Source organism: Microtus pennsylvanicus, chromosome 3 (assembly GCF_037038515.1).
Source record: "Microtus pennsylvanicus isolate mMicPen1 chromosome 3, mMicPen1.hap1, whole genome shotgun sequence".
Taxonomy (NCBI): Eukaryota; Metazoa; Chordata; class Mammalia; order Rodentia; family Cricetidae; genus Microtus; species Microtus pennsylvanicus.
In genome coordinates, this window is record NC_134581.1 from 20,800,051 (window position 1) to 20,944,229 (window position 144,179).

The window sequence follows — 144,179 nt, forward strand, 5'->3', positions numbered from 1 at the left end:
CCGGATGCAATCCACAGCATCATATAATATAGACATGGTGTTGCATGCCTCTCGTCTGGAAACTTGCGGGAAGGCTGGAGGGTCGAAGGTTTCATCCGCAACTGTAAAGGAGTATGAGGTCAGCCTGTGCTATGAGACTCTGTGTTTGAGTGCACATGGAAGCCAGGGCCAGTGCTGGATGTGCCCCCTTCCTCAGTCACGCCCTACTTTTCTGAGCAGGGTCTTTCAGTGACCCTTTCTCCAGGAGTCTGCTTGTCTCTGCACCTCCAGTGGGTGCTGAGACCACAGATGTGTGCCCATCTTTTTATGTGGGTGCTGGCATCTGAACTCAAGTGTCATACTGACTCACCATCTGCGCTGTCAAGAAAGAAAGGAAAGAAGGAAGGAGGGAGGGAGGAAAGGTTGGAAAGGTAGTTCAGTGGTTAAGAGCACTGTCTGCTGTTCCAGAGGACCCAGGTTCAATTTCTAGCACCCACATGGGAGCTCACAGCCATCTTTAACTCCAGTTCCAGATGGTCTTACACCTTCTTCTTGCCTCCATGGAAACCAGGCATTCAAGTCAGTCCCAGACATACATGCAGACAAAACATCCATATAGATAAATTTAGAGAAGAATTAATTAATTCCCAGTACAAAAATTAATAGAGAAAAAACTGATAAATTTGATCATACCAAAGTGTAATTGTTAGCCTAGTGTTGTGGCACATGCCTTTAATCCCTGCACATTGGAGGCAGAGGCAGGCGGATCTCTGTGAGTTCAAAGCCAGCCTGGTCTACATAGTGAGTTTTAGGATTTTAGGACAGCCAGTGTCTTTCCCATGGATAGACCCTGTCTCAAAACAAAACAAACAAATGAAAAAAACCACACACAACTAAAAACACAATCAAACAAACAAAATATAATAAAAAAAATGACAGACTAGGAGAAAAACATTTTCATCATATAGATCAAATAATAAGTAATAGCCAAAGTATCATAAAAGTGAAAAGAATAAGCTAAAGAGATGTCACTCAAAGGGAAACTAATAAGCAAGTGTCACAAACAGGCAATTCTCAGGAAAAGGTATTAAAGAGAGAATTTTATTCCTTCTTAATTAGACTTATTTTATTTTTTGTTTATGTCTGCTTTGCCTGCACACATGTTTGTGCACCAAGTGTGTCCCTGGTACTGTGGAGGTCAGAAGAAGGAGTCAAATCCGCTGGAAATGGATCTACAGTTGTGAGCTCCTGTGTGGGTGCTGGGAATCAAATCTTGTCCCCTGCAATTGCTCTGTTAAGAGCAATCAGTGCTCTTAACCACTGAACTATCTCTGCAGCCCCAGAAATCTTGTTGTTTTATTATTCAAAACTGTCCCAAGAAGATGAGAAAACTCCCTACCTTCTGTCTTTCTGTTTTTGGGCCTAAAACGGGAATACAGTAGTGGGAAGCAGGGAACTAAAAACTGGACTTTAGTCGCAGCCAGAAAACCAAAGCGAGAGGTCCTGGGAAACAGGAAGTAAAAGGGGGTGCAAAGAATAAGAATGTGGGTGCAGAACTCCATTACACTGCGTATGGAGTCCCATGTTCACGCCTAACTGTGAATGCATGGATATGACCCTAAAAAACACACCAAAACATCTGAGCAACACATAGAGACAGAGTAGGGCACTTGACTAGCAAACTCAAAGGTTTTGAAAATGGAGTTTCACAAACACAAACTCCAGAAGCTAGGTTAGAACTTGAAAGCAGAACCCAATTGAGTTAATTGGCTCTAAAAGCCAAGAACAATATTCTCTGGAGAAATTAAACCAGACTTGGATCTGATACATCATATTCAAGATGACCAGAACACAACCCAAAATGATTTGACACACAAGAGGCAGGAAAATTTCAAATCTCGTGGGAGAGACAACAGTGAGTGCCAGCACCAATAAGACATGAATATTGCGACTACCTGACAAAGACTGGACCAACTGTTGTGAAATGCCACGAAGTAGGGGGATGCCTTCTTAAAATGGACAGAAGTGAAGATTTAAAGGAAAACCACATGGAAATTTCAGATCTAAATAACACAACAAGCAAAATGGAACTTCCCAGGATGGATGAGAAGGCAAGGAAGATGGCAGGGGAAATGCAGAGACCTTGAAAACAGATCAGAAGAAATGATCCAATTGGGAGAATGGAGGGAAAAAATTAAATTAATATTTATATAAAACAATAGAGCTAGTGATTAATTTGTGTCTTCAAAGTTGCAGAAGGATAAGAAGCTGCAGAATAGGAACACACACACGCACACACACACACACACACACACACACACACACACTCACACAGAAGTTGAACTCTCTCCAAATGGTGTAAGAGACTTAGCTGTGCAGACTGAAGCTCAGTAAACTGAGAAAGTAAACACCGAGAAATCATCTCATCAAATTGCCGCAAGCTAAAGACAAGGGGAAAGATCCTGTAAACACAAAGTAAAAACAAAACATCTTTTAAAAACAGACGATCAAACGACTGGTTTCTTTTCAAAAACAAAAGCAACACGGAGGGAGTGGAATGACATTTTGAACACGATGTGTCCCGATGGCACAGATGTTGCCAAACCTCTGGCTGTGTTGAAGTTCATAGGATGACACACAGGAAAAAGTAAGATTCTATGTTAAATAAGTTATTAAAATAAACTCAAGAGTAGACTTCTCCTTGGGAGGCAGAGGCAGGCAGATATCTGTGAGTCCGAGGCCAGCCTGATCTACAGAGTGAATTTCAGGACAGCCAGGGCTACACAGAGAAACCCTGTCTCAAAAAAAAAAAAAAAGCAAACAACAACAACAGTAGGTGTCTCATCAACCGAACACTATTCTAACACAGAGAAACATCTTTGCAGCTTCATTCACACTGTCATCTCCCTGGGTAGATTACCAGACCTTCTAGAGGCTCTTTTTTTAAAAAATGTATTTATTATGTATATAGTGTTCTGGGCACCAGATCTTATTATAGATGTGTGTGAGCCATCGTGTGGTTGCTGGGAATTGAACTCAGGACCTCCGGAACAGCAGTCAGTTCTCTTAACCTCTGAACCATCTCCCCAGCCCCTTCTAGGGGCTCTTGCAGCCACCAACTGACCCTTCCTGCATTGACGTTGGATGCTTCCATAATCAGCCTTTTCTCTAAGGGCCTTCACACATTACTAAGACTCCATCATTAAGAATAAAAAAGCTTGCCTCTTAAAGCTTCAAAACAACACACTGGGGGACATCATTCCCAGACTAGTGGAATTTATGAATTATTCTGACATCATCACTTATCAATCACATATGAATTAATTGCTATGAAGGAAATGTCTCACAGTGGAGCAGACTGCACCTGACAACCATGGGAAAGGAGCAAATGGAACCGAAGGACTGCAAAGCCACTGCCCGGGAGGGAGTGGGTGAAGATACAGATTAACATTCTTCTTCAGAAAACCACAGATGATTAGGATTGCTGAGGAACAACTAACAACACAGATGTGTATAGTCAAAATACTCCTAACAGGCAAAGGAGACGAAACGATCAAAACATGCCCAGTCAAAATCAGGGAACTAGAAACGGCACAGACGCAGGGGCAAGGACTGAGTTCTCAGATGTGAGCTGTGTAGAAACAGGTTAACAGCTGTTTGTCACACTGTAACAAACAAGATCCTCCCCTGAAGTGATACTTCTTACGAGTGACAGATTCCAAGGAAGCACAAGTATAGAAAGTGACCAAATCAGGAAAGAATCAATGACAAGAAAGCTGGTTGGGGCTGGAGAGATGGCTCAGTGATTAGGAACACTTGCTGCTCTTGCAGAGGACCAGAATTTGATTCCCAGCACGCATATAAGGTGACTCGGTGACTCACAACTATCTAGAATTCCAGCTCTAGGGATCTGACACCCTCTTCTGGCTTCCACGGGCACCTATACATATGTACCATTCTCATTCTCTCTCTCTCTCTCTCTCTCTCTCTCTCTCTCTCTCTCTCTCTCTCTCTCTCTCTGTCTCTCTCTCTGTCTCTCTCTCTGTCTCTGTCTCTCTCTGTCTCTCTCTCTTTGTCTCTCTGTCTCTGTCTCTCTCTCTGTCTCTCTGTCTCTCCCCCCCCCCATGCTTCTGCAGTCTTTAACTTATCTCTCCCTCCCACAGCACCAGGATGTTATCATCAACAAGATCCTGTGCTGACTTGAGCAACACAGTCAGCAAATGTGTAGCAGCGGGCACATTTTGTTATGTGAACCTAACAACCATAGATACACATTCTTTTCAAGCACACTTAGAATAGTTACAGAAATTTGCCATAGAAGCATAAAAAAAAATAACACATTTTGTGTGAACAGAAATAGAGAGAAAGCACTCTGTAGCTATTATGTAGTTATTTCTGGAAATTGATTAACTGCAGTTACAATTTCTTGTTTATTTGGTTATTAATGAATTTGCTTATAAATAATCACTAGGTTAAATAATCGTGCTAGAAATCAGGCATTATTGTAAACAGCAATGACAATGGTGAGTAGCAAAGTCACGGAGCTCAACTGAAACAACATGTGTTAGAAAAGACAGGCAATAAATATGAAAGAAAAACACTAGCAGTAAGCATTGCAGGTAAGAAAAAGATATACAATTGAATCAGTGAAATACAAACAAGCAAATAAGAAAAAGATGGAATAGGGAGGACAAAAAACTAGTTTATTATTTGATAGAATTTTAAAAACTGATTGACTTGCCAAGACCCATTAGTGAAAAATAGGTTAAAAATACAGTAAAATTAATAATAAAGATGAAATGACGATGGCCATTAAAATGTAAGAAATATCAGAACAACATGACTTTGAAATTCTTAGAGAAAAAAAAACTAGCAAGAAGAAATAGAATTTTATAATAGTCCTATATCCTCTGAGAAGTTAACCAGTGGTCATAGGGCTTGCTGCAGAGAAAACCCTAGATATAAGGTTACTAATTAATCTAGAAATAAACAATCCCAATATTATATGACTTCTCCTAGAGAAAGAAAAACAAGGAATACTTCCAATATTCAAAAGAAGGAATGTTATTCCTTCTGGGGATTGATAGCATAGCCTGATGCCATAACCTTTCAAAGAAAGTAGAACAGAAAACTAGGGGGGACTATCCACGATCATAAACCAATAAAGGTCTTTCAAAAGTGCTACTGTATCTGATTCAGCAATATATAAAAATAATACATCCTGACAGAATTATATTTACTCACAGAATATAAGATTGGGATGTTAGTTACTGTGTTACCAGAAAACTAATCAGCAAATTAATTTTCCACCTGAAGGGCTAAATGAAAACCTATATGATATTTAGCCCTATATGATATGTGCATGTAGAATAGTTTAAGATATATTTCTCCTGTTAGTCAGTTTTTCCATCACTACGACACAGGACACCTGAGCAAAGCAACTCAGAAAGAGGAAAGATTTTTCAGAGGCCACAGCCGTGGCAGATTGGTGCCGTGGCTGTGGGGCTGAAGCACAGGGAAGGAAGGAGGGCATCAGAGAAGTAGAGCCTGCTCCTCATGCCGGCCAGGAAGCAGAGAAAATGTGACAAAGGAAGAGGCGGGGGGAGGGGGCAGCTACTATACGGGGAATTTCTTCCTGTCAGTTTTTAGTTTGTTTAGGTGGTAGTGCAGGCCTTTGATCCCAGCACTCAGGAGGCAGAGTCAAGTGGATCTCTGTGAGTTCGAGACCAGTCTGGTGTGCACAGTGAGCTCAAGGACAGCCAGGGCTATGCAGAGGAACCCTGTCTCAAAAACCAAAACAGATTGTTTATTTGTTATATAAAATTTAATTGCTTTCTGTATATTAACCTTGTATACAGGTCCCTGGCTAAAAATGGGATTGCTTTCTTTTATATTGAACTTGTAACCAGCAAATTTGATAAATTCTTAATGACTCTGCTATGTTTTTTTTGTGTTATTTGGGATTTTCCATGTAAATAATATGATTTACAAATATTGGATTTTGTTTGATTTATTCCATAAATGCATAAATAAAATATATTGAGTTGCTCCCACAGCGAAGGAAGGTGTACAAATACCTCATCTAGACCGTGCTTTCTCTCATTCTTTTGTTTCCATGCCCACGAGTACAAATGGCGCATGGGATGGAGACTCTACTCTTCTTCGCTTGATGGACTCATCACGCTGGTTTCTGTAGCGGCCACCATTTCTCATTCCCACCACAAATGGATAGGAGTTCCTGTTTCTCCATATTCTTGTCAACACTGATTTTTGTGTGTGTGTGTGTTTTCTGAAGTAGTAACATTCTAAGAGCTGTGATTCTATAAACACATTTTTTTAAAATATTTATTTATTTATTTTGTATACAATATTCTTTCTACATGTATGCCTGCAGGCCGGAAGAGGGCACCAGACCTCATTTCAGATGGTTGTGAGCCACCATGTGGTTGCCGGGAATTGAACTCAGGACCTTTGGAAGAGCAGGCAATGCTCTTAACCGCTGAGCCATCTCTCCAGCCCCCCTATAAACACATTTTTAAAAGATTGTGTGTGTGTGTGTGCCTCTGTTAATTGTAACATTCTAAGAGCTGTGATTCTATAAACATTTTTAAAAGATTTGTGTGTGTGCACGCGTGTGCATCGGTTAATTGTATGCCACTGTGTGTGGTTGTCCATGGAGTCCAGGAGAGGGTGTGGGAATCTGCCAGCATCTGAAAGTCACCTGACACAGGTGCTGACCCAAACTTGGGTCCTCTGGAAGAGCACCAAATGCTCTTAACCACTGAGCCATCTCTCCAGCCCTCCAGAATACAGTTTTGATCCCCTTTTGTTTTTGAGTTTTCCTCCATGCCCCTTCCTAAATAGTCTGGAGCTTGTGGCTCTTCTGGGCTGTCATCCCATGCCTGCAGGGGTTCTGTTACCGTGGTGTGAGTGAGGGGGGAGGAAGCAGTCAACACTCCTTTGTCTACATCTCAGTTATTAACGGACCTGTGCTCTGGGCTTCTAATCTCCCTCCCCACCCTCTTGACATACACTCTTAAGTGATCTTGAAAAGCTACAGGAGGCTAAACCTGAGAATTTCAGTTTCTGAATGTCATTTTAGGCTTTTGTAAGGTAGATGGCTATAAGGCGAGGTCTCTATTGCTGAGCATAAAGGCTCTCAGTGTACTTCAAGGTGGTTATTTGCCCCCTCTCCTTGCTGGAAGCCTGTGAGGCTATTTCTTTGATCCTCATCCGAGGAGCCTGGCTGGAGGAACTTTCTTGAGATAAAACTCATGAAGTGAGGAGTCTCCTTAAGACTAGGCCACAGGTTTTTTTTCTTTCTCTAGCCCATGCATACACACGTCCACTAATTATCAATTACAGGAATCAATTACTATCAGGAACTCACACTGTAGACCAGCTGTTTTCAAACTCTGAGATCTGCCTGCCTCTGGCTCCTGAGTGCTGGGATTAAAAGTGTGGGTTACCATTGCCCAGTGGAATTTTAAAATTTTTAAATAAAAATATTTAAAAATAAACCGAACAGGGCTAGAGGGATGGCTCAGAGGTTAAGTGCATTGCCTGTTCTTCGAAAGGTCCTGAGTTCAATTCCCAGCAACCACATAGTGGCTCACAACCATCTGTAGTGAGGTCTGGTGCCCTCTTCTGGCCTTCAGGCATATATGTAGACAGAATATTGTATACATAATAAATAAATATTTTTTAAAAATATGTAAAAAAAATAAACCGAACAAAGGAAGTTCAAGGTTTTTCTCTGAGAAGTGTAGAAGAAGTTTTAAGGTTTCTAAACAGAATTTTTATGAGAATTCTGTTACTGGTTTGCTAGCCTATCAGAAGGAGAACGTGGGTCCTAGTGGCAGAGTTTTTGTTGGGAGTTTATGTGATGAAAAGGTAAGGTGGAGCTGGGGGGGGGGGGGTGTGCACAGGCCCTTTGGGAAGGAACAAGTCACAGCTTTGGACATGGGACCTGATATGGATTCTCCACTCCGTTTTGTGGATTTCGATTGTTAATAAAATGGTAGAGTAATCAATTGACTTCATTCATTAACTAAGTGTAAACATAGGCTGAGCTCTTCTTTTGTCCTGGACACTTGGTTGTTGACAGAGATTTCTATCCCACCTGGTCCTGCAGCCGTTCAGCCCCAAAGAAACACACAGAGATCTACATTAATTATAAACTGGTTGGCCCATTAGCTCAGGCTTCTTATTAACTCTTATAACTTACATTATTAGCCCACAATTCTTGTCTGTGTTAGCCACGTGGTTTGGTACCTTTTATCAGTGAGACATTCTCATCTTACTTTCTCTGTGTCTGGAGGATGACTGCAAACTCTGTCTTTCCTCTTCCCAGAATTCTCCTGTTCTCGTCACCCCACTTTACTTCCCACCTGGCTGCTGGCCAATCAATGTTTATTACAATACGAGTAACAAATCTTTACAGGGTACAAGACCATTGTCCCACAGAACTTGGTACCAAATATTCACACAAAAGCTTATGTTAATTACAGAAAGCTCGATCTATAGCTCAGGCTTATTTCTAACTAGGTCTTACAACTTAACCTGTTTCTATTAATCTACATTTTGCCATGTAGCTTTGTGGCTTTATCTGTTATCTTGTAAAATGGGGTTGGTAATTAAAAATCTGTGCATAAGTAACCTTAAAAGAACCATGTGACACAGTTTTGTTCTGTGAGATAAGCGACATGTGGCTTCCTGCCATTTTGGGCAGCTGCATGGCTGGTCGCCATCCTGGCTAAGGTTGGAGAAGACAGATGTTTTGTGGTTTCACCACCATTTTGACTAAGGGCAACCAGATGCTATGGGCTGACCAAGGAGACAATAGGTCTCCAAAGATATTTCTAAATTGGGGTAAGATTTTTGCATAATTCCTGTCCTGTCTTAAATAACGAGGTTTATAAAAGATAGGATTTAAGCTGGGCGGTGGTGGCGTACGCCTTTAATCCCAGCACTCGGGAGGCAGAGGCAGGCGGATCTCTGTGAGTTCGAGGCCAGCCTGGTCTACAAGAGCAAGTTCCAGGACAGGAACCAAAAGCTACGGAGAAACCCTGTCCCGAAAATCAAAAAAAAAAAAAAAAAAAAAAAAAGATAGGATTTAAAACAATGCTTGTTTAGAACTGCACCTCCACTGGGCAGTGGTGGCGCACGCCTTTAATCCCAGAACTCAGGAGAGAGAGACAGGAGGATCTCTGTGAGTTCAAGATCAGCCTGGTCTACAGAGTGAGTTTCAGGACAGGCTCCAAAGCTACAGAGAAACCCTGTTTTGAAAAGACAAAAAGCAAAACAAAATCAAAATAAAAAACCTGCACCTCCATGTGTTCATATACAAGAATGTATTCTGCTGACAGCCAAACTTTGTAACATGTGAGTAATCCACTTGGTATTGATTTAGAAACACTGGGTTGTTTTCATTGGTGGAGGTTGGCTTCACCTTCTACAGATCATGGCTGCCCTGTATCTTCACTCTTGAAATAAAAAAAAAAAAAAGTATTTTATTTTGATGTTCCAAGAACACAGTTCTTGAAATTTTAAACTTCTTTCACAAAACTTTGAGTTTAACAAAAAGGTTTTTAAAAACTGGATATTCTTAAGGAACAGCTTTTAAAAATATTCAAATTTATAAGGCTATGAGACATTTTAACATTTATATTTTACTATAATGTCTTTATTAATATGTGATCTTGACAAATAGAAAAATAAGTGGCCAAAAATTAGAGCCCCAGCTAAACACCAGAGACCGAGGCATTCCTATTTTATGATGCAAAGAAGTTGGATCAGTTTCTCAGTCTGTGAGTCACAACCCTCTGGGGTCAAAGGATCTTTTTACAGGGGTAGCCTAGGGTTGCCTGCATGTCAGATTTTTGTATTGCAATTCATACCAGTGGCAAAATAAAATAACAATTAGAACGATGATTGGGGGTCACCACAACATTAAAAACTGTTAGAGGGTCACAACACTAAATAAGGAGAGAATCACTGGCTTAGAGAATGTCTCTCCTTACCTAAGGTCTATTCAGGCTAACAGAGACTGATTTAAGGATGTATGTCTAACCTCCTTGTTTGTGCCAGCACTGTTTAGCTATAGCTAATTTGGTAAACTGAGTCATACAGGGACTGTTGTGCTCTATACTGGTACACTATGTAAGGACCAAAAAGTAAGGTTGCCAGTCTCCCTATGGCCTATATTCATGAAAAGAGCCTCAATTCAAAAATTGTTATCTTATTATAAACTGTTATAAATGATTAAGCCTTGAGATGTTCAGAACTACACTTATAGTCATGATAAGTATTAATTTAATTAAGTACAGGAAAAGCTTAATTTAGCCTCTTGAATTTGCAACTAAAAACAAACAAGGATTATTTAGCTCAGACATATTTAATAGATAACAGTACTTAAACTATTAGAGATCTGTTGATTATTGCATTAAAAAATGTTTAAACTTACTATGACAGATAGACTTCCAGATCCTAACAGTGGTCTTCAAGGTCTCTCTCCAGGAAGACAACAAACACAACAACAGACAACAATTGCACCTGGATTGTGGTAATGCTAACCACTGGCAATACTGCCCCAATGCCCACCCGTGGTCAAGGCCCAGCCCTAACTGTGGACAATCAGAGCACTGGAGGGTTGTTTGTGCCACTTTGCATTGACAAAGAAAGGTCAGTCCCTCCCCTATTTCTCAAAAATGTCTCTCATCTTCTAGGTCTGGAAGTTAAAGACTGATGCTATCCTGATACCTCTGCCCAACTCAATGGAGACCTCAGGAACCTGGGATGACTATCTGGTAACGGACTATGGATTAGTCTCTATCATTTTAATTGATACATAGGCCACTCGATTATATTCCTGCTACAGTTTATCCTTCTCAGATCTCTGACATTGATGGCTAGGCAACAACAGACAATCAGCTCCTTTCCCCAAGGCTGGCAGCCACTTTGTTAGTTCATTATTAATTAATTAAAGACACTAAGTCTCTTGTTAAGAAAAGGCATGCATGTTTGCCTTGCTCACGGACTTCATATTAAAAAATAACAGGCTTCATGCATAACCTTCCACTAAAGAAACATGTTTTTACAATGATTGTTCTCAACAATAACTACTCATCTCTCTGGCAAATGATTAGATTTCAAGAAGAGGTTCAAAGTCCATGTGAGGTCTGAGGAGGTAAAATCTTAAATAAGTTCTAAGTGTCTTAAAAATGGCATGTAAATATATCATTTTAAGATATATAATACAAGCTCTAAAGATATTTTGTTACACTGAGATTTCAAGGGTTCAAAGTTTTAACACTGACAAACGGAGTTCTGATAACTGGTAGAGCACTGACTGCTTGTTGTGGGACAATGGTCTGGTCCCCTGTAAAGATTGGTCACTTGTATCGGTTTAATAAAACACTGACTGGCCAGTAGCCAGGCAGGAAGTATAGGCAGAGCCACCATAACAGGAGAATTCTGGGAAGAGGAAAGACTCAGTCTGCAGTCATCACCCAGACACAGAGGAAGCAAGAGGAGAATGCCTCACTGATAAAAAGGTACTAAGCCACATGACTAACACAGACAAGAATTATGGGTTACTTTAAGATGTAAGAGTTAATAAGAAGCTAAGCTAATAGGCCAACCAGTTTATAATTAATGTAAACCTCTGTGTATTCTTTGGGACTGAATGGCTGTGGGACAGGGTGGGACAGAAACCTCTGTTAACAACTGCTCACTATTCAGTCACAAGGTCAAGATTTTAAATTTTCTTTTATTGTCTTCTAAGTATAGACTTAAAGATTTTTTTTAATCAAGCTTAAAACATCTCTGTTCAATCTATATACCTGGCTCTCAGACAGAGGAAAAAATAATTATGCTTTTTAATACAATAATAAAATAATAGATATGCTTTTGTTATGACTCCAAGGTATAAAGCTGGTCCAGCTGTTTTACACACACCCATTAATTGCTTTTTCTACCATGTGGATTTCAGTACAATGGTAATGCTAATATACCTAAAACCTTTGTAAACTAAAAATGTCTTTTGTAAATTAAAAATTCATGTAAGCTTCAGGGAGTCCAAAAGGTCATAAGGCTTGGAGTCATCTGTCACAGGTCAACTGGACTCTAGATAAGTACATCCTAAATTTTTTTACCTTTCTATTCCTGAAAATGGAATCTCTCTCCTGCTCTTGGGATTCGTCCTGTCCCTCAATTACTAGGACTGTGTTTGGAACTGGAAGTTCCAAATGGAAGGTTTTCTTTTAAGTTCCTAAATTTTAAGTTCTGTCCCTAGACTGTATTTGTCTCAGCAGATTTCTGCTTGGCTGACAGACACCATCCAGGTGCAAACTGCCAGCTCTGGACTTACCGAAAGGTGGTGTGATTGTTCCCTGTCTCTTCAACCGGATCAGCTAACCAGAGGCTTCTAATAAATGCCCATTGCCTAGTCTTTGACTAACCTTTCAGTCTTCCTGGGCCACAGCAACCGACACCCCAGTTTCAGCCGGAAGTAGTTACAGAAGAGAGTACACCATCCCTTTAACAGGCTGGAATGTTAAGTCAGAAGGGAACTCCCAGACACAGACAACAAAATGGCTACCTATAATACCAATTAGCATACCAGGAAAAGAGGGCTCAGATTTATCAATAGGTAGATTCATTAACTAAAACAGTTCTACAATATTATAGAACACTTGGCCTGTTTTATATAGAACAAAGAAATACCATTCATCACCGAGCCTTTGACCTTCTTGCTTCTGCCAATTACTATTGGCTCTTACATCATTGGTAAAATAACGAAGGAATAATTCCTATCTGGGCACATAAGTTGATGATTATTAGATCAAAATATTAAAAAACACGTATCAAAGATTTGACCCAGAATACAACTTGGTGGGGGGAATGCAATGCCCTAAGTTAACCTGTGAGCCTCACTTGCCCAAAGACCAGGTAACTTCCAGGGATGCAAGGAATTGTAATTCTTAGAGAATAACAACAAAACCACATAGGAAACTACAGTGGCCTTGTGTGTTTTCCTTAAATAGCTTTGTAACTTGTGTTTCAGGGCCACTCAGTTGGGAAATTCCAGAGAGTGACCCTGACCAAAGCCCAATTTGGTCACTATTTAATATTTAAATAAAGCTTTCTGGGGCTGGAGAGATGGCTCAGCGGTTAAGAGCATTGCCTGCTCTTCCAAAGGTCCTGAGTTCAATTCCCAGCAACCGCATGGTGGCTCACAACCATTTGTAATAAGGTCTGGTGCCCTCTTCGGGCCTGCAGGCACACACACAGATAGACTATTGTATACATAACAAATAAATAAATATAAATAAATAAATAAATAAAGCTTTCTTCAAGTCCAGCTCAAAATGGTGGAACTGGTTTTTCTGTGGTGAATCACAGGATTAACACGAATTGCACTGCAAACCAGGGAGACAGGCAAGTGGATTGAGAACACCATACCTCACTCGAAGAGGCTCAGCAGGGGACGCCACAGCTGGAGTTGGGAAAGGGGAAAAGGAATATTTAAATAGAAGTGTTGGCGGATGCTGGTGCTGGTGAAGTCGGGAGTCTTGAGGGAGAAGAGTGATCCCAGATACAGTAAAACACACTTGGACACAGATTCACATCAGAAAGGAGATTTTATTATTGTTAGAGGGACAATTGGGGACTGCTTCTAGATTGGGCAGAGACAGTGATGGCCCCTGGCACACAGCTGTTTTTAAGAGAAAGGAGAAAACGGTTGTCCTCTCCCCCAGAGTTGGGGTAGCTGTCTCTGACTAGCTAGGAGGACAACAATGGAGGTGGGGTGGAGGCTTTTCATCATAGCCAGATGCCACTGTATGAACCAAGCTCAGTCCTCCTGGGCCCCATGGAACCAGGCTATCCTAAGCACAGGATGCAACTGGAAGGAAGAGTATGGCTTTTGTTCCAGGGCTAAGGGCTAGGATATGTGACCACCTTCTCCTCACTGCTCTCACAGATGTTGCCTCATGAAGCTACTCTGCAAAGGGCTAAGGTTCCTGAGAGGAACACTGTCCCACCCTTCAAGGCCAGGCCAGACTGCCTCGCGAAGCCTCGCTGACCCGCCCATTTGAGTGCCTTCCACCTCTTAGGCTGGAACAGTAAGCCAGCCATCAGTGCGTGCACAATGCTGGATTCAAGGCCCTCCCATCACTCAGCCTCCAGCACTGGGCTGCTTGTATACCAGGGGTCTACCCCAGTTATGCACAGGGGACTTTTTATTTTGGTATTAGCATTTGTCTAAAGATTTGGGATGGAGGGCTACTTTGGAAAATCTAACATTCTGTATGTTCCACACAGATTCAATCCACGGTAAGAACAAGTGGGTTCTACATGCCCATCCTCAGGGTCCATTCCCACTAGGTTCTCCAGCTACTCTCGGGAAAAAGTGTGAGAGTCCTGTCTGCCATCCCATCACACTGTAACCCAGATGGTTAGCATGGCCATTCTTCCAGGAAGGCCACTTTGCATAGTCACAGGCTTTGACGGAGATCTCAGAGCCCCAGGGAGAGGAAGAGAAGTCATGACCCCATGGCCTCTCCTCTCAAGCCTTAGGCTAGCCTTCAGCAAAGCAGTTGTCCTCACCTGCAGTCATGGCCGAGTCCTGTGGCCAGCACAGGAGCTGGCTAACTCACAAGCCAAGACATCTGCTATCATCAGGCTACGGTTGGGCCATAGCTAAGAGGCACTGAGCCCCCACTTCTATAAAGTGGCCCAAATTATCCCAAATAAAAATCATTAATGACAATAGATCTTTTTACACTGTTACAGAAAGTGGGAATCAAGCCCCTTTAGAATGCTTGGTTATTCTGTAAGCCTGTGGACTCAAAAGAACAGAGTGCTCTCTGCAAACCAGAACAACGGATCTCTGGGTCCCCTCCACCCACAATGCCACCCAGACGTTCTGACGCTGACATGGGTTGGTTCACTCATTCTTCAATCTCAGAGCACTGTGTACTTCTCAGTGATGTTTATAACTTGTAATCAATTTACCCCTTAACCACGAACAAATGACATTAAAGAGTGTAGGCAGCAAATTTCCTTATTCCCGCTCCCTGATGCGACCTCCAGCAGGCTCCCAGCTTTCCAATTATTCTTGAATAGTAACCATTATCACTTCTCCAATGATTTCTAGTTTTAAGAATCTTATAATAATGACAACCACCCCCGTGAAATCACCAGAACTCAGAACTCTGTGACCAGTGAAATTTTCTCCCTCGGTGCCCCAGCCCACTCCACAATCAGCTTCTCCCTACTGGGTTGTCATGTTCTGAAAGTCCCTCTGTGCCTCAGTTTCTTAGTCAGCAAAACAGAAAAGCTGCCACGTGCACCGTTTATCTTACCAGTTTCTCTTCCAGATAAATGTTAGGACTTGTCTGCCAAGTCCGTGTTGTAACTGCACAGCCTGCGTTAGCAGCTTGGGAAGGGGTGATGTATTTATGGTCTTGGATCTCTGCATCAGAAACACAGTCAACATCGCTGTGTAATCAGAGCTGTTTTCAGCTTGCTGCTTCCATGCATGCGTCACGCATTTGTTGACTTGTTTATTCCTTACTCATATCAGTTGTTTTAAAAGCTATTTTACCCAATTATTCTAAAAAAAAAATGGATACTGAGTTTATTACTAGCTATCTGAAAGTAAGACACGTTAAGTTCTCTTTACCGGGTCTCTCAGTTATTAATTAGTATTTTAAATTTATTCTCATAGGTGATTGGCTGTCTTCCACTTTCTGGGTTCATTACAAAATCATCTACAAATCATCCCCCCATTACTTCTTGTCCATGTCTCGCTGTCAGGATGGATGTGCTGGCTGGTTTCATGTCATCTTGACACAAACTGGAAAGAGGAAGCTGAAAAAGTGCCGCCGCCAGATTGGTCTACGAGCAAGCCTGTGGGGCAGCTTTTTGACAGATGATTGATGTGGGAGGGACCAGCTCAGTCCAGGTGGTGCCACTCCTGGGAACGTTGTCCTGCGTTCTATAATAAGCCAGGCTGAACAAGCCTTAGGAAGCAAGCCAGTAAGCGATACTCCCTCTTAGCTTCTGCTTCAGTTTCTGCCTCCAGGTTCCTGCTTGAGTTCCTGCTCTGACTTCCCTCAGGGATGGAGTGCAATGGGAGAGTTGGAAGAAGAAATAAACCTTTTCCTGAACCAGTTGCTTTTGGTCATGTTTTATTGTAGCAATAGAAAGTCTAAAAGACAGTGAGCAATAATGTCACAAGAGCAGCAGAAACGGAGCCTTGCATCGATGCCCTGCATATCCTGCTGCTATAATCATGCATGTGAAATGTCCGTGCCCCCATATCTGTATGTGGTAGGTCCACATGTGTGAGCATGCATGCAGAGGCCAGAGGAGCTCGGATGTTCTCTCTCACCCTCCACCTCTTCTCTTAAGAGGCTCTCCCACTGAACTGGATGACAAATAGTGATCGGAGAGGCCCCAGAGATCTTCCCATCCCTGCTCTTCTTAGCACTGGGGTGTAGGTGTGGGCTTGGCCATGCCCACCTATTCCACGGGTGCTGGGATCTGAACTCAGGGCTCCACGCTTCTAGAACAAATGCTCTCACCCACTGAGCCACCTCTCCAACTACTGCATGTGCTGCTGCAGAAGTTGAGTGTGTTCTGGTGAGTTCTCGAAGAATTGTGTTGTGAATGGGTGCAGGATTATCCAAGGCTCTCTTTAGGGTTTATTGAGGCAATGTTATTTTTTCCATTAATCTCGTGTTGAACCAACATTAACTTTTCTCCATTGATATGCTCATGCTCCCGAGAGTCAGATTTTGGTTGTCATGATCTTACTATCCTATTTCTATTTTTGCTGGTTTCTACCCAATTTTCATTATTCTTTTCTTCTACTTTTATCAGGCGAAGCTATTTTTTCTATAGTTTCCAAATGGATGGCCTTAAGGTATTAGTTTTATATTTTCTTACACAGGCATTCAACCTTAGCTATATCTCAAAAATCAGTAATTTGTTATTTTGTACGTATTTGATATGTATAGGTATGTATTAAGCTTCTGAGCTGATCAAATTCTGCATCTTCATTAGACTTGTTACTGGTGGGCTGGAGAGACGACTTAGTAGGAGTGCTGGCCACATAACTTGATGGCCTGAGTTTGACCCTTGACACCTCAAGGAAGGAGAGAACCAACTATTGGAAGTTGTTCTCTGGCCTCCATACATGCACCGTGGAACAAGCATGCCTGCACACGGCTGTAAACTCTGTGTGTGTGTGTGTGTGTGTGTGTGTGTGTGTGTGTGTGTGTGATGCTCTCATAAGCAAAACTTAAAGAAAAAGAATTATTATATTGATTATCAAGTTTGGCTATACTTGGAATTATGTAGGAAACATAAAAAAATACTGATGCCTAAAATTCTGATATAATTGTTCCAGGTTGTAGCCAGGGTATCTTGGGTGGTTTTTTTTTTTTTCTTTTTTAATTCTCTCAAACTTTAAAATGCAGTAAAATCTGATAACCACTGCACTGTGGCCATTGTTGGGCACCTGCGATCTTCAGACTAAGAGCAGTAGCAGCAGGAGCCTGGAGCTCTTGAAAGGCTGGCTGGCAGGCTCCACCCCAGACGCTAAGGTGAGGCCCAGGGTTCTGTGTTTAGAGAAGCCCTCCAGGTGGTTATGAGGCTCACTCCAGTTTGAGACCACAGATCTAAGAGAGAAAACACAATCCTTGAGAAGGCGAGAGAGCAAGGGCCAGACCCTAGATGGAACTGACCTCTCTTAGGCTGGGATGCTTTCCACCGTAGAGAGAAAGGCATTTTCAACACATGAACCTTCTGGGGGAGACATTCCACATCCTCACCATAGCAGCAGCAAACTTGTGCAAGGATGCTGAGGGCCATGTGACATTTGAGGTCTTCATTCCAAAGGGGAACTCATGGCCCAGGTCTATAATTCTCAGAAATACTCAGAGTGGTTTACTCTCTTCCTTTGAAACTGCCGTTTTCCCCCTTTTGTGTTTTGTTTTGGTGAGACAAGAAAATTCCATGTAGCTCAGGCTGGCCTCTGTTAGTTCTAAAAGAGTTCTGGGAGTACAGAAACGTGTAAGTGTGTCTGGCTTTCGAGGCAAGGTGCAGACTTCAATGACCTGAAGAACCTGACCTGGCAGGACCAGGAAGGAGTCTGACTGGTGGAATGGATTAAACAAATCAAAACAGCCTTCATGGATCCAAAGGACAGGCGGGGCATGGCTGATGGACAATGGCTAGTGTCTTAGTTTCTTTAGCTGCCATCATAAAACACTAAGTCTGATGGCGTGAGCTTGATCATTCGATCCCTCGTGGTAGAAGAGGTGAACCAGTTCCCACACGTTATCTTGTGACCGCACACATGTGCTGTGCTTGGCAAGGATGCAAGCCACACCACACATAAAATAAAATAAATAAAACTGGAAAAAATGTAACGCAACTTGGGGGAGAAAGGGTGATTCCAGCTCATGGTGAAAGTATGGACCGGAAGCAGAGAAGAAGGATAAATGCATCTTGCTGCTCCGCTCCTTTACTCCATTGCCATACAGTTCAGGATCCCATCAGTAATGGTACCACCCACACTGCGCAAATCTTCCCATCTCAACTAACATAATCAAGATAATCTGCCACAGGCATACCCAGAAGCCATTCTCCCAGGCAGTGTTAATAATTAAAAGAAACTGTCACAGCCTGCATGCCTCTAAGCAGCAGAAGCCACCCGTGATCCTGTACAAGAGGCACAGCCACTACAGCACATACTCCACGTTGATTCCACTCCTTTATGTACACAGACTCTGACTTGAAGCCCCAGTTTCTAGAAGTTTCAGGCCTGAAATGTACACTGACAGAGTATGTAGGAGAGCCAGGGTCATCAGAAGCCTCACCATCAGGCAAAGGAGTGAAAAGGTACCATTTCATCTTCACCCTGGGCTCTGAGTGGGCAAGAAAACGTGCCCCTTGAGGAACAAACAATCCCAGCCTGGTAACTGCATGTGTCTGAACTGTATCAAAAACAAGTTAAGGTTTAATAAGCTATCAGTTGACCGATTAGTATTAGAAGCAACCAGCGAGCTAAATCACAACACAACAAACGAGACACAGGCTTGATGCAGAGCCTATGGATTTTGACAAACAAGGAATAGGGTCAGAAAAATCATACGAGGAAAAAAGCCACCATGGATAGACAGTAAAAGCATACATAACTTTCAAGAGCTTCAAAAATCACTATAACATAGTTGTTTTTTTAAGAAAAGAAAAAGCCCACGGTAGTGGTGTACAGTCTGTTCTCAAAAAACCAAATACACGGTAGTGGTGTACAGTCTGTTCTCAAAAAACCAAATACTCACTCGGGAGGCAGAGGCAAGGCGGATCTCTGTGAGTTCGAGACCAGCCTGGTCTACAGAGCTAGTTCCAGGACAGGCTCCAAAGCCACAGAGAAACCCTGTCTCGAAAAACCAAAAAAAAAAAAAAAAAAAAAAAAAAAAAAAAAAAAAAAAAAAACCAAATACTCAAAAATTAACATAGGTAAAAAGGAAATCTTTAAGAATTTTAAGAAATGTTGAGCGTATTGGTGTACATCTTTAATTCAGCACTTGGGAGGCAGAGGCAGGTGGATCTCTGAGTTCAAGGCCAGTCTGGTCTACAGAGTTCCAGAACAGCCAGGGCTACACAGGGAAACCCTGTTTTGAAAAAAACAAAAATAAAAAACAAAAAGCACCTAAGTGCAATATCCGGAAGTGAATAAAGAAAGAGCTAAAGCAGACAGAGGGTTACAGTTCCTCTGAGCGCAAAATTAACATGAGGAGCAATGTTTTCAAATACTCCTAAAAAAACAGGGTCTCAAGAATAGAGGCCATAGAAGGCTTCAAAACTAGTTTTTTCTTCTTATTGTTAAGAATTTATTGACCAGCCATAAATCCTGAGCCTATATTCAGCATTTGATATTTTGTCTCAAAAAGGTAATCAAACACTTACTGTAGCAAATACAAATATGTAGCAAAAATCTACATTTCAGTAGAACTTTGGAAAACAGTTTCAAAGCATCTTTCTAGCAACCTGGGCCTGGTAGGAAAGTGCATCTGTAACTTTGTAACAAGGTACCGCGTACAGCAGAAGGCTGTCTCGAGGAGCCCAATTTCCCAGGCAGGAGGGAGACAGGCTACTTGTTGCAAAACCATTTGTGGGCACAGTGTCTCCCCCAGGGAAGAGCAGCTGACCGTGGCAGCACCATAGAGCAGCAATTCTAGCTCATGTTCCTGTGAGTGAACCGATGAGGCAGGAAATGGATGACGGCAGGTCACAGGCCATTTCCTCAGTGGGTCAGTCACAGGTTGAGCTCAAACCCAGCAGGCGCCTTGTGGTCTCAGACCTAGATGCAGAGGTCAGGGTCAATGTGTTGAAGTTTCTACTTCTACTAGGAAAGCAATGTTGGGACTAGCTGGATAGTGTAGGCTGAGTAACTATGAGCCAGAGTGTGGCTGTGGGAAAAGGCTCTCTCTGCAGGTCAGCACTGAGGTGCCCAGATTGAGAACAGAGACTTCGAGAAGCCAAGGATCCAGAAGAACCTGCAGAGGTGGGTTGCACAGAACAAAAGCGTTGCCTAGACTACAGTAGGGATGGAGCAACATTAGACAGATGAGATTACATGTTAAGGCACAAGGGGTATGTGTGTGCCCATGCATGCACAAGCACATGCAAATTAAATGTCACAAGTAGAAAAGAAACCAGCTTGTGAAGTAGAGGCTCAGGGACCAGATGATGCTACAGTGTGGGACATATATTAAAGATTGGTCCTCAGGTCAAGGCACTATTGTGAGGAGGTAGAGCCTTTAAGAGGTGGAACCTATTTAGAGGTCTTCCAGCCAAAAGCGGTCATGCCTTTAAAATGAATACGAAGATCCTGACATTTCCTTTCTCTCTGGTTTCTGGCTACCATCAAGGAACCTGTTAGTCCACCATATACAACCTCCCATGTCATCAACCTGCCAACCATACTGCCTCCCCACAAGCTCGAAAGCAAGAGGGCCAGCCCCATGTGCACTGAAACCTCCACAAACTCTAAGTGAACATACGCGCTCCTCTTTCCCTCAGTTTCCCTGAGCTAACAGAGAGTAGAGGGTCCTGTGTCCTAGGATGCCACTGCTGACCACGTCCATGATGTGACTGTCCCACCCCAATCCCTCCACCTCCCAAACTCTGGCTTCAGGAGTCTTATCCTTCAGAACTAAGACATTTTGGGCTCAAATCCAGATTCCACTGTAGCCACAAACTACCACTTCTCATTCATCAACGTTCTTCCTGCCCTACTCCCGTATTTACTCTGGAAACTCTTAGGCTCACGGTATTCAGATCTTCAGTATCTTGGTTCAGACACTTTGCTTAACTTGAGGGCCTGACGACGTAACTCCCTTTAGCCATCAGTCAAAAGTCTGGAGTGCTGCTGGCCTCACAGCTATCCAGGAAAGCCCAGTTCTTGACTAACTCCTCCATCACCCCTTCTCTTCTTTGGTAGGCTGCTATTTCCAAATCCATCCTCTCCCAGCCAGCGGCCTCGTTGAGGCTCTTTCTAGATGATGTCCCTGCTGCTGGTTCTCAGGTCTTCCCCGACAACAGCAGAAGCGATGCGGGTAGCTTTTCTATCACTTATAAGAAAATGACTTTCCACTCTGCTTGTGCCCTCTTCTGGGAGCTGCAGTGATGTCACAACCCAGCAGGCCCATAAAAATGGCCTGTGATGTGAAAGGATAGAATGGAAGGCACCTGAGATGGGTCCTGAGACACCCTCCTCCCTTTAGACTACAATGTAAGAGGCAAACGTTTACTTCACTATTTGTTATAGCAGATTCCACTATAACCAAATTCCTGTAGAAAAACGGGATGGTTAACCAGGGTAGTATCAATATGGCTTGCTTTGGCTCTGGCCCCTTTCTCATTTGTACCTGGCCAGCTCCCTTTCTAATTTCCCTCTGTAGAGTTCTAGCTCCTACAAGGCTTACAAGCCCCTACTCAACCTTGCACTCCCAATCAGAATTACTGCCTCTCACACCATTAGAAGTGTTGAGACCAATAGGCAGGGTCTCCTAAGATATCCTGCCACCCTTGCAAATCCTTTCTTCTCACCTCCAGGACACGGTGTGTTAGCCAGACTCCCTGGATTAAAACACAGCACTACTTACGCAACTGAGCTCAGCTTTCACTTGCTCGACTGCAAACTGGACAGGACAGTGGGTAACCAGTCCCATGCCTGATGTACAGTGGCAACAGCTGCCTGACACTAACACTGAGGGAACAGTGAGCCCTTTATTGAGTTTCTATCACATCCTGACCGAAATCTCCACTTCTGGTTGTTAGACCCTCACGGCACACCTTCCCACTTACCTCCCAACCTTCCCTCCTTGGGAAGAAACCTCATTTTTAACCAATAATAGCATACTGTCCATGGGTCCAGAAAACCAAAATCATGAATCTGTACTCATTTGACAGATGTTTATTAAAATGACTATTAATGGGGTGTAGGTCAGCGTCCTATCAAATTCATTTCCTTCCTGGAAAAGTACACCCATTTCCTATAATACACCAACACAAGAAACAGCCTACTACACACCCTTATGCCTACAAGTAACGGTGAGGGAGTTAGGCTATCAGCGCCTGTCTCCAAAGCACAGCTATGTGGAGGAGTGCGGAGGCGGTGATGGGAATCCAGTATGTATATCCTCTACCAGATCTTATACTATTTTAATGCAGCTAAGAGCCACATCCTGTGGAAAGAGATCAGAATTCCTCAAGAGGACAGGCACAGCACGGGCCAGAGGCCGAGGCCAACAACAAAGGGTACCCAAAGTGTGCAGGGCCTGAAGGTCAGGGAAGGTGGAGCAGGGAACTTCCCACCAAGCCCAACAGGCCAAGCTGTCTCTTCCATTTCCTGCCTTCCCAGAAGGGCTGAGGAAGATCCTATGGGAGCACTTACCACAAAACAAGAATCTCTTTAGGTGACCAAGATGGCTGTCAGGCCAACTCCACCCTCTCACCACCCTCTCCTTCAGCTAAGGCAACTGAGGGCCAAAGGGGCACTGCCTAGAGATTCCAACACAGAACTCAAACACAAACGCCATGCACTGCACTTCCTGGCCTGGTCAGGCCAAGGCCATTCTGGCTACAGACAAGTTGGGGCCGAAGGATTCTTACTCATAATAGTAACTCCGGCGTTTCTGTGAAGCCGGGAATGGTGGCCAACACCCCCTTGAGTCGCCCATCTCTGGAGACAAATCCTAAAGTGCTCTTTAAATACACATACTTCCGTGACTACATGGAGCTAGTTTAAGTTGACAGACCTAGGCGCCAGGGGAAGGAGGGGACGGCTTAGTCAGCAAAGCACCTATCACCGGACCACAAGGATCTGGGTTCAATCCCCAGCACATACACAAAAGCCAAGTGTGACCTATAAACCTGCAATCCAATGCTGGGAAGAGATCAGAGGATCCATGAAGCTTATTAGCCAGCTAGTCTAGACAATCAGTGAGAGCAACTGAGGAAGTCAGCTCTGCCTTACACACACATAGAATTAAAATAAAATGTCTAGCTGGGCATGATATCACACACCTATAATCTCACTGCCACGCCAGGGGATCAAGAGTATTCTATCTACCACCAGATCTTATACTGCAGGACTCCACTTAATGGAAAATTCAGAAGAGAGATAAAGTTCAGATTAGTAACTGCCTAAGGCTAGGAGTGGGAAAGGAGGGCTGGAGAGATGGCTCAGGAATGAAGGGCACTGGCTGCCTGTCCAGAGGACCTGAGTTCAATTCCCAACAACCACATGGTGGCTCACAGTCATCCATAAGATCTGGTGTCCTCTTCTGGCTTGCAGGTATACATGCAGACAGAATCCTGTATACATAATAAATAAATAAACCTTAAAAGAAGTGGGAAAGGAATGTGGGCGTCTGCAAATGGGCACTGGGTTTCTTTCAGGAGTGACATCTGAGCTGGAGAACTAGACACAATGGTGCCCCACTTTATTCCAGTGTTGAAGAGGTTAAAGCAGCCTGGGCCACAGTCAGAACCTCCTGGGCTGCACTGTAAGGTCCTGTCTCAAACAAACAAACAAACAAAAACCCAAAGATAAACTGAATTAGACTGTGGTTGATGACCATTCAACAATGGACATATCAAAACCCACCTACTTTGAATTCGATTATCAATTATATCTCAGTAAAGCTACTTTTTAAAACCCAACAAAATCTAACTCCTGGGCTGCAGACGTAGCTCAGAGGTTAGAGCAGTCACTGCTCTAGCAGAGAAGCCAGGTTCCATCCCAGCACATACATGGTGGCTCATGTGTAACTCCAGTTCCAGGTCATCTGACGCCCTCTTCTGGCCTCCATAGGTACCAGGCACACACACACGGTGCACACAGTACATACAAGCAGGCAAACACTCATACACATAAAATAAAAATAATTCTTAAAATTTCTTTTTTCTAGAATGCCTAATAATCATGTGTACCCATGGTAAAACTACACAGTTAGCCCGCTCCCTGTTCCATGTCTTTGAACTCAATCAACCTTAGACCAAGATTTGGGAAAATGCACTAAACATGTCTGGATTTTCAACTCAGTGTTCCCTACGAGCACAGCAGGGCAACTATTCACGTTCTATTGGTGACCAGAGAGAAGCCACTTTAAGGGCCTTCAGCATTTGTGGATTTGGGACCTGGAACCCACCTCCTTTGAGATGCTGTGGAGCGACTTTTTTTTTTTTTTGGTTGCCATCACTATGATGTAGGTCTCCACCTAATAACCTGTGCTAATTCTTGGATGCAAGAAAGCAGAAGGCCAAAACCTAAAAAAGATAATTAGAAACGCTGACTCCAAATGGAACTTTCAGCACCATGATGTTTATCTCCAAATTTTGTTTAAAGATAACTTTTTAGAAGATTTATTTATCTATTATCTACACAGTGTTCTGCCTGCACTGCAGAAGAGGGCACTCTGTTCTGAGCCAACATGTGGTTGCTGGGACTTGAACTTGGGGCCTCTGGAAGAACAGCCAGTGCTCTTAACCTCTGAGCCATCTTCCAGCTCCCAAGATGATAAGTTTCAAACTGTGCTTATTTCTTAATATATTTTTTTATAGTTTCAGAGATGTCCTTACTACTTTAGAACTAAATCACTACTAAGCTAGACATGGTGGTTTTACTTTTAGCCAGGAAGGATGGCTGCAAATTTTGAGCCTAGCCTGGGCTACATTGCAAGATGCTATGCCAAAAAATTTTAATAAGAGTACTGTCAGCAAAGACAGCCTTCAGCTGTCTCTGGTGCTCCATCAACTTGCTTCTTTTTTATACACCTATGTTTTTCTGGGGGTGGGGGAAGATAACGCTCAGCAGTAGTCACAAGGTATACAAGCCACTGGAGGAGGATCAGCTGTGGAAAGCTTGGAACTGTCCTTTTCCTCCCTTGCCACTATCTCCAAATAGTTCAGCAGAAAAACCTACTGAAACAAGAGCATGCACACATGCCTATGCAAAAGAGCTTAACAAAACCCAAAGCAAACTAAAGCGTCTTCACTTTACCTTAAACACGTGTGTGCACGCAACACATGCCTTTGTAAGTTTATGACATCATGTGCGTGTGTGCCTGACACCTGTGGAAGTCAAAGGGATCCCCTGGGGTTGGAGTTCCAGGTGACTGAGCCACCTGCTGTTGTGTTCTGGGATCCTAACTCAGGCGCTCTAGACTAGCAGTGAGCAGACTTACCTACCAGCCATCTCTCCAGTCCCGGGCAGGGTTTCTCTGTATAACAGCCTTGGCTGTCCTGGAACTCGCTTTGTAGACCAGGCTGGCCTCGAACTCACAGAGATCTACCTGCTTCTCCCTCTTGAGTGCTGGGATTAAAGGCGTGCGCCACCACCCAGCTGCCTTTTTTTTTTCCAAAGCAATTCTTGTACACTGAACTGTGACTTCTAAACATTGCTCTCATTTGACGATAAAAAGAGTGCACTGAATGTGGGAAACGGCGGGAAGAACTGATTGCTCTATGAAGGCGATGTCCACCCTAGGATTTGTTGACTGCCTTCCAAGATGTAGGTTATTAACAAAGCATCTCCAAGCTACAAACACATCAAAAGAAACATTTTAAAATGGAGACATGTGGGGATGAAGCGCATCATGAACAGAACACCAGCACATAAGTCTGTGTGGACAAAAACATGTGCACGTTAGGTTGTGTGAATAGAACACCAGCACATTAAGCTGTGTGGGCAGAATATTAGCATATTAGATTGTGTGAGGGACACTGTGCGTAGGACATCAAGGTCCTGATTGCTTGTGGGAGCTGCTTTTCAGATATTCTGCTTATTCGTAAGACTTATTTTAATATAACAGCCCTGTGTTCTCCCTCACAGCCCAGAGAGGAAGGACAGAGGCAGGCCTCTGTAGGCCCAGGCAATTTACAGGCTCACTTGACTCTCCCTTAGGTCAATGAAAACACATGCCACCTACTGGCTCCGTGTGATACTTCACACGCCACAGAGGCCAGGAAGAGTCAGCTGCCCTCCTATAGGGGTTTTGGAACTGAGGCACATTCTCATGAGATCAAACACAACTATCCAGTGGTTGCATGTTCAAAGACTTCCAAGACACAACCACCAATCACACATTATGAGCAGTATTTGAATACCGTCGTATAAAATGAGTTCTTTAATTTTCCAAATGTTTTAAAAAACAAATTTATACTTAAGCCAGCCTTAAAGAGAAGCATAAAAATTACCAATTTAAACTAAAAACAAAACAACCCAAGCCCACAGCAACCGAAGCGCCAGCTCTGTGTACACAAGCCCAGGTGCACGCAGAAGGAACCGTGGGCATAGAGAGGGTTCACTTTCTGGAACCGTATCATCTCCTTGCCCAGAGAGCAAAAATAAATAAGGTCACCACTGCTTCTACGAATCTGCCCCAGCCTTCTTCTGGCTCACAGGAGGGCTGAGATGTGAGGAACGCAGCCACTGCTTCCCCAGACAAGAGAGCAGAGCCATGTTCACTAAACAAGCAATCTTCTATGCAGGGGCACTATGGCTTTTGCTGTTGTTGTTAAATTTTCCTCTTTACCTTTTCTTCAATTTTCCTTCTGCTAATATACTGTCTTTCCTTGTATAAGGCAAATCAGGCATTTTTTTTATGTTGTTTTTCCTAAGAAAAGTACCGTGTTTTGAAGACAAACCATTCCCAAAAGCAGTGACAATATTAAAATAGCTTTAAAGGTGAGTCACCTATATTACCTCAATGAAGTAAAACATAAAGATAAAAGCAGTTGGCACTAAGACAGCTATTCCAAATATCTGTGTCTAAACAATTTTTTAAACTGTTTATTTTTTTTTAAGAATGCACCCCCTAGTCCAAAGTAACTATATTTTAAAAAAATTTTTGGCCAAAAAATTTACAAAACCCCTTCAGTTCAACCTAAGAAAAGTGGTATCTAGAAAATACTCCACATGAAGTCTGTCTTTAGAAGTTCAGGTTTGAAAGCATTCCTAAGGCATTCTGGGAGACAGAGGTGCTTCTGCAGGCACTGCTCTACAGGCAAAGCATCTGCAACAGGCACTTTCTTCCGAGCTGTGGTCTGGGAGAGTAGTCAGACGTAGGCTCCCAGGGCGGCATGAAACTCTGTGAGGCACTGGACCAGCTGCTGAAACTTAGGCCTCTCCTCCGGGTCCAAGGCCCAGCAACAGGCCATCACAGCAAACCTGCGGAGTGACGTGGAAAGGGGGCTAGTCAGGGTCTTGCAGTCAATTCTGCGCCAGCTACACTTTCTGCTCAAACGTGGTTGTGGAGAAGACGGCCTAGTAACGATCACTTAATCTGACTATGAGTTAGCAGTTTTAGAATTGAAAAGAAGCTAAGATGAGTTATTGGGATTACACACATGGATTTCAGTTCTTCATGAGAATGCAAAATACTTAGCAAGTGCAAAGTTTCTTGTAAAATACACAGAATACAGAATAACAGCCTGTGTCATCCGGGATGCTGAGGGAGAAGAACTCAGAGGAAGAGTTAACTGAAATCAGGATTCCTGGATGAACTGGCAGAGAAACCTTCTTGGGCCTCTTAGACAACATTCATTTCTGCACTCACTTCCCAGACTCTGTGCACCCCACGGCCATGATGGAGAAGGTCAGCTATGTGATGAAGGCAGGAGGTCAGAAGCACCTGTCACCCGCTAGCCCAGAGCCTCTTCCTGAAGCATCACTGATGGTTGGCAAGGCAAGATCACAAAGAGAAATATGTCTGTCTCTCTGTCTCTGATCTCTGGTGGGGTCTATGTACATGTCTGTGTGGTTGTATGCATGTGTGTGTGTAGGCCAGAGGACAACAGTAAGTACTGTCTCTATTGTTTTCTTTTTTCAGACAGGATATCTAACTGAGTTCATAGATGCAGCTATGAACGCTAGCCAATGAGCTTCAGGGATCTGCTTGTCTCCAGTCACCTTGTGGTACGGTCACAGACACACACTACCATACATGTCTTTTTAGTGGGTGCTGGGCATTCAAACCTGGACCCCAAGAAAGGCTTTCCTAAGTACTGGATCTTGCTAAACATGTCTGTTTAAACAAAAGTCAGGAAACTGAAATAATATCCTGTCAGTTTCCTCACTATTATGTTAGATTCTTAGTAATTAAGATTGTGTACCACTGATACAAGATGCTAAGGCATTCAACAGTGACTGCGGTTCTCCACAGGTCTCAGTCACATCTGAAGACTCATCACTCTCAAGGGGGAAGGCTCTGTGTGAACACAGGAACTTGTTTTCCTACTTTTACAATAATACAGTAAATGCATCAAAGCTCATGTCCAAGACCCAAAGCACTCACAGTTCATCAGGGCAGTTGATTGGCTGGGCGATTCGGTAGCCATCTTTCAGGTAAGCGGCCATCTCAAAGGGGTCGATGTCCACGTAGGGCGTCTGGCCCAGCGTCATGAGCTCCCACAATGTCACTCCAAAGGCCCACTAAGAGAGGAACAGCAGCATAATGAAGGGACATTTAAAATCTGGATGCTGGTGACTACAGCAAGCTATAGGCCAAGAGAGCAGCTGAACAAACTCTTAAAGAGGATACTGTTCATAAAAGAAATCTATCACACTGGCTAGTTTCACTGGCTGGGATAAGAAAGAACATTTTAATGAATTTATTATTTAATATGAATATTGGTATTATTTGTTCTGAGTAATTACGTCTGTTGGAAGAAGCCATTTTTACCACTGGTTATAAATCATGCTACCCCCAAATTAATCAATCATGCTGGGAAATGGAAAACAACTTAAATGGACAGAACACCCTCAATAAGTGAAATATGTAGATTATATAAACTGTAAGAAGTTTTGAGTTTCTGATTTGCTTATTTTGCAGAGCTAGAGCTGGAACTCGGGTATAATGCAAAAAAAAGCATTTGTTCTAACACTGGGGTACATCACGAGCTCTGTATTTACAACTTTCGGTTAGCAGATGGAAACACCCTGAAAAAATATCTCCCGGTTGAGTAAAAGATCAGACTTACTCAAATCAGCAGGTGAACTGTCAGTAAGAACAGAACCTCCAAAGAGGCAGCAGGAGCACTGAGGGACGGACTAGGCCTTCCCCTCTCAGCTCAGCCCTGGCTGCACAGTAGCTCCTGGAGAATGTGCTGAAGACAAGCTCCAAGTGCACCCAAAGCTACTGGTATGCCGCTGGGAAGGGTTTGGGTGGGGACAGTCTCCAGCATGCTGTCACTTGTGAACACTGAACACACAACAGCTGAAGCCAAGGAAAGAGAGCAATGCCTGTGTGCCAAGAGCTCAAGAATTCTCGCAGTATTTTGCAAAGAGCCTCCAGTCACATTCAGTTTGCACAACAAACCTCGAGAAGCTCAGACGGGGAGCTTAGGTTCATAAGGTGAGGAAGCAGGTGAAATTAGTGGCTTTCCCAACAGTGAGTGAGAGAAAAACTGGGGGGTGGGGAACAAAAGGCAAATACATTCCGCAGAATCCAAGCACAGAGCACTGAACTTGAGGTTATTGCTTTTCAGTATGAATGAAATCTGGAATCAGTGGGTAAAATACACGTCTGTTTGTTTTTTTTAAAAGTTTTTTGCAGGTTGAACATCTCTAATCCAAAATGCTCCAAAATCCAAGTTACAGAGCTGACATGACAATAAAGAAATTTCCATACCATGAAGCTGTTTCATGAGCAAAATCATTAAAACTATTACACAAAATAAAACTGTGTTTAGACTTGAGTCCTCTAATACATGCACACACACACACATACACACACACTCAAGTCTAGAAAAAATCCTGACATTTTGGATGAAGGATACTCAACCTATTAGTGAGTAACAGCCACATTTCTTAGCAGAATCTAGGAAAATAACAATGGAATGACATTAAAATTTACTCTAAAAAGTGATCTCCTCCTTTCTAGTTCTAGCTTTGGTCAGCAGTCCTTCGTGTTTCTTAACGTCACATTCCTAGTTACGGGGATTAAGATTTCCACTACATCTTTTAGAGAACTGGGGTGGGAAGGTGATATAATTCAATCCACTATACAATGCTATGAACTCTTAAGGAGCAGGCAGCACTGCCTCAACATCAAAGCCAAAGGGTCCAGCCTTTCAGAATCTGCTGTCCCCTCACACAGTGAGCCGCACAGCCATCTGACCTTGGGGTTGCTTTGACAGTAGGTCATGTAAGTAAGAGGTGTAGGTGAATGCTATTCTCTATTTTGGGGGGAGGTATATGTACACTCCTCTCTCTCTCACCCAGGCTGATCCCAGACTCCAGCAATTCTTCCTCAGCTTCCTAAAGTGCTGGGACACCGCTCGTGATCTTGCCATTTAAGATGAAGGACATGAAGCTATTCTTTCCATCAACAATACAGCATGGGCTGTCAGAGAGTATGGAATTGTTTTCATCTTAATGCACGATGCTGGGACCACTGGACGATGGAACTTCTATTTGACCGATTAAAACATCAGACTGTCCTTAGCATAGCAGTCAGTCAGCTGACTGACAGTAAATAAATATGAATATTCAATGGGAAAGTAGTGCAATGAAATATGCTTCCACACTCTGCCCTGTCTGGCAGACAGCCACCACGGAACCTCTGTGAGCAGCTGTGGGTGAACTTACCAGTGGACCTGGATGGCAAGGTTCTGAGCTAAAGAGAATCACAGGAGTCTAAAGTATCATTGTATTTGCTGGGTTTTGGCTTTTTTTTTTTTTAAATCAGACATTGTATTGTTGTTGTTTTCCTTTCCTGTTTCATCCTTTTGGAGACAGATACACCAACCAACCACTGCATTTTCAAAGTCAGCAACTTTCTTGGTTTCCTAAACTTAGAGCTGAAGACCAAATTGCCTCCGTATAAATCTTACCTTGATGAGATTCTCATTTTAGGCAAATGAGTTAAGGCTTTTAGGACTCTTGGGAAGGAATGACAGCAATCTACCACAAGAAGGATGTGAATTAGAAGGCCTGGTAGCAGAACATGATGTACTCACTGTGTGTGCGCCTCCTCCACACACACGTTGAACTCCTGACCCCAGTGTGATGGAATAGCAGGTGGCACTTTGGGGGAGTTGACAGCATGAGGGTGGAGATCTCAGGAGTGAGACTGGCACTTTATAAAGACCTCAGCAGACCCCACTCCTCCTTGTGCCGTGTAAAGATGTAGCAGCAAGGACATTCTGATCCAGACCTCACACTCGACTTCCCAGGCTTCAGCGCTACGAGGAACACAGCCTGTGTCTTAAGAGACCCAGTCTGTTCTATCAGCCATAACCTACTCAGACACCACTTAACCTTGAAAATCAGCAATCCGTAGCTGCAAGTACAACTAAGTCCTCAGACACTATCTAACGACTATCACAGAACAGGCTGTCCATGCCGCGTTCTCCATAAACGGATACACATGGCTTCATCGGAACATTAGGGTCTTCCAAGGGAGTATGAAGCAGAGGGGAAGAACAAGATTTAAAAGCAACCAGGAAGAGAGATGCTCAGAGCCCCATGAGATCTCGAAAGGCAGCAGCCACAGACAACACTGCCAGGGCAATTGCTCACTTCTGGAAATACTAGAACTGGTTTTTCTTTTCTTTCTTTCTCCCCCCCCAAAAACAGGGTTTCTTTGTGTGGCCCTGGCTATCCTGGAACTTGCTCTTTAGACCAGGCTGGCCTTGAACTCACAGAGATCCACTGACTCTGCCTCCCCGGTGCTGGGATTAAAGGCATGTGCTACCGCTGCCCGGCTAGTGCTCATTTTCAGGAACTATCAGGACAACTAAAGTTAGAGTAATACAACTAAACAGCATCTTAGCATCAAGAATACTAAATCTCTATTTTTTAAACGAAGTCTAAACTCATCTTTTCATCTCTATATTGTTCTTTGTGTCTTTAAGTTAATTCTCTTAATGAAAATTGGAAACTTAAATAATAGGTTCAAGATTGCTGGTGTGTAAAACCTGCAACCATGAGGGAAACAATCCTCTAAGCACTACTCTAACCTTAGTAATGGAAAACATAAAACAAAAAGCATTCTATACTTTTAAAAATAATAAGCACCTTCCAGTAACTCCATCTTTCACTGAGATACCACCAAAGGCAGCTCTCAGTGAAAATACTGGAACCTTGAGGGTCTCCTGAGTGAGTCTGCTCAGTACATGGCAATGGCCTCAAGAACTCTGGGCAAACAGGAGTAAGATGCAGATGCAAGCTCTGGATAACACAGATTTTTCCTCCTAGGGAAATGCCCACTAATGTCTACAAAGAAACAGCAAGGCACACGGGGCACATCTGATTTGCCCTGTGGCGTAAAAACTGTTCAAATGCGGTAAAAGACGACTATAAATCACACTGGTAAGATTAGCATGGGAGTCATTTCCTTGATTTGTTTTTCCCAAGAAATGCTTTTTAAACACAATGTAGGACCATAAAGACAAGAAAACCAACACGAAAACTCTCAACTGTGGTTTCCTGATTGCATTCACCCCTCATTTGGAGGTAGAGTCTTGACAGCTGAACTATGTTAGCTACTATAGTTATCTAAATAATTCAAAGGAGGCATCTATCAAAAAATATTTTTTTTTCAAATAAAGGAAAAGTCATAGAAATCTGTGTTTGTGCCTACATTTGACGAAAATATTGAACAAGAACAATACCCAGCCAGCCTTCAAAGGGCCTATGTGAAGTCACATAGAGACATTCATAATTAGCTGAATCTGGTTGTGGGTATTTCCTAGGCTGATAGTTAAAAGACGATGGTGATACCATTAGACTCTTAACGCACCAAAATATTGGAAGTTTTCAATAAGAATTACAAAAACAAAGCTTTTATGACAACAGGAAACAAAAACAAAAACAAAGTGTTTCTAAACAGATCACGAAGAATTCTTAACTACAAAGAAATGCAGAACTGTTAAGGTTCTTTCAAGGAAAGAAAAGGGTCCTGTCTATGGCCATACCACCCTGAACGTGCCTGATCTCATCTGATCTCAGAAGCTAAGCAGGGTTGAGCCTGGCTAGTACTTGGATGCGAGAAAAGGGTCCTTATTCCAACAAATGTTCATTTTACACACCTACAAAGTGTGCATTTTACACATGCATACTCCAGTGGGGGTGAGGTTAATTTTTTAGTTTTCATGATGGTGAAAACTGTTCAGCAACCTCTAAAAATGATAGTGAGTACAATTCTGACACCCACCTCCTAAGCTGGGCATGGTGGGTGGAACACACCTTTAACCCCAGCACCTGGGGGACAGAGGCAGGGGGAGCCCTAAATTTAAGGTCAGCCTGGTCTAAAGGGCAAATTCCCAAGAATAGCCAGGCCTACACAGAGCAACTCTGCCTAGAAAAATAAATAAATAGATAGATAGATAGATAGATAGATAGATAGATAGATAGATAGATAGATAGAGACCTCCCCTCCACCCACAGAGGTAAATGAACTCAGCCTCTATTCATGGAGCTATTGGCATTTTCTACCCAACATTAGAATGCAACATTTAACAATCTCTAAGAATTTAAAGCAATATTCAATGCCCCAAACTGAAAGGCAGAATTTTCACACTAATAGGCGATCATAGTCACAGGAAAAGACGTAACTTTTAGTCCCAATTATTCAAGGCAAAAGACACTTAGAGGAGGTATCTGTGCATGAGAGAATCTGTGCATGAGATGAACGTAAGAATTTAAAAGAGAAAAATCTGAACATCTTTAAGAATTAGCCACTTTAAATGTAACCAAGGGACATTCTTATAATGATGTGCTAAGCCCAACCAAAAAGAATTTTAAATAAGATAAAAATATATTTAAACCCTGGTAGCACATGCCTGCAATCTTAGCACTTAGGAGGCTGAAGCCAGATTTCATGTTCAAAACCAGCCTGAGCTGTAAGAGTGAAAACCTTGTCAAAACAGGGGTTGGTATTTTGAGTTTAGAAAATTCTGTCAAGATGTCCATTACTGAACTCATAGTAATTAAAACAAAATAAAGCTAGGCCATTTGAGGAATCATATGGAAACCTACCACAATAGAAGTTTCTTAAAATATATACATATATGAAAGACAGGCAGATCTCTGAGTTCGAGGCCAGCCTGCTCTACAAAGCGAGTTCCAGGACAGCCTCCAAAGAAAAAGAAGCACCATCTTGAACAACCATTTAAAAAAATAAAAAAATTAAACTAAAATTAATAAAAATTAAACCATTAAAACACACACACACAAAAGAAATCTAAATGGAGTCACCAAATGATGGAAGAGAGAATGCCCCACCTAGATAGACATCTTTCACCATCAAGTGAAACTTCCAGTAACAGTAAAGAGTTACATCTAGTTGAGCTGCTGCCAAAAGGGGCCCATGGAAATCCCCAATCAACTCATGCTATTGCCAGGGTTATTGGTTGCTCTTCACAAGTTGATAAGGTCTTATCACTGAAGACAACATCTATATTAACTCTCTGAACATGGAGAAGTCACAATGGTGCCGAACTAAGAGTCTTCACTCCTACTGACTAGTGTTTACGGCACACTACCGAAAAGAAAGATAAAACCACCAACCCATTCACAAACCCTGAAATCTACGATGGTTACTGCCTGTTTGATGCGCTGGTGCCAGAGAGGCACAAACGCTGTGGAGTAGCCGACCACTCTCTGACTGGACTAAAGACCCACTCCATGACACAGAACCCATGCCTGACCCTGGGTGGGTGATCAACAACCTGAGATTAGACTAACCATAATCCTACAAGAAAACCAGATACTATTGTTATGCTAAAGGAAGATAGCGATAAAATGACTCCTAATGACATTCTACCTGTCCCATAGATCAGTGTCTTGCCTAGCCATCACAAGAGCAGCTTTCTCCTGCAATAGATGGAATTACTACAGAGAACCACAGCTGGACAAAGTGCAGACAGTGAGGCTCTGGAATTCTTAGTCCTAACTGGGCTGTCTCCCCTCAGAGCTCCAGGGACTATGCAGAAAAGGCGGCACAAAGATTATGCGAGTCAGAGAGGACAGACAACAGCAAGGAAACAGAATCTTCCAGACACAAGGGCTGACATACATATGAACTCAGAAGAATGTGGCAGATGCACAGGTCCAAGCCAGATGGAGTTCCAGGACTGAGAGGTGAAAGTGGACACAATCCCTAACCCAGAAGCTATTTCTAATTGATAACTGCTTACAAAGGAAAAAATCCAGTTCTCTCCAATGGATCTCATTGGATATGTGAACAGTTAAGGGCAGGCCCCATGTTCAGCAGCAGAAGGCCAACACAAAACAAACTCACTGATATTTTTGTTTTTGTGTTGCTTTGATTAGGCTTTTTAAATGAAATCTTACCGGTCTTTTGTATAATTTGTATATTATGATTTCTGATTTTGTATTTTTATGGGTTTTGTTTTGTGTGTATGTCTCTGCATGTGTTCTTATGCTTTTTCTTTGTTTTTCTTTGATACAATTAAGTCTGTTTGTTTATATTTGCTGTTTGAGGAAGAAGGCATGGAGTTGGATGAGTGGGGAGGATCGGGGAGACAATGGGAGAAGAGAAACCTCACTCAGATATACTGTATATGAAAAATCTGTTTTCAATTAAAAAGTGAAAAAAATTAAATAATAAAAAATAAGGCTGTCAAAAAAAATAGAAACAAAGTATTTGGTATAACGGCACTCTGACTCCGACAGGTTCTTACACAAATGTGAATGCTCACAAGTTTTATAAAATATCATGACTGCAAAGATAAGTGATTATAAGTATGATTTTGAGAATTTTTTAAAGTATGATGTTCCAGTAGCCCAGAGCAGTTTCATTCAGTAATTCAGCACTCATACAGTATATTCTAGTTAATAAAATACATGTCTGAACAGTGCCTGAAGAGGCACCATCTGTACTGTTTAAACTTGCGTTATATTAACTGGAGTCCCATTCGTTCTGCTTATCTGTACCGTCTAGACATGCATGACATTAACTCGGATCCCACTCACCCAGTTTATTTTTGCTCTAGGAGTCTAGAAAGTATGTGATCATAAGTGTGATTTTAAAATAGCTTTGCTGAGGCTGGAGAGATGGCTCAGCAGTTAAGAGATGCTCTTCTAGAGGACCCAGGTTCAATTCCCAGCACCCACATGGCAGCTCACAACTGTCCCTAAGTCCAGTTCCAGGGGATCCAGACATACATGCAAGCAAGATACCCACAAACATAAAATAATTTGTTAATTAATTATATTTTGGAATAACTACACAGAAACAAATCAACTAAGCAATTCATACTGAAGCACTATTGGAATCAAGCAATTCACATTAGGGTTCTAGACATCTTACATGCTCTTCTGAAATATTTTTTTTAACGTTTATTCTTCTCTTATACAATATATCCTGACTATAGTTTCCCTTCCCTCCACTCCTCCCAGTCCCTGCCTGCATACCCCTCTCTCTCCCAGATCAATTCCTCTTCTATTTCCATTAAAAAAAAAGAGGAGCAGGTCTCCCAGGGATATCCACCAAACATGGCCTAGTAAAATACAGTAAGACTAAGCACAAACCCTCATATCATAGCTGGATGTGGCGTATCATGAGGAAAAGGGTCCCAAGCCCAGACTAAAGAGTCAGAGACACCCCTCCCCCTCTCCCACTGCTAGGAGTCCCACAAGAACACCAGGCTACACAACCATAAGGTATATGCGAGGACCTAGCTCAGACCCATGCAGGGGCTGTGCTTGCCACTTCAGTTTCTGAGAGACCCTATAACCCCTGCTTAGTTGATTCTGTGGCCATGTTGTTCTCTCGGTGTCCTTGACACCTCTGGTTCCTACAACCCTTCCTCCATCGTCTGAAATATCTATCAATATTTTTTTTACCAAGAAAAAATTACTATTTCCCAGTCTCCTGAAGTCTACTTTAAAATAACACAAAATACTTACAAATTATCATCTAGGAAGTGACTCCTTTTTCCTGCCCATCAAATAGCTTTTGAGTTTCCAAAACTACGATTTCAGTCAAGGCATAGATGCTACTGATTTCACTGGAACTCTAACTTGTGAACATTAACGTTACAAAAAGAAGCTGTTTCGTGACAAGAAGCTCTGGAGGGAGCCCAGACCTGGTTCTCTGCTGTCTTGTAAGCTGAATCCCTAAGACTCTGCATTTATCTCCCCCCTACACACACACCTGCCACCTTCTTTCCAGCATGCCCCGGGCTTCTCTAAGCAACATAAAGCAGGTTCCTTTTGGAGTCAGCCCGGCAGTCCCTCCTGGAGTCAGATAACACCCATTCTTATAATCATGTGTGCTTATTCTACACATTTCATATGTCAGGGTTGGAGTATTTATTTATTTATTTATTAAAGATTTCTGTCTCTTCCCTGCCACCTAGTCAGCCCAAAGAGCAATCAGGGTTCCCTGCCCTGTGTGAAGTCCAAGGAACCCACCTCCATCCAGGTCTAGTAAGTTGAGCATCCAAACTGCCTAGGCTCCCACAAAGCCAGTGCGTGCAGTAGGATCAAAAAACCCACTGCGATTGTTCTTGAGTTCTCAGTAGTCCTCATTGTCCGCTATGTTCAGCGAGTCCGGTTTTATCCCAGGCTTAGGGTTGGGTTTTTGTTTTTCGATAATAGTTAATTTAAAAATAAGATGACTTTGACTATATATATTGAAAACCTTAATTAACAGGATAAGTTTTTAAGAACTCAGTAAATCATTCACATCAAGTGAACAAAGTTTACAATACATAGCACATAAAAGGAGAAATACATCAAACAGCATCTAGTTTATGAAAGAGGAGAAAGAAATCAATTAAATCATAATTAATGAGAGGTTTTTCTCTCTTTATCAGATCATTCTGTTTAAAAAGATTGTAAATTGGAGTTGTTTTTCAAAAAGGAAATCAGATCATTTCAATTATGGAGAACAGTGAACTGAATGATAGCCCTAAAGATCCATTTCCTAACCCCTAAATCCCTTTCTGGAAAACAATGTGACTGAGACCTTGAAAGGAGCTTATTCTGGACTGTGCAGGGATGAATGCAGTTACCAAAGTCTTGTCAGAGAGGAGCAGAGTTCTGAAACGCATCTAATCTATGAGTGTACAACACAGAGGGAGCCACAAACCAAGCACTGCCACCAGCCACCAGATGTCTCTGGAAAGATCACGGCCCTGCCAGCATCTTTAATTCAGCCTTTAGAACCTTCCATGAGAGAATAAATCTACTGTTTTAAATTACTGAGGTTGTAGTAATTTGTTATAGCAGCCAGCAAAAATTAATACACTGAGTATATGACAGAGTTTACACTAATCAATGTAAATAATAAACTAGTAAAACTGGTGTCAGTAATACACTACTAAAATAGAAATTTGTAACGCATACAAACTAAAATTAAAAAGGTAACTCTGAATAGTAAATAAAATATACTGGTATACAAAACACAGTAGGCCCAGTTCTTCAATGCTGAAACATTAGATCAAATCCCAATTAATTTTACAAGAATTGTAGTATTATGGAGTGATGATTTAGGGAACCTTAAAGCAAAAATTCTTACCAAATTTCTAAACATACAGCTACAATATGTAACAGACAAGAGATAGAAAAACACATTAGTTTTTCATTCTTTTCTTTTTGTTCTCTGTGTAGCCCTGGCTGCCCTGGAACTTGCTTTGTAGACCAGACTGGCCTGAAACTCACAGATCTGCCTGCCTGCTGAGTGCTGGAATTAAAGGCGTGCATCACCACACATGGCTTAGTTATTCATTCTTTCTTGAGATAAGTCACTATGTACCCTAGGTGGGCCTGGAACTCATGATCCCCCTATCTTTGCCTTTCAAGGGCTGGGATTATAGGCATGTGCCACCATGCCTGGCCCAATTATGATCTAAACTGGAATAAAAAGTTAAGCAATGAGATAGAAAACTATTATACCAGATGAGTCCATGTGGCTCCCGAAACTGCCTCACTAAACAGAAGGGCCTAAATGTGTGATGTGGATGAGGAGACGGAGGAACTGAAGCATTGTCAGGATGACAGACGAGAGACTGTTCAACTGAGAAGAGACCATTTTCAGAAAGCAATGCCTTCTGTGTTCTAGTAGCTTCTTGGTCATCTGAGACTTGTACAGGGAGATAATGAGCTGGTCAACTCTCTGAACCTCAGTGTCCTACTCTAACATTGGACACCAGGGCTCGCCATAGTGGTCAGCTTGTGTCCACAGGGAGAGCACAGCACCAGCCCAGGATCTAGGACAGTTTCTGTGTTGTAAGAGGGTCAAAAGGGAGCTAACTACACATGCTCTCTAGTGAAAACACCAAGGACTAGCAGCAAGTTTTTAAAATGACAAAACGACTACATGCTGTTGACACCTGGGCTCCGTACTTACCACATCACTAGCGCTAGAGAATTCGTTGTTAACCAGACTTTCCAGAGCCATCCATCTCACTGGTCTGTTCTCATTGTCCCCTAGACAGTGGTAGTCCATGGGAAATAAGTCTCTGGAAAGGGCATTGTCTGTGATTTTCACTTGAAGAGTGTCGTCGATGCTGAGAAGTAAAAACACGAACATGGCAGGCATAAGGGTGTCAAGAAGACCAACATTACCCATAAACAGTCTGAGTCCCACAATGACTCCCAAGAGAACCTCAAATCCAGGAAGCACTACCCAGCTAGTGAAAGTAGCAAGCCCTTGGCACCTACACACAGTTCCTAGCAGCCAGGTCTTTATGGATCACTTCCCTTCTTGCCAGGTAGCTCATTCCACAGGCAATCTGAATAGCCATATGTACCAAGTCTTGCTGGGAAATTGCCTGTCATAACAGAAAAAAAAATGACATTTGCTGACAGTACAAAGGTGGTTTGGGATCTGACTACATGAGTCCATAGTCCAGCCCTAAAACACTTCTTTGAACTGAGTTTTTTTAAACCTATTTCTCAAGCAAGATGTGCTCTAGGAGTACCGTGTACTGCTCATCTATTACAACAGCCCGTTCTGTAATAGGATTTGCCATCTGTATGACTTCATCTACGTGATACATCTCATCTGCTGCATCTCTCTAAAATCAGCATTACAGAACAGCTTCTCAGTGACTCCTGCTCAATGACCATGGAATCTCTGAAGCAGCATGTCAAAAGGGTGTGTGGCAATGATCTGCTCTTTTCCTTTGTAGTAGTAGGTTTTATCGGATTACCCCTAGGCTCCTTCCACTAAACAAGTCCATAGCTCTCTCTGCTGAGACATTCCTAGATGCACAGCAGCACTGCGGGCTGGGGAAGGAAGTTCTCCCCCTGGTGATACTCATGGGCCAGAGCCTCCAACTACAAGGTTCAAACCACAGCTTTATCCTTTTAGCTTAAATAACATATCGTATACATTAAGCCAAATACTCAGGGCAGATCTGAGTCCATTTTCCTTATTAACTACAATAGGTATGCTATTATAAATCTTAAAACCAACTTAATAAAACCACAAAATATAGTTGAGAGCAAAACACCAAGCAGACTCTCTTACCACTACCATAACATGTCTGGACTCTGCTCAGATGTCCCAGCAGAGGACATGGGTAGTGACAAGACAGAAACTCTGAACTGATGGCACCTTACAGCACAAGGACCTCCCACAATCCAGGCCTCTCATCATCGCCACTGTTAGCACACTCTGGTCACGCAGACCTGTTATGGTTTCCTTTCCTGGAAGGGAAACCTGGACACACGTCTTCAGAAGCTATCTTGCAAAGGACTGAGATGCTGTCACCGGGCACTGGAGGTGACTATGAATACAGTGAACAAAGCAAAACAGCATCGGCCAAGTGTGCTCGAGGGGAACCATGAGTCACCCTTATTTTCCTCTAAATAAACAGATTATAAATAATGCCTGATTCACTCTGAGGTTCTTTGCAAGTCTTTAAAACACAGGTGTGGTTATTAATATCTACTTCAAAAGACATCAGAAACCATTGGTATTTGGGGAAATTTTCTCACCTGTGGATTATTGGCTTCTACTAATTTGCACTGCCGTAGAAACAACTTAAGATTCCCCCAGTTCATGTATGGCAGTATCACCATGGGCTTTTCCCCTTCTTCTATGCACACATGAGTAATAGGAAGAAGGTTTCTATAAAATAATAAGAAATTGGGAAAAATACAAATGAAATCTAAAACTTTATGAGTTTATCTTAAATTAAAATAAAGATAATCTAAAGCAAAACAAAATCCCAAAAACATCTAAAAAGATAATCATTACAACTTTTATTTACAAATGTTCTCCTTTTGGAACCATGTGTTAACAGTCTCTGTATATATGAGCTTTCTTTGCAGGATAAAAATTACTAACATGGAATGGATCCCTTTATACTAGATTTTCGGAAGATTCTCTAGGCACGCTAAGTCTCCGCTCCACAGGATAATCACAGCAGCTGAAAGCGGTTTGGCCCGAGTACATCATGACGCAATCCCACTACTTTCATCATCACACTAGACTGTAGATAAAAATACGGTCATCCAAAAAGTCTTTTAACTAATTCTTACTGTCACAAAAGTAAAATGCTTATGGTCACATAGAATTTGGAGTCCAGTATTTAAAAGTAAAATTCACTATCCGGATGAAAGATGGGGGAGGAGGAAGTGTCTGTGCACTTTGGCCTTAGTTTTCAAACTTGTTACGTGGATTTCACCAACTATAAACAGTTTTATGTGCAAAATACACCAAGTGTTTGGTGAACAATCTTATCTACTTTACCTTTTGTCACACACACACACACACACACACACACACACACACACACACACACCATTCTCTGTGGAATGACACCGCAGCTGATGTATGAAAATAATATTTTCCCCATGATTGTAACTACTGAAGTAATCACCTCCACTTTACTAAGCCAGAAGTAATCACAGACTCAACTTATATATTCAGTGTATCATGTCCTGTGCCATTACAATATTTAATACCTGTTTGAAACACATATAACAATGATGTAAAAGCAATCCTATTTCTTAGTAAATTCTGTTTCTAAGGATGGTTTCATAAAGAATTAAATATCAAACATAAAACGCTACAATACCAAGATCACTCAATAAGCTATCGATAGTGAAAAGTCACAAACAACGTAAATGCCCAAGAATAATGAAATAACACATTGCAGCTGAATGATCACAAAGAAACTTAAGAAAACATGAGAGGAGCTTAAAGAACGTGAGACACAAACCACACATTTACAGGACAGTCGCAAAGACAGAGGAAAAACTGTGGAAATATACCAAGAAGTTGTATCTCTGACTTGTAAGACTACAGTTAGTTTCTACTTTGCCTTTCTTTATGTCCTAAAAAACATCCCCATTGAGCAGAACTGTAAGAGGCATCGGTCTCTAAGAGGCACTGAACCCTCCAGGGTTTCTGCTTGTACTACTGGGAGCCAGGCCAGGGAGAAAGGTTAGGGAACCTACAGACAAAGATCAAGTATAAGGAGAAGAAAATGTAGATATCATGAGATTCCATGATGAGGAAACTACCAACTGATAGTTTCAACCAATCACATTTAGTTAGGGTGTGGCCACATAAAGCCCAGGTAGAAAAACCTGGGGATGTAGGTATGCGTTCTCTTGGCGCGGTGTCCGTCAGACATATAGGACATGCAATAGTCATCTATGTTTGTCATATTTATATTTAGGCTAATCAGGTTCTTTAGATACATTGAGATTATATTCAGTATAGATAGTCTTCAACCTCTTCAAAGAGCTGTAAAAAACGGCCTTTAATTTAATCTAGAGATCTGAGGTAATGAGACACATTCGCTCCTGGCAACACCCATCTATTCTCGAGAGAATGTTAAACACCAAAGACACTCCACCTGGCAGAGCTGGCCTTTGGGCAAAGAAATGCCCAGACCTCAACCACTGACAAGAGATATAGAGTATCTGTAAATGGATAAAACAGGACTGTCATATCCTGCCAAGACAGAGTAAGATAGTTTTAAAAAGTTTCTTGCCTTTAAAAATGGTGTGCCAGTTACGTCAGGCCTTAGCTAAAGTTGGTTGCTTCAACATTACAAATGAGACTTTGGGTGATTGCCCAGGTAGTTAGTTGTCTCTGTCATTTGTTGCACAATTTGAAAGTTTCTCGACTGCACTTCCTGTTTACTCAAGTAATATTGCTTCCCTTCTCAGATCTTTGATGGAGTTAAAGATTAGATAATTATAGTTACCTTCCTCATGATTTAGCTAAACTTAATTTCAATACATTATTTAGACTCCTTAAAATAAAATATTTAATAAAACTTTTGTCATGTGTTCCTTGCTTAATATTGTTTACTGTTTGTAATTTTATATTTGGTATCTATTCCTATTGTATACAGTTGTATTGGGTTGGGATCGATCTTGTTTAGACAAAAGGGGGAAATGATAGGGGAACTACCTACCAACTGATACTTTCAACCAATCACATTTAGTTAGGGTGTGGCCATCTAGAGCCCAGGTAGAAAAACCTGGGGACGTAGGTACGGTGCCCGCTCTCACGGTGCAGTGCCCGCCGGACATATAGGACATGCTGGACCTCCCATTCTTGTAGTGTGAGTTTCCCCTTTTCAACTATTAAAATATTACAGTGATTCTTGAGCTGGTCTGGTATAATTCCACACTCCATAATCTCCCCTGGGCTGCTGGACATTTCCTCCCAGTTAGAAAAGGAGAACCCAGGAAGAACTACAGAGCCACACGCACCCCTAGCAACCTCCATGCACACAACTCACAAGGCAAACCCTGACTTCAGAATGGGCAGGTGAACTGGCCCCTTCTTTAGCCCTAAAGGATTATTTCTGCTCCGTCCCTCATGACTGAAATAGTTCAGCAGAATTAATGGCATTTTGTCCAGATACAACAAAAACAATAAATGAAATCAAAACTTTTATTCTATAACCCCAGGATTAAAAATCCTCTGGAATCAGTGGTTAAGAACACTGGCTGCTCTTGTAGAGGGACCAGGTTTCATTCCTAGCACCCATATGGTGGCTCACAACTGTCTTTACCTCCAGTCTCAGGAGATCTGATGCCCTCTTCTGTCCCCCTCAGGTACTGCATACACGTGGTGCACAGACATATATAAATGCAAAACACTGATGTACATAAAGTAAAAAGGGGGAAAACAACTCTGGAAGCAGTAATAAGCTTTATGGAAATGTTTTCAAGAACAAATGACAGCCCTTGCTCTGTTCATTTTACAAAGGAAAACAGGACAAAGAGAAAGGTCTGAGACATCTCAGAATGGATTGATGGGTGTAAAGGAGGTGCGTGTGGAGGTAGAGGGAAGGTGGTGTTGTGGGGCTGGGAACAACTTCCCCACTTGCAGCCTTAAAGCTGTGTCATTCAGCACTAACAAGTGTCATCATCAGGCATTCTTGCCAATGGGGATTGCAAGCCACAAGAAATGGCTTAGGGATTCTCTGACATGAAGTAAGGGAAGCAGATAATTTTTAATTTATATGAGTATTTACTTAGGATAAAAACTTATGCTTACAAGTTCCAGTGGAAAAATATAAACCAAAAATTTCAAGATGCTTTAAAATGCATCAGTGCCTCTCTACCCTTCATCACAGAACATTAAAACAGAAAGCAAACTCTCTGAATTATGCACCACAACCAGTTCAAACAGTGAAATCTGCAAACAGGTAACATTTCTTGCCAAGCACACTGAGTCTGCACAAAAAATTCTGTAGTATTGATCTAAGATTACTGTTTCATTTTTATTCTACGTCTAGCACCAAAACGGGAAGTTAATGAATCTTTAAATCAAAGAGAGCGAACACACAGCCATGAATGCCTGTCTAAGAAGAAAGTGTGGTGAGATGAAGTGCTACAGGCCATGCTGCACACAAACAATCTTATCCCTACAACTGGAGCCCTGATGTCACTTCTCACACAAGACGACAACAAGCTCTGACCAAGCTATAACCTGCCTACAAGTCTCCCTCTCATCCAGAATCAAATGTTTCACGTCAATATCACTCAGCTCCATTCTGTGCGGTGTCATGGGACTGTTAATCCATCATGGTGGGATCCTGAGACACCACGCAGTCCACAGCTCCATGAAGGAATGCTGAAGATGCCTGCTTGGGATTGCTTAACCAAAGAATGCTTAGGGCTACAGTGGATCTAAAACAACTTTTTAAGGAAAACCTGCCTTTGCCTGAATTTATCCCTGCCACATGCTCCTGTGCTGGTGGGTGCACATTTCACTGGGCAGAGAACTGGCTAGGAGAAGTCCTAGTACAGTAGACTTGTGGGAAACACAGCTGGCGCACCCTCCGCGTGTCAATCAAGACTCATAGCACTGTCAGAAAGGACAGTCCAAATGTCCTGAGGAAACAAAAACACTTTTGAGGGTTGTTCGTTTGTGTTATTGTTTTATTTTGTTTAACAAATAAAACTTTCTGAAAAGCACATATAACCTAAAGGGGGAGAGGGGACTGTCCATCCGTTCCCCACAAGTGAGGACTTCAGCTCCTGGGGCTGAACCTGGCCAATGAAAGGCAACATTCTTGAGTAGTGGACTCAACTCTTTCATGGCACACTCTACTATTCCACAATACTGAATCAACTTTTTTCCAAAGCCTATTTTTTTCCTTCAGTGAAAATTTTAAAAATGAGCATTTACTTTTATATCAGTCAATATCTACATTATATAATAAACCAAATGTGACATCTGTCTTAGAATCTGAAACCAAAAAACTTTTTAAATTCCTACCCTAAACAAAGTATTTTTTTTTCTTTTCCATCTGTTACTAAGATTTACTGGACTTTAAGGTTGCCTTTGTTTCAACTAACTAGAAGCTAAAAACTAAATTGCTTTTTTTATTAGAAAAAAAGATTTACTTATTTATTATGTATATAGTGTTCTGTCTGCATGTATGCTTGCACACCAGAAGAAGGCATCAGATCTCATTATAGACGGTTGTGAGCCGCCATGTGGTTGCTGGGAATTGAACTTAGGACCTCTTGAAGAGCACTCAATGCTCTTAACCTCTAAGCTGTCTCTCCAGCCCAGAATTATGCTGTGTTTAATCACAGCCCAAACAGTTGTCTTCTGCTCTTGGCTTGTTTTCTTTTCTGCTAACACAATGCCAAAAGTCTGTCTCATTTTCATTACCAATTTTATTTTTATGTGGCTGTCATTAGGCCCTCAAAAGCCAAAGTAAAAACAAAATGAAAAGAAGAAAGTTCTGAGTTTCTTATTTTTTTAATCAGAGCTCAAGTAACCGCTCTTCCATTTCAAGTCCACTGAAATGGAAATGGATGCATACATCACTTCCTATTCCCAGAAGTCCATAGACCCTTTCAACATGTAGAGTCATGGTTCATTTTCTGGACATATGAAATTCTCATTAGTCATACAAACTAAGGTGAGTCTACACAGTATCTGTGTGTGGTGCGTGGACATGTATATGTACATGTTTGAGCATGTGCGTAGAGGTCAGTGGTCAACACCATGCGCCTTCCTTAGCTGCTCTCCATCATAGGCTCTCACTGACCTGGAGCACATTGATTCGGCTAGGCTGGTCAGTGAGCTCCAGATATGTACTTGTCTGTACCCCAAGAACTCTGGGTAATAGATGTACACCACCTCTGAGATCTCAAATCGGTGCTTTGCCAGCTGAGCTTGGTGGCACATGTCTTTAATCCCAGCACTTAGAAAGCAGAGGCAGGCGGGTCTTGGTAAGTTTGATGACAGCTTGGTCTACAAAGCAAGTCCCAGGAAAGTCAGGGCTGTATAGAAACCCTCTTCAAAAACAAAAACAAAAAAAAAAAAAACACCAAAAAACAACAACAACTTTGCCATGATATCGATGCTGCTGTCCCTAGTGATTCTTGATCTAAAATTCTCCCTACAAGTACCTTTTGTGAAATCATACTACAATTCTAAGAGCATATGTAAGAGATGAATTAAATAAAATGTGGCATAGCCATTCCGTAAACCACTAAGTAGCCTTTTAAAATGAGACAGGGATTTATAGTTACCAAGATGAAAACATAGAAAGTTTTTTATTAGAATAAGAAATGCATTAATTTTATTAAAGATAACACTATCCTTTTTAAATGTATACTGGAAACACACTAACAAGTTGAGATATCTAACATATTATAAAATATCTCTACAGACAAATACATAGATGCTGTTTCTAGATATATAGACCTCTACTACAGACACACACAGACACGGTCACATACACACACACACACACACATTTTGAGTGCACACTCAGCAAACATGACAGACCATCAACCTCACTATATCTAAGAGTACTTGAAGTACTTTTGTCAATGGTGTTCTATATATACATTTGAAATTTTCATTGTAATTAACTTTAATGTATGCATCACTTTGTCATATTTTTTAAGGGGAGACAAGTGCATAAATACACACAGACTATTTCACAAAGCTTAGTTGTATCCATTTATTATTTATGTGGCTTACATACTGTCCTCTATTTTCTTTGTGCTTTACTATCTTCAAATAATATTTTATGAACATGCATTTACCATCATAGTCAGAAAAAAAAAAGGCAAAAACCAAAATCCAAGCTATTGCAAAAGTTTTCAATTCAGAAGCAGACATAACGTTCTTAAATAATAAAAGGAAATGAGCTGTGCTTGATGCTGAGGTGTGGCCTTTGCTCTCACCTGTGATGGAGACCGCGAAGTTTACAGCTCTCAGTCAGCATCATCGTCACCTGAACTTCAGACGCTTGATCTGTATAAAGAAGAGACATAGCCTTAAATGACACTGTATTCAGGACATTAACATTTTATTAGCAAATACCTTTTACTCCAAAGTAAATTTTCATTATAAGTTATGAGTAAATCAAGAGATACAGCCTAAAGTACCATTGCTGAATAGGTCAGCTTTCTCAAAAACTCCACAGATGACAGAAACTAAGTAAGGTTCCATAAGCCAAGGAGAAGAGACAGCAGTAGATTAGGAAAATACACGAGACCCAGATGCCATACAACTACTAGGGAAATACTGAAGCACAGATGGAGCCCAGCAAGATTATAAAAAGACTCTGGGTCCCACTACTAAGTGAAGATAACCAGACTGAACTAGGAGAGGCCACTTCCCATCAGACCAGTTGCCTGCTGATTTGGGCAAGAATGTATGGAGACAGACTAATGGCAGGCTTGTGGAGGTGGGTGGGAGAAGCCACACTAACAAACATGAGAATACATTTATTTGCACTGCATCATCACCAAATGCAGACCCATCAAGAGCCACATGGGCTCCCTGGAGTGTCTACAGAGATAGGTCTACATGCACCGACAGTGGAAGTCATTAATTTAAACATACGTTAAATTTCAGAAGCAAAGTGCAAAGGTCTGTGTGATCACTAAAAACAAAATTTCTTGGGGAAAAAAAATACCCAGAAGCATGTTTTACCTGACTCAGAGAAAGAGTCATAAACTCTTATGCTGGTTCCCTGGGATGAGATAACTTAGATTTTGCACCTCTCTGTACTGTCTCCTACAATGTAGCCTAGGGTGGCCTCCAACTCTCGATCCTCCTGCTTCAGCCTCTTAGACACTACGAAGACAGGCATGCTGTACTAACTCTATTTGTGGCTTTGGTCCAGGTGACACATCAGACTCAATCTTTGGAAAGTGACACTGGGCATCCATTAGCTCTCTGTATACAATTCTTAAAAAAAAAAGCAATTTTTTTTCCCATAAAAAATACGTGTTTTCGGGCTGGAGAGATGGCTCAGTGGTTAAGAGCATTGCCTGCTCTTCCAAAGGTCCTGAGTTCAATTTCCGGCAACCACATGGTGGCTCACAACCATCTGTAATGGGGTCTGGTGCCCTCTTCTGGCCAGCAGACATACATGCAGACAGACTATTGTATATATAATAAATAAATAAATATTTTTTTAAAAAAATATGTGTTCTCTAAAACGAAACCCAAAAACCCAGAATTTATTCTTTGTAAACTACTATTTATCCAGCACGTGATAAGATGAAATAAAGCACACGACCCTGTGGGAAGTCTGCTGTAGTACACAACACACACTGTTAACCAAAAATCACCAGGCTTTAAAGGATAAACTCAGTGTGGGGTGTGCCCTGCTGTGCTTCCCTCAGCCCAACACCAGCCCTGACTGGAGGCTGAGGACCCACTGTGTTCTCCCGTTTCCCTCCAATTAGGGAGAGCACAGGAGTGAGAGGGAGGCCTAGCCATGACAACAGCTCTGGCTCAGAAGAGCAAGCTTATCGCAGAGTTGCAGAATCCGTACTGTGTTTTCTTATCATTATTATTTCCTTTTCAACCCTAAATCAAACCAATTCTGTGTGGAAAACTCTTTTGTTAATTCAGGACTCATTATGATCCATAGAGTGTTCATAAATCCAAAAAATATCAGCATTAAAATAAAATATGTCCTTTAAAAAAATAAAAAAACAAAAAGCAGTTTCTTTTACTAAACTTGTGTCTCAAACCTCATATTTATAAAGAATAAAATATAAAGAGTCATGGATGCCATCCTTCAAAACTAGTCAGAAAGCCCACTATAATCTAACAAAATATTAGATGTTTTGGGACCTAAGGGGAGTTGGTAAACAAAAACTAAATAAAATAGCAACTTAAACCATTTATTTAGAAAAGGTAAGGGGAGTGTGAAGGGTTTTTTTTTTTTTTGTTTTTTTTTTTTGTTTTTCGAGACAGGGTTTCTCTGTGGCTTTGGAGCCTGTCCTGGAACTAGCTCTGTAGACCAGGCTGGTCTCGAACTCACAGAGATCCGCCTGCCTCTGCCTCCCGAGTGCTGGGATTAAAGGCGTGCGCCACCGTCGCCCGGCTAGTGTGAAGGGTTTTAATTATTTAATTATTAACTGGGCAATTTTGCTAAATTACAGGCAATAAATTCTAAGGGTTTAAATTAGACTAGTAAAACCCAAATTTTTAAAAATAATATACATAAGTCTTCCATCCTTCCCATGTATGCCTTTAAGTAAATTTAGAAACAGTTATTATCGTTTAACTTTGTAAATCTCAAAAAAAAATGAGTTTAAGTAAATTCCCCTCAATCTCTGCAAACTGCTTAATTTCTTTTTCAGAAATTAGACTTATTGGTTGGGGAGAAGGCTTGGTCTGTGAAGCACCTGCTTCAAGCACGGGGCACAGGTTGATGGTGATGGTGATGTAAAAACCCAGCACTGTTGAGGCATGTCCAGGTGGGTCCCTGGAGCTCGTTAGCTAGTCTGCCCAGCCTAACTGGAAAGCCTGGGTCACAGAGAGACACCTGTCCCCAAAACAAGGTGGACTGGGCTAGAGACAAAAAGTTTTGGCAGCTTTTCCAGAGGACCTGGGTTCAATTCCCAGCACCTGCATGGTAGCTCACACCATCTGTTCCAGGGGATCCAACATACTCCTTGGGGTCTGGGGTACCCATGTGGTAAAAACACATACCTGCAGGCAAAATACTCATATACATAAAATAAAATATTTAGAAAAGAAAGCAAGAAAACCAAGGTGTATAGCACTTGATTAAAGAAACCTAAGGTTGACCCCTGGTCTCAACATATATGTACACTTGCTCACCCACAGGGGTGGGGTTAGGGAGTGGCAATGGGGGCAGGGATTGTGTCAGGCAGGCATTCCCTAGGATACTATACGGCATATAACAGAACAAGATGGAGAGGAAATGAAAGATAAACTGCGTATATCTACGGTACTGGGGATCTTGAAGACATTTAACTGTTTTCTTTGTAATGTCTGTGTCGAAAAATAATGGCAATATTTTCTTAGGTGGGATAAAGGATGGTATGAAAAAGTTTTACAGGACAAACCCAAAATTAGATACAGCAACAGTCAAGTTAAGAACATGCAAATTTAACTACAGTTAAAATCATATCTAATGTTTAGTAAGTTAGGAAACTATTTTCTATACCTGAGGAGAAAAGCGAGCCTCTGAGTTACACTAATTCCAAAGGTCCGGCACACAGAGGCAGAGACAAAGCTTTACTAACTTGAGTCGTCTACACGCAAACTACTATGAAAACAGCAAGTAAGAAAACCCTACCTTTAACTGTTTTTACAAATGCTTGCTTTTCTTTATTTGGATCTTTTTCATCTACTAAAATCCCATGGAAAATACGCCCAAAAGTACCTAAAAGAAAAAATAACAGTTAACGAGGCCATATGATCATCTGTCCTCACATCACAAAGCTTTCTGGCGATGTCAGCCAACATGATGGATATGGCAGTCCTTATTCTCACTCCAGAGTGAACTGGACCAAAGCAGCTAAAAGCCATTTGTGCCTACAAAGCAACTTGCTTTGAGAAATCCCATATCTAAACTAAGTATATGAGAATGTTTTTCTTAACTTCCCTAACTAAACTAGGAACACAGTCAGGAGTGCTTCCTGTATAGCTACAGGTATCAGCCCAAACAGTTGCCTCTGATCAATGGCAAAGGGACAAAAAGGGCTTCTCTCCTTTCTGCTGATGCAGACTTCAGTTAAGAAATTGCCAAGGAATGCACACCCTGGCTTGAGAGGTTCCTTGCCTTGCACCGCTAAGTCTCAGACAGGTGACTGAACTCTCAGGTCATTCTGTGTTCCTAAAAAGCTCTTACAGCAGAAAAAAATCATAACATTTCTGTGGGGATAAAGCAGTGGTTAAAACAAATACATAAAAATCCACACAGATTTATTAGTAAAATATTTTAATTTTAATCCTCTTTTTTTTCTTGTTTCCTTTTTTGGGGAGAGGTTGTGAGTCAGTGTCTCTCTGCATAGCCCTGGCTGTCCTGGAGGCAAAAGGCTTTCTAATGAGATGAAAAATTAATTGCACGTTATTCTTTCACACAAGACCATTTTTACGTTCATCCTTCCATAATTTAAAAGAAATGCCTGAAATGCTTTACATTGCTGTGGACATTAAACACACCCTGGGCTTTAATGTCTGTCACATTATGTATGTGCTCAAGTTACTGGTGCCCGTGTGGAGAGTCCCACTGAGGCCCAGAGACGGAGGAACGTAGATGCTGGAGGCAGGAAGGCATTGGAGAACCTTCGTGCCTCTGCACTGTCAAAGGAGCTCCTCCGTGGTACAGACCAGCTGTTCCCTCTTCCCCATGCCCAGTCCCTCTAACTAACCGGGGAAACCTATACTAAAAGCACATGTGCACACAGATCAAACAGTTTATTCCCTCATACCCTGTCTGGATTATCTAGACATCTCTTTAAATATGACTAATCTGACAGATGAAAAGTGGCCCATAAACTATTGTTTGATTTGTATTTATCAGAGTTTCAGTGAACCTGACCAATTTACAAAATTTTAGCCAGCCATGTTTTCTTTCCTGAAAGCAAAAGTTCTAAACAACAACAACAAAAAAAACAACTATTATGGTTCCAAAAACACCAAGAAAAACACCTGATTCCAAATTTCCTCAAATTATGAGCAAGTAACCTTGCTCCATTCTGTTTGGGGTCCCAGAAAACTGTAAACAACACCATTAATTCTGCAGGAAATGCTCTTCAGACTGCAGACAGCTCTGAGAGCCAGTTATTCTCAGAAAACGGACAGCTGCAGCAGCAGCACTCACACACTGGAAAGGGAGGGTGACACCTGCTTCCACTGAGGGCCATTTCCTGTAAGGGACTAAGTTTCTCACTTAGCTGAGGCTAGCTTCCAGGGGTCCAGCATACAGAATGGATTCATATGACCAAAAACATTCCACAGCAAACGGCGGCAGAGGAAACAAGTTATCTGCCACCTAACAACATGAAAAGTTCAGGGCAGTTATTTTATTGTTAATTTCTGTCCTCCTCTTTCACCATCTCCTTAATCAAGACCCTAAAACTCAAAACAGAAAGCAAGGACATGCAAGATGAGGTGGAAGAGTACTGGATGTCAAATACAAACTCTGTTAACTCTTTCACGTGCGTCCTTTCATATCAGCTCTCAGCTAGTCTAAGAGTGATCAAGACCACTTTGTTGTTAATTCTACTGTTGTGGAAATTCATTCAGCCAATAGCTTTTTGGGTGCCAGCCCATTAGGGTGTGGTCTGAGGTAGTACGTGGGGACTGATAACTCTAAGATGCTGTGTGGTTTCTCTACGGTCACATAGGGGATAGAATCAGAGTCTAACCCCAAAGCCCATCCATCCACTTGATCACCCACAACCCATGAGAGTAAAAAAATTGATCCAAATATTTCAACTACACCTGCCGGGAACTGATCACTTTAAAAAAGAATAAATAATAAAACATACACCTATAGATAACAAATGCTAGTCTGTGTTTTATCACACTTCAAAATCAAGATGCTCATCAAAGCTAATGTTAGGGCAAACCAAGTAAAGTCTAAAGAAAAGGTAAATGAAATCTTTTTTATTTTAAACAAATCTGAAAATTTAGAGAAAATAAGTACCTTCTTGAAGTACATCTTTCAGTGTTATCCGTTCCCTGGATATGGCTATATCCTTCACCTTGGCTTTGGCCTCCAGAAGGGTGACACTCCGCAAGTCGTTCTTTTCTATCCTCAAGGTAGGGTAACCTGAGGAGCCAACAAAGCCAGACCAAGCAATATAAATACCTACTGTGGCACTGGAGTCGGCTAGTTACTTATGATCACAGCAATGAATAATGCAACAGCATAGAAGCAAACAATGTACACACAAACCAGAAAAGCTACTTATGAAGGACACATAAGATGTTTTAAAAAAAGGAACTGGAGAGATAGCTCAGTGGTTAAGAGAATCGTCTGTTCTTCCAGAGGACCCAGGCTCAATCCCCACAAGGCAGCTTACAACTTTTTAACTCCAGGTCCAAGGGATCAGACACCCTCACACAGACATACATGCAAGAAGAAAAAAAAATCAAAGCATATGAAATAAAAATAAATTAAAAAATATTAAAACATTGCCACCCACCACAATACTACCCCCAAATGTCTAAATACAGTGAAAGAAAGAAAAGCTAAAAATATGACTACTTGAAGGCCTTTAAGACAAACGACATCCTCTGATTTACAGACTTTAATCCCTCTTATGTAGTTTTCCTTCCAAATGATTTTCAATATAATCATGTAACAAAAGATCTTCTCAAAGGAAGAGATATCTGAAAAGGCATCATTTAATAACATACATCATCAATTTGATCACTTGCATTTGTACTCCCACAGCCTAGCCCGGGGTTCAAATTTAAGTTCATTTAATTTCCACCCATTCTCAATACAATGACAACAAAAACAGAATTTACAGCCATAAATTAAAGTTCTCAGGACAAGAAAATAATTAGGATAAAAGGAAGAACCACTATGGGCAAACAGAAACTGAAATGGCATTTCTAATGACTTACTACCTTTGGTAGATAACAAAAAGAATGCAAGGAGGAGGGATGGGCAAGGCTAGAGGACGGGAAAGGAGAAAACCATGCGATTACATCTTAATTTTTTAAAAAATAAATGGGGGGCTGGAGAGATGGCTCAGAGGTTAAGAGCACTGACTGCTCTTCCAGAGGTCCTGAGTCTAATTCCCAGCAACCACAAGGTGGCTCACAGCCATCTATAATGAGATCTGGTGCCCTCTTCTGGCATGTAAGCATACATGGAAGGAATGTTGTATACATAATAAATAAATAAATCTTTAAAATAAATAAATAATAAATAGATGGAGTGTGATGATCATCAGTGGCTGCCAAAGGACTATATGAAGGCACTAAAAAATTTCCTAACAGTTGTAGTCTGGCAAAGCCTGACCCAGTGATAAGCCATTTTCACATGTTTAATTCTACCTGAAGTTCTCTGAGTGTCTTGGATCTGTGCTATGTTCTAATATGTTGCCTTGAAAAATTCTTGGCCAATATATCTGAAGTTTTGGGGTTTTTTTTTCTGCCCTCTTTTCTTTTCTTTTGGAGACAAGGTCTCACTAGAACTCATCATCTGCCTCAGCTTCCCAAATATAGGGGTATGAACCACTATGCCCCATTCCTTTTTTGTTATTAGCTACTATTTTCTTTTGAAAATAGTGAGGATCTCACTATGTAGAGCTGGTATTCCTGGCTGGTGTGGAACTATGTAGAGCTGGATGGCCTGAACTTTACAGAGATACACTTGCCTCTGCCTCCTGAGTGCTAGGATTTGAAATGTGCACCACCATGTCTGGCCTTCCTTTTTTAGTTATAAAACAAATGCATTTCTATTGAGCTCTTTTTTCTCTCTAAGAATTTCCTTCTTTTTTTTCTTTTTTCTTTCATCTACTGAGCTTTTTAAACAGTGTTTTATGGTGGCTGGAGAGGAAGAGGTTAAATTCCCAGCACCTACATGGCAGAAACTGGTCCTCTTTTGATCTCTGCAGGCACTTCATGCCCATGGTCACATATACACATACAGGCAAAACACTCATACATAGAAAATAAAAGTAAAGGTTAAAAAGTTTTAAGTATTTTGTTTTCATCATCTATTAATAATGAATTATCTGGTTCTTCATGGTAATGTTCACAATTCAAAACAAAAATTAAAAATTTCATATTAATGATAAATTTTTAAGATGTAAATATACTTTTATTGTCTTTCTTAAAAGAAAAAATTTATCATCTTTAGTCACCGCAGTATCTATTGATAAGGTCACATGCACAGGAAGAACAGGCCTAATAAGCAAAACCTGGTGTGTAAACATTGAAACCAATGGCGTGTCTTTCTGAGCAGGTGTGACTTTCATGTCTACCATGGCATTTTCATGAAGGGCTCTTTCTATTTCTTTCTTTCTAGAGAGTGACAGTAGGTGCTGCAATGATTTCTCTTAAGTTTCCTGTCATCCCCTCTTTCTTGACACAGTGAAAGAAATAAACCATGCAGAACTGGCCTCTCTGCTCCTTGGTGTATCATTTATCTTCTTCCTCTGACCCTTTATTATACAAAAACTGCAAGCCTGGTTAAATTCAGGCTAATTATTTTGGGTTGGAATATCATATCCACAGGTACAAAACACGTGTTTGCAGCATTTTTTCTACAGTTAAGTTTTATCAGTGGATTTGAAGAGGATTTGGGCTAGCTAATGGTAAAGCCTCCATTTTCCTTTGTTCTTAGGGTTTTCATCAATCTTTCATAAATGAAGTATTTTGTTAAGGATTGTAAATCTCATTTTCTAATTGCATCTTTCCTTTCACTTTCATGACCTTCTGTAAAGAAAGGTTTGTCCTTATCAACAGCACTAGCTCGTGACCCTGGAATAGAATTTATTTAGCCAGCTCCCAAAATAATAAAGTATTGATGGAGCCCCAGATATTAATTATGCTGAGCAATTTTAAGCATTATAAATTTATAGATTATTACACATCTTTTGTTCCCATCCACTGCAGTCATCATTCTCTTGGATACTCAATGGCTCTGTCCTTGGTCAGTGGGTGCTTCAATCTGCAGCAACAGGTCTCAGATTTACTCTGTTCATTTCCTGACCCAGACCTGGGATCTGCTTTCTCCTAAAAATGCTCATTCTTTTTCAGGGGAAAATTTAGAAAGACCACAACAAAGTGTGGTGGCTTGAATAAGGATGGCTTCCACAGGTTCATATAGTTGAGTGCTTAGCCACCAAAGAATGGAACTATTTGAAAGGATTAGCAGGATTAGAAGGTGTGGCCTTGTTGGAAGAAGTGTGTCACTGGGGGTGGGCTTTGAGATTAACATTCCATGTCAGGCCCAGGCTCCACAGCTGTGGATCAGGATGTAGATCAGCTATTGTCCTAGCACTATGCTCCCAGGCATAAGGAGAACGTCTGAAACTGTAAGAAAGCCCCCAATTAAATGTTTTCTTTTGTAAGAGCTGCCTTGGTGGTAGTGTCTTCACAATAATGGACCACTGACTAAGATACAGAAGAAGACAGTCTTGATCTAACTTTCCTAAAACGAAAATGCCAGTCCAAGAAAACGGATAACTAACTACAAAATCCTAAACTAATTCGCCACCTTTCCAAGTCAAGGCCTTATCTGCAACTCTTTAGACCTTTATCTTATGTTTTGTTTTCATGCTGATTCCCCACTATAATTAAATCCCTCCCCCAAAATTAAAATAAAATAAAATAAAAATACCCCCAAATACATAACACTGATGTGCATGAAAATAAAAATGGACCAGGAATGTTGGCCCCTATAAGGTCAATCAAAGCTATGTGCTAGAGTTCCAGGCTAGCCTGAGCTAAAAACCAGTTAGGCAACATTCATCAAAATTCTGTTAATAAGAAGGAAATTAAGGGGGCCTGGGGAAATGGCTCAGCAGTTAAGAGCACTAGCTGTTCTCTCAAAGGTCCTTAGTTCAATTCCTAGCAATCACATGATGGCTCACAACCATCTAGATAGTGGGATCTGATGCCCTCTTCTGGCATAAAGTTGTACATGCAGACTGAGCACTTTGATTCACAAAAACAAATAACTCTTTGAAAGAATCTTTTTTTAAAAAGAAGGAAATTAAGGCTCAGGAGATGGCTCAGTAGCTAAGAGCACTCAATACTCTTCCACAGGACCCAAATCAAGTAGTTTTCACCAGAATTTGTGTGTGGACGAGTGCACACATGCATACACACACACACACACACACACACACACACACGTTTAAAAAAATTAAGAAGCTAGGGATGTCACTCAGCGGTAAAGCACTTGTGGCATGTGTGAGGGCCCTTGGGTTTGATCCTAGCACGGTGGGGGGGAAACTTAAAATTCCATGTACATAACCAATGGTAACTAGCTTGTATTACGATTAGAAAACAGCATAAAGGACTGGTGGACTGCTCCGTGACACGGAATATGGTCGGCATGCTGGAGACTCTGGGCTCAATCTCCAAGAGCAGGTGAATAAAACCAATTGCAAGTTCCTATGTGTTCCATGGAACTATTAACTCATTCCCTAAAACTACCTAAAAACCTTCAGTTTGGATTTGTAGAGAATTGATTTATTAGCTCTTTTAATATCATTAAAAAGCTCTTTTAATATCATTCCAAAGCAGAATTAGCTCTAACAATTTTTATATTAAATACTCCAATTTTAAAATGTTTTATTCAATGTTCTAAGAAACAAAACTTGAAGATCAAACCAACTTTAGAACAAGTTAGATAATTCCACATATACACTAACCATATTAGGGCCACTGACAGAGACCATACAAGATTTGCAAACAGCTGTAGAATTAAATTAACTCTTACTGGTGATGGGAGTTGCATTGTTGGGTGTGTCGGCTCTCAGATACTGAGTCGTCTGCGTGGATGGCTGAGACAGCCCTTGGGAACTACTGCTGGCGCTGATGCTGCAAAGAATTTTAGAGAGAAATATTTGGCAAGTGAATCTCAGTAAGAAATTTCTTTTGCATACATATAAAATACATGTTACTTTACAACCTGCCTAGAATTCTCGTAGATAAAAGCATTCATCCCTATCAGTAATTCATTCTGAACTCCTAAGCTACTTCACAATACATGGTTCAATTTAGTCTTTTATTTGTACCTTCAAAATGATCAAGCATGTCATCATAGCAAAACTGTTCCGAAATGTAGGTGGAAGTCCTCAGAGAGCAGTTCTGAACCTCACACAGGGTATGTCAAGGAACTATTGGCTCATCTCTCTAGAGAAGAGCCCATACCATTCAGCTGGACTGGCTTTCAGAAAAGAGAAACAAGTTCCTTTAAGAAGTGGCCCAAATCAGATGGATTTGAGATAAAGCACAGTCTACATCAGTGTGCCATGTGCAAGTGAAGGAAGCAGCATCACATCTGACTCGTTTCCCCTCTTCACCTCCCTCACCCCACTTCCTTGTTAATTCACAGTTCTCAGAAATCTCTAGTACTCGAAACCATACCCAAGTAAAAGGAGACCCTGAGGCAGTGGGTGCAAACCTTGTTAGTTAGATATCTGCAATTACTATAAATCAATGGCTCCCAAACCTTTTCTGTGGGTGATCTTGTCCCTGGTCACCCCTGGGTACATCCTGACCTTACTGCCTTATTATAAGTTTGTAGCCGAGGGGAAGTAAACCAGAGAGACTCAGCATAGACAGAACTCCTGTAACTACAGAGGCAGCAGAGCCAACAAACTTCCTACGTATGAACAAAGTTTGGACTGACTGCTCTTTGTGCCTTATCACTGCATTCTCAAAACCTAGTGATTGCAATGAAACTCGTGATCAACTGCCATATGATCTAGAACACTTACACATGTATTTTGTCAATTTCAAGAGTCACACACATGTGAAAACCATAAAGACATAAAACATCCACACAATGAGTGCTGTAAGCTCTATGTAGTCTTTTAGAGCTAATATAATTTTGAATTATTATATTGTGGCTAAAGTGAGATAGGGGTGTCCTCTGACAAATATTTGGAGAGCATCTGTATACACAACCATTTTGCTGAGCACATCCTCCATCTGAAATGCCTGTGTCTAATGGGATGCCCTCAGCACGCTGTCCCTGGACATGCTCACATTTCAGATTCCTATCTTCCTGTGAGCCTGCAGTCAGCTTTGTTTCCAAGCAACTTTGCTGAGGGGACTTTCAACAAATCTAACAAAGATTTGTCAGGACATCATGTGGTTGGAGTTCTGGAAGTTATTAAGTAGTGATTTATGTGAGTTTACATATGTAGTTGGTCATAAGCAAATGAAAAACATAAACCTTTAAATCATAATTGCCAGCACCACCAGCTGCACAGCTTAGGCAAACTATTCCATCCTTCTGGAGCCTCACACTCTCTGGGGACAGAAGGAACATAAAGCGACTCCCAACAAGACTGCTAACGGGGTTCTATGGAGGATGTGCGGGTACAGCCCCGAGGACGCTGCTCGGCCCTCAAACACACACTTATAAACCATCACTATTTTACCCTGAGGAATACTGTGCATCACGTCCCCAACCTTAGAATCATAAGGACCTACAGGGTACATGCTTTTGCTGAGCACTTCAAGGATCTCACTGAAGACTAATTTGTTAGAAGTTCAGTATTTGGTACAGCAGGGGAAGGGCTGCATCTCAAGGGCGAAGCAGATGAGGAATTTCTCCTCAGAAGTGGAGCGAGAAAACCTTCCTCACAGGATTTCTGTGAGGCTCAAATTTATGGATGTGAAAGCTCAACAAAATGTCCTGCAAGCAATGGTACCTACGGCTGAATAAACTTCAACAACTGGACACTAGGTGGCACTCCTGGGTTATCTAAAAATGTTCAAGATTGTGAGCGGTCAAGCAGCCTTAGGGCCATCTATGTCAGACTTTCATTTCCTTAAGATATTGGGGTGAAATGCCCAAGAAAGGAATGAGCAAAGCAATAGTGGAGAGAGAAACATTTTTTGGAATCAAAAACTTACTATTATAAGAAAAGCAAGGTATAGTCGGAGGCCTGCCCCGACATCCAGTAAAGCCCACATCTTCAAAGCTACATCACAAGAGGTAGTAAACAGATTAAAATGTATATTGGCTAACATTGAATAGTTTAAGGCTATTCTAAATAAATCTGATTTTTATAAGCAAGTAGGCATCCTGGTGTAGAATAAGCTAAGAATTTGGACAGAGATCTTCAAAATACTAAATTCTTACTCTATTCTTAGTGAGTCATTGACTCAATAAATGTTTATCAAGTGTCTAGGAGGTGAAGGGTGCTGCTCTGGCTGCTGAAGACACAGCAGTGAACAGAAGTAGTTTCCCACCCTATTCACAGCTGGGACTTCTTGGTGGAGGCCTCATTGAGGCAGACCATAAACTCCATGGGGACAGTTAGATGCCCGTTCACTCTGCCCTCTCCAACACCACTAGTGCCTAGCACAGTAAGTCCCTGACCCCCATGTGAGCCCAAATCACAGTGAGTTAACTACTCGCTGATGCTGACGAAGAAGCCACATTCACCGAGTGGGAAGACATAACCCAGGCAGAACGTTTGCTTCTGACACGAGCGGCTGATACTTGATGAAAAAGGAACTACTCAGTGTAGGTTGACTTTCCTGCTTCTCTTCATTCTTCATTCAAATGGGTGTCCTGGATAGTTTTTGTCAAGCTAGAGTTGTTTCAGAAGAGGGAAGTCAATTGAGAAAATGTTCCCATCAGACTGGCCTGAGGCAAGCCTGTAAGGCATTTACCTGATTAATGACCCCTGTGCGAGGGCCCAGCTCACTGTGGGTGGTGCCATTCCTGAACAGGTGGACCCAAGGTGTTTAAGTGGCACACGCCTTTAATCCCAGCACTCGGGAGGCAGAAGCAGGTGGATCTCTGTGAGTTCGAGACCAGCCTGGTCTACAGAACTAGTTCCAGAACAGGCTCCATAGTTACAGAGAAACCCTGTCTCGAAAAAGCCAAAAAAAAAAAAAAAGGAAAGAAAGCAGGCTGGGCAAGCCAGTAAGTAGCCTCCTTCCTCCATGGATTCTACATCAGTTCCTGCCTGGACGTAGGTCTGGGATTGAGTGTGATCTGCGAGTTACTAACAGAAATAAACCCTTTCCTCTCCAAATTCTTTTGGTCATGGTGTTCTGTCACAGCAATAGGAACTCTAAGCTGGCTGCGGTGGATACATAGAGAAACCCTATCTCAAAGAAGAAGAAAACAAAAGAAACTCTAGTACTCTGTATATTACTATGTATGCCAGTCTGTTAAAGCATTAAGGTAAAAATGAATACAGGAAAAACAGACACACTTTGCCACTGGTAAGGATGAAGGTAGTGGGATGCTGGGGAAAAAAATGGAAAATAGAAAAATGAAAATACCGCCAAGTAACACATCCAAGCATCGCATATGCAAAGAACTGATTTCTCAATCTCTGACAGGGGACAGCTGCAGGCTCATCTCTCGGGGGGAGACAGACACTCTGCCCCTTCAGGACAGACTCACCTGGTGTAACAGACTGCCGATCAGTTTGCTGGGTTAGGAGAGGAAAAGTCACATGTGTGGGCTCCATGGGTCCCTGATGAGAAGACACCTCAGGGTAGCTACATTCTCTGCCTCTAAAGAAACTCTATATGTAACAGGTCACTGGCTCCTGCCTGCTCACAATGAATGAGCTCTCTACTGCCCCAAGAGTTCACTGCGGCACAGGTGCCTGATGTGGGAGTGTCATATCAATCTGTTGATTTCATTGGTTAAGCAATAAAGAAACTGCTTGGCTCATTGGTTAGGAGATAGGTGGGAGGAGTAAACAGAACAAAACGCTGGGAGGAAGAGGAAGTGAGGTCAGACTCCACAGCTCTGCTCTCCGGAGCAGACACCTCAGAGAGAGACGCCATGCTACCTGCTCCAGGGAAGACGCACGCTATGAAGCTCCGACCCAGGATGGACTTAGGCTAGAATTTTCCCGGTAAGCGCACCTAGGGGCGCTACACAGATGATTAGAAATGGGCCAGAGCAGTGTTTAAAAGAATACAGTGTCTGTGTAATTATTTTGGGGCATAAGCTAGCCGGAGCCTGGCAGGCGGCTGGGTATTGGGGACACAGCCCTGCCGCCGCTCATATTACTACAGATGGCGACCACGAAGGGACGTGTTTTCAGACTGCGCAGTGCTCTGCGTGTCAGATTTGGATGTAACTTGGATGAAAAGAATTTCTGTGCTGTATGCTCAGTCTCAGAATTAAAGTGCTGAGTGCCGCTCCTACCTGGTAGCCCCAAGAGGCTTCCTGACTCAGCTTTAGCTGCAAAACTCTGCGGCTCATTAAGAGGTCCTGCCACAAAACACTTAAACAGTGTTGATGAAAAGCTGAACACATGCTTTTCGGTTTTCAGCCGTAGCAGGAAAAAAGCTGCGCCGTTTAAAAATGCCGGCTTTCTGGGCCATCCTGCCAGGGCAAACTCTGACTGTTTGAGGCAGGAGGGCCGGCTACTGAGAGAGGACTTGAGTGTTGTCTGTTGTAGCTTGCTGGCTGGCAGGGACCTTGCAGCCAGTACCTCAGCCATGAGGCTGGAAAGCTAAGGAATGGGCTGGATCCAGCCGTCAAAGCCACGCCTTTAGTCCTACTGATATTGCTTGGTAAATTAAAGACTCTTGTGGTCAGAAAAAGAAAGATATACAGTAAAGAGAGATTCAAAGACAGAGAAAATTTCTGAATGGTTTAAAGTGTGTTAAAAATATATGCAGACTTAAAGTTAAAATTCTTAAAGTAAACCTCTGTGACTTCAAGGTGTGGTAGCACACGCCTTTAATCCCAGTGCCTAGAAGGCAGAGACGAACAGATCTCTGTGAGTTCAAGGTGTAGTAGCAAACACCTTTAATCCCAATGCCTGGGAGGCAGAGACAGGCGGATCTCTGAGAGTTCAAAGACAGCCTGGTCTACAGATATACGCTCAAAAAGCAAAAAGTTAACCTAGGAATGTCACATCTTAGATTCTTAAGCGCCTAGTGATTTAAAGGCGCAAATCAAAAGTGCTCCTGGATAGTAAAAAATTGTAGATTCACAATAGGACAGATTCAGACCACTAAATGAGTCACACTGTTGGAAGAATGTACGTTGGCTTGGGAGAGAGAAGAAAAAGAATATAGAGAATAAAGTTAATGGTTTAAAAAGAAAAAAGTAAAAGTAAAGTCTTTAAAGAGACAGAGTACAGATAGTTATAGATATAAATAAAAATAAGCCGCGTAAAGATGGAAAATTCACAGAGAGTCTGGATTATGTACATTGTGTTTTCTTTAAAATTTTTGACTGTGAAGGAGCTAAGTACAGAGAGTCATTTCATTATATGGGTTGCCAAGTGGAACCAGAACGGATATCATGAGGGTATGACTTCAGAATTTGGATCTAAGGATATGATACTTTGGAAAAGAGATTCTTCTTTTGTTTTCACAGAGGATGAGACTCTATGGATTTCTTCTATTCTGATTTGGTATGATGGACCACGTCCTCCTGAAGGGTTGCTGTGAACATCTTCAGAAAATTGCTTTGCTCAACTGCCAACTGAGATGAAACTAGCACACAGGTTATACCATGAAAGACCTAATTAACGACGCCCCCATTCAGCAGGAAGCAGTTTGGAGAGAAAAAACTGCGCCCATGTTCCCAAATATAGTTTATAAACGTTCTTTTACATTTAAAGGGGGATATGATATAGATATGAATAATTTGTATTAGTATAGATTTTGCTTTATTGATAGAGATTTACAGTCAATTTTGTTATATGTATGAATGTTTCTGATGTAACTTTTACTTGATAACTGTTTTGTTATATGTAATTTTGCTATGTTAAAGTTAAAGCCTTTCTTTTTTGTTTAAACAGAAAAAGGGGAAGTGATGTGGGAGTGTCATATCAATCTGTTGATTTCATTGGTTAAGCAATAAAGAAACTGCTTGGCTCATTGGTTAGGAGATAGGTGGGAGGAGTAAACAGAACAAAACGCTGGGAGGAAGAGGAAGTGAGGTCAGACTCCACAGCTCTGCTCTCCGGAGCAGACACCTCAGAGAGAGACGCCATGCTACCTGCTCCAGGGAAGACGCACGCTATGAAGCTCCGACCCAGGATGGACTTAGGCTAGAATTTTCCCGGTAAGCGCACCTAGGGGCGCTACACAGATGATTAGAAATGGGCCAGAGCAGTGTTTAAAAGAATACAGTGTCTGTGTAATTATTTTGGGGCATAAGCTAGCCGGAGCCTGGCAGGCGGCTGGGTATTGGGGACACAGCCCTGCCGCCGCTCCCATATTACTACAGGTGCCCGCTAGCCTACCAGGGAACAGAGCCTGGCGTGCAGTAAGCATGTTATGTAACTACAATACAGAAATGATCAGAATGCAGACTTCCTGCTTTGCACAGGTCACAATGGTACAAGCCCAGAAGTCACCGTCTTTAAGTCTGTTTCTGGGTCTTGATTACACAATCAGCAAGAGGACTCTGCGGAGAGGGGCAGCAGGTGTCTCTTCAGTGCTGGCAGAGCGCGGCATAGGAACCTGGGCACCACCATTAGCTTGCCTGGTGTGTAGGCAGTACTAGGAGGAGCCACGATTAGCACACTGCACCTTTCTGGGAATGAAATCGCCATGGCGGCACTTGCTGCATTTGGGGCTGAGACCTACTACCCCTCTAGCATCATTTCTCTAAACCCCACAATCTTTGTTTACAGGTGAGGAGGCTGGAAGGCTAGTCACAGAAGAGCTGGACACAGATACAGACAGTCGGGCCCCAGAGGCTAGCTCTTAACTACTAAGCTATGCCCTGAAAACAAGCAATAATATAAATTGCATTGCTTTTATTCAGACAATATCTAGAAACCTAGAGAGTTTGAAGCTCCTACTTGAGTGGAGACTACTTACTTAGCAGGAAGACACATACGTTTCATGGAATCTAAGTTACAGAACAACTTCAGCCTGTATGAATTCATGACCTTAAAACGCATTCCAGCAATAGAGAAAAACACAACTCTATGGGCATCAGGAGAGATCTGTGAACTGGGTCTAACAGTATGTGCCTGTTAGGAAGTGGAGGCAGGAGGATCAAGAGTCCAAGACCAAGACCAGCCTAGATTCATGAGACACTGCCTCAAAATAAATAAATAAATAAATAAATAAATAAATAAATAAATAAAATAAACAAGAGACACACTTAAGTGTGACTTCTGACTATCCATCCTGCTCTTCAGTGACTCCTGTGGCTTACACCATCTCTCAAAATCATATACAAAATGTCTGTTAGCGCTTTCATCCCCTCAACTGCTTCCAAATGTCAGTTCATCCTCTGTTAAAACAATGATCTCCATTATCACAATGTATACCAAACATTCTGAAACATAGCATCCGCTATCCTAGCTAGCTGTCAACTTGAGACAGCCTAGAGTCATATGAAGGAGTCTCAATTGAGAACTGCTCAATCAGACGAGCCTGTGGCTATGTAGATGAGGAAATTAACCACTGATACGAGTGGGTCCAGCCTACTGTGAGCATCAACCCAGGCAGGTGGGCCTGAGATGTATAAGGAAGTTAACTGGACAGGAGTGAGAAAGCCAGGCAGTTAGCATCCATCCCCATAGTTTCTGCCCCAGGTTCCTGCCTTGATTTCCCTTAGCGACAGACTGTGACCTGAAAGTGTAAAATGAAATAAAAGCCTTTTCTCCTCTAACTTGGTTTTGGCCAGAGTGTTTACCATGGCAACAAAAAATCCAACTAGAGCACCTGCTTCTCCTCTAACTTGGTTTTGGTCAGAGTGTGTTACCATGGCTACAGAAAACCCAACTAGAGCCCTGCATGTGTACCACTGCGCTCCCATCACTTCTTTCTCTTCTCAAGGAAGGGAAGGGACACAATGAAGACAAAGTACTTAGGAGTACTGCATCCATCCGACTCCCTGGCCTTTCTGGATCTTGTTTATAAAGGAATGTTTCCTTTTATACCTTTTACAGGTCCACCATACAGTGTTAGGACTCAGAGTTTAGGAAGAGGAGACACTGCTCTCTGCCTGGAAAAAGCTTACAGTGTTGTTCTAGGAAATCTGGAGTATGAATTATGAGTTTAGACTGGCAGAAAGTTCCCATGGCCCCAGTATGAACAAAAGCTCTGAAGGGCAAGGTGCAAGGCACACAGTGAGGGGTAAGGAATCACCTGACAAGGTGCAACTAAGGATTCAGCAAGGGTGGTAGCAAGGGTTCAAAGTCAAATACAATGCTGAGAATGTCTTAACTGGTGTGTAGGAGGCACTAAGGATTGTGGGTTGTGAGCACGCATCTACCATTCCATCTTTACTTCTCATTGCGTTGTGGCTACAGCGTCATCTCTGACTCACCCAGGTTAGGCAGGCACCTTCTGTATTCCCACACTACATTATACATATCACAATAATCAATTCTATACTGTAATTATGAGTTGACATCAAAGAATCTTGATACCATGAAGTATATCATTAATCTTTGTAATCCCGGCACTTAGTGTGATTATCTATCCAGGGTATCTCTACTTTGCTATGCATTAGGATCATCCAGAAAACTTTAGAGCACAGCAGATACCCAAGTGGGGAGGGAAGGCAGGTGGGGGGAGGGAGGGATAGAGGGAGGGGGTTGGAAGAATCTAGAAGGAAGGAAGGAAAGGAACAGTTTCAAAAATGCAATTGGAGCCTGGAGGCAAGTCAGGATAATGGAGATGAAAAACATATTTGACCACTACTTCTCCCTAGGTTATAACTCCACAAAATTTAAAAGATAAAAATAAAAACAGGAAAACATAAAGAGGGTAACCAAGGCATCTTATTTCCTCTTTGGCTGGGACTTGATCATCCTCCCTCCTCCCCTGTACTGGTGCGCATGGATGGGGGTTGGGGGGGCACTCATGCACATGGCAAGCAACTGATTTTATTTTTTCTTTTCCCAAAACATGTACAATACCTGTCATCCAGTTCAATCCTTTTCATACTATGAAGGTGCAAAACAGCTAATATTATTGCTACAAGAAATATTACTGCACAACAAACTCCTACACTGATATAAAACACACGCGTGGAAGTAGTTGGAGCTGCATGTACAGGATCATCTGAAACAAAAATGAAAAGCACATTAGGCTTTTTAAACAAAGCTGAAGGCGTGCTCTGTCCTAACACAGTGAGTACTCGCCGTTCCTCACAAAAACCCACATTTCATCACACTCGTTCTTTGATAAAAATCAGAAACCCGCAGTGTGGGGCTCACGCAAATTTTGGTGTCTTTGTTACAGTTTTAAGAAAAGACTTAAAATTTCTGGTTAATAAAAACCATAGACCCTCAAAAGGGGCATAAAGTGCCCCAGTCCTAAGACATTGGCAGAGTTGTCCCACAGAATGCTCTGCAGGAAAGCTAAGTTCCACTGCATATTCACAGAAACAGAAATGGAATATTCCGTCTAGCACAGTTGCCACTGGCCACCTTGGCTATGTGGCACGAAAAACAACTAGAGCAATTTTATATCATGCTAATGAATTTACAACTTTGAGACTACATGGGGCTAACAGTCACCCAGCTGGGCAAACAGCACAGTTTTTTTTTTAAAACAATAAATATTATTTTGCTTCTTTGATTTTTTTAAAAGGTTCTATTGATTAAATATGATTATACCCGGCTAATGTTATTTTAAGACAAGAAACACCTCAGGAACAGGAAAATTAATTCAATGCATAAAAGATTATACCACACACACAGCACACTCTCTCTCTCTCGATCTCCCTCCCTCCCTCCCTCCCTCCCTCCCTCCCTCCCTCCCTCCCTCCCTCCCAGGCTGATCAGAGGACAGCAGAAGGCAAACTGTGCAGGGGCTCATAGACACAGAAGTATACATATTATGAGCAGAATGCTGAGACAGAGCTGCACGTGTTTCACATCACAACCCCATCTTAAAGTACCCAAGGAATCTGTAGTTCATTCCAAACGAGACCGGCAGTCACTACAAGGTATCAAGCAAAGCAGACACACGCAGTGGCCTGACGACTGCACGCTGTGTGACCCAGCTGCAGAGGGGGCAGGAGCAGAGCTGGAATGAAAGAGAACCTTACTAGGCCCTCTGATAGAGAGACTACCTAGGCTTTGCTGGGAGAGCTGGTGAAGGCACCAAGCGAGTAGAGTGAAGCAGAGTCACAAACTTACAGGGCTCAAAGCAAAAGGCAGCAAAGCTGTGGCTTAAAAACCCACTGATGCTACCTTTAAGAAGCTATAAACGAAACAGGTTGGAGAAGCTTGAGAAATAATTCTTGGATATTTTTTTTCCTTGTATATAAGTTAAGTTTGAAATTACCAAGTGGAGATGTCAAACAAAAAAACAGACAAGCACCAGGTGGTGGAACCAGCTCAGTGGGTAAACAACTTGCTGCACAAGCCTGGCCACCTAAACGTGGGACCCACATCAAGGCCAGGTGCAGCAGCGTGCACTTATAATCCAGCATTCCTACAGCAAAACCAGCAACCAAACAAACTTTGAGAAAAAAAATCCAAAAGGTCAATTCAAGCAATCAAGTGGGATGGCTAGCTGTGCCTAGGTGAAGACAGGACTCCCAAGGGTTTCGGCATGCTAAGGGAGAGTTGCAAAGTCTTGGGAGGGGTAGAGAAGAGCTAAGGCCTGCATGGACAATGTGACCCAAGCAGTGTCCAGAGCTTCTGGGCAAGCTGTCCACGTGCACTCTGTCCAGCCACTCAGCTTTCGGCAGGCGTAGCTGCTCCTCCTCCTTGCTGAGGTTCAGCTGTCAGAACCCAGCTGTCCCGCAGGTCTCAGGCACTTTCCTTAGACAGCTGCTGTCTCTATCCTTTAGAGGAGATTACATGCCCCTCCTCAGGGTTTCCAAAGTCCCTTGTGCTCTCCGGATCTCTCAGCCTACCATGCTGGGCTGCCATCACCACCTGATGCCTGTTCCATCTCCCCTGGAACACTCTAAGCACCTAACAGCTGGGCTCTTTGCTCAGTTTGCTTCTGCCTCAGTCATATATATCATCCTCGTCATTGCAGACTCAATAAATGTTGACTAGAGGGGTAAAAGGTGGAAAGGAAAGGGCAAGGAAGAGAGGAAGGCCAACACTACTACATTGCTCTTACTAAGAAATACCCTAAGAGCATCAAAAAAAAAAAAAAGCACCAGAATTTAAGTAAACTCGGGAAGCAGTGGCATTTAATTTTTTTTCTTCCTTCTCAAAGATAGTCTAGCAAGTACATAATCTCTGACATTATTTTGCCTTTTAAAAAGCTCTACTTAATTCCTAGCACCCCACAAGTAGAGAAATGAGAATCAGAAACTCAGGGTCACTCTCAACAACACACAGAGCTCCAGGCCAGCCTGAACTAGTGTGTGTTGGTCTGCCTGTCCCATTCTGCCCAAAGGGTGTGTATCTCTCTATCTCTGTGTGTGTTTGCATGTTATATGCAGGTGTTTATATGTGTGCACATGTATAGAGACCAGAATTTGACCTTCAGTATCTTCCTCTATCATTTCCTACCTTACTTTTGGAGACAGGACCTCTCACAGAACCTGGAGCTCACTGGCTGGCCAGCAAGCTCTGAAGATCTGCCTGTCTTTGTCCCTCTTCCACCTCCCACCTTCCCATGCCACACAGTGCTGATGTTACAGGAGTATACCGCAGCACCCGGCTTTTACATGGGTGCTGGAATCAGAACAAGTCTTCATGTTTGCATAGCAAGCACTTTACCAACTAAGTCACCTTCCTCTCTCAAAATAAAAAATAAATTAAATAACATAAATTTGCATTTTCACTTAGATGAAATTAGCTGAAGGTTGGGCCCAAACTACGAGTCAGATTCTCTAACACTGTGCTAATGAAGGTCTTACACATATTTATTTTAATATTTGTTCCTTTATTAGGCCTACCTGAGAAAAATCACAATATAAAGTCTTGCTCCTAAAAGGCATTTGTTAGTTTGTCAGTGCTGTAAAAGATGTATGAGTTTCAATTCTCAAAATCCTCAATATCCTAACAGCTTCAATTGGGCTACATATCAATCCACAGAACCCCAGCAGAATAAAGAGCAAACTAACATCAACACTGGAGCAGGCATCAAGCTCCATGCAAGCACACTCATGTGCTCACACACTCACACGTACTCTTCACTCTCATGGAGAAAGGTAACACGGTAACACTTACAAATAGTTCTGCTAGTGTTTCTGTCCAAGGCTGAAGTTTTTACTTCTTCAAGTTCTGGATTAAAAAGGAAATAAAAGGTACTTCAGAAATGGCTTTCCATAAGAATCCTTACACAACTAACACATCTTCAGAAATGGCTTTCCATAAGAATCCATACACACTAACACATCCTCTGAACACGAGGTATTCGCTGTGAGACGATGAAAACCACTGTGTCCTTCTATGGTCATCAGAGCCATCACCAGTAGAGAAACAGCCTGTGCTGGTCACTTACAGCTTCCCAATGAGATAGGTTTCTGTGGTGAAGAATGTAGAGAAACCCACACACTTACCGTCTTCATGGAAACTCACGGCACAACCAGCTCAGTGGAAAGACTCTAGAATTCTAGAGAAGAAAAGCTTCCTGATCCCTAATTCTCACCTAAAGATAAAGAAACTTGCAGGGAATAATAGCTCTTAGCATTCCACACAGCACAGGGGTGCTTGCTAGTGCAGTTGCGGACAAATTACGACCACACATTAAGAAGGTGGTATATAGTAAATCTAAAATGGAAGTTTTCAGAAGTCAGGCATGGTAGTGCATGCCTTAATCTCTGTTACCAAGGGGGATCACAAGTTCTAGGCTTGACTGGGTTAGATAGTGAGTTCAAGGCCAGAATGGGTAACTTAGCAAGATCCTGTCTCAAACAAATATGCTAAGATAGAATTGGAATACAGCTCAGTGGCAAAGCACTCTCCTAGCACACCGAGTCCAGCCCTAGCATCCATCCATCCATCCATCCATCCATCCGTCCTCCATCTTGACTAGTTATACAAGTCCAGGTAGCCTCTTCAAGGCCCGGTGTCCTCATGCCAATCACATAACGATAAGGTTGGAGTAGGGCCTCTATAATCCACCTAGGCTTCAAACTTACATCAAAGTAGGTATATAACTCAGAGAACCAGAACTGCACCAAAGCTAAGGGTGCTAATTTTTTATTTTAAAAATGTCTCTATTCAATGCAATATAGCTTCTTTGTTGGTATGTGTCTTGACATTTGCCACCGTAACTCACTTTTTGACCCTGCATGTTTGAATAACACCCAGCACTAATTTCAACTGGCAAATTTGTAAACAGACAGTTTCACAAAGAAGCCAAGAACCTGGATTTGCCCCTTAGCTGCAGCACTTTGAGCCTGGTCAGGTTACTCAGATCTTCTGAAAACACACCACCTGGAGCTGATGTAAGGCTATGTGGTTTAGTGCGGGTAACATTACAGACCACAGAAAGAGCACTGAGTAAGTTTACAGTTTGTTTTGTTTCTACCTTAAACAGTTTGACCTATTTGTAAATTCAGAAACTTTACCTCTGGGCTACATGGAGATTAGATAACCTTTAAGAATACTTAACATCTCAAAACTCAGCCTTGGTGTGCTAGAATTCACTGATCTATTACCAAAGAGGTAATAATTATTAAGTACCCACACATGACATCCTAATTCTAGGCTAGATTGAATTACCCTTTAAACCCTCTCTGAAACAGCATCATGAATATTTTACAGATGAGGACCTAAGCCTCACAAGGTTTAATAACTTATCCCCCTTCCTGAGAAGAGCAGAGATATGGTCCCAACCGGGCCCACATGACCCCCTAAAGTAAAGCTCCTGCAGAAGCCAAGTTCATCAAGCAAATGCTTAGTCACAGCTGCTGTGGCCCCTGTGGAGTTTATTTTCCTTCTTTACCCGTCAGTCATACAGGATCCACTTCACACGTCTAATGGAAACATTCAGGCAATTCTACAGACAGAGAACCAGAGGCTGAGTGGGGTTGAGATCCTGGCTACATACTACCTGGGGTTACCCCAGGATCTCATCAACTTGTGTGCTTTCCTTTTCTCACAACTAGTCTGTAAACAAGCACCACAATCTTCTATGGACCTCTTATTTACATGAAACACGTTTTGTTAAATACAATCCTTACTTTTGTAGCACATTTTCCTTCGTTTAAAATTTAAGACTGTGAAGTTTTTGGAAGGATGTACTGTCAGGTTGAGCTGCATTAGTATCATGACTTCAGAGTCTACTTTGCCGGTACAGGAAAGCTCGACCCGAAACACTGTTTAAAAGAAAGAGAAAATACTTCAGTGTTCTAAAAATCAGGATCAAAGCCCCAACAGTACGATTCAACGTTTTCATTTATTTCTGCTCTCAAATAAAACAAACAAACACATTTAAATAAGTGGACCAGACAGAAGCTTTCGGAGACTGCATCACCTCCGTTCTGGCCATTTATATTCCTTTCACTGTAGATACAGAAGAGTGCTGAAGAGGAAACAAAGCAGAGATGAAGGGATGACAGTCAAGCCTTCTTGAGATTTTGAACATGCTAGTTTGTTGTGTGTATTCTGCTTTCCAATATACTGAAGCTACAAAACCCTTCAGCAAACCCTGCTGACCTTACCAGTCTCACAAGCAACAGTAACAAAATTACACGGTAAGTAACGACCATGCAGTACCAAATGCATAATATATCGCTCCAGGCCTTGGAAGGATGTAAATGTCAGAAGGCAGCATATGCGTTGCTGTCTGCGGGGCAGACATGAGAGGCACAAAATAAGACACATCATCACCATATTCCTAGAGCAGGGGCATCCTTTCCTGCTGTCTAGCTAACAAGATGGGGAAAAACCAAAGCCACACTGAACTGGGTGGCAGGAGAGTTTCTGTTGGACTTAGAGCTATGACATACAGATGAGCAAATACAAACATTAACACACCACCATGACAAACAGAGACATAGTAAGAGCATGTTTGGAAGTACTCTCTGTGGAAAATGTGTATGTATATTTAGGGATCACATTTAAAAATTATCTTATCCAAAAGAGAAATTACTCATAAGTACCCCTTAGGAAGTAAAAACATTGTTACTGGGGTAAATTACAATAAATCTATAAATGAAACTGACAAATTCTTAGCTAGGAATTAAAAACAACACTGCCCTTCTAAATAGGATTAACTTTAAAAAGTTTTCTAGTGATGCTAATGATGAAAAAGTAGATTTTAGTAACTTTTTTCTTATCTTTTAGTTTATGATTTCTTTCCTATAAGTTGAGAAATTATTTCACTATCTATATGAGTGGATCAGAGATTTAGGCATTTCTGAACATCCTTGCTGACCAACAAAAATTAACCAGCCTTCCAGCACTGTCTTAAAGCCCAAACGAGCATGTGCCACTAAGAATGAGTGAACAGATAAGTGAACTTAATAAGGTAATAAAACTGCCAGGAAAGCCCTACTTCTTTGTTCTTTAAAACAGTGATGATGATGATGATGATGATGATGATGATGATGATGATGATGATGATACATTTTAAAATCTCCATGTCCTAGAGTCTTTCTGTGTTGCTTAGTTTTTATTAGCTTGACACAAACTAGAATCATCTGAGATTGGAATCTCCAACGAAGGAACTGCCCCTATCAGACTGGCCAGACACATCTGTGGGGCATTCTCTTAATTAATGATTGATATGAGAAGACCTAGCCCACTGTAAGAAGTGCCAGCCATGGGCAGGTGGTCCTGGGTTGTATAAGGAAGCAAACTGAGAAAGCCATGGAGAGCAAATAACACTCCTCCAAGATCTCTGCTTCAGTTCCTGATTTGAGTTCCTGCCTTGACTTCCCTTGAGAATGGACTCTAGAAAGTTTAAATAAACCCTTTCCTCCCCGAGTGGTGTTTACCACAACAGAAAACTCCCCAGGATATCCTTCAAAGGGTCTGTTTACAAGCTGTGAGGGTGGTGGAAATAAAACATTCAGTCCACTTATTCAGACACATACTGAGCACCTATTGTATGCCCAACTGCTGGGCAAGGAATCACCAGATACTGTAATACGTTTATTAACAGTTACATGCCAAGTTGGTATGGGCAGGAAGCACAGAGGAGTTAACAATTGGAGGTGGGACAGGGAGAGGATGGTGCAGACTTTGCATCTTATTCACTGGATAGATGGGAACTCACAAGCAGAAAAAAGGGAAAGAAGGTTCCAAATTGAGGCCAGCACGTACAAAGGCCTGGGTGTGAAAATTATATATGTTTGAATATGCTGGGGCATGTGCAAAGGCCTGGGTATGAGAACTGAACACAGACTGGACTCTTGGGGTGCTGGAACATGGGCAGTGGCCAGGGCAGGTGGTAATGGACACAGGCAAAAGTTGAGAAGTCTGCAATGAGCCAGCTGACTGGAGCAGGAGACACTAGAGGTCCTGATGCCCTGTGGTCAGATGCAAATGGACAAATGGCCACTCAAGTCAATGGTAGCAGGTGGGACTTAAACCAAAGGGAGTAAAGGGCAGAGGCAGAAACTCAGATGCAGATGCCAGAAACACAGAAAAGGAGCCAAGGATGAGCTAAGTAAAAACAGCTCTACAAAGATATAACAGAATTCATTAAAGTACTTTTCAGAGCCAGGCATTCAGTAAACTGTCCTTGTAGGGATGTGAGGGAGACAGCTGAAAGCAGTGTGCTAAGTCTGTCTTTGCTGGCTCACCTGATAAAGTGCGTGGCACTTCCCCTTGAGCAGAGATATTGACCTGGGGCATGCCCATAGCCACAAAGTTGTCTACTTGGAATCCCAGCTTATATTCAACCTGTAAAATGAAGAGAGAGAAAAACATTGGACCTGTAACAACAGAAAGGACTTCATTAATGAGCTCATAATTAAGCAGGACATGAGCTATTCACAGGTGCAAACAATTCCAAAGAGCAGGTCTCCAATCCCAGCACTCGGCAGGCAGAGGAAGGTGGCTCAGTGAATTCAAAGCCACCTTGGCCTACACGGTGAGTTCCAGGCCAATCAGAGCTACAAAGTGAGACCCTTTCTCAAAAATTAAATAATAAAAATAAAACCATACTAGGAATTTTCAACCAGATAAAATTCAATCCGAAGGCTATTTGGTATCTAGACCAGGACCCCCTTTCCCATAAAACTCTAGCAGCCTTCCTGACAGCAATGATACAGCCAGAGATTTACTGTTACCATGGTGTCACCACAACACCATGACTGCCACCAAGGGGTGCGAGAGAGCTATCCCTAAGGTACCCTCGGGCTTTCCAACAATAAAGCATCAGGATGACTGCACAGTTGTGCCAAAGTTATCTCTGAATAGAACCATACAGCCAGGGAAGGTGCACGAAGGAAATTAGAATGGCTCTAGAATCACGAAGTCATGTGACCTACACAGATAAGCAACTTTTCCCAAGCTTCAATTTTTAGAAAATAAGGATCATTCAACATGAGGAGCAACTGTGTTGACAACACAACACACTGTGACAGTGGCTCAGGGCCCTTTGCTAACTGAAGACCCAGAAGCCTCAGAGGCCTCTCCCATTGCCAAGCCGCACTTCTCAGAAACCACCAGCTTCCTCCCACCCCAGGGATTCTCAGGCAAACCTCCTGTGCTGTCAACACCGCTGCATTCCTTTTGTTCCCCATGTGAGAAACCTCAGGATTCTGGACAGTCTTTCCTACTCTCAACCTCTTCACAGCCATCTCCCTCGCGCTCTCCCTCAACGTGACTTTCTCTTCAGGCATCCTCCTCTTCTTCCTAATGTCCTGGGGTCAGTATGGGTCTAAGGCTGTAAGGGCCTCTCTAGAATCACCCTCTACTCCAAAGCTCACTCCCAGTGGCATGTCTCCTGCCATCCACATGCTAACACACTGGACTCACAGAGGTTCTGACTGCTGGCTCACTTTGTCTCCTGCCATCTTTCTGTTAACTCTGAAATGCAGTGTTCATTCTGACATACCACTCAACTTCTCCATGTCCAAAACAGATAGAAAAATACTGCCCATTCCATCCAAGATCCCAGCACGACCACTGACCACCCACCACTGGTCCCTCAAAAGCAGTTCTTTGTGCTCACTACTTTAAGTCAGACAGCATTTATGAGGCATGTTTATGAGCCAAGGCTGTGCTTGTAGAGGGGGAAGGCAGTGGTCAATTAAACTACTTCCTTCCTTCCCAGCACAGCAAGGACCACTTGGTTTCACGTTCCCACAGCCTGAGCCCCAGCAGGCACATCACTGACACAGTCATTTTGACACCTTCTCCTGGTTCACTCCTTATTCCACACACTTGCATAGCAGCTGCTGCAAACCCACTGCCCTTGGCTTAGCTTGCTGGGGGAATGAAATCCTGGGGCACAGTGTTTACCCCACCCCCACCCCTGGCAAGTCCTGTGCCCAGTGGTTGCTCTTCTTCAACCTCACTGATGGTCCTTGGTCCTTACTGCTACGGCACCTTCCCCGCTTCTTCTCTTTCAGCTAGCACAAAGGAATTTTGTTTGTCCTTTCCAGCATCGGACAGATCTGTCAGAACATCTACCCTCCGTACTCTGGTCCCAAAGGAAGCTCCAGCCTCTCATCACAGGATAAATCCTTCTCCCCATACACTAGGCTCCAACCCATTTCACCACGACAAGATCTCATCTTGCCTCTCACTCTCCTTTACCTCCAACTACCTGCTAGGCATACCACCTTGTAACCCTACAGCCTCACATTTAAAAGATTCAGAGTCGAGCTTCCCCCCTTTCACCAAACTCACGAAGTTTCTGTAGAATGTCATGCTAGAATCCAGCCTCTGCTCAGGTCACTCTCTGTAGCAACCTCCTCTCAAAGATCCAGACAGGCACCCTACTGAGACACTGTGAGTTCCCAGCTAAAAGTCACTCTGGGGCCAGGATCTCTCACCTGGGAAATTAGTTACTTGGTGACACTTCCTGCTCCCCAGTCCTCTCCTGGCTGGGAATCCACCTATAGGCATTTGCTATGAAACTTAGTCCATCTTCAGATATAAAAATGAGACACTACCTCTATCACATGGGTTCTGATGCCTCTCTCCAGGGACCCTGCCATGCTGTCATTCTCTGATGCTAGAGCCTGAAGTCTCCTTGAGACCCCTGTCATACTGTTGCCTGTCTGTCCATGACATTAATAGCTTTTCTAGAAACTTCTTACTTCCCTAGCAATCCCCTGCAGTGTCCCTCTTGAGTACTCCCCACAAAACCTTTTGATCTCCTTTATTAAAAGCCTCAGTTACTATAAGCAGAGGAAGAGCTGCCCAGGGACCAAAACCCCTAGGAAAGCAAAGACGGTACAGCCAAGGAATCAAAGGGCGCCAATGGCAGAGCTGAGGGCAGGGGACAGAGTAGTAGGCAGGTTTATCTCAGTGTAGCCACAGGGAGAAGGAGAGGGGAAAGAAATGGAGGCAGGGAAATGAGCAGGAGCAGGAGGGGATAAAGAGGCTGAGGAGAGGCTTAGAGGAGCAGTGGGAAGAAGCAGGAAGCCTGCCCTTTGGTCAGGCTGAATGGACAAGGGAAGCATCTCTCTTCCCACTGGGCTCCTAATTTTTAAATGTAGTTTTCAAAGTCAGAGAAGACTGCCAATTACTGAAACCCAATTTTCCCTACCTTGGCACGCACGGATCTGTAAGGAACACTTGTCAATCACCTTTGAAGAAACAGACCCATTTAGAAACTACCTCACAGACTACCAGACAAAAACTCTGAACAGCAGTTGTTTATCAGCAAAATAAACGAGCCAGAATACTTCAGAAAAATTACTAGAGAAAATATAAATATTTGAAGAAGCTAAAAAATAAACATGTTTGGTATTTTTCCCCTACTTGGAAGACATGGCAGCTGATGAGTGAGACCATCTCTCTCTGGAACACAGATCTAAAGGGAATGTGCTTGCCGATGGTCCAAAGGCCTTCCAATTTGTCTGACACTGCCAGACCTGCCGTTCTCACAGCTACTTCCCTCCACTGGGACACAGCAGGCTGGCCCCAGAGGCTGCTGCTGCAGCTCTGACAGGCTCCCTGCAGCCTCTCCTGGACCGACACCAAGGAGAGTGGGTGGCGGGAGTCTTCTGCCACGTCTTAGTATGCCTCTGCCTTTTGGCTATCTAGCATATCTACTGACACTTAACAGACACAGTTGCAGGCTTTTTCTTGAACACTGGGGAATTTTCTGGAACATACAAGAAACTAATTATCTGTTAAGACCGCCTAGTAGTCTACTCTTGAGAGAATCAATACCAGAGCTCGACTCCCATCTTAAAACACAATTAACACACTCTCAACCACTCACCAAGGCATGCGTGACATAGATGCTAAAGAAAAGGACACACACAGCTCCAGCCTCTGAGGGAACTAAAATCTTTGGCACGGCCAGTCAAGTAAACACTACAGAACACTACCAGCAAAAGCTTTGATGTGGAAAAACTGATGTTAAAATATCTGTGCTGTTGAAGTGATACACCAGGGAGTCTGGAGACCCTCGGAAGCAAGTATTTCATCTTCTGGCAAATCTTAAAAAGACCAAGCTGAGAGTTTCTGACAGAGTGTCAGAAACTGAGAGTGGCAGCCTTCCTTCTGAACGTTTACGACGGCATCTCAGAGCCAAACGATCGAGAAAAGCCATCTTCATACCACTCTGGCCCTCCTGGGTGACTGCCATTTCAGGTCACCTAGAGTGCCTGCTTCTTCTGCCTCCAGACTCATTTGAGCAAGTCCTTCACAAACCTGGGTCACAGTTTCCTCTTGCAGGAAATGATCAACAAACCAAAGCATAGCTATACAGGAAGAAAATATGATACAGTTACTCAAAGGGGGAAAGACACAAATCAATGCGAAGGAACAGAGAACCTTTACCAGGACACGTTGCCCAGAGCTCTGCACTACACAACAGCATGAAGCATTTAAGTGTACCTATGCACATCACACACACATACACTACCTTCCTTAGGAGACAGAATCGGGCTAGAAGGCCAGGTGAGAGCAAAGATCTGGACGGGCTTGCTCAGCATGCTACTATGATGGTGGAAAACCTTCCTTTCCATTGTATACTCTTACAACATTTGGAATTTTATTATATCCATATACTGCCTACTCATATGATTAACTTTTTAAATAAGCTGCAACTAGTCAACCGTGCCAAAAATCACCAGATTCTATGGCCTAAGAACTAGAATTAGGAACTGCAACATCGTAAGAAGCCCAAAGCTACAGTTTAAAAACATGTTCCAACCAAGTGTGGTAGTGCACATCTTTAATCCCAGCACTTGCGAGTCAGAGGCAGGAGGATATCTATGAGTACAGAGCCAGCCTGGTCTATGTTGAGTTCTAGGACAGCCAGAGCTATAGAGTAAGACACTGTCAAGGAAAGGAAAGGAAAAAGAAGGGGAGGGAAGGGGAAGGGAGGGGAGGGGAAGGGAAAGGAGGGGAGGGAAGAAATCTACAAGATAATGGAATAATCAGTTATACCAGGCCCCTCCAGTGTTTACCCTGCAAGCATATATATTCAGAGAAGATCCCTCCAAGCTAGCTTCTACCATGACAGGTTCCCCACTATCAGTAACTTCTGAGGCTGAAACACATGGACAGGGCAACAAAACTTGAGATTGACACAAACTAAAGCAATATCAACTAGTGAGACATTAGTCAGAAAGACGCTGGGGATAACGATGAACTGCATTAAACTTCCTGATTCTGGAAACTGTACTTGATTGTGTAAATAACACCAGTGTCCTGCGGACTAAGGCATTCAGGAGTGAGGAAGGCAATGCTTTCAATGAACTTTCAAACAGTTCAAGGGCAAACACAAGCAGGGAGCAGGGAGCAAATAATACAAACAGTTTCACTTGGCAAATCTGTGAAATGAGGATGTAAGATTTCTTGGGCTGGAGTAGCCTAGGCAGTCAGAGATGTGAAGAAATCACCAATGAATAAATCAGACAAGAAGTTGCTAAGTCCCCACGTTCAGCCTCTAAGGTTACTGGGGCTCAGCACGGTACACGCAGGAAGCTGCCAATGCTGCACCTTTCTTTCACTGTGAATATGAAAACTGTATTCAAGTCAACAAATGTCTGGAAGAACCAGCTCAGCAATGCTTCTCCCCACACACCCACACCCATCCTCCAACCATATACGGCTTCTCCATAACAGCAGGGTCATCATCAAATCCAACTGTTCTCTTCCCAAGTTAGAATCAGATCCCACTGGAAAGGCCTGCAAGGACCCAATCGTAGGTGGTGATCATCCACTTTGTGGTCACCTAAACCTGACGTTTAAGCAGAACAGGCTCAAGACTCTATCTGTAAGACATAACCTGAAAAGTCCCAGTGCTCCTCGGTGCACCACCGCTCACCCTTCTGTGGAGAGGAAGGCCCATCCTCAGGGGCGGTCTCTGTCAAGCTGTCCGCCAGCAGCTCTTACCTTGGACTTTGCATGCCAAGTGAAGTGCAGGAAGTTTGTCTCACTGGGCACTAGCAGGTTAAAGGACAGAGCGTAGTGACTAATAAGATCATTTCTCACATAGTAAAGTTCTGCGTCAAGACCTAGAAAAAAAAATGGAAAAATAGTTAAACATCCAATGTCTCCAGAGTATCACAAACACTAGTGCAGTGCAGAGAGAGAGAATGCTGATGCAAAGTGTGCACCGCAGACAGCTGACATATGAGCAGCCTCACGAAGCAGGAGGCTGTAGCATCACAGAGAAACCGGCTCCCAAAAAGCAGCTGTCCTTCTGAGACAGCCATGCCAGGACCACCTGCAGCCACTTATATCTTCTGAATATGGTGCCTCCTTCAATGTTGACCCAGACTTAGAAAGACTCAAGAGGGAGGGAGACTGCCTGCACTGGAGTTAAGGAAGCTTATGAGCCACCACCGCTTGAGTCTGAGCTAAGTCACCTATTTCTCCAGCCACTGAAGAAAACTTTTACACCACTACCTTCAGCGGAAAATCAACTTCCTGTGGGGGGGGGAAATACAAGAGGTTAAAAGAAAGGAAGGAAGGGAGAGAGGGAGGGAGGAAGGAAGAAGAAGAAAGAAGTTACAAGGAAAATAAAATAACAGTAATTACTGGTGCTATCAAGACAGTGAACTTGAGGCCTGGGCACTGTTGACAAAAGAGGATTAGCAAGTGTTAGAGACAGGCAAAGAATCAAAGAACTGAAAAGAATCATGGCAGAATAATGTCCTATAAATTGATTTGCTGTTAAAGTTTAGTCCAGATGTTCCTAGTGCTCAGGAAGGACAAACTGAAGTTGAAATCGCACATTTCCTGAGCGTGCACGGCAGGTCTGAAACCCAAGGGTGGTAAGAAAGAGGTCAAACCGACACCTCAGACCTCCCAATCACACAGAGAAAGCACAACGACTCCGCCACAGACAGTTCACCTTTAAGTCAAAAATGAGACTTGGGCAGCACTGTTTTATGCATCCTGCATGGGAATACAACGGGAGAAGCTGGAAGTCTGTGCAGAAGGCTCTCCCTGCTGACAGGACAGGAAATGCTAAGGAACATAAAGTGGGGGCTGGTGGTGCGGGAGAAAGACAGAAAGACGGCAGGAAGATACAGGGATTGAATGGAAAAGGAATATGAATTCAAAGACAACACCAATAACCACAGTAATACGTGGTTTAAATTCATTTAAGGGGCTGGAGAGGTGGCTTGGCAGTTAAGAGCACGATTGCTCTTTCAATGGACCTGAGTCTAATTACACCCACATGGCAGCTCACAACAGTTCATTACTTCATTCCCAGAGGTCTAGTGCCCTCTCTGGCCTCTGTGGGCACTGCACACATGCAGCGCACAGACTCTCAAGCAGATAAAACACCTATGCACATAAAAATAATAAAATGTTTACAAAAACTCACTTAAGCCTGAGATATGCTAGTATAGGTAGATTTATAAAAACAGGACTAAAACAAAGTTCAGAAATATATGTCAAGAAAAAGGAAAAGAACAAATGAAGCAGAAGTGACAGCACTCAATTAGAACTTCAGATGAAACAACTCAGCCATTAGTTAATAAAACTTACAATGGCATTCTCTATTCACAAAAGCTAAAAAAGATACTGTACTCCAACAAACAAGATATATATAGCCAAGAGAGAAGACAGACAATTCACAGCCACAGACTAACATCCTTCCAGAACCTAAAGGGTGGACTCATGACTTGAACAGTTATAAATATGAAAAGATTAATCATAAACTAAGACTGTATAAATTTCTTAAAACTCTTAACAATAACATAAATATCATGTAGCCTGCCTTCTCTGGTCAAACATAACAACAAAAAAATTAATTATAAAGATAAAGCCAAAAATAACTCTTTGAAGATAGTTATAGTCTTTAGGAGACAGGTTTTTTAAAAATACAAAATGCTATTACCAATATTAGAAATAGAAAGAAATATCACTACAAATCTTATGGAGATTAAAAATATAAAAAAAAACTTTTAAGAATGGTATGACAATAAATTCAATACCTCAGATCAAAGAGAAAATCCTTGGTAGCATCACATACCAAAAGACAAGAAATAAAAGCCCCAAATGATCAAGAACCTACGCAAGGAGAAAACTCTAGTCACCAGTAAATTCAAAACATTACAGAAGATAACACCAATCTTAAATAACTGTCAGAAAATAAGAGCAAAGATTATTTTCTTACAAGGCCAGCACAAAGCCAAGAACTAATTAAAATAACACAGAATAGAAAACTACAGACCAACATTTTTCATACAGATTCAAACATTCTCCACAAAATATTAGCAAATGTAATACAGCAGTATCTGGAAGGCAAAGCATAGCATAGACAAGTAACTTCCAAAAAGTCAGAAGTCACCTCACTAGTGGAAAAAGAAAGGATAACAAAGCGGGTGTGGTGGCTCCCAGCAGGAATCCCAGCACTTGGGAAGTAGCAGCAAGAGGGTCAGAAGCTGAGACCCTGCTTCAAAACAAAACACTGAGGACATCTCAGATTGAAAGCCTATACTGATAAAAATAATTAACAAATAATGAATGGACAAATTCTTTCTCGGTCCGTTAAATAGCACTTACAAAGCCACACAGTTAGCATGCTCAATGGTGAAGTCTTAAATTCTTAAAATCACTTACAAGATAAGGACGTCCCTACTCCTACTCAATTTCATACTAGGGGTCCTTGCCAATGAGAAGACATTATAGAAATGATAGGTGTAGAATACCATGAAAATCCACTAAACACTATGAAAAACTAGTGGGGAATTTGTGCTAGACAAGTGCTTTTAGGAGAAAACTCCACTTGTGGGAAGAGGTCTGCTGCCCCTTTAAATGCTAGTTAGCCTTCTTCCAAGATAGTCTATGCTTTAGATAGGGCTGTGCAAAGAAACCACAAGGAATGAGCTTGAAGGGGCCCAGGCCTCTTGCTCTCAGCCACACCATCTGAGTAGAAGAGAGACTGGTGAGTTTCACAGTAAGATATACACGGAGCCATGGAAATGTGAAGAGGTGCTAAAACACATCATTAATCTTCACAAAAACAAAGGTTAGAAGTAAAATGAAAACCATTAGCACCCAAGAGAATAACTACAATTGATTCTGGCAACGCTGGCTGGCAAGCATGAAAAAAAAAATAACAAAAAACAAAAAACACTCAACTGCTTTGAAAAGCTTATAAATGAAACACACACCTACTCTGTGACCATCAATTCCAACTGAGGTAATTATGCAAAGGAAATGAAAACACTGTATCCACAAAACACTTGTGCACAGATGTTCATAGGCCTTTTATTCCTAATAAGCAGAGGTGGAAACAATGCAAATGTCTGAACTTGATTCCAACTGTTAACATTCAACAATGGAATACTGCTCTACAATAAAAACCAGACTTTGTAACAAGGATGGACTTCTCAGATTCAAAGAAACGTGACACATGAGAATATCAATCATTTGAGTCCAGTTAGATCAAACTTCTAGAGCATACAACAGTAGTTCATAGTGATAAAACTCAACCATGGCCATCTAGAAAGAAGGATAGAAGGCAGGGGGATTACAAGAAACTTCCTGTGGTAATGGCAATGTTCAATATCTTGCCTTGAGTCTAGGTCACAAAAGTGTATATACATAATTTATTTTGTTTTTAACTTTGGGGGTTGGGAGGAGTGTGTGCACATGTCAATGCAGGTACTTGCAGAATCCAGAAGAGGGTGTTGGGGCCCCTGGAGCTAGAGTTATAGGCAGTTGTTAGTCTTCTGACATGGGAGCTCTGCAAGAATTTTAAGTGCTCTTAACAACTGAATCACCTCTCCAGTGCCAAGGTAGGGGTGGGGGGTTGGTGTTTTGGTGCTGCTGCTAGAGCTAGAAGTTGGGCTCAGGGCCTTCCACAGCCTAGCAAGTGCTCTACCACTGAGCTACATCCTCTGCATTTCTTAAAGATCAATCTACTGATCTACTGAACACATAAAGCCAATGTATTTCATTTTATATAAGTTTACCTAAATTTTCTGAGAGGAGTAAAAGACAACACTCAAAGATTTTTACCTCTTTTTAATCTCAAAATTAATTACTAATCACAAATAGGATAGCACAAGCAAATAATTTTTAAAAATTGGTTATATATAAGTAATCAATTTCCAAATTTCAACATCAAAAACTTTCCCAGGGAAATAAGGAGCTCTTCTCCTGACAAAACAGCAAAGGGGCTGGGACAGAAAGAGAACTCTATTTCAGTAGCAATGGCCCACAAACCAACTCAGCTCCCACCAATTGGCTCTTTCCGCTCCATTTCAAGAATATTAAAGGTGACTACATGCACATGGGCTCTCTCCCCAAGGGGCACTGACTGACCTGTGCGTGGTTCCTGACAGAGCAAGCTGCACTTCCCCTATACAATCCCTAGGGCAGGCTCACGGCTGACAACCGCGAGGCCTGCAATTTCCATCCTCCCACACTTCAATAGCTTTCCTCTGCTCCCAGGCAGCCTGAGCCACAGTAAGTGGTTTGACTGGGCGACCCACCTTAACTCATAAGGTACCAATTATGCTTTTGTTAGTGCTCTCTGGTCTGGAATAGCAAAAGTCTTGAGTGGTCTACCTTGAACCTTCTTTTCACCATAATCCCTTTAATTTTAGTGAATAAGCACTCTTGATATTGTACCAGAAATGCTTCTGTTCTTTAAATATAACACTGAATGCTGGGCAGAGTGTGGCAGCACTCCATGACAATAAACTTATAAGCAATGTAAATTCCTAGCAGGACAGCAGTGATTAATAAACCATGGTCACATCTATAAGGAAACGATGATTTTAAACATTTCTTTCTCTGCAGAAGACCCTCTGAGGTGGTACCCAGGGATCATGGCCCTTCAATCTAACCCATTCCTGTTCATCCTTGCAATACATAGACACCTGTTATGGTTGGAGTTTGGTCTGTTGCCACAAATTCATGCTTTAAATGCTAGGTCCCCAGCTTATGCTTCTATTTTGAAAGCTGTGGAGGGAGCCTTCTGGGAGTACGCCCTGCTGTCAGAAGTAGGTCCCTAAGTGCAGGTCTCTGGAGGTACAGGCCACTGGCTTCCAACCTGCCTTGTCTGCTTCCTGTCTGCTGCCTGTGAACAAATCACTGCCTGCACTCCTGCTGCCAGGCCTTCCCTGTCATGACAGACTGGACCCTCTGCAATGCAAAGCAAAATCAGCCTTCCCTTCTGCAACTCGCTTCCATCAAGGTTTTTGTCCCAGCAACACAAAGTAACTCTGATGGCAGAGAAGAGGGAGGGAGGGAGGGAGGGAGGGAGGGAGGGAGGGAGGGAGGGAGGGAGGGAGGGGACTAAATTTAAAAAAAACTGATTAAGACTGGCACCAGGAGCAGGGCTTCTACAAACACAATATAATGAACTGTATTGGTGTAGGAGGTCCTTCTGTTTGTGTGTTGCTTTCATTGGCTAATGAATAAAGAAACTGCCTTTGTCTAGTTGATAGGCAGAACTTAGGTAGGCGGGGAAGACAGAACTGAATGCTGGGAGAAAGAAAGGCGGAGTAGGAGAGATGCCATGGATCCGCTACCAAAGATAGACATGCTGAATCTTTCCCAGCCACTGCCACGTGGCGATATACAGATTAATAGAAATGGGTTAAATCACGATGTGAGAGTTAGCCAATAAGAGGCTAGAGCAAATGGGCTACGCAGTGTTTTAATTAATACAGTTTCTGTGTGATTATTTCAGGGCTAAGCTAGCCAGGTGGCCGGGATGAACAAGTGGGCCCTCTCCCTACAACACTGAGTTTTGTCCAGAATTTAACCCTAAAGGAAAACAGGCAAGAAGCAAATATTCAGCAAATTTTCAAAACTACCTGACACCTAGAAGTGTTGAATAAATATTCAAGAAATTAACTATATACATATATGAATGATATATGAATGTGTGTTATGTATGCTCCACTTTTTTAAAGAAAGTGAATATCAGAATATATTAAGTAGTTGATTATAAATAGTGGATTACGAGTGATTTTCATGTACCCTTTATTCTTTTGTTTCTCCTTAAGCTTTCTTTGAAGGATGGGCATGGTGGTGCATGCCTTTAACTCTAGCACTTGGGAGGAAGACAGGTAGATCCTACATAGTGAGTTCCTCGCCAGTAGCCAAAACAATATACTAAGACCTTATCTAAAACGTATGTTTTCTATGAATTATAACTAGGAAAAAAATTAAAGGTTTTCAAAAAACATTTAGAGAAATATGCATATAGTGTTTAGTGAGTCATGAAAACCAAAATCCAATTACTTTCTGTAGTGCTCTGAAAGTAAATGGTCCCTATAGGCTCATATATTTCAATGCTTGATTCACAGTTGGAACTGCAAGGACTGGGAGGTGTGACCTTGCGAGAGGAGCTGTGTCACTGGAGGTGGGCTTTAAGGTTTCAAAAGCTTTTATCATCCCAGTTAGCTCTCTGTGGGCCTTGTGGGTGTGGAGCTTGCAGCAACTGCTCCAACACCATGCCCAATTGCTTGCTGCCATGCTCCCTGCCATGACTGTGGACTCACCCTCTGAAACTATAAGAAGGCCCCCAGTCAAATGCTTTTTTTCTAAGCTGCCTTAGTCATGGTGTCTCCTCACAGCAACAAAAAAATAACACTTTGAGTCGGGTTATGGTGGCGCCTGCACTTGGGAAGTACAGATAGTCTCTGTGAGTTCAAGGCCAGTCTCATCTACAGAGCAAGTTCTAGGACAGGCTCCAAAGCTACAAAGAAACCCTGACTTGAAAAGCAAAACAACTCACTTTCTTTTAAAAAAAATCCATTAAGGTTTATAAGAGCTAAGAAAACAGCTGCCCATGTCCCCCATCCCAATTTTTTTCAATTAAAAAAATTACTATGAAGACATCATCTTTAGTATATTAAAGTTAACACTAATAACGACAAATCATTAATAACTAAAATTCCTTCCTCCACCTTCCCTTAAAATATCCCAATATATCAAAAAGTAAAATCTGGTAAGTACAAAAAACGAAAGAGCACAGTTTGGGCAGAATCTCCCCTACAGCGCTGACGGACACTGGCCCTGTTCACTGCAGAGACTAGCATGGAAAAAGCCTAGAATGCAGGAACAAAGCAAGTTTTCTGGAGAAGTCCATTTCCAAACAAATTCCGATCCTATGCAAAGAAAGCACATTCTCAGAGGCCTTGGAAAACAGCCATTTGCATAATCTTACCCAGTAAGTAACTCTAACTCACACTGAGCAAGCTTCAAAGTTTCTTTTTTAACAAGGAATAGAGAATCCTTTATACTACGGAAATGCTTATGATAAAATAAACATCAATCTTTTTTTTTAATGTACATTGGTGTTTTATCTGTATATATCTCTGTGTGAGGATGCCAGATACCTTGGAACTGGAGTGACAGACAGTTGTGAACTGCCATGTGGGTGCTGAAAATTGAAGCTGGGTCCTTTGAAGAGTAGCCAATAACCTCTGAGCTATCCCTCCAAGCTCAATAAATGTCAGTCTCAAATCAAAACGTAAAGGGTTTCTGGGACTGGAGAGACGGCACAATGGCTAAGACCACTGACTGCTCTTGCGGAGGACCCATGTTTGATTTTTAGCACCACATGGCAGCTTACAACTATTTGTAACTACTGTTCAAGAGAATATGATGCCCTCTTCTGGTCTCCATAAGCATGCACATGGAGCATATACATATATACAGACAAGCAATCATACACATCAATCAATCAATCAATCAGTTTTTTAATGTAAGGCATTTCTAAACATATAGAGAACCCAATGTTAAGTACAACTGGGGTATGAAATTAGTATACAGAGAACAGAAAACACGCACATCTATAATCAGTATAGCCATAATTAAGGCACACATCAAGACGGCACATTATTGAAACCATCTCCTCTCAAATCACCCACAAGACAGTTATATGAAGTTATCAGCAGCCAGGCTAGTGACACAATAGTAATTCTAGCAATTGGGATGTGGAGGCAGCAGGAGTTCAAGGCATCTCAGCTACTTCAGAAGTTTGTAGTTAGTCTGGGTTACATAAAACAGTGTTCACAAATAAAAACAAAACATGGTGCTGACAAGATGGCCAAGTGGGTAAAAGTACTTGCTGAACAAGCCTCGTCAGCTAAATTCAGTGCCCAGATCCCACAGTGGAAGATGAAACCCCTGAGAGCTGTTCTCCGACCCCCACACTGGTGCCACATCCCTCCCCATAGCTATAAAATAGCAATTCTCCCCTCATTTAAAAAGCTATCAGTTATAAAGAAATGTACAATCAACTTCTTAAGGCAGGAAATGCACAGGCCACAACTGGTGGGCAGTGGGTGAGAAGAAGGCAGAGCGACAGAAAGCACATGGAGGTTATGAGTCTGCCAGCATTCTTCACCTTCAAAGTGCTCACCCACATAAAGAAAAACAAAAATGCAGGGAAAAAGGCTAGAAAGATTATTTACCAAACGTGGTAATGAATGTTTATTATTTTTCTTTTTCTTCTTTATGACCATGTAATTTCCAAATGGTCAATAAAGACAATGTTTTGCACCGACATCCAGGAAATAAAATTAGGAAAATAAAAAGAATTTTAAACAATTTTATCTTAATTTTTCTGACAAATAATTTTTCTAAATTTATAGGAAGTAACATACTTTATATTTCTGGATTTAATCTTTTTCTTTCCTTTCCCATTATATACTCAAAGGGGAAAAAAAGGCAAGTGAAGATAATACAATCTATCCCTTTCCAACTGCTACCAATTATCAATGCTTCGACTGTAACCACAGTAATTAAATGCAGACTGAGCTCAGGGATAGGGGCTGGCAGATATAACTATAGAGAATGGTGGGGCATGCATCTACCAACTCAAATGGACACTGAGGAGTAGTATTGAAGCAGAGAGGAAAATAACACATTCCACAATGCATCAGTGAGCCAGTTTCACAGCAAGCCCAAAGTACAGGAATGCTATAAGACCAGGAACAAGGAAAGGTAGTGGAAGGAAGGCTCAGAGCTAGGTCAGAACAAGAAGAGGATGAGTCTAAAGATTAGTTATTCCAATATGTACCTTTAGAAAAGAATCCGGGGAAACCAGGACCATCGTGATCCAAAGAGAAATAACTGAAAGAAAATCAGAATAGGTTCTGATATTTTGGGAAGATAAAGAAAAGTCAATAAAGAAATTTGGTCTTACAGAATAAAGTCTTTGGGGATCACTTTGTAGAGGTCTTTTGACTCCAATACTAATGGGCATAAGGTCACATAAAATAACAATCATACAACAAAAGAGAGGAGGATTCCCAGTCACCACCCTGGAGCAAAACAACAGAAGGAAAGACAGAATGCAGGGTAAGAGCAGTTCCTCAAAGAATGATTCCAAAGGAAAAGTAAGAAACCAATTCCACTTACAGCCACATCTCAAACTACTTAGGAAGCAATGTAACCAAAGAAATAAAAGACTAAGTTAAAAATACAAAACACTGAAAGAACTAAACAGAAAAACATCCCGTGTCTACGGTTGGGGAGACAACAGGCTTAGTCAGACGGCAATATAATCCAAGTATAAAGTCAGCGCAATCTCTATCAAAATTCCATCTGCCTTTTATGCAGAAATAGGAAAGCAGATCCTAAAATAGATATGGAATTGCAAAGCTGCTCCAAATAGTCAAAAGGCACATATATAGAAGACTGACATTTCAGTTTCAGAACTCACTACAAAGTGACTCAGATCAAGACAGTGCAGTAGTGGCACACACACCTGGACGTAAGACCTGCTCAACATGAGGGAAATCATGCCTGGCACTGGAAACCGAGCCAACTACCAGGGCTAGTGAAGTCATGGGTCTTGGAGGAGAACCTACAACTGCCACTTTACTAAACCAGCATAATCCCTAACTATATTCCAAATATTTATCCCAACACCCACAGATAAGTCCTTCACTGAGGAAACTTCTGTTTTATAACAGAAAGAGACCATTACAGAAAGCCACACCAATCAAAATGCAGAGTTGTGAAGCCCAGTTCCATATATAAATATATATGCATACATATATATGCATACATACATATATATTCATGTATATATGAACGTATGTACACACACACAACACAACTGCAACTAAGGCTCAGGGATCATTGTGGAAGACAGGAAGGAGGGAAGGAAAGACTGTTAAGAACCAGAGGAACAGGAAGTTGGCTAGGAGAATGTTAGAAGCTACACCCATAAAGGCTCACCAACATGGCTGCTTAAACATCAGTTGAACAAGGACAACAGACATCTAAAGTGATTGAGAGAAAGTTGATGAGGCCTCAACTCTATACAAACTATAAGCAACTAATAAATGCTGAGAGCCAGAGAACTAGTCTTCCCCAGGGACAAGCATACCAACCAGTTATTCAATACCAAATGGTCAGTCCTGAAAACATACATAAAAGTAATATTATACAGACTGATCAGGCTGTATTTATGTATTTAGGAACACACAAACACAAAATGAAAACAGAGACCATGAATTTGAAAAAGAGGAAGGAGGGTTATATGGAAAGGCTAAGGGAGAGGAAAGGAAGGCAGAAATAATGTAATTATAATCTCAAAAACTTTTTAGAAATAGTATGGTTATAATAAGGGCAGCCATTGAAACCAAAAGAACAGAATTGAGGCCAGAAATAAAGTCATAAAGTTCTTAAGACTCAAGTTTTAGTAAGGGTACCAAGATCATTTGCCAGAGAAAGACTATTTTCCTTCAGCAAATAACAGTGAGACAGAAGAATGAAACTGGACCCCTACCTCATACCACATATAAAGATTAATACAAAATAGATCAATGACCTAAATATAAGACTTAAAAACATAAAGCACATAGAAAAAAACAGACATATCTTCATAACATTGGATTTGGTAACAGGTTTTCTAAAAGGTTTACTTATTTATTATGTATACAGTGTTCTGCCTGCATGTATGTCCGAAAGCCAGAAGAGGGCACCAGATCTCATTACAGATGGTTGTGAGCCACCATGTAGTTGCTGGGAATTGAACTCAGGGCCTCTGGAGGAGCAACCAGTGTTCTTAACCTCTGAACCATCTCTCCAGCTCTGGTAACCTAAGACAGGATACCAAAGCACAAGCAATGGATGACAAAAGCAGACACACCAGTTCATAAAGTTTTTAAAGTTCTATGTAAAAAAAAAAAAAGAGAAAGAAAGGGAAAAAAATTGCACTATGACAAAGAGGACAACTCATAGAATGGAGGATGATACCTGCAATTCACACCTGGTAAGGGTCTAGAATTCTGGATATATAAAAAAGCTTCACAATTCACACCTGGTAAGGGTCTAGAATTCTGGATATATAAAAAAGCTTCACAATTCACACCTGGTAAGGGTCTAGAATTCTGGATATATAAAAAAGCTTCACAATTCAACAAAAGGCTATTGATTATAATCTCAAAAAGGTTTTTAATATTTATTTATTTATTATGTATACAATATTCTGTCTGTGTGTATGCTTGCAGGTCAGAAGAGGGCATCAGACCCCATTACAGATGGCTGTTAGCCACCATGTGGTTGCTGGGAATTGAACTCAGGACCTTTGGAAGAACAGCAATGCTCTTAACCTCTGAGCCATCTCTCCAGCCCCTCAAAAAGTTTTAAGAAATAAGAGTAGTATGGTTCTAGCATAAGGGCAGCCATTTAAACCAACAGAGCAGAACACCAGTCCAATCTAAAAGTGGACAAGGGACTTGAACACCCATTTCTCCAGAGAAGACATAAAATAACCACATGAAAAGATGTTCCACATTATTCAATACTAGGGTAACAGAAGTCAAAACGAAAACGAGGTACTTCATACTACCCAGAATAACCACAACCAAAAAAAGCAGAAAATTTCAAGAGTTGGCAAAGATATAGAGAAACAGGACCACTGCAGTTTTGGTAGGAATGTAAAACAGTCAGCCACTGAAAATATTCCAGCAGTGCCTCAAAAAGTTAAACAGTGTTACCAGATGATTCATGATTCTATTCTAAGTATATATCTAACTTGAACATGTATCCAATTGGGTACTTGCATGTTCTCAGCACCATTATTCATTACAGCCAAAATGTGCAAACAACTCAAAAGTCCACAAACAGATGAAGAGCAAATTGTGGTATAAAAACAGAATGAAAAGATATATGTGAACCTCCACAATTTTGTGCTACATGAAACTAGCCAGATGAAACACCACACTGTGTGTGAATCCACTGAGATAAATTTATAGAACACGGTCAGTGGAGACCTTCAGCCAGTAAAGTTACCTGCCACCAACAATGACCTGAGTTCGATCCCCAAAAACCACACAGTGGAGAGAAACAACTCCTGCATGCTCGCACACGCGCGCGCGCGCGCACACACACACACACACACACACACACACGCACACGCACACGCGCACACACACACACACACACACACGATAGGCAGGCAGATTTTTGAAAATGAGCAGCACTATGAAGACTCATAGGAGACTCAAGAACTCAACTCCACCATATGAAGGAGGAGGGCCAGAGAAGAGGGAACAAAACAGGGAAGGCAGAACAGGCACAGTAGAAAGGGGCTCTGTGGAGGTAGACAAGGCAAATGCCACCGGCCACGAACTGACTAGGCAGCACTTTGGCATCAGAATGCACAGAATATTGCCATTCTGACTTAGGATAAATGTTTCAACGGCTCAACTACAGTAGCCAAACTTAGCTTCTTGCTGCCAATTCCAGCAAAGTAGGGATAATGATTTCTCCTAAGAAAGGGTAACATTTGTTCATAATTTGATTTTTAAATAACCCATATTTGATGCTGTAGAATTTAAGTTATTCCTGCAAAACTCTCATGACCCTATCAAGAAAACTAGGCTTTTCACTATACAGTGCTAAGTCCCAAATTTAATTCCAGGGTGACCTGCTCAACTGTACAGAATCTAATAATCCACCAAGTAAATCTTTTCCAAGTGATCCTGACAGGTAACTACAGGTTTCCCAATGCTGCCATTCTGTGGGCAAGCGGCACCTCAGTGAAGAAATCTCCCTTTATGAAGAGCGCCATCGTCACAGCACTTGACAGAATGCACTCTACGAGCTGCTCGCATGGCAGGCGACCTCTTCTACCTAGTGCTTGCAGCATTCAACATCAGATGCATGGATAGCTGGCTGTTGATAAAAATCAACTACATCAAAGATGGGATTTTAAGGAAAAGTTATTTTTAAAAAAATGTCAGGAATCAATTAAAATAGGAAACCAGAAGTAACGCTGTGGAGATGGAGCTAAAGCAGCAGTACGGTGCGGACTTCTCTTCCTGGCTCTGAGACTAAGTAGCTGAGTGGCTGGCCTTTGGCACTCAATTCCTGAGCCATCCAGATGATATTAATCCCCCTTCACTGAAAAATTTTGTAATTTTATGACATCACCAGTTGTTTCCAGATGTCAACCAAAACATAAGTATTCTATGATATCATCCATAATTCCTACATATCAATCAAAACTTTAAAAAAAGTTCATGAAACCAAGACAATCTTTAAGGTCTAATCAGAGAAAAGAAATCAATGAATTTCAAACCACTAAATAAACTTATTAATGCAAAATAAAAATGAAGGGCTCTTATTTCAAATGTTTCTAATTTATGTAAACTAATAAACTGAAAATAAGTAAGTTTGCTGGACAGTGGTGGTGCACAACTTAATCCTTGCACTCTCTGTAAATTCAAGGCCAGTCTGGACTACAGAGCTGGTTCCAGGACAGCTAAGACTACACAAAGAAAACAAACAACAACAACAAAAAAGAAAATAAATAAGTTTGTTCATCAAAATTTAGTAAATCTAGTTACACCCAAAGTACAGCCAAAAAAAATTGTTGAGAACTAATATTTAACTACACACAGCAGATTGCCAGGGCTAGAGAGATTGCTCAGCGGTTAAACACACTGGCTGCTCTTCCAGAAAGTTCTGAGTTTAGTTTCCAGCACACACATGGTAGCTCACTGCAGAGAAATGCCAACATCTAATGGCAGGGAAGGAGCTTTTTGTGTTTTTTTCCATAATTAAAAATGTGCACAGTCTTCAAACCTTGTGGCTATTCAAACACAAACCATGAAAACTGAGAATTATAATGTACTACTCCGCCACACTCAGTATCTGCTTCATTTACTTCTCTTCCAACCTTAAATATCTTGGCAGAATTGAGTTCACAGTGTATAGTTGCACACAGAGGATACAAGGCAAGGATGGTACTTAAAAAAAATCTAAGATTAATAAAAGATCACTATGCCCTCTCTTTGCACCCCTTTTATTTCAGGCTACCTCCTTCAGACTAAGACCTGTACCCACAAATCCATGGTAATTCTGTGATACCTGATCACAGAAACTCAAAGCCATCCATCACAAAAGCTGTGTTCTGCTTGGTCTCTGCTAGTGCTCTGGAGGGAGTCATGTGCACTTGGAGGAAGAATAAGGTCATTTGATCTCAGATAGATGCATTGGCACCTTACCTTCCCCCATCAGCAAATACTGTAGCAAATGGCTAAGGCTTTCAATTAAAAAAAAAAATCACTCCCAATAAAAATATAGGTCAAAGAAAAATGTACAAGAGAATTTCCCTAAAAAATGTGATTCAATGTGATTTGTACACTAGCCGAGAGTGTAAAAGGTACTTCCCAAATCTCTTTCACTTGTTCCAGTATTAAAACATAAAACATAACCTCCCTGCCATGGAGCCAGAATCCCAGTATCTAGACAATAATTTGGTATTGCTCTGGACACTGTAAATTACACTGTGATAAAGAAGCTGACTGGCCAATAGCTGGACAGGATATGGTTAGGTGGGAAAACCAGACTAAGGACACTGGGAAGAAGCAAAGAGTCAGAGGAGATACCAGAGAGACACAAAGAGAAAACAGAAGGTGCAAGATAAAAAAGAGGTAACCCAACATGGCAGAAAGTAGATTAAAGAAAATGGGCGAATTTACGTTATAAGAACTAGTTAGTAATAAGCCTGAGCTATCAGCCAAGCATTTATAATTAATATTGAGTCTTCAGGTCGGTTATTTTGAAACTGGCGGGTGGGAAGGAAACATGATATGGGAGGTGATGTATGCTGTGAATGTTTTATTGCCATTGGTTAATAAAGAAGCTGCTTTTGGTAAATGGCTTAACAGAGTAAAGTCAGACTCAAAAAGATATAAAGAGAGAGTAGGTGGAGTCAGAGAGAAGCCGTGTATCAGCCCACAGAACACAAACACACAGGAATCTTTCCAGTAAGCCACAGCCACATGGCAATACACAGATGAATAGAAATGGGTTGATTTAAGATATAAGAGTTAGCCAGAAATATACTTAAGCTATTGGCCAAACAGTATTGCAAATAATAGAGTTTCTGAGTGATTATTTCGTGGTCTGGGCAGCCAGGAACGAACAAGTGGCCTTCGCCAACACCTACCTTGTTCCCTGACTTAAAAGAAGAAAGCGATTTGAGCAGTCCACACATACACCACTGACACAGTCAGAGATGGAGACTTGTACCCCGTGCTTCACGATAGCAATGCCCAACTTCTTTCACAGCTACTCCTAGCAGGAGCACACTGAGGCCGGAGCGACTCAGACCTGCCCGCTAATCTAGGCTGATATCACGAAACACAGGGAACTCACAGGCATCACTCTCCCTGCCAGCAACAAGCAGCAGAGTGCTATCTCAGGAATTCAACTCCAAAGCTATAGGAATTTTTTAAAGGCAAATCACAGAGCTCTCTGTCAAAAGGTAGTTCTACAAGGACAGGCTTCTTATCTGTTTTCACCAAAAATATACCCCAGGAACATAAAATAAGGTCATTTTACACATGTAAGTGAATACTGAGTGCTACTGAAGGTAAGAAACCAACCATCTAAATGGTTCAGTAACCTGAGGCTTGGTCTGTTAAAGTAGTGGCAGATAGTAGCCACTCCAGTGGGTTGTGCCTCAGACAGCAGGCCGCATACAGTATTTCCTCGTGTAGCCGAAAGGAGCTCAGGGGTTGCAGTTACCTGCTCCTCCTGGGATGATCAATAGGTTCTTTCTCTGTCTCCTGCAGTGTATTCCAAGCCCTTTCTCATAACAGAATAGATGCAGCAGCCTACCCTCATTGGTGGGGCCCAACCAGAAATGAAGCAGCCTGAAATGTTTGGATATTTGTTTATAATACAAAGATGCTGAAACCCCACCAGTGACTAAAATAAACTGTTCTGAAGCTCACGCAGCATGTTCAAATGCATGGCAGCACCTGTATTAGGAGCAACCCTTCTCACATACGCAAAGGCACACTCAGAACACTGGTCACACGCTGCTTCAGCATGCTTCTTTGCTGCTGTGATACATCAAAGCAACCTGGGGAAGGAGATTGATTTCAGTTTATACAATCAATGAGGGGAGTGAAGCAGGACCCAGAGAGAAACAGAAACTCTCCTACACTTGCTGGCTCACTCACTAGCTCATGCTAGACAGCTTCTGTTTCTAAGACAGGATGCCTCTATGAAACTTACTCTGTGGACCACTCCTCAGAGATCTGCCTAACTCTGCCTACTGAGTGCTGGGATTAAAGACATGAGCCGCCACCACCTGCTCAGAGATGGCACTACCCATTATGGGCTAGGCCCTGCTACGTCAATCATTAATCAAGAAAATGCCCCACAAATATGTACACAGGACAATCAGATGGGAGCAATTCTTTAATTGAGGCTCCCTCTTTCCAGGTCTGACCACCAAGATTAGCGACCACACATGGCCACCCACAGAGTAAAAGAAGGGATGGAATTGACACTCAAACGTGAACTCCCAACCCAATACTCATCTGCTCACAAGTGTGCATGCACAAACAGACCCGAACCTTACACATTGCTTCTTTTAGCAGACTACTTCCTTCCTCTAGTCGATTATTAAGGAATTAACCATAGGGAGACACAAACAATAAGCATTTAATTAGAGCAGCAGGAGCTACATTGATCCTCTCATCTGAAATAATCAAGACTGGACACAACTGACTCACTAGTTTAAATCACTGTTACCAGGCAACAGTGATCCCTGAACAAAGACCCCAAGTAGGTGAGTTCTAAGGTTACAGTGCAGAGGAGGGAGGGAGGAAGATGGTTCATCACAGAGTCTGATGGCAAAACCCACATGGCTGAAAGAGAGAATTGGCTCCTCAAAGTTGTCCACATGAATGTTGTGGCATGTGCATGCACACAGATAAATAGACGGATGGATGGAGATAGACAGACGGACAGACAGGGCTGAGGAAGAAACTGAGGCAACAAAGGTAAACTAAGCTTGTAGCATACACCTGTAACCCAGGTACTCAAGAGGCGAAGGCAAGAGGGTTGCTGTGAGTTTGAGAAGCCAGCCTAAGCTACAGCTTGAGTTCTTGTCTCCAGAAACAAAACAAAACAAAAAGATAGTAATATGTTTAAAAAAGGTCAAAATCCAGAAAGATAAGATTCTAGAGATACGGTTCACAAAACAATTACTAGAAAGGAGAGCTAAACAAGGTAAGAAATTCAAGGTCTGGAAGGTTGAGTTCCAGTGTCCTGATGGGGCATGCATATAAGGAAACCATTCAAGGGCAGAGAAAGTTTAAAAGTGAACAGTTCCCAGCACTTGGATTCTGGACCCATTCCCACCAGCCAGACTGGAGGACCTCATGCTTCACGGTTTGTGGGGATAAATAGAGAAGTGTCTTGACTCACTGGTAAGGAATAATGAGCCTGTTTACTTTGTACTGTTTTGTCCCATCCAACAAAACTTATAAGCAACATCCAGAAGACTCAAACTGTTTCCGAGTAATTTAACTGCGTCCCAGAACAAAATCCAAGCATTTTTAAAGGACTACATAAATGTTCAGCAGCCAGACATGCTGGCACATACCTACAATTCCAGCATAGAGGAAAATGAAGGAGGATCATATGTTCAAGGCCAGCCTACACCATAGAAAAAGGTTCTGAGTTCAATTCCCAGCACCCACATGGTGGCTCTCAACCATCTGTAATGAGATCTGGTGCTCTCTTCTGGCTTGCAGACATACAAATAGGCAGAACACTATATACATAATAAAACTTTAATAAATAAATAAATAAATAGTTCTGGTGTTGCTGAAGAACATGTGTGAAGTACCTGGTGTATGTAAGATGTGTGTGCTCTCTCTAGGTTACAGGCATCTCCCAAGTTAGGAGCTGTGTACATTTTATTCCAGCTTAAAATGTAAGAACGACTGTTACTCAGCATTGCCATTGCTGGGAGCAGCAAAATAAACTGTTCAGAAAGCACTTACTACACAACTCGGCCCTACACACACGTGTTTTGGCAAGGAACGTTTTAGGAAGTCCTACACAAGGGAATGCTGTTTGGTAACATCTAGATTAGAGCATACATCAACAAGAATAACACACAAAAAAAGTGTATCTCCACTATAATTTAGAGTAACTTAATGGTTTGGTCTCAAGTACAGGATATTCTTATCTCTCAGACTGGCGAGATCTGTAAGACAGTGACATAATGCCAGCAAAAACTAAAGCGATGCTTGACAATGTCTCAATTCCAAGTGCTCGAGGAAAGAAATGGGCACCTTCCATTTACTCTTGAAGTGAACCTTAAAACCCAAGCAGCATTTTAGGCAGCACCTTCAGAATTCACTCATTAACTCAGGATGTGACTCACAGGGGACAAGTTTAGCCATAATTGGATAGAATTTTCCTCCATATGTGCAATGGGGAAAGAAATTCAAACCCACAATTGCACAATGTCTCAGCCCCGCTCTCCCAATGAAGAACACATGGGCTCGTATTAAGCTGTGCCAATACCACCAACCCCAACGTAACGCCTAGGGTTAAGGGTTCACTTCAGGATGCTAACCCTCTCCCGCCAAAGCTGCCCTATGGCAGGTTGTGCCAGTCCTACCAGCACGGAGGACATCAGCCCTCCCTCCCCAACCAGAATTTAGCCTCAGATTTTGGAAGAAAGTCTGGCCGGGAAGAATAATTGGCTCATCACAGTTTTCTTATTCCTCAACTGCCTTTCCCATAAAGACACCCAAATCTAAACCACGGACTCTGAAGAAGACCTTCTCTTTAGCCCCAAGGTCTCCTTCCTTTAAGCCTCCCAATTCTTTGCAATAAACCTACCCCACCTCTTTACCTGTTCCCCCAACCCATGAATCATGACAGGTGTCTTAACTATGACCAAGGGGCCACAAGTTATCTTTTCTATAACCCAGTACTGACTACATGCTCCTTTTCCTAAATTCTGCTTAACTTGTTTTTAAGTGATTTGTTTTGTTGGCTAGGTTTTATTGTTTTGTTTGGCAAGGGGGTGGAGGGTGGGGGTGGGGGTCAAGAGTCTGGCCTGGAAGTCCTGATCTTCCTGCCTCCACGTCTGGAGTGCTGCCCAAATGCTTCAACAGCTTTCCCTTTCTAATCCCTAATCCACAATCCAAAAACCTCCCAGTTGTCCTTGTCTCTTCTTTGCTCCCTGTTCTCATCCCAGCCACTTCCGAGTTCTGTATTTCACACACATCTGCCTACACACCCCATGCCACCCTCTCCGCCTGGCTTCAGTGCTTCTTTTTCTCTCTTCTGCCTGCCCAGCTTAACCTTGAGATGTAAATGATTTCTTTCCTGGGTTCCCTTCCCCAAATGCTCCAAGCCTCTCTTTCTTCTCCCTACAAATAAACATCAACCACAGTGGAAAGCAACCCTGCCCATCACTTAGCCCTATCAATCACAGTCAAAAGGGATCACTCCTCCAATAATGTATCAATCCCAAATGGAACTCTTTACATGGAAAAATCCTCAGCTCAAGAAGAGGAATCTAATCATTTTTAGTCATTAGCTCTACAATACATAATACTTGATTTGGTTTCAATTTTCTTCTGCTCTGAAGAGCAAGGGTCTAAAACCAGTGTGAACTGACTTTTAAATGAAATGTGAACAAGCATGGCTCTCCCAGAAGCTATTCAGTGTGAAAGGAGAAGCAAGCTATCCTGAGGAAATGTTTAACTGCTCCATTCTCTCAGATGCTGTCTTCACCCCTATGCACTCCTATGGACCACAACTCCCTGTCACAGTCATCACTGTCACCATGACTTCCTACCCACTAGCATCGTATTCCCAAAACCTCTGGCACTGCTCCAGCAGTTACAGAACACAGGGCTATGGCAGCAAACCTAGGAGGATACTGACAGTAACCAGGACCACAAACTAGCACTGCTTAAGATCTGGCTTAACTGCAGCTCTTACAGGACTGACGGAAGCAGCAGGGACAACTGAGTCAAGGCCTCGCTTTCTCAATGTCCACAACACCCTGAATCAAGGTCCTCACAGTTAAAATGTGGACACTGATAGCCAGTATTGTAGTCCGTTAAGGACAGTATTAAGAGCCATAGGCAGGGCCTCATGTGACATGGGATTAACCCCCTCTCCCCACAAGAGCTGGGAAGTCTTCAGAAAAAGCGGACTTCCACCAGGACCACATGCAAAGGGCGTAGACTAAGGACCCACTACAAGCCTGTTTCATCAGTGCTAAGGTAAAAACCTCCCCCTGCATCAGAATTCATGTTACGATTCTAAACTCCAGGTAAGACAGATAAGTAAGCAGGGCCTCTGGAGGGGACTAGGTCAGAACGATGTGAGTGGGACTAGTGCCCCTGTAATGAAGACCACAGAGCCCACTCCACACTCTCACTGTGTGAGAACACAGCTAGGATATCTATGAAGCAGAAAGCAAGCCCTCACCAGAAACCTACCCACCAGCACTTTGATAGTGGCATTCCCAGCAACCAGAACTGTGAAAAATACATTTCTGTTGCTTCTAAGCACTTCAGTTTGTGGGATCTTGTTTCAGGAGCCCCTGTGTACAGGGTGAAAGCGGCAGTACACACCTATGAGGACGATGCATTTGACACAGGCAAAGGATTCCCACACATCAGCAACACTGCCTCCACCACTCTCCCTACAAAACAACTGCCACAAGTCATCTTCAGTAAGGACCAAGCTTAGCTGCCATTACACAGCTAAGAACGTCTCAAGGCTTTAGACAGTAAAGGAACCGCATATATCAAGCCAAGATAGGAAGAGGAAAATATCATATATTTTAGCAAACTTTTGCTGATGGAAAGCAGGTAGAGGAGATCACAACCTCATGATCCTTCAAAGGCTCAGTTCTAGATGTGTACCTAGGAGGTACCAAAGGCTGCCCGGAAGTCAGGACTCACAAGGAAGGAGCCACTCTGCAAATACTCAAAGCTGCAGGTCCCCAGGTTCAGCAAGAGACCCAAGGTCAAGGAAATAGAGCCAAAAGGGAGGGGATTTTATAGCCAGTAGTCAAAGCCTATAACCCAAAGGGTGAAAACTTCCATTCCTCCCCCAGCCAGGTAGTCCAAATCCTGACAGCTGATTTATCACCCAGCATTCCAGAGACAGGAAGTTTCCAGAGGCTTCTTTACCGACACTGAGCAGAACCCTAATTGGATACAAACTCTGGTGTTTTGGACAGGCTTCCAGCACAAAGTCCATCTGCACTGCAGCAGACATCAGGACCCATCCACATCTCTCCTGTCAATCCCAGGAGGCATCAGGATTCATCCTCATCTCTCCTGTCAATTCCAGCAGACACCAGGACTCATCCACATCTCTCCTGTCAATTCCAGCAGACACCAGGACCCATCCACATCTCTCCTGTCAATCCCAGGAGGCATCAGGATTCATCCACATCTCTCCTGTCAATTCCAGCAGACATCAGGACCCATCCACATCTCTCCTGTCAATTCCAGCAGACACCAGGACTCATCCACATCTCTCCTGTCAATTCCAGCAGACACCAGGACCCATCCACATCTCTCCTGTCAATCCCAGGAGGCATCAGGATTCATCCACATCTCTCCTGTCAATTCCAGCAGACATCAGGACTCATCCACATCTCTCCTGTCAATCCCAGCATCTCACTCCTACTAACAAAGCCAAGGATCATCCATCTATGACCATAAACAGAACTGAAACAGAAAGGCCAAAAAAAGAAAAAGAAAAGTAATACACACCTCTAATAAAAATGAAAATGACATACTCATAAGACACAATGAAATATAGAGAACAAAAATCCTAAAACTTACAAATATTTTTTAAATGAAAGGGAAAACTCTCTGTCTACTAGCTTCATTACAAAGAAATAAAAGGTAACATAAGAAAACTTCAAGATCAACTTGGAGACTCAATAGACACAGGACAGCCATCTCAGAAAAAAATATATGGGAAAAAATAAGGCATAGGATATTATTTAAAAAGTGAACAGAGGGCTGGAGAGATGGCTCAGTGGTTAAGAGCATTGCCTACTCTTCCAAAGGTCCTGAGTTCAATTCCCAGCAACCACATGGTGGCTCACAACCATCTGTAATGAGGTCTGGTGCCCTCTTCTGGCCTGCAGGCATACACACAGACAGAATATTGTATACATAATAAATAAATATTTTTAAAAAGTGAACAGACCCTCCCAAAATTGGAAGACTTTGCATCCAGATTAACAAATGAACCCAAATGCTTGCTTATAAAACTTCAGAATACTGCCAGGCGGTGGTGGCACACACTTTAATCCCAGCACTCAGGAGGCAGAGCCAGGCAGATCTCTGTGAGTTCGAGGCCAGCCTGGTCCACAGAGCAAGTTCCAGGACAGCCTCCAAAGCTACAGAGAAACCCTGTCTCAACAAACAAACACACAAAACACTTTACAATGCCAGAGGAAAACACTCTGAAAGTCTAAAAACTGTGTGTGGGGTGGGAGGTTAAAAATGATTTCAGATCTTTTATTTGAAATTCTTACAAGAAAAAATACCGTTAGGATTATAAACAAAAATCTAAAATTCTAAAGCCAGTCAGACTGTCTACAAAGTGCGAGGATAAAATGAAAATGTTCAGACATGTTGGGCCTCAAATAACTTCTCCTCCCCATGCATCCCACCATTCTGAGGACTGTGCTGAGGATATACACAATCAGCAAAGGAAAGCAAATCAAGAAAGCAGAGGGCATGAGACCAAAAGAGGACAGAGGAGGCACAAAGTGCTACTGTCCAGCCTGAAGCAAGAGTGTGGAGGACACTAAATCAAGACATCACTAGGAGAAATGCAATGGAACTAACAGATGTCCTGAAACGCTACCTGGAAGGAGGGTTGGGAATAGGGGGGAATCAAAAGCACTCAGCATGTACCTGAGGGAATACGGGCACAGACACAAGGCAGACTAATCAGAAAAGCTCAAAATCCAACTCTTTGCTCCTGGGGAAACAAAAAATGGGGTGGGGGTGGAGTGGCCAGTTTCTATTCAATTCAGACAAGGACAATGTATTTGTATACAGTATTATCAATACTGACTTCTGGCTTTAAAATGCACTGGAGGGGTTCAGAGGTTAAGAGCACTGGCTGCTCTTCCAGAGGGACCTAGGTTCAATTCCCAGCATCCCACGTGGCAGCTCACAACTGTCCGTAACTTTAGTTCCAGGGGATCCATCACTCTCATATACTTGAATGCACATGAAATAAAAATAAATCATTTAAAGATTTTTTTTAAAAACTGCATTGGAAAGTATGGTTTATAGGAATGATTCTGGAAGACAAATGCTCATTCCACTCTGGTGTAGAAATTCAAAAGAAAAACAAGGAAAAAATAAAGAGAACAGTTGAGAGAACTATGACCACTGGGGGAGTGGGGCCCACAGAACAAAAGGGCCAACGGCAGGGAGGGTACCGACAGCTTCTGGGTTAAGCCCTCTTTTGCTTTGGATTTTTTTTTTTTTTTTTTTTTTGCTGTGTGCTTGTAGTGACTGAATTAAAACCACTTCTATCAAGCATGACTAGTTCAACATATAAAGTTGTCACTACTGAGGTCTAAGTTTTTACTTGGCATTCTGAACCCACTGTCTTAGAAACGCTCTGAAATGAAGATTAGCTTATCTAAGCTTTTGGAAGGCATTCAACCATGTAAGCATTTGAAAATATGTAGGAACGCACTATTCCAAGTAGTGCACACCATAACAGCCACGTTCAGGAGGCCCTGCAGACATCCCACTTCTTACTCTGTGCCACCCAGACAAAGCCAGAGAATCCTTCAAAGGCAGCGCCTCTGCATGTGACATTAAGGGACAGAAAGAGGCCCAAGCTCTGGTAGATGAAGATTTAGACGCTACCCTAATAGGTCAACTCAGTTTGCTCGGCAGATAATACCTCAGGGTGGATGAGAGAGAACTAGGAGGCAAGCTCCCCACCTCCACATCACACACTGCTCACTCGCCGGAGTGAGCATAGTCGAGAGCTCATCAATCCTAAGAAAATCAGTTCCTGGCTACAAAGGAATCACTTCAAGTACTAATGAGCAGTGGTCTCTTTTCTAACAGGCCATAATCAAACTTCTATATACACAATATCGTCATGCCTTAAACTTAGTCTGCAGCCAGCAAACACTGTTTTGTGTGGGCATAAACTATATATGTAATGTATGAAATAAGCCATGTCACCTCAAGCAAGTTATTTAAAGCCTCACTTTCCTCATCTCCAGTGACATTTTTACCCCACTGGATAATAAGAAACTGAGAAGAAGCAACATGTATAAGTTTACACTGCTCCCCAGCAAGATGGCTCAGCAGATAAAGGTGCTAGAAGTCACAGTGGATCACCTGAGCTCAAGTCCTAGGACCCATATTGTGGAAGGGGATAAGCTACTCCCTCAAGTTGTCCTCTGACCTCCACACAACAAACACATCCTGGTACACACACAAAAATAAATAAATAAAGCAAGCTCCTAATGTGCAGCATATCTACATACTTGTAAGCACTCGGTCCATGTCTGCAGCTAGCTGTTTTTGTCCCCCACTTCCATCCAGGCTGAGACAGGAGAAGAGGAAGTGCATGTTGATAAAGTCACAACTGTGTAAGTTCTTTCAACAACAACAACACTTTACAACAGCATGCCTAGCCTAGGAGTTGCTTTACAAATCGTCATTTTTCTTAAGCCCTTCTCCCATGTTCCAAGAGCAACTGAGATGCAGTTTCAATTCTGCTAGACGAAATTCAGTCTATAAGGAGGATTAAGACAGGACGTTACAAAAACACAAGTCCTCTTTGGTTAGAATACGAACCCACACGTATAGCAAAATCTAAACAGTCTGCTAAAAGCAATTTCATTCCGATGCTGAGCTCTCTCAACAAGACCTCAAGAAACTCCACTAACACACTACCAGGCTGGCCTGTGAGCTCGAGGCCAACCTGGTCTACATAGTGGGTTCCAGAACAGCCCGGGCTACACAGAATCCCTGTGAGAGAGAGAGACAGAGAGAGAGAAAAGAAACTCCTCTAACGCACACACACAGAGAGAGAAAGAGAGAGAGAGAAGGAGGGAGAGAGAGAAACATGCGCGCCCACTAAAATAAAAGTGACAGAAATGGATGTTTAGGAGGCGAACTTTTCAGTTCCTACACTCCACTCAGAAACGCCACACCCTGAGACCAAGAGGACTGCCTTAATGCACAAAAGGTGAAAGTTGGGTATGGTCAACAACCAGAGACTTCCTTCTGATGGCTGGTCAGGCCTTCCTTGAAGGGCTGACCTTCCGAATCCAAAGTTCCAAACGAAGGGGGAGGAATCATTTTCCAAACGGACTCCCACACAACGGAGCTAACCAGGTAAATGCAACCACCGACCGACCCAAAGCAAACTTCTCGCTCCTGGGTCTGCAGAGCAGGCGAGTGGCCTGGAATTGCAGCCCCAGGTCACACTCAACGACCCCCAAGCCCAACCTCAAAGCTGCAGGTCCGGTCGGCCTAAGGTGTGCAGGATGCCACACACCCGGGGCGCCCGGCTCACCTTGCCCCACTCGCTAACCAGAGAGCACGCGCGCAGCAGCGTGGCCTCTGGGCCACCCACAGCAAGCTAAGGGACGGCCACCCAAGTCCGAAGCGCCGACTCCGAGACTCCGGAGCTCCGCGGCCTAGAGTGACACGCGCAGAGAGGCTGCGGCGAGAGCGGGCGAGGGAGCGCGCGCGGGCGGGCGGCAGCACCGCGGGCTCACGAGGCCCCGGGAGCGGCGCCACTCACCGAGCAGCCGGCGCACCTCGTCCTCGCTCAGGTAGAGGCTCACGCTGGGCCCCGCAGGAGCGGCGGCCAGGGCCGGGGACCGTGGGGCGGCGGCGGGCAGCAGCGCCAGCAGCAGCAGCAGCAGCGGCGGCGGCGGGGCCCTCAGGCCGCCGGTCCCCGGGACGTCGCCCCGGCCCGCGCGCATGGCCGCCGCCGAGCAGGAGCGTCCGCCGCCCGCCGCGCCTCCGCGCACCCCGGCCCCGAGCGCCTCACAGCCCCGAGCCGGGGGCGGCCGGCCAGCTCATAGCGCCGCCGCTTCAGACCCGCCGCCCGGGAACGGGAGGGCGGGGGAGGGAGGGAGCTACCGGCGGAGACGCGCGCGTGCGCGTGACCGAGGGCGCGCACGCACGCTCCGCCCGGCTGAAAGCGCCCGGGTCTGGAGCGCGCGTGCACGCCGCGTCGTCGCAGACTTGAAGTCGTGGTAGGGGCAGCGAGTCCTGGTTGATATAAATAACATACGTTGTTTACATGTGTGGAATGTGCAAAGAATGAAGAAAATAAGATAAAGAGGAACAAGTTAATACAAAAATAATGAAGTGACCTGACCAGGCGAAGGGTTCTGGGTGGTGCAGCCTCTGTAAAGATAGCCAGTCCCTGGCCCACGTTGTTGATTGTTGGGGTTGATTGGTCCACGGTAAACCTCTGGTCCTTCCATTCTTCCCCAGATGCTCCCCAAGTCTTGGGTGCATTCGGATGCTGTTTTGTTTAGTGAGACGGTGTGGGTAAGTAGTCTTCCCTTATCCCATCATCAGAAGCCAGTCTTGACCTTTGCGAGTCTGTTCCCTGGGGTTTGTATGCCCCACACTTTCCAGAAAGACCTCGGCAAACTTTAGTAAGCTTGTTTTTATTTTATATCTTGGCTTTTGGTCTTTTGTTTGGGCTTGGGTTTTGGTTTTTTTTGAGACAGGTTCTCACTACGGAGCCCTTACCGGCCTGAAACTTGATCTGCATACCAGGCTGGCCTCAAACTCAAAGAAATCCGCCTGCCTCTGCTTCCTAAGTGCTCAGATTAAAGGCGTGCGCCACCATGCCCAGCAAACTTGTTTTTATATGTGACGAATTTGTATTTCTTATTCTAGTTCTACTTCGCTGTAAATCAACAAGTATCTGGGGTTTTAACCTGTGGTCCATGCTCCCCCCGGAAATATGCAGCATATGTATGCTATGAATTGCTGTCTGTGTCCATGGATGCTTCCACATACACCAAAGTGGTTTTTCATTTCATTGCTTGCTCTAAGAAGCCTTTGCTCCCTAAACAAGCTAAGTAAGAATCTCTGATACGCGCCAGAGACTCTGAAAAGGAATATTGGGGAGTTGGAGTTCCCTACCATGACAACCAAGCTCACACCAAGAGTTGTCACTCAGGTTGGCTCCCAAGTGTTCCGCCTCAGTTCCTCCGGACCAGGGTCATCCCATCCTTGTAGCCTGTACACTGACCTCATGCCTCCCTCCGTGCCTGTGGAGAGCAGCTGCTCTCTGCCCTGCCCGGCTTCAAGCTCACAGTTGCCCCGTACACACTCAGGTCCTAAGAGATGCTATTTTTATCCCCTGCCAGGGCAGGAAGAGAAAGGCTGAGGAGGGAGGGAAGTGTTGGACCATGATTTTTTCCCCCTCTCTCCTGTAGTGAGAGGGCTGGATTCCATTTGGAGACAAGCTGGCCTCAATTTGTCAAGCTTTAATTCCCCAGCACGGAATACAGTGCCCATAGCCCTGCAGGAAGAGACTGGGAAGTGGGCATGAACTGAATGAAAAGCATGCCATCAGTGACTGGTGGAAAACACAGAAGTCTGCTGTGGCCACTGCTACCTCGTAGGGAACAAGGGCTCCTTCAGGAAAGACCTGAGGCTGGAAACCCGCTGTGCGGACAGGGCTCTCTACTCAAGAAAACAAAAGGCAGGTGGTGATTGGGGGGAGGGGGTGTGTTACTTTAAGGCGAAGATACAGCATCCACATTTTGCAACAAGCTAATAATCCCCAAGGAAAGAAGCTGAGGCTTCCAGAGGACCTTTCAGACGTCCACATTTGACCAATGACATCTTGAGACAGTATGATCCCAGAGCTGTCATTCAAGGCAAGCTAGATTCTGGTATTTACCAATGGTGTAGCCTTGGGAAAATTTAACTCTCTGAGCTTTGGTTTCCTCGTTTATAAAACAGAAGCACTAAGGCCTGACTTGCAGGGCTTTTACAAGGACTTAATTGGAGAAGCTATAAATAAAACACCTGACCAGACACCAGGTACACGCTATGCTTGCTATTATTACTGTTGGTATAATGAACCCTTCGCTCTAGTGACCACTTCTGTGAGTTTCATCACCAAACACTACCAAACAGTTTAAATGTGGAATTTTCGACAAGTTCCTTTGCTAATCCTGAGTGTGGCCAAAAGCCTGTGCCCAACATACATACATTTTTGCTGGGCCAAACATGAGGCACTAGGGACACAGGAATGACAAAGAGCTTCCTTGAGTGTTTAGAAGCAGCAATTACTAACTGTAAGTTTTCATCAGTGCTGTGAAGGAAATCTTAAAGGGCCCCTGGGTGTGATTTCCAAACCAGCTGCATCACCAGGGAATTATAGAAATGCAAATTCCTGGGCCTCACCCCAGACTAAGAGGAGGAGCAACTAGAATGGGGGTGGGGGGCAACCTGTGTTCTCAGGAGCCCTAAAGGTGATTCTGGTACTGGCCACCCAGTGAAGAAAGGCTCAGCTCCCGCCTCTCCTTTGATGTGTTGCAGGTGCCTCCCCACCTCCACGCCCCCACCCCATCACCCCGTCACCCCATGGCGCCTGCCTGCCACTCTCTCCCTCACAGTGTGTTCTACCGCACCAGCGGAGTCATCCTGTAAAAGCATCAGCCTGATGCGTCATGCACCGGCTTTCCGGTGCCAGTGTCTCCCTAGCTCACCCAAAATAAAAGACAGAGTTCTTGCAAGATGTGAGGGCAGTTCTCAAGTCCGACCCCTCACTCAACCATGCCTTCTAATGGTACCTCCTACTCTCCTCCAGCTACCATGGCTGCAACTGTGGCTCCCTGACTCTCCTTCCAACCTTAGACACACAATCTTTCCTCTGGCTTGGATTCTTCTTCCCTCTGACATCCATATCGCTTCTTTTCTCACCTTCTTCACATCCGCATTCAATGTTAATCTCTGGTAAGAATAAAATAGCAACACTGTGGGGGCTGGAGAGATGGCTCAATGGTTGGAAGCACTGACTGCTCTTCCAGAGGACCCGGGTTCAATTCCCAGCACCCACATGGCAGCTCACACCTGTCTGTAATTCCAGTTCCAGGGAATCTGACACCTTCACACCAATGCACATAAAATAAAGTTGTTTTAAAATAAATATATCTATCTGACATAAAAAAAATAGCAACACTGTTATTGAACCCTCAGAAACCAAGCGCAGACTCTTCCTGATCTCACACCATGGTCCCCACACTGTGTAGCCCTCTAAGTCTCTTCTTTCCCTTGCCAAGGTGTGGGTGGCAATTTCTGACATTTCCCAATATGCCTCAGCATCTAGATGCTGGGAAGCTCTGGCCTCAGCCTGAGGCTTCTTTGCCCCAGGGAAAATGAAAGCCACAGCTGCGACCACACTCTACAAACCTACCCCAACGTCCTTGGTTTTGCCTGTCACCGAGGCTGACCTTATTCTTCTCCAGAAGGACATAATTAAGAAAAGTCAGAAAATACCATAGCACTTGGTATTCACTACTCTGAAAGCAGGCCAGCCTTGGGTTTGAGATGCCACAGGATTGGGGCCTTGGAAACACTGCAGGCTGGTGGGGGAGGGGGGGAGGTGGAGTTGACAGGTGTTCTTTGCATGGCTCTGTTATAGTCTCAGTGATTCCACTGGCTAGTACCCACAAAGACAGATATCCAGGCAACCCAGAGCCCACAGAGCCAGGGATGCCCGCACCCCTAGCTTACATCTGGTTACATCTCCACAAGCGAGCATCATCTGCTGGATCACCTGAGAGTGCACCTCTGCAAACCTCCCTCCGTCTGTGCTGGAGACAAACAGCAGGGAAGCAAAGGCATAGAATGTGAACTTTCCCCTCCACATGTGCCTTCACTCTTCTTCCCTGTCACCTAGCTTGGTGCTTGCCCCATAGCCCTTTCTCTAGGCATTTGCACATATATTAGATCCACAACTGTGTTTTAAAATTTTCCATGGTTTACATGGTTGTGATGGGGTTTTTTGTTTGTTTTTTGTTTTGTTTTTGTTTTTTGCTTTGTTTGAGACAGGGCTAGTATCCCAGGCTAGTTGAGGATGCCCTTGAACTTCTGATCCTCCTTCCTTCACGTCTTGAGTGCCGGGATTACACACCTGTTCCACCATGCCTGGTTTATGTGCCTGCTGGAGAACAAGCCCTGGGCCTCATGCATGCACCACAAGCCAGCCAGGCTCTGCTGTTAACCCCATGGTTTGCTTCATCAAAATCCCTTGAAATTTTGAGGAGTCTTGTATGACAAAGCACCCAGAGATACCCCCAGGGTATTCCTGATTCAGGGGGACCCTGAGAGATCTTATCTGTGCGGGTACTATACTTCACTTCCTTGCACACTCATCCTGGTGCATGTATATAGATGTTTCAAAGGGTGGATTCCTTGAAATGAAATCATGAGCCAAAGGGAGTTACGTTTTAATTTTGGTAGATTCTTTTTCAATTGCCCTCCAAAAGACTTTACCAATGTATACTTCTACCAAGGAGCTTAAAAGGGAATCGTACCAGTTAGTTATTGGCAACTTGGTACAAACTAGAGTCACCTAGGAAGAAGGAACCTTGTTGCAGAATATTACCTTAACTGTGTAAAGGTATGTTGCATTTGTTTTACCTTGCCTGCCTAAGGCAACTGATTGGTCTAATAAAACACTGAACAGCTAATAGCTAGGCAGCAAAGTGATGGGGGTGGGGGCAGGCGCTGGTAGGCAGAGAGAATAAGTAGGAGGAAGAATCTAGGCTTGAGAGGGCTAACAAGAGAGACACCCAGGGCCAGCCATCCAGGCAGCTGCCAGACAGTTAGACACAGAGGAAACAGAAAGGTAGGACATACAGAATGAAAGAAAAGTAAAAATCCCTAGGCAGAACGTAGATGAAGAGAAACAGGTTAAATTAAGTTATAAGAGCTAGTGAACAAGCATAAGATAAAACCAAGCATTCATTGTTAATAAAAGGCTCCAGCCCAGTGATGGTGGCGTACGCCTTTAATCCCAGCACTCAGGAGGCAGAGGCAGGAGGATCTCTTGTGAGTTTGAGGCCAGCCTGGTCTACTAGAGCTAGTTCCAGGACAGGGTCCAAAGCTACAGCGAAACCCTCAAAAATAAAAAATAAAAAGTCTCCATGTCTGTAGGCAGAGACTTTGTTCATTTCCCAGCCTCCCAGATCCAAAACAATCACAGAGAAACTATATTAATTAAAAGACTGCTTGGCCAATTAGCTCAGGCTTATTAACTAACTCTTACATCTACATTAACTCATCTCTGTTATTTTATATTTTACCTTGAGGCTTGTGGTTTACAGATAAGGTTCTGACATCTGTTTCCTTCAGCAGCTACATGACATTTCCCTGACTGACTCTGTCTACTTTCTCCTCCATCTCTGCTTGGAATTCTCACGTTGCTCTATTCTGCCCTGTAATAGGCCCAATCAACTTCTTTATTCATTAACCATTAAATGCACACATATACAGAAGGACTTCCCACACCACATGTCATGCTTTGGGGCTTGTGGTCCGAGAATGTCTGCTACAAAACCTCACTTGAAGAATTGCCTCCATCAGATTGGCATTTGGTCATGTGTATAGGTCAGTTTTGGTGATTGCTATAGCAGAGCCTCACCCATTGTGGGTGGTGCCATTCCTGGACAAGTGATATAAGAAAGCAAGCTGGGCAAACCGGTAAGCAGCATTCTACCATGGTATCTGCTTCAGTTCCTGCCTTTAGGTTCCTGCTTTGAGTTTATGTCTTGGCTTCCCTCAATGAAGAATAAACCCTTACCTCCCCAAAGATGTTTCTGGTCATTGTTTTATCATAGTAACTGGAGAAAGAAAAGTAGTACATAATTGTTTGATCTTTATTGCCTTCAATCAGCAGTGAGTTTGAGCAGTCTGGACATTTATAGCTTTTACATAACCAATAAATATAGAAAGGAGAATGTATGCACTTTAGCTTGCATTTTAAAGTATCTGTTCAGGGAACTATGAAATGGCTCCAGTGGGTAGAATTGTCTGCCAGGAGAGCCTGATGACTAGGATTCGATCCCTGGAACTGACCATCCCTGGGGCTAATGGACAAGTGAATGGATAACTGACTCCACACGTGTGCCATGGTGTGTGCATGCCCACACACACACACACACACACACACACACACACACACACACACGAAATAAAATGCTGAGTGTAATAAAGTATTTGTAACTTTGGCATGGCTTTTGGTTGGTTGTCTTCTATCTGATTTATTTGCATTTTTTTTCTGTATCCCTTGTCCTTAACTTCGCTTACTATTTTGTTTAAAGTTTGGTTTTTTTATTTTTGATAACTGATAGTCTTTTCTGTTATGGTTTCTGAATATTGCTTAAGAAGGACTGTCCAATTAACAATTTTTGCATTTTTAATGCTTTTGTGTTTTTCTCTTTAAGAAATTTGGTTTCTTATCCATCTGGAACATATGTTTACACACAGTATATGACACAATTTTATCTTTTCCATATGGGGAGCCATTTGTTGAAAATATTATGTATTACATATTGAATATTGCATAGTCCACTCAGTAGCTCTCTGGAACTTTAAGCAAAACAAGAACTTTCACCTGCTTCCACCTCCTCCTCTCTACCCCTCCACACAGAACTCTCTAGAACTCCACCCGCGGTACCAAACATGTTGCCCATGCTCGTGCGGCAGCTGAGTGCTTGACATATGGCTGGTAGGAACTGAGATGGGTAGGGTACTAGTGAAAACATACACCAGGCTTTGAAGAATGTACAAGTGTCATTAACCTGTATTACATTGGTCACATGTTGAAGTGATACTATTTTAAATAGTTTGTGCTAAATTATATTTATTAAAATTTATTTTACTTGTTTCTTTTTACCCCCTTGAAACATCAAGATTGTTCAATATTTTATTTTAATGGGTTAGATTTTTTTCTCTTTTTAAAATTTATCTTATTTGCATTGGTGTGAAGATGTCATATCCCCTGGAACTGGAGCTACAGGCAGTTGTGAGCTGTCATGTGAGTGCTGGGAATTGAACTTGGGTTCTCTGGAAGAACAGTCAATGCTCTTAACCACTGAGCCAGCTCTCCAACCCCTGGGTTACATTTTTCATGGCACTTTAAACAGTTCACTAATTGCCAGAGTTACACAATAGTAGAAACTAAAACAGCCCCAGTATCATAGATGATTTTTATAAGCATTAAAAAAAACCCACAAACACAAAATAAATGCCACAAAAATGATACAACTTTCATCTAAGTAAAGTATTACATTGGCATTTGAAATGAATGTAGACTTCACTCAGTTGGTAAAGTGCTTGCCACATAAGGATAAAGACCAGAGTTCGAGTCTCCAGAAGCTAAATTAAAAGCTAGATATGGCATACACACCTCTAGTTCCAGAGCCAGGGAGACTAAAGACAGGAGGATCTCTGGGGCTGGCTGGCTAACCATACCAGCCAAATCAGCGAGCTCAGATTCAATAAGAGACCCTGTTCAGAAAGATAAGAAGTTGAGCACTTGAGGAAGATGCCAAGCATCAACTTCCATCCTCTATAGGTGTGCAAGCACACACATTCACACAAATACAGGCACATACATAATTTTTATTTTAAATTTTATATTTCGATTTAGTGTGTGTGTGTGTGTGTGTGTGTGTGTGTGTGTGTGTGTGTATGAGTATTTTTCTCACCTATAAGTCTGGGAACCACATGGGTGTCTGGTGCTTGATGTCAGAAGAGGCCGTAAGATCCCCTGGAACTGGAGTTATGTACCATTGTAAGCTGCCATATGAGTGTTGAGAATCGAACCTGAATTCCTGAAAAATCAGTAAGCGTTCTTAACCACTGAGCATCTCTCCAGGCCCATTTATTTTTAAAAGGAAAATAAGTCAGTGCCTTGGGCTAACTCCTCAAGTGCCTATTTGTACTACTAAAAGGAACAGGGAGTCTTGGCCAGGCTGGAAGTCACAGTAAACTGTGGGGAGGGATCAGTTCTCACCAGTACAGCAAAATTCAAAAGTTTACTAACATATTCTATTGGCACAGATGTAGGAAAGCTCTGACAATGGCATGGTGGCTATGAACGCTTATACCTACTGACCCAGTAATTCAGCACCAAGGGCTTGACCTTATGCATATATCTGTACATTTGTGCAACAGTTTAGAGTAGAGATAACTTTAGCAGTACTGTCTGCCAGAAGATTGAAAGCCTGGAGGTCTGTCAGAAAGAGGTATCCTTATTTATGATCCATCACAAGTGTCTTAAAAAAGCTGGAAGTGGATGACCCTCTGGACCCTGGGTTGAGGATATGGTTGGAGCCAAAGGGAAGAGACATTCGTGTTCCTGGCAGGCACAAGTTGTCCCCTGAATCCATCCTCCTCTTTGTCAACTCTCATACAGTTTTGGCTATGCCAATCCCCCAGCCTCCCTTGCAATTTATCTAAGTTCTCACTGATGGGATGTGAGAAAAAAAAAATGGTATCTGTGACTTGTGATCTCCTTTGCATGCTGTTGTAGGGGCCTCAAGAGAGCACGGGGGCCTCAAGAGAGCACGGGGCCCGAACAGAGGTGAGCAGGACGGTGGGACTGGCCTGTGACTTCTTTCTCCTCAACTTACATCAGGCAGACTTATGTGGGAAGGAGGCTTCTGCCATACAACAGTCCCTGGGAACTCTGCTATGATGGCTTTTTCCTACCCTACTCAACTGTTTAATCTGTCTATTAGAACATAGACCTTTACTTAGGGAGAAGACCTAGAAGAGTCTTTCAAATAAAACCACCTTCAGGTCTGCTGCACCTGATTTGAACGCATTCACAATTCTGAGCCACTCTTCACTGAGGGAAAAAGAGACATCCATGACTTTAGACCACCGACTTGACACTTGGCTTAGAGTCCTTTCAGGGACCCGAGGATGATTTAAAAAAAAACTTTTTGGAAGGTAGATTTGAAAATGTTGGGCACATGAACAAGGAGAAAGTGAGAGAAAACCCAAGGGATGTTCTTTTAGATTGTAACCGTGTCTGCACCGTTGAGGACGTGCATCTGCGTTCTCCTGGAACTGAGTGCGGTCCTAGCGGGATGAGCAGGAGGTGGTTCTGAAGACAAGCCTTTCTGCAGCTGCTTTCCCCAGTGCCAAGCACTCCTGTCTGCTGTAGCATGCTGCAGTGGAAGAACAGGGAAGCCCTCACTGAAAGCAAGCACCAACTCCCAAAAGTTGTCCTCTCACCTCCAGGCACGCATTGCCACACATGTGCACACATGCGTGAATAAGTTAAAAAGAAAAGAGATTTTTTTTCCTGTCTGAATTCCTGCCATGTGGTTACAGGGAATCAGACCCAGGTCCTCTGAAAGAACAATCAGTACTCATAACCACTGAGCCATCTCTCCAGCCTCTGAGTTGGCATTTTTTTTAATCCTCAGAACTTCAGTTTCTTTTTATGAAAAATGGCATTTAAAATCATATTTGCAAGCCAGGTGTGCTTACTGCTACAGTGATATAATTATTCAAAGGCCCTTTCAGGATACATACTAAAGAAGTAATGTATTTATGGAAGTGTATATCTGTGTGTGTCTATATGTTTATGCACACACGAATCTGTAAAATCTATTTGTTCTCTTCAGCACTTCTGATTCCAGGCCCATGCATTCCTTCCTCTTTCTCTGTGCTTTTCTTCCATGACAATAAGAAACCTGGCTCCCATTATCTTCAATGAATCCTACTTCTCTCTTCTCCACTGGTAAGCACACACCTGCCCCACCTACTGAAAATTCAGTCCCAGACACAACAGTCTTCACATCCGTGATGCCCTTTAGAGGGTCCACTTCTGTGAAGGGACAGAGAGGAGAGGCCAGTTACAAAGGTGGGCCCCTGACATCCTATGCCCCACCTCCTGGGGACACTGGCCCTAATCCTAATCCTAATTCACTTTATAATCTGTCCTATGACATTGTTCAGTGCACCTTGCTTATTTACATATTTGCCATTAATTATTGGTTTCTAATTTCTTAATTGTTCTGTCACTCTACGGCAACCAGTGGTTGCTTGCTTGCTTCATTTGGTTTGGTTTGGTTGTTAGAGACAGGTATCCATTATGTAGTCAAGATTGGCCTAGAATTCAGGATCCTCTTGCTTCGGCTTCCTGCATGCTTAGATTACAGGCAAACAGCACATGCTGGTCCTTTGTTTTCAGTTGTTTGTATGGTTGGTTTTGGGGTTTGTGGGGGGGGGGTGAGATGGCCTTGAACTCACTTTGTTGCTGAGGTTGGCCTTGAGCTCCTGATATTCCTGCTGTCACCTTTCAAGCACTAGGATTACAGGTCTATGTCTGTATATTTAATAACAATAATATCTATGTTTATTGAGCATTTATTACTGGCTCATTACTGAACTGAGTGTTTTTATCTGATTATCTCAGTTAATTTTCAGAATGATCACATATGCTTGATATTATTTAGATCCCCATTTTATAGATAGGAAAAATGAGGCATAATTTGGGCAATGGTGCCAATGCTTTCCATGTACCTAGAAAATAGTACGGCTGAACATTGATTGCAGGCCATTTGATTCCAGAGTCCATATAGGCAAAACAGTCTTTAGAATTCTCTGAATTCTCTGTTTTGTGGAAAAGTCTGCAAGATACTATGGGCCTGTAGGCTGAAGATGGATGTCCCAACATTACAAAAGAACTTTGGGTGACAGTCCAGGTAGCAAGATGTTGCCGTCATTTTTAGAGTTTTGGAAGTTTCTTACAAAGTACTTCCTATTTACCTAGGTAATATTTTATTCTTCTGGGGGTCTTTGGTGGAGTTAAAGACAGTTATAGATTTCCTTAGTTATGATCAAAGATAAATTAAATAAAAAACTTTAGACTCACAAAGATAGGATAGATGGTAGAGTATTTTCCTTAGGTTGCCAAATGTAAATGGACTAAATATTATAACTATAATTTTTGCTTGATAACTGTTTTGTATTTGTGATTTTACTATGTTAAAATTGAAACCATTTTTATTATGTATACAGAAGAGGGGAGATGATGTGGGATTCCCCTCTGCATGCTCTGAATGTTAAAGTATTTATTTATTTATTTATTTATTATGTATACAATATTCTGCCTGCAGTCCAGAAGAGGGCACCAGACCTCATTACAGGTGGTTGTGAGCCACCATGTGGTTGCTGGGAATTGAACTCAGGACCTTTGGAAGAGCAGGCAAAGCTCTTAACCACTGAGCCATCTCTGCCCCCCCCCCCCGTGAATGTATTTTATTACCATTGGTTAATAAAGAAGCTGCTTCAGCCTATGGCAGAGCAGAATAGTACTAGGCAGTAAAACTAACTAAACTGAATTCAGGGAGAAAGAAGACAGAGTCAGGGAGACACCATGTATCTGCCAAAGGAGGAAGATGCCAAAACCTTACTGGTAGGCCACAGCCTTGTAGTGATACATAGATTAACAGAATGGTTTAATTTAAGGCATAAGAGCTAGCTAGAAATATGTCTAAGTCATCGGTCAAAAGTGTTATAATTAATATAGCTTTTGTGTGATTGTTTAGGTCTGGGCAGCCAAGAAACTAAAGCTTAGTCTCTGTTTACAAGTCCACATTCACCATTCTATAGCAATAGGTTACTGTACTTTAAACTCCCTCTTTGTTCTGACTCTTTTCCAGACGTCTGTCTTCTCTGCTCTCTCTCAGGGTGTTGGTTTCCTCTATGATCTCGTAACCATGGGTTACCTGTCACTCTGGTCTTATTCTTCGTATGGGTGGTTTGCCTTTGTGTGTGCCTGAGCATTATTTTCATGTCTAGTGCCACGGAGCCAGAAGAGCCTCAACTTGTGAGCTACCATGTGGGTGTGGGAATCGAACCCAGTCCTCTCGAAGAGTAGTGAGTGCTCTTAACCTCTGTACCATCTCTCCACCTGCTTGTATCTTGTAAACTTATGCTAAGCTTGGAGGTGCAGATTCTAGAGGCAATGGTGTGTTGTGGAGAGCACACAGACCTTCTGTGGGTTATCTCCTACCCATGCTTTGTCTGTCCTGGCGCTTTCTCTGTCCTGGCGTTGCTTGCTGCCAGGACATCATTCTATCTCTCTGGTCCCAGCTCCGCAGGTCACTCCCCAGGAAACAAGTCCACCGCTAATGCCTGCTCAGCACAGGAGGGACAGACTGAAGATTGCTCCAACCAGATGCTCTAAATTAAACGCGCTGGTGTTTGCCCAGGGGCACCCGCCCCTTCCTTGAGTCCCTTGACCCTGAACTTGGAGCTGTTCCAAAATCACTCCCACCTCCAAAGCAGGACCTTCTCTGGGTGTGTTTTACGATGTGGTTTTCTCTGATCTTATTTTGCTGCTAATTTGATACCATCTGCTTTCTTTTACACGATTTCTCAGATTTTTTTTTGTGATTCATTCATAAGAAATAATATGTTTCTGCATGACAAAATAACTATAAACAAAGGCAGAAAACAGAAGACAGACTGAGGGAAATCTTTGCAGTCTCACCACAGTCAAAGAACTGTGTTATGTGAGGAGCTTTTGGCGGCTGACAGAAACAGACACTGGTGTACACACACACACACACACACACACACACCATTAAGCCTACAATTCAACAATAATAAAAATAGGCAAAGAAATAGAAAATCCACAGAAAATGCAAATGCTTTGGAAATGTGTTAAAATACTTAATTATAAAAGTCTTTTTAAAAAAATTTTTTTATTTTATGTGTCTGGGTATTTTGCCCACCTGTGTGTATGTGTACCACTTGCATACAGTCACTACAGAGGACAGAAGAAGGTGTCAGATGTCCTGGAACTGGAGTTACAGATGGTTGTGAACCACCATGTGGATGCTGGGAATCAAACCCTGGCCCTCTGGGACAGCGATCAATATTTTCAAATGATCAGCAGTCTTTCCAGCCTCCTTAACCACAGTCAAGAGAAAAATTAACTTTCCCTAACTAATAATCTGTACTTTAACCTATTAGAATCTAGTCTAATGATTAGATGATGTGGTGGTTTGAGTAAAAATGGTCCCCATAGGTTCATAGGGAGTGACCCTATTAGGAGTTAGTGTGGCTTTGTTGAAGGAAGTGCATCTCTAGGGTGGTGGGCTTTGAGGTCTCAGAAACTCAAGCCAGATCTTCTCCTGCTGCCCGTGGATCAAAGTGTTGAACTCTCAACACCTTCCCCAGCACCATGTCTGCCTGCATGCCGCCATGCTTCTCAAACTGAAGCTGTAAGCCAGCCCCCAATGAAATGTTTTCCTTTATAAGAGTTGCCGTGGTCATGGGGTCTCTTTATAGCAATAGAAACCCTAACTAAGACAGATGGTCCAGTTCCTACAGTTTGACAGCATGGTATTGGTCACAGTGTGGGGAAACAGGGACTTTCGTACACACCAGATGGAGTGAAAGTTACTAGCGTTTCCTGTGCAGATAGTGTGACAATTGTCTGTTCATCTCACAGCGCATATTCTTTGCAACGCGGCTCTTCCACGTCTAGTACTTCGATCTGAAGATGTGTTTGCGCATCCTGCACCAACTGAGGCACTGTCCTCTTTTGCTTTCTGTTGATGCAAGAGACACCATGACCAAAAGCCGCTTGGGAAGGAATAGATGTATTTCACCTTATGCTTCCACATCACCGTTCATCATTGAGGGCACTCAGGGTAGGAACTCAGACAGGAACCTGGAGGCAGAAACTAAAAGAGAGGCCATGAAATCTCTCCCTCTGACTTGCTCAGCTTGTTTTCTTAGACAACCCAGGATCAGCAGTCCAGGGGCAGCACTGCCTACAGTGGGCTGGACCCGCCTACTTCAAGTCAAGAAAATGCCCTCTCAGACTTGCTCACCGGCCAACCTGATGGAGGCAGTTCCTCAGTTAAGGTTCCCTCTTCCCAGGTGACTTAAATTGGTGTCAGGTTAATAAATGCCAGCCAGCACAGTCACCCACAGCACTGTGTTCGTATGATTGCAGGAGTCACTGGGAAGCAGTGGCCCACCGGCAGCACAGTGTGTAACAAGCCACAGCAAGTGCACCTAGCATATGGCCGTAAAGAATATAAAGAAATCTCTTTAAGGTATAGATTCTCTGTGAGAGCCAGAAGAAGTACAGGGCGGCATAGAGAGCAAGAAGCAGGGCGAAAATACAGTTGGATTGCTTGGGTTTGCTGTGAACCGCTGACCCAAACTGAGAATGACGATTAGGGCCGCTATGAAAGAGAAACATCCCTGCAGACCAATGGGACTTTTTAGGCCTTCAGATCCAAGTGAGTGTTCTTCCTTCTTCAACAGCTTACTCTATGGTTCGCAGAACCCAGCAATGGCGTGGTACTGACTAGACACTTCCCTGTTTTGGGTCTCTATTGTGAGTCTGCTTCCCTGCCTCCTTGGTCCCTTCTCTTTCCTATGTTGTCCCCAACTTCAGGAAAGGGATTTGGGACTTGCGAGGGGATAATAAGCATGTACGTCCCCGTTTCCACCTGGTCCTTTAAGTTCTCTTTCATTTTTATTTATCTATGTATGAATTTGTTTGTTCTGCCGTGTCAGGGATGAGATCCAGGGTCCCATTCATCCTAGGCATCCCTTTAATTCTTAATCTCTAGTGAAAACGGTAATGCTAAAAATAGTATAAATGTACATGTATAGAGACAGACAGACAGACGGACTCAGTGAGACAGAGAGGGACTTTAAGGAATTAGCTCACATGATGGTTGGACAGGCAAGGCTGAAACTTGTAGCAGCCAAAGGCGTTGAACATAGAGGGAAGAGTTCATGGAGACTGAAACCTGTGGACTAGAAACTCAACCCAGGTTTCTTTGTTGTCTGGAAAACAGTCTTTGCTGTTAGGGCTACAACTAACTAGATAGTTGCCCACACTCCCGGTAGAAGGTAATTTCTGCGTCTACAGAGTCAAATGTTAATTACATCTAAAACATATTTTCATGACATTATTTATACTGGTGTTTACCAAACAACTGGGTACCATAGCTAAATCAAGTTGGCGTATTTCAAGCATTGCGGCCAGCCTTCCTTTGACTGCTGTATTATGCTAGTTACTGCTGCTGCCGTCAAATAGGTACTCAACACACTCACTCCTATGCTCAGCTGTGACACTTTCCAGATACCTGCACTATAGCAGAGATCACAGGAGTGTCCTTGTCACTCATGTCAGAATCATTCCATGGTTTCCTCTAAACATTAACGGAAGGATTTCCCACAGGAATTGGACCCCACTGAAGCATATTTCTTTTGCTGGCTTCTTTATTGAGTGAATTCATCTTGACATAATGGCAGCCATCTTGAGTTGTAACAGAGAGGATCCGGCCTAGAATAACCTGGTTGAGTTTTCCTGTATAGTTCCCAGCAGACTGTAAATAGACAGAGCCATTAGACTGGCATGTGGAGTTTTACAGCTGGGCCAAGGTGCTAGGAATGTGCCTGTCTCTTTGATGCTAGCTTAAGATAAACCAGGTACATTCCACTTTTATGAGGACACTTTTGTCCTAACCAGCATATGCATCTCTCCTTCTGACCCAAACTGTGAGGATTCACAGTTTGGAGCACAGGACCTTACTTCTCTAAGCAAATCACCTCAACTACATTCTGCAGAATCCTGAATTGGTTTGCCTTTATTTTTTTTATATGTATTTATGTATTTATTTATTTATTTTTGTCTCAGTGCACCTGGAAGGCTGGGTTGTCTCAAGACAGTATAGTGATAATAAAAATATAGTGATAGCCGCTCTATGAGCCTTCCCTGTGTTTTTGTGATATAATGTGTTTTTGGAAAGCACGTTTTTATTGAGTCATACATTTTTTCCACTCCCTTCCCTTCCTCTCCCCTCCCCTTCTACCTTCTCCCAAGGTCCCCATGATCCCAATTTACTCAGAGGATCTTGTCTTCTTCTACTTTCCATGTAGATTAGATCTATGTAAGTCTCTCTTAGGGTCCTCTTTGTTGTCTAGGTACTCTGGGATTGTGAATTGTAGGCTGGTTTTCTTTGCTTTTTGTTTAAAAACCACTTAAGAGTAAGTACATATGATAATTGTCTTTCTGAGTCTGGGTTATATCACTCAATGTGATGGTTTCTAGCTCAAACCATTTGCCTCCAAAATTTAAGATGCCATTATTTTTCTACTGTGTAGTACGCCATTGTGTAAATGTATCACATTTTTTCTTATCCATTCTTCGGTCTAGGGGCATTTAGTTTGTTTCCAGGTTCTGGATATGACAAACAATGCTTCTATGAACATAATTGAGCACATGTCCTTGTAGCATGATTGAGCATCCTTTTGGTATATACTCCAAAGTGATATTGCTGGGTCTTGAGAAAGATTGTTTCCTAATTTTCTAAGAAATCACCATACTGATATCCAAAGGCTGTACCAGATTGTACTCTCACAAGCAATGCAGGAGTGTTCCTTAACCCCATGTCCTCTCCGGCATAAGTTGTCACCAGTATTTTTGATCTTGGCCATTCTTACAGGTGTAAGATGGAATCTCAGAGTTGTTTTGATTCATATTTCTCTGATGGCTAAGGATGATGAGAATTTCCTTAAGTGTCTTTCAGCTAATTTAGATTCCTCTGTTGAGAGTTCTCTGTTTAGGTCTGTACCCCATTTTTTAAAATTGAATTATTTGTTCTTTTGATGACCAATTTCTTGAGTTCTTTGTATATTTTGGAGATCAGACCTCTCTCTGATGTGGGGTTAGTGAAGATCTTTTCCCATTCTGTAGGCTGTCCTTTTGTCTTGTTGACTGTGTTCTTTGCTTTACAGAAGCTTTTCAGTTTCAGGAGGTCCCATTTATTAATTGTTTCTCTCAGTGTCCGTGCTACTGGGGTTATATTTAGGAAGTGGTCTCCTGTGTTCAAGAGTACTTCCCACTTTCTCTTCTATGAGGTTCAATGTGGTTGGCTTTATGTTGAGGTCTTTGATCCATTTGGACTTGAGGTTTGTGCATGGTGGTAGATATAGATCTGTTTTGATTCTTCTACATGTTGATATCCAGTTATGCCAGCACCAAAGAATGTGCTTTCTTTTTTCTATTTTATATTTTTGCTTCTTTGTCAAAAATCAGGTGTTTGTAGATGTGTGGATTGAAATCTGGGTCTTCAAGTCGGTTCCATTGGTCCTCCTGTCTGTTCTTATGATGATATCAGGCTGTTTTCAGTACTGTAGCTCTGTAGTAGAATTTGAAGTCAGGGATTTTGATGCCTCCAGAAGTTTCTTTATTGTACAGGATTATTTTGGCTGTCCTGAGTTTTTTGCTTTTCCATATGAAGTTGAGTACCATTCTTTCAAGGTCTTTGAAGAATTTTGCTGGGATTTTGATGAACATTGCATTGAATCTGTAGATTGCTTTTAGTAAGATTGCCATTTTTATTTTAAAGACAGAAGACTTTTTAAATATTTATTTATTTATTTTTCTTTCTTTATTTATTAGTGTTCTGCCTATGTGCATACCTGCACCCCAGAAGAGGGCACCAGATCTCATTACAGATGGTTGTGAGCCACCATGTGGTTGCTGGGAATTGAACTCAGGACCTCTGGAAGAACAGTCAATGTTCTTAACCACTGAGCCATCTCTCCCGCCCCTTATTTATTATTTATTTATACAATATTCTGTCTGCGTGTGTGCCTGAAGGCCAGAAGAAGGCACCAAACCTCATTACAGATGGTTGTGAGCCACCATGTGGTTGCTGAGAATTGAACTCAGGACCTTTGGAAGAGCAGGCAATGCTCTTAATTGCTGAGCCGTCTCTCCAGCCCTAAGATTGCCATTTTTACTATGTCAATTCTACCTACTCGAGAGTATGGAAAATCTTTCCATTTTCTGGTGTCTTCTTCAATTTCTTTCTTCAAAGATTTAAAGTTCTTAAAAAAGTAATAAAAAAAAAGATTTAAAGTTCTTGTCATACAAGTCTTCTACTTGTTTGGTTAGTTACTCCAAGATATTTTATGCTATTTGTGGCTATTATGAAGGGTGATGTTTCTCTGATTTCTTTCTCAGCCCATTTATCATCTATATAAAGGAGGGCTACTTATTTTTTTGAGTTAATCTTGTATCATGCTATATTACTGAAGTTTATGAGATATAGAAGTTCCTCAGTAGAATTTTTTGGGTGGATTATGTAAACTATAGTATCATCAGCAAATAGTGAGAGTTTGACTTGTTTTTTTTTTATTTGTATCCCCTTGATCTCCTTTTGTTGTCTATTGCTCTAGCTAGAACCTCAAAATCTATATTGTATAGATATGGAGATATGGAAATATATTGAATAGATATGGAGAGAGTGGACAACCTTGTCTTGATCCAGATTTCACTGGGATCGCTTTGCATTTCTTTCCATTTAGTTTGATGTTGGCTGTTGCCTTTATTATGTTTAGGCATCTTCCTTGTATCCCTGCTCTCTCCAAGACCTTTCTCATGAAGGGATGTTGTATTTTGTTGAAGGCTTTTTCAGCATCTAATGAGATGACCATGTGTTTTTTTTTTCTTCAGTTTGTTTATATGGTGAATTACTTGACAGATTTTTGTACGTTGAACCATCCCTGCATCGCTGGGATGAAGCCAACTTGATCATGGTGGATGATTTTTCTGATGTGTTCTTGAATTCAGTTTGCAAGTATTTTATTGAGTGTTTTTTGCATCAATGTTCATGAGTGAGACTGGTCTGTAATTCTTTTTCTTAGTAATATATTTGTCTCGCTTGGGTATCAGGGTAATTGTAGCCTCATAAAAAGAGTTTGGCAATGTTCCTTCTGTTTTTATTGTGTAGAACAATTTGAGGAGTATTGGTATTAGTTCTTCTTTGAAAATCTTGTAGATTTCAGCGCTGAAACAATCTGGTCCTGGGTTTTTTTTTTTTTTTTGATTGGGACAGTTTTGATGACTGTTTGTATTTCTTTAGAAGTTATAGGTCTATTTGATTTGCTTACCTGGTCTTGATTTAATTTTGGTAAGTGATATTTATCCAGAAAATTGTTCATTTCCTTTAAGTTTTCCAATTTTGTGGAGTACAGCTTTTCAAAATATGATCTAATGATTCTCTAGATTTCCCCATGTCTGTTGTTATGTCCCCCTTTTCATTTCTGATTTTGTTAATTTGGATATTCTCTCTCTGCCTTTTGGTTAGTTTGAATAAAGGTTTGTCTATTTTGTTGATTTTCTCAAAGACCCAACTCTTTGTCTCACTGATTCTTTGTTTCTATTTTGTTGATTTTAGATCTCAATTTGATTATTTCCTGTCATCTAGTCCTCCTGGGTGAGTTTGCTTCTTTTTGTTCTAGAGTTTTCAAAGGTTTTGTTAACTCCCTAGTGTGGGATTTTTCCAGTTTTTTAATGTAGGCATTTAGTGCTATGAACTTTTCTTTTAATACTGCTTTCATTGTGTTCCATAAATTTGGGTTTGTTGTGTGGTCATTTTCATTGATTTTTACGAAATCGTCTATTTCTTCCTTTATTTCTTCTTTGACCCATTGATGATTCTGGTGAGCATTGTTTAATTTCCGTGTGTTTGTAGACTTTCTGGAATTAGTGTTGCTGTTGAATTCTAATTTTAAGCCATGGTGATCTGATAAAATACATGATGTTATTCTAATTTTTTGTATCTGTTCAGGTTTGCTTTGTTACCTAATATGTAGTCAGTTTTTGAGAAGGTTCCATGAGGTGCTAAGAAGAAGGTATATTCTTCTATATTTAGATGGAATGTTCTGTAGATGTCTGTTAAGTCCATTTGAGTCATAACATTTGTTAGTTCCCTTATTTCTCCATCAATTTTCTGTCTGACAGACCTGTCCAGTGGTGAGAGTGGAGTGTTGAAGTCTCCCACTATTCGTGTTTGGGGTTTTATGTGTGATTTAAGCTTTAGAAGTGTTCTTTTGTTTGTTTTTGTTTTGTTTTTTTACATATGAGGGTGCCTTTGTATTTGAGGCATAGATGTTCAGTATTGAGATTTCCTCTTGATGAATTTTTCCTGTGACTATTATGAAATGTCCTTCTTTGTCTCTTTTGATTGATTTTAATTTGAAGTTTATTTTGTTAGATATTAGGATAACTACACCAGCTTGTTTCTTAGGTCCATTTGATTTAAATTTACTTTGAGGCGATGTCTGTCTTTGAGGTTGAGTTGTATTTTTGTTTGTATGTGTTTTGTATGTTATGTTTTGTATGTATAATCTGTTAGTCTGTGTCTTTTTATAGGTGAGTTGAGTCCATTTATACTAATGGAATATTAATGACCAGTGATTGCTAGCTTCTGTTACTTTAGATTTTATTGTTGGTGATACTATTGTGTGTGTTTTTCCCTTCTTTGGGATTTGCTTCTGTGAGATCATCTATAGTCTGTGTTTTTGTGGATGTAGCTAATTTCCTTGGGTTGGAGTTTTCCTTCTAGTACTTTGTGTAGGGCTGGGTTTCTGGCTAGCTATTAGTTAAATCTGGCTCTGTCATGGAATATCTTGTTTTGTCCATCAATGGTGATTGAAAATTTTACTGGATATAGTAGTCTTGGCTGGCATCGGTGGTCTCTTAATGTCTGCATAATGCTTGACCATGACTTTTCATTGTCTCCAATGAGAAGTCAAGTGTAATTCTGATACATCTGCCTTTATATGTTTACTTGTCCTTTTTTTTTTTTTACAGTTCTTAATATTCTTTCTTTATTCTGTATGTTTACTGTTTTGATTATTATGTGGCGAGGGGACTTTTTTTTTTTGATCCAGTCTATTTGTTGTTCTGTAATCTTGTATCTTCATAGGCATATCTTTGGAAAAGTTTTCTTCTATGATTTTGTTGAATATATTTTCTTGGAAAGCACTTTTTTTTAAATGGTGCTGTCAGAGACATAATTAGCTAAAGAAAGGAGAAATATCTTCCCCAATTCAAGGGGGTCTTTGGACAGAGGATGTGGTCATTGGAGTGCTTATCTAGTGTACATGAAATCCTGGGTTTGATCCTTAACAAAGCATAAACCAGATCTATGAGATGTGCCTATAATCCCAGTATTTGGGAAGTAGAGGCAGGAAGATTGTAAATCCAAGGCTTTATTTGACTATATAGTAAACTCGAGATTACCCTGGGCTATATAAAACCCTATATAGCTGGGCGGTGGTGGTGCACACCTTTGATCCCAGCACTCAGGAGGCAGAGGCAGGCAGATCTCAGTGAGTTCAAGGCCAGCCTGATCTACAAAGTGAGTTCCATGGCAGCTAAAACTGTTACACAGAAAAACCCCATGCGGGGGTGTCGGGGGAGGATGCTGAAGAAGGTGGATTGTCTGTACTTAGAGTAGGCATGGACTGGAGTGGGGTGGTAATCAAGCTGCCAGGGAAGAAGGTGTATACCCAGTTGCCTGTGGCTTCAAAGAGAAGGATATCAGATGCTATGTAGGGCTTGTCTTTGGACACTGACCAGTTGCCCTGAGTGCTGCAAAGGTCCTAGTCTCTGAGCTCTGTCTGTGATACAGTACTGGGAGGATCGTCTCAGACTCCCAGCCAGAGAGCCAATGAAATTCTATGCTGGAGCCCACATTTCAGGACCAGAAGTCATGGCCCCCAAGTGTTACTGACTTGACAAGTTTGGTTTCCAGAAAGATCTAAGAGAAGGAGAGAGAGCACAGGGACTGACTGTCACGGGATATGCTGTCTACCATGGTGAGTAGGCCTAAGAGACAGATTGATTTATTGGAGAAAATAAAACAAAGAAGGTACTATCATTCTTGTGCTCGTTAGACCCTTGCTAGTTAGAAGGTGTACATTCCTTGCTAATCTAGCTTTTCTCCCAGACCCTTTCTGCTATGTTCCGTTTCCTCCAAAGCCTCTCTCTCCTATGTAGGATCTCATTACCCCAGTGTCTTTTCTCTTTGGAGTCCATCTCCACCCAGGACTCTGGAGCTTCTCCCTTCTTTCTACAGAAGCACAATCTCTTGGAGGGTCAGTTTACTTCTTGCAATGCCCTTATTTCCTCATATCAAGCATCCTTCTGCATTGAAAGTTGGAGTTCTCAAACTATTCCATGCCATCCTAGCTTCATATGAGGTTCATAGATGCTCCAGCAAAGTCTTTGTCCCTGAGTTTGGCAAACATAGCCGCCCAGTGCTTGCTTTGAGGGAATCACATGGAAGATTCTGAGAAGTATGTTAAGCTGCATTTACTGCAATCATTTCATGCTTCTTTTGCTGCAGGACACTTCTCTCATGGCACACCTGTTGGCCCTGCCAGTTCTTCAGGCTCAGTCTGGGACTCTGGTGCAGTAGAAGGAACACCAGACTTAGGTTAAAAGGAACTTTGTCCAAGTCAGTGTGGCCTCCTGCTCTTCCTCGGAGAAATCGCTTTCTGTTTGTGAAGTGAATTGATAGGTCTGGTAGTTTTGTTCAGAGCTGTGGCTGGAGCAGTTTAAGAACTGGAGCTGAGTGTTCATCCAAGAATAATGGCAGAGCACTGACAGGCAAGCAGAGAGATCCTCCATGATCTGACAGAGCCGACCAAACCCCAACACCTACACTCCCCCAGATCTATGACTCTAGGCACATTACAAGCACTTGTTAGTGGAGCTGATAATGCTGGCTCCACAGTGGAGCCCAGGAGAAGGTGACGTGAGATTGTGCTTACAAATCTCAGTCTACTGCCTGGTCTCAAAGGAACATAGTTGCTATTATCACCATAGCAACATTGCCATAGTAAGGATGCCCTAAAAAGAAAACTGAAGGCACCAAGGAATTTAAATAGCATTCATTTGCTTACATCAGGCTTGCTCCTCCTCACCGCTTTGGTCCTCTAGTAAGCGTGTTTCAGTTCCATCCATTCCCAGAAGTACAGGGACCCTTTCCCACCTCAGGTCTCCATCTCTGCTCTTAGCAGAGCCAAACAGAGCACAGCTGCTGCGATGGCCACTCTTGGTCATCAGTTGGTTATATCTAGAATGAACTATAATCCAGATATGGAGGGCACACCTGTGAGAGATTTTCTGCCTCATTTAAGTGGGTGAATTCATTTCTAGTTCAGACTTTTGAGGTAGGGGGAGATGCACCTTTGATCTGGATCAAAAGGCTGGAAGACACACACTTTTAATACCAGTCTTGAGGTGGAAAGACATACCTTTAGTGTGGGCCATACCTTCTGCTGGAAATCTGTATAAGGACGTAAAAGAAGGAAGTATTTGCTCTTTCCTGCTTGCCCTCGCCTTGCTAGTATATTCATTCCTTCACTGACATTGGGGTCTACTTCTTCAGGATTCCGGCATATACAGAAGGCCAGCTGAGACACGCAACCTCTAGAGGGACTGAGCAACTACTAGATTCTTGGACTTTCTGTACACAGCCAGCCATTGTTAGATTAGCTAGACTGTAGACTATAAGTCATTCCAATAAATCATATATCTATATGGATCTCTACTTATCTATGTACATATATATGCCATATATAAATCTCTAGATAGATAGATAGATAGATAGATAGATAGATAGATAGATAGATAGATAGATAGATAGATAGAATAGATAGACAGATTCAGTCCATAAGTTCTGTGACTCTCAAGAACTTTGGATACTAGAGTTCCCTTCTTCCATAATAATAATAAGCTTCATTAAGATGTAAGTTTATGAACATAGGGTCAGGTGCTTTAGAGCAGTGTAAGACAATCTGAGTCTTGGAAGATCCTACTAGACATTTGTGCTATTTACATGAGATTCCCCACTCCCAGCCCAGCCTAATTTTCCTCCAGCGTCCCCCTGAGATAACGAGGTGATGTTTTCTCCTCCAAGGCTTTCCTCTACATTTTTCTCTTTCTAGATGCCCTCCAGGACCTACACCCCCTATCTGTTTCCTCTGCAGAAAAGCCTGGCCCTCTTTGTTTTATACCCACAACTGTTCACCTTCTGTGTCCACCAGGTGTTATGCCGAACAAAGAGCCTTGTGCTGAAGAGGAATGCCTGCCTCAGGGGGAGATGCAGCTGTGGTCCGTTAGGACTTTAAATGTTAGCTTTCCTTTTCTCCACTGCAATTCTAATTCCTATGGAAACATGCCTAGGAGCGCTGTGTCACCACGAGACAAGCTCGTTGGATGCAATAGTGCAGCAGAGATTTAGAAGATGCACGGAGTGGAACACGGTGGGACCAGAGGCCGGCGACCAGACGGCATGGCTTTGCCAGTAGACTAGCTGGGTGAAGACTGGGAGGGGATCAGGAGGACAGTGGAGGAGGAAACTGAGGTCTGGCAGTAGAATGGGACCCAGAGCCTTGATGCCAGATTAATGCTGAGGGTGTAGGGAACAAACACTGATAGGCAGAGAGGCTAAGGATGAATCCTAAGTGTTGAACTGGGGATAGCTGGCACAGTGCCAGGCTACTGGGACGAGGGTGATGGTTGTATTAATACCAGGCTCCTTCCCTCTGCAACTCTTACTACCACTACTAATAGAAGCACTCACTGAGTGTGGACAGTGTGTCAGACACTTGCTGAGAACTCAATGTGGACCCTAGTCCGTGCTGTGTTGCTCTAACAGAATAGTACATAGGCTGGAATTTTTTGTTGTTGTTGTTGTTTGTTTGTTTGTTTTGAGACAGGGTTTCTCTGTAGCTTTGGAGCCTATCCTGGAACTCTCTCTCTGTAAACCAGGCTGTCCTGGAACTCCCAGGGATCTGCCTGCCTCTGCCTCCTGAACGCTAGGATTGAAGAAGTGTGCCACCACTTCCTGGCTTTTCCTTTTTCTTTTATTGAAAAGAAAGGGTTCTTGTTACCCCAGTGAGAACTCCTTTGGAGAAAAGTAACTTTTCATTTGCAAGTTGTCATCAATTGGAGACACCTCTGGTTGAGGGGTGGTGGCAGGTGTCTACTGCTGTCATCTCTAGGACACCATCTGGAGCAGACCTGCGCAGGCGCTGTACATGCTATGCTGTCTGGCTCAGTGAGTTGATGTGCCCTGGTCTGTTGTCTTTAGAAGGTCTTGTTTTCTTGGCATTCCCATCCCCTCTGGCTCTTGCACTCTTTCGGCCCCTCTTCCTCAGAGTTCCCTGAACACCGAGGGGAGGGATTTAATGGAGACGTCCCTTTTGGAGTGTGTTTTCCAAGGTCTTTCAATCTTTGCATATTGTCAGCCTGTGGGTCTCTGTATTTGTTCCTGTCTGCTGCAGGAGGAAGCTTCTCTGATGATGACATTGATCTATGAGTATAGGAGAATGTCATCGCGAGCCATTTTGTTGCTATGTTCCTGTAGTAGACAGTAGCATTTTGTTTTAAGCTACGTCCTCAGGCTATCTTGTCTCAGGTTCTTGGTCACCCAAAAAGCATTAAGTATGGGTTCCGTTTCATGGCATGGGCCTTAAAAGTCAGATCAGGTTACTTTCATAAACCTATGGCACCATCGCTCTGACACATCTTGCAGGCAGAACACCCTTGTAGAACAAAGGGTTCATAGCTGGGTCTGCATTTACATTGCTCCCCTGGTCATTGCTCCCCTGGTAGCATGCAGAATGCTTTCTGGTACCAAGAACTTTATTCTGTAAGAGTGAAGGATCTAGTGAGGCACCAGCTCAATTTCGCTGTGTTCAATGAGTTTTGTAGGTGTTGTCTTCGGCAATAGGGCCTTGCTGTAGGTTTGTGGAGAGTGACCTATGGCTTTGGCAACAGCCAGGGTTGTTTGGGGTTTCCCATGGGACCCCTTTGGTTAATAACTCAATTAATTATATGTGGTGGTGACACACACCTTTAATCCCAGCACTCTGGAGGCAGAGGCAGGTGGCTATCAGTGAGTTCAAGGCCAGCCTGGTCTACAGAGCGAGTTCCAGGAAGCCAAGGCTACAGAGAAACCCTGTCTCTAAAACAACACCATCAAAACAAACAAACAAAAACTCAATTAGTTGTAACCCATTCCTGGTACTGGAAGCCTCATTTGGTGACAAGAGAGAGAGTTGGGGCTTTGTCTCTCTCGTTATTTGGCAATTTCATATAGATCACCTTCATATATGTCTATATTTTAGGAAGCTTCCATACTACCCCTCAAATGACCTTAATTTTAGCTGTTTCTTCCTGTATTCCCTCCCTAGTCTCCCTCGTCCATCCCCCTCCCTGCTTGATCATCCTATCCCAGTCCTTCCTACCCCACCTCATCCATCTATAACTATATGTTTTATTTTGGACTTGGAAATTTATAATGAACAGAAACTTACTTGCTCCTGGTCCTGGGGGATGGGAAGTCCAAGAGCAAGAGGCATCTAGAAGGGGCTTGTTATTATATCCTATGAAAGACAAGAGAAAGAGAGAGAGAGAAAGAGAAGGGATCCCAATACCCTTCCATATGGAATGGACTCATTCCTGTGATAATGCAGTTTATCTATCCACGGGGCGCTGTCCCTATGACCTAAATACCTAAGATCCATTAGGCTCCACTTCCTAATATTGTCACATGGGGATTAAAGTCCCAGCACATGAATTTTTCAGGCCATAGCAGCATACATCATGAGATAAAATGGTACCATTTAATTCCATAAGGAATATATCGTCATCCAGTTTCCCAGACAGGAATACAGTAACTTTTCCCAGTTTTCAGAGATAGCCAAAGCATATCATTACAAACTTAAGTTCTGAAATCATGAGTCCAGTTGGGTACACACTGAACTTGAATATCCTGTGGCGTGTCCTAGTGGGAATCCATCAGTCGCAGATGAAAAGGCAGATCTGAATTCAGAAGAAAAGCCTGGGCAAGAGATCCGGTCATATGTGCAGGAGTGCTAGAGAGGCCGTGGGCTCAGCATGAGACCCGTTAGGAAAACTACATACCGAGCCAAAGGAAAAGAGGGCCGAGATGAGCACCGAGGCTATAATGTTCCAAAGAAACTACAGTAAGGGAGTGACCAGAGGCGTGGGAAAGCAGATGGGGAGTTGTGGGGTCTGGCACAAGGAGGTGGGGTGTGTGAAGTGCTTCTGGGGGAAACAAGGCCGGTGGGGCACACACCGGTCAGAGGGTGTTGAGGAAGACTGGCAGGTAAAGGTCACAACAGAAGGAGGGGCAAGGAAGGCAAGAAGGTAAATGCAGAAGACAATTTTAAGATATAATAATAGTAAGGAGGGGGAGGGAGGGAGAGGGAGGCAGGCAGAATAATTTCTCAATAAGGATTTTTTTGTTTGTTTGTTTTTGTTTTTCTATACAGGGTTTCTCTATGTATCCTTGGTTGCCCTGAAACTCCCTCTGTAGAGCAGGTTGGCCTTGAACTCAGAGATCCTGCCTCTGCCTCCCAAGTGCTAGGATCAAAGGTGTGCACCACCCCTGCCTGGCTCAATAAGGATTTAGAGGGCTTTCTTAAAATTCAATACATAAAATAAAATAAAAACTAGGGCTGGAGATATGGCTCAGTGGTAGAGTACTTGCCCAGTATGTGGCAGGCCCTGGGTTCCATCCCTGTCACCATACACACACACACACATACACACACACACGTGCGCGTGCACATGCACACACACAGAAAATGGAAATTTTTAAGCTTCTTCAAAGCTGAAAGGAATGTGCTAAAGAGGTCAAAGACACAAAGCACAAGAGGAAACAGGGCAGTTTCCCAAAGACACAGATAGCCTGGGCCTGAGAGCCACTGCTGTGGTCTCTGTGCCGGGAGAGACACCCCAGACTCTCCGGACAGTGCAGAAAGAGCCTATAATAGATGGACCAGCGTGTGGGTAGGGAGGCCTGGATGGCTGCAGATGTCGATATCTCTTCACACTTAAAATGCAGCTGGACTGGGGAGGCAGAAGCAGGTGGATCTTTGTGAGTTCGAGGCCAGCCTGGTCTACTAGAGCTAGTTCCAGGACAGGCTCCAAAGCTACAGAGAAACCCTGTCTCAATAAATAAAAATAAAAAAAAAAATAAAAAGAGAGAAAGTGAAGCTGGAACTGGTAAGGGAAGCCTCTGAGGTGACATCAACTTGTGTGTTAAGCAGTCTGGTGGCAAAGCAGATGACCTATGGGACTGGGGCTGTTGTAGGCAGGACCTGAGCAGTGGAGAGAAATGGAACATGGCTGCAGAGGATATTGAACATGACACATCAGCCCACCTAGTCTGGATAGTTCCCAAATTAGATCAGAGGGACCAAAAAGATTGAGACCCTTTTGCTTTATGCAAAAACAAGCAACAAACCAAAGGCAAATCATGAACATGGTGGCAAGCACAGACAAGCCTAGCAGGGGTAGGTGGATCCAGGAGCATCCCTGAAGCTTACTGGCTAAGCCAGCCTAGTCAATTGGCAAGCGCCACAATTCCTTTTCAGTTTGGTGTGTGTGTGTGTGTGTGTGTGTATGCGTGTGTGTGTACATATATGGCATACACTGTGGAGGCCCAAAAATGTGAGTCTATTTCCACTTTGTCTGATTGGAGGTTGCTCAAAGTGGCTGACAAGCAGTAGTTGTGTGTCCCAGCTCAGGAGGTGATTACTTAATTTTTTGACATTAAGATAGCCCAGACAAGTAGGTCCATTCAATCCTGACAGGTGGTCAGGATATGCAAATGTACTTCTGCTCCTTCTTTTGTAACTATGACGTCACCTGGGGAGTGGCTGTCTTCAGGATGTGTGGTCTAGGGTAGCTTCACAGCCTAAACAACAAAATGCTAATGATTTGATGTCTTGAAGTGCTAAAGTGATTAACTGTTTGAGTTGTCCTATGTATCATGTTAAAAAAATCTTTTGTTACATTCCCTCTCCCCTCATTTGTATAGGGTATAAAAGCATATGGAAAAATAAACACGGGCAAATTCAATATTCACAGGAATGCCCTCCTGATACTTTCTATGGTTTCAGTTCTTATTATTTGCCATGCATCTTCATATTCTTTACTTATATTTCAAAACCTCATGCCCCTACCCTGGCAAGAGGTATTTTTGTCTAGTCTGGTTCACAGCAACACACACATGAACAAGCACATGAGCATAGCACAGCACACAAGCTAAGGTTTCAGGAAAAAATTGCCGAAACTGGTTCTCTCCTTCCACCACGTGGATTCCAGGTATTAAACTCCAGTGTCCATTGAGGGCAAGTGCCCTTGCCCACTGAGCTTCAAGCTCCAGGTTTAGTCAGAGACCCTGAGAATAGAAGGTGGAGAACAATAGAAGAAAACACCTGACACTGTCATCTGGCCTCCACATGTGCACACATGTAATACACACACACACACACGCCAAAATAAAGAACAAAAAATTTAAATCATTTTTTAAAAGCAAATGGTGGTAAATTAAACACAGCGTTTATCTCAGCAATCTCCACAAACCTTTTTGGAACAGCAGAAAGTGTATTTTTCTTAAGCCCACAAACCCAGATGAAAAGAGAAATGGGAACAGAGACAGCAACAGCTGGCTACGTTTTGAAAGCTGAGGGCAGATGAATAATAGTGACTAAATCAGGTAAAATCAGGAATTAGAGGCTGCAGGTATCTCTGAAAACAGAATGCAAGAACTGCGGATGGGAGGATAGATTGTCTCAAGGAAAAACATAGACACACAGTCTCCTTGGTTTGAAGATGGTGTTCTGCAAGGGGTAAAATAGGTCTATGGACAGAGGGACAACAGGAACCAATGACTACTGAGATGGTGTGGTTAAGTGGAATTAATGTACCCAATAGGAAGACCCTGCTCATCCCTCCAACTTGCACACTTCATTCTCAGGAAACTGGAAGGGAACTTTTCCCCCAGGAAATCTGATCTAAGAGAAAATACCTATAGATACTGGCATATGGTGTTTTTGTACTCGGATTACTTTAGGTGAAGGTCAGCAATCAAAGGTCATCAGATTTTTAGCACTATACCCCTAAACATGAAAGGGAAACTGAGGGTCACCAGACAACTGAGGAAGTTGTTCAACATAAAAAGCAGAGACCAAAGTAAATAGAAAAGAGTCTACAAAAGACAAGGTAGAAAGTATGTAACACACAGTTACTAATTCCTGGAGAAATTAGAGATAATACAAAGCCCATGAAAGAACAAATTTCTAATGAGCAAAAAGCATTCTTAGCAAATCATGACAGAAGAGACTAAAAAGGCAATATTAAAGTTGAGACATAAAGTTAAAGGAATTTCTTAGAAAGCAACATGGAAACAAAGAGAGCATGGAAGAAGGGAGCAGAGATAATCCCAGCACTCAGGGGACAGAGACCCTGGGATCTCTGGGTTCAAGTAGCCTGGTCTACAGAGTGACAGAGTGAGTTCCAGGACAGACAGGGCTACACAGAGAAACCCTGTCTTGAAAAACGAGAGAGAGAGAGAGAGAGAGAGAGAGAGAGAGAGAGAGAGAGAGAGAGACTTAGAGTCCATGAGTATTTACCAAAATAATCTAAAAGATGTGGAATAGCCAGGCTAATTCAGGACACAAGGTACATGGATTTCAGGAAATAAGAGAGGCAAGGAGAATCCCTGGGAAGATGATGAGGGATATACCACCAGGACAGCAGTGATGCTGCAGGCAAGAGAGATAGACACAGAGATGTGGGAACTAATGTCTTCACAAAGAGAACATTGGTTTCATAGTGAAACATTGGCTTGAAAACTTTAAGAGAAAGCCATTACTGACTTGGAATCCTATACCCAGCCAAACTATCCACTACTGTGAAGATAGAATAAAGATACTTTCAATGAAGATCTCAAAGTACATCATAAGACAACATCTTTAAAGTATTATTTCCCATAAACAATTTCTTAGGAAGTTTTTTTTGCTTTGTTTTGGTTTGTTTGTTTAGTTGGTTGTTTGGTTGTTTAATTGGTTGGGGTTTTTTTTTGAGACAGAGTTTCTCTGTAGCTTTGGAGCCTGTCCTGAAACTAGCTCTTGTAGACCAAGCTGGGCTCAAACTCAGAGATCTGCCTGTGTCAGCCTCTCAAGTACAAAGGCATTTAATGTCCTAGTCTACAGAGCGAGTTCTGTAGAGAAACTCTGTCTTGAAAAACAAAAACAAACAAACAAACAAAAACACCAACCCAAAAAAATGCTGTATGTTTCACATGATTAGTATTTATGTTGTAATTTAATTTTACATATTTAATTTTAAATATTTGTGAAGGGAAGAGAAGCTAGTAGAACGTGGTAGTTTAAAAATACAAAATAAACAACAACAACAAAAACCTTACATTTTTTTTTCCATACTGGAAAATTTGCCATACTGGAAAATGCCTAACTGAAAACTCCAAAAGTAGCTATATAGCCCTATTCTTTGGCAATATAGTGGAAAATATCAACAGTCAGATGGGTGAACAAGATGAAAAGGGGAAGGAACGAAAGGACGCCATTTCCCTGCTTGTTTTGTTTGTTTAACTACATAACTTTAAAGAAAATAAAAATTCTGCAAAAGCCGGAATGACGCACACCTTTAATCCCAGCACTTGGAGGTAGAAGCAAGCAGATCTCTGTGAGTTTGAGGCCAGCCTGATCTACAGAGTGAGTTCCAGGACAGCCAGAGCTACACAGAGAAACCTTGTCTCAAAAACCAAAAATAAAGTTAGGAAAAAGATCAGAATGAGCTGTAGAGAGTAACCTGGATTCTGAGCACTCTGAGGGCTGAGTTTGCTAAGGCGATTCTGTCCACTCCGGGACTGAGCAGCCCTTCAGTCCTCTTTCCAACATGAGCTTAGTGATAACCAGGGTACCGCGTGAGACAAGATAGAGTGATGAATTCATTTATGGCAGCTAATAATTGGTCCCTCACATAGCCTGTTAATCCCTTCAACCACCGTGAATGGCTGTTGATAACAAGAGGCACAAACTCCTTGGAGTAGCATTTCAAAGAAGTTCTATTCTCCGCTGGTTGGGAATGAAGGAACCAGGAAAGCACTCACAAATTTGGAGAATCATTTCCTCTCCTGAGTGTGTGTGTGTGTGTGTGTGTGTGTGTGTGTGTGTGTGTATCACTGCAACTTATACAAAGTACTCAAGCAGAGTTACAGATGGAGAGCAGGTGGCGCTGTGAACTCTGACATGAGGGGAGAAGAGCTATGTCCCTGGGAGGGCGTGGCTATGAGTGAAGTGCGTGCAGTGGGCTCCACTTCCCAGTTGCACTTGCTCATCCAGGCCTTTCACGCTCTGGTAAAGGGAAGCCATAAGAATGCTGGCTTGAGGCCTTTAGACCTTTGCACAGTTGCTTTGTTAATGCCTATAACTAGATATCATTTCTGATTGATTTATTCATTTATTCATTCAAAAGAGGGCCTCACTCTGTAGCTCAGTCCAGTCTAGAACTTTACTATTTAGTCCAGGCTGGACTTAACCCCGTAATAATCCTCCTGCCTCTGCCTCCCAAGTGCTGGTTTGGGGATGGTTGAAGTGCCACACAGGCCTGAAACCCCAGCTGTCATAATCCTTTGAAATGTTGTTCACTGTTAATTGCTATTTGCAGGGGACCCACCGTCCAATGCCCAGAACCTCATTCAATTCTCACATACCCAGTAATGTAACCCCAATAAAGTCCCATTTTACAGGTGAAGGAAGCAGAGTTTACTGGGTGAAATAACTTGCCCAAAGCTGGTAGCAGGTGACTGATCCAAAACTCAGACTTTTGTCTGCAAAAATTCCAAAACCTATGCTTACTTTCAGGGGTGATATGGCCAACCCAGACTCAACCACAAAGCCTGGCTTTCTGGAGACAGCTGGTGTCTGGCATCTGTGTGTGAGTGTGTGCGTGCATCCATGTTCTGGGGTCTGCTTGTAACTAGAAAGGTATTGCTGGAGCCAAGAAGGCCCAAAGGGATGCGGAGTGGCAGTCAGGTGAGGCCCTGATGAGTACTCGGCTGCCCCAGCCTGTTGACAGTAGCTGGGCTGGCAATGAACCAGAATGCCTTTTAGCTCCAGGCTTGCATTTTCTTAACATGATTTGGAAACAGTTGAGGAATTTCTTAATTTTGGAATCTGTTCAATAAATTGCTGCAAAGTGAGGTATTCAGTGCGGGTTCTTTGAACTGGTGCCAGGGAGCTGTCAACTTAAATCCCCCCAAATCATAACATTAACAGTTCTGTGTTCTGGCAAGATCCATCAAGCCCTGCGCTCCCCCTGTTAAATTCCTCCACATCTGTCTTCTCTCTCCAGGCTCAGGTTTGCTCGCACCTTCACTGTAGCCGCCTCCACCACGGCTGTGGCTTCGTCTACTCAGAGAGCAGGAACGGAGCACCGCCCCAGGTCAGCACCGGCTCAGAGCTGGGGACCAAGATGAAGAACATGTGGTTCTTGCCTAGACTTAACTCTTAGATTAAGAAAAAGATAAGAACTTGGGGCCCAACTTATGCCACTGCCCTCCTCAAACTGCCTTCTTCCAATAAAGTCCTGTTTCATCTGCTGCCTCCTGGACTACATTTCCCATTTTCCTTTGGGCTTAGGTGAGGTCATAGGATCAAGTTCTTGGCAAGGTTGCCTGCGAGAAGTGATGCAGCATAGGCCCCAGTGTGACTCCTCTGCCTCACCTCCCTCTTCCAGGCTGGCTAGAAGCTTGGATCTAGGGGTGACAAAGATCACATTGTCTGGATGGCCAAGTAATGATATAGAGGACCAGGGTCCCTGAGTGACCTTGAGAATCCAGTCTCAGAACTGTTCCATGGGAGATAAAAATTAACAGCCATATAGTTTGAATAATTGCAGTTTTGGAATTCTTTATTACTGACATGTACCTTTACTTAACCATAGCAGGAATATTTTAAGAACAAAGAAAGGAAAGAAGGAAGAAAGGAAGGAAGAAGGGAGGGAAGTGGGGAGGAAGGGAGGGAGGGAGGAAGTCAAAGTATCTCTGGTGCTATGATACAAGTAGAAAAATGAATTTAGGTGGGACAGAAAGTGGGAGGAGGCTGGCTGCTAGAGCATCCCTTTCATCTGAGACTTGAGAGATGAACAGCCAGGTCTGGTAGTCTAGGTCTGCGATCTCAGCTACTTGGGAAGCTAAGGCAGGAGGATTACAAATTCCAGGCTAGCCTGGCAACTCTATGATCCCTTATCTCAAAAGAAAAAACACTTTAAGGAATTTTGGGTTAGTACTCTTGCCCAACATGTGAGAAGTCCTGGGTTCAATCCCCAGTATTCAAAGCAGACATAAAGAGAGAAACAAAGATGAGAAACAAAGGGAGTGTGTGTGTGTGTGTGTGTGTGTGTGAGAGAGAGAGAGAGAGAGAGGGGGGGGGGGACTAATTCTGCTCGCAGTATCAGGCATGTGTTATTCCTTTGGTTTGTGTCTTTGTTCATGTTGCTCCTTCAGCTTCAGACTCTAATTCCTACTCTGTTAAGCCTCCCCACTGCAATACAGATCACATCTCCTTTTTTCTATGGAAGCCTTCCTCGGCCAGCTCCTTCCTCCAAAATTCTATAGCCTTTATCATTATTCACAGTATATTTCATACGGTCTCCCCCCTATTCTGATGCTTTTCCTTAGCCACCTCTGCATCTAGCACACATCCCGGACTGCAGTCTGTGTTCTCTAGAGGAGTAACAAACTCACCCTACAACCTCTGTCACTGTACAACCTCTGGGTTTAGGCCATGCGTGGTGGCACACACCTTTAATCCAGCACTCAGAGGGTCTGTGATTCTAGGACAGCCTGGTCTACATGATGAGTTCCTAGAGAGCCATAGCTAAATAGAGAGGTCCTGTCAGAAAAAGAAGAAGGAGGAGGAGGAGGAGGAGGAGAAGGAGAAGAAGGAGAAGGAGAGAGGAAGAAGAGGAGAAGGAGAAGAAGAAGAGGAGGAGGAGGAGAAGGAGAAGAAGGAGAAGGAGAGAGGAAGAAGAGGAGAAGGAGAAGAAGAAGAGGAGGAGGAGGAGAAGGAGAAGAAAGAGAGAGGAAGAAGAGGAGGAGGAGAAGAAGAAGAGGAGGAGGAGGAAGAGGAAGAGGAGGAGGAGGAGGAGAAAAAACAGCTTTGGGCCGAAAATAACTATTTTTGTTTTATCATAGTTTGTTTATTTTATTTGTTTGTTTGTTTGTTTGTTGGGTTTAGACACAGAGTTTCTCTGTGTAGCCCTGGTTGTACTGGACCTCACTCTGTAGACCAGGCTGACTTCAAACTCAGAGATCTGCCTGCCTCTGCCTTCTGAGTGCTGGGATTAAAGGTGTGTGCCACCATGGATCAGCTCATAAATTTCTCTTTATTGCACCTTTTTGGAAAAACATTTAGTAAATGCTGTTGTACCTGCAAACTTTTAGAAATGGATTTTTGTTGGCTCTGGATGCGTGGATGGGCCAAGTGTAGCCTTGGAGCAGCCAAAGTTGGTGAATAAATGAGTAGCTTACTTTCTTCTCTGAAAACAGAAATGAAGGCTTGCCTGAACAGGCTCTGCCCAAACTCGAAAATGCCAGGAGCCGGAGCAAGCAAGTAGAGAAACCAAAGATAGGGTACAGTGTGTAGTTCAGTAACCATGAAACACGGAACACAGCTGTCCCCAGTCCTTCCGCCAATAATGCAAAGATGCAGAGCTTAACACTTGGCCCCGTGGGTCTGGAAATCAAAACCCTAAATATGTTCTCTTACCCCTGGAAGCAAACAGTGTCCCCTGCTAAGGTTAACTCAAAATGATACAGAAGAAAGGTGAGGCTGGTTGTGTTTAATGAATATTTATTGTCCCTTCCTCTTTCTGCCTGCCCTAACAGGAGAGCAGAATGGTGAGGGTGGGGGCTGACAAGCGTCAGAGGAGGGAGAAACGAGGGAGGAGGTGAGAGGTGAGAGGTCACGTTGCTCCTCAGTTCCCCCACAAAGTAGAAGAAAACAAAATCAAATACTGATACTTTTTGAATAGGAAATGTTTATAAGCCTTAATGTTGCAACAAAGGAGAGAAAGAAAATCCACCAAAGACTGACAAACAAAGAGACCAGGATTCATGTGGTTGCATGGAAGCCCAAAGATGCACTTACCACTTAAATAGCCTGACATCTTAGTTACATAAAGAGTTTCCAAAAATCAGTTTAAGAAATTAAGGCCTGGAGAAGTTACCCAACATCTGTGCTCACAAATCACCAGAGTGGAGACACTTCATGAGCCATCATGGCAAAGGATGCAGGAATCTCAGAAGCCTGAATCAAAACAAGGGGAAACGTCATTATTTTGTCCAGGACAATTCAAAATTTAAAGAAATCACTAGTCCTGGCAACCATGCAAGGATTAGGTATAATCCATAGTGCTTATCCATCATCTGACTCCAGGAAGACAAATTGTGAACCTGAACTGAGAGCCATGAACAATATTATTATGCTTGGACCATGTTACTCTACTTCTGAGAATTTACACCAAGGGGACAATCTAAATGAAGGTTGGCATTTTTCTCCATGATGGTGAGCATTAGCAATGTCCAGAAACTTCTGGATGGCCTGGCCCGGAGCCAGCGCTTCCAGGGAGCAGTATTAGTAGGAATGTATATCACTAGTGTGCAGGGCAGCTTAGGGGTTTGTGTGGAAGAATGAGTAAGAAGTACCCAGGAAGGGCAATATTGAGACTTGTGATGGTTTATGGTGATTGTCAACTTGGTTGCTTTGAGAAG

At 42.6% G+C, this 144,179-nt stretch overlaps 1 protein-coding gene across 2 annotated transcripts; it reads right to left on the minus strand.

Moving 5' to 3' along the window:
- Positions 1-27,329: 27,329 nt before the first annotated feature.
- On the minus strand, positions 27,330-107,776 carry Ryk (receptor like tyrosine kinase). 2 transcript variants are annotated; one of them, XM_075964840.1, is made up of 15 exons: positions 107,450-107,776; positions 81,287-81,408; positions 75,559-75,658; positions 72,991-73,125; positions 71,030-71,083; positions 67,802-67,946; positions 58,684-58,784; positions 53,920-54,045; positions 51,562-51,648; positions 48,176-48,245; positions 41,483-41,615; positions 40,202-40,311; positions 39,888-40,047; positions 28,860-28,996; positions 27,330-27,733 (listed from the first exon to the last, which is right to left on the minus strand). In XM_075964840.1, exons 1-15 carry the CDS (start codon positions 107,631-107,633, stop codon positions 27,622-27,624), a joined length of 1,776 nt encoding a protein of 591 aa, XP_075820955.1. In that variant the 5' UTR covers positions 107,634-107,776; the 3' UTR covers positions 27,330-27,621. The 2 variants fall into 2 exon arrangements, with proteins under 2 accessions (XP_075820955.1, XP_075820954.1); XM_075964839.1 differs by having other exon boundaries at positions 27,472-27,733; positions 53,920-54,053; positions 58,683-58,784.
- Positions 107,777-144,179: the final 36,403 nt, after the last annotated feature.

Excerpts from the sequence above, each read along its gene's own strand:
- Ryk (XM_075964839.1), bottom strand. The coding sequence starts at position 107,633 with ATGCGCGCGGGCCGGGGCGACGTCCCGGGGACCGGCGGCCTGAGGGCC. Across the intron at positions 54,054-58,682 it reads AATGCAACTCCCATCACCAG|CTCCTCAGGTTACCCTACCT; the intron begins TAAGAGTTAATT and ends TGGCTTTGTTGG. Across the intron at positions 27,734-28,859 it reads ATCAACTGCCCTGATGAACT|GTTTGCTGTGATGGCCTGTT; the intron begins GTGAGTGCTTTG and ends GTCACTCCGCAG.